This window comes from Ovis aries, chromosome 2 (genome assembly GCF_016772045.2).
Source record: "Ovis aries strain OAR_USU_Benz2616 breed Rambouillet chromosome 2, ARS-UI_Ramb_v3.0, whole genome shotgun sequence".
NCBI classification, from domain to species: domain Eukaryota; kingdom Metazoa; phylum Chordata; class Mammalia; order Artiodactyla; family Bovidae; genus Ovis; species Ovis aries.
This window is the reverse complement of record NC_056055.1, coordinates 34,402,144-34,546,322: the sequence shown is the minus strand read 5'-3', so window position 1 is coordinate 34,546,322 and position 144,179 is coordinate 34,402,144.

The following is a 144,179-nucleotide window of genomic DNA, read 5'->3' as shown; positions in this document are numbered from 1 at the left end:
CTGACCTTTAAGAAGAGTATGATGATACTTAACTCACAGGTTTATTGTAAGAATTCGAGGAAATGACATATATAAACATGTTGGGGAGAGCTTTCACCTTATAGGCATTTTAAGAAATCAACACCCCTTCCCTGTTCACAGCTTTCTTCCCTCCTGACTTTGTGCTGTCACAAAGCAAGAAATGGCCCTCAGTAACAGTTTAATGGACATAAATATTATTTATTGAGAGTTTACTATACATAACATGCTGCTTGTGACACTTTACCTTCTTTAGCTCGTTTAATCTTCATGAGATATTCATGGGTTCGGTTCAGTTCAGTTCAGTTCAGTCACTCAGTCATTTCCAACTCTTTGCAACCCCATGAACCACAGCACACCAGGCCTCCCTGTCCATCACCAGCTCCCAGAGCCTATCCAAACCCATGTCCATTGAGTCAGTGATGCCATCCAACCATCTCATCCTCTGTCGTCCCCTTCTCCTCCTGCCCTCAATTTTTCCCAGCATCAGGGTCTTTTCAAATGAGTCAGCTCTTCCCATCTGGTGGCCAAAGTATTGGAGTTTAATCTTAAACATCAGTCCTTCCAATGAACACCCAGGATTGATCTCCTTTAGGATGGGCTGGTTGGATCTCCTTTCACTCCAAGGGACTCTCAAGAGTCTTCTCCAACACCACAGTTCAGAAGCATCAATTCTTTGGTGCTCAGCTTTCTTTATAGTCCAATTCTCACATCCGTACATAACTACTGGAAAAACCATAGCCTTGACTAGATGGACCTTTGTTGGCAAAGTAATGTCTTTGCATTTTAATATGCTGTCTAGGTCAGTCATAACTTGATTATGAGTATGAGGTTGCTCAGTTGTGTCTGACTCTTTGCGACCCCATGGACTGTAACCTACCAGGCTCCTCAGTCCATGGAATTTTCCAGGCAAGAGTACTGGAGTGGGTTGCCATTTCCTTCTCCAGGGGATCTTCCCAACCCAGGGATCGAACCGAGTCTCCCGCATTGCAGGCAGACACTTTACCGTCTAAGCCCATGGGTTAGGTTCCATTTATTAGTCCCATTTTGAAAAAGAGAAAACTGTGGTGCAGAAAGCTCATGTAACTTTCCCAACTTACTTTGCAAAGAGAGTGAAGTTGAGATTCAGTCTGGGTTGTGTCATCTGAACACAAGTACTTATCTTAGTGTGTCACCTTTAGTGACTAATCATTAAATATTTGTTGTGTGTTGAAAGTGCAGCTCAAAATACCACTTCCTTTCTCAGAGTCTTTCAGCCCACAGTGACTTTGCTTTTCTCTGGGCTCTCTTTTGCTCTGTTAGTGTTTCTCATTAAGTGGTTAATCACTTTCATATTCAGATGTTTTTCATTTTTTCACCCAGGCCACCCCAACTAAATTGAAAGCTCCTGACCTAGCACCCAGTAACTTCTAAATAAATACGGATCCCCTGGATAATGATTGACATGACCAGCATTTATTATGGAATATGTAAGTTTGAATATGTATGATTTGGCATGCTGCGGTTCATGGGGTCACAAAGAGTCGGATACGACTGAGCGACTGAACTGAACTGAACTGATTAAAACAAAATAAATTTAAATGAAACAGTAGTATTCATTCATTTTTCCATTCAACCATCAAAGTACCTACAGTATCTTAGACAAGCCAAGAAAAATTATGGACTTTGAAATGAGCAAAAAAAGTTTTGATTACTATATCTCCTCTCTAGCACATCTTTTCAGGGATTTTCTTCTGCCTTTTATTGACTTTGAGCTATTTCACAACTTTGTTGGTTGAAGTATACTGATAATAATGCAAATGATTCTTGTCCACAGAAATGCAAATAAATTATGGCTTGTGGAACACGATTGATTACCGCCCTGTGGATAGGCTAGTTTTATAATAATTTTAAGGTTCATTTCATTTTCCCTTTCTGTCTATATATTTCTCATTCTTCGAACACTCCTTGAAGTTGCTGTTGCCTCTTACTAATTTCCTCATTAATTAACTAAAGCTTCTGATATGAGCTCATTTTACATTTGCTTTATTTATATTTACTTATATTTGAAATTCATGGTTTTACCCTTTCGAGGAAAATATCTTTTTATAGACATTATAAAGTGCTCAAAATGAAATGTCTATCCAATGTCCTAAGTAAGCATGCGAACTTCCAAACACAAATCTAGATTCTGTCTCTTAACTAAACTTTCTACAGTCTCTTTTCACTTTGGATGAGATATTTTTTTAAATGAGATATTTTTACATACTGTGAAATTCACCATTTAAATTACACAATTCAGTGGGTTTTATTATGTTTAAAAGGGCTTCCCTGGTGGCTCAGAGGTTAAAGCATCTGCCTGAAATGCAGGAGACCTTGGTTTGATCCCTGGGTTGGGAAGATCCCCCAGAGAAGGAAATGGCAACCCACTCCAGTATTGTTGCCTGGAGAATCCCATGGACGGAGAAGCCTGGTGGGCTACAGTCCACGGGGTCGCAAAGAGTCGGACATGACTGAGCGACTTGACTCACTCACTCACTCACTGCTGCTGCTGCTGCTGCTAAGTCGCTTCAGTCATGTCCGACTTTGTGTGACCCCATAGACGGCAGCCCACCAGGCTCCCCCGTCCCTGGGATTCTTCAGGCAAAAACACTGGAGTGGGTTGCCATTTCCTTCTCCAATGCATGAAAGTGAAAAGTAAAAAGCGAAATTGAAGTCGCTTAGCCGTGTCTGACTCCTAGCGACCCCATGGCCTGCAGCCTACCAGGCTCCTCTGTCCATGTGATTTTCCAGGCAAGAGTACTGGAGTGAAGTGCCTTTGCCTTCTCTGCACTCACTCACTATTTTGTTTAAAAGGTTGTGTAACCATCACCACTATCTAATTCCAGATCAATTTTATCACCCCAAAAAGGAATCCCGTATGCATTAGCAGTCACTCCCTATGGCCCCCACACTGATCCCAGGCAAACACTGATCTACTTTCTGTCTCTGTAAAATCCTCTTATCTGAACATCTCCTTTAAATGGAGTCATAATTTGCATCTAGCTTCTCTATCACTTTAGCATGATGCTTTCAAATTTTATCCATGTTATAGCATATATCAATACTTCACTCCTTTTCATGGCTGAATAATATTCCATTGGGAGGATATATTACATTTCGCTTATGTGTTCACCTGTTGATGGACATGTGGGTTGTTTTCATTCCATGTGGGGGCTATTATGAATGCTGTTGTTATGATCCTTTGGAAATAAGTCTCTTTTGTGGACGTACGTTTTCAATTCTCTTACGTATATATCTAGGAGAGAAATTTCTGGGTCATAAGGTAACCCTCTTTAATTTGTTGCAGAACTGCCAGACTTTTTTCTGAAGTGGCTGCCCTGGCAGCAACATAGGAAGTTTCCAGTTTCTTCACACCCTTATGGAGGAGACTTCTTTTTGCAAATAGTAAAAGAGGAACACCTGAGAAAGCAAAGCCCTGAAAAGCAGCTAAGGTAACACTTGAGTAATTACCACATTACACATCTCACAGGCCCCTACAAAAATGCTGTCCTCCACTAAAACTGCTGGGCTCCACTGGCTCTTTCTCCAAGGGATTACTCTTGCCTCTACAGTTTGCAGCCCCAACTATGACAATTTCCAGGTGAATATTAGCTTTTGCGTTTTCTCATTGATATTTTTGCTTGGCTCATAGGAGGAGGCTGGGTGACATTATTCCTGCCCCAAGTCCAGCTTAACATATCCAGACCTGGAGACTACTGGGAACATCAGGAACTCAGAAATATGACAGTGGTCCTGTCCTTCAAGCCAAATCCTCCTGGGGCTGAGCTGATTGGCTATACCATTATCATCATTTTAAGTCTTGGGAGCCCTAGGACTAAATTTTACTTAAATAGCATTGCTCTTTAAGCCAGCACTGTGCCAAAGCCCAGGCTAGATATTAAGAAAATTGCTCTGTGGGCAAATATGAGTCCTAATAAAAGGAGAAACCCTCCAACATTTCTCCTGGCAGTTTGCCAGTGCCTGTGCCGTGGCTGACAGGTAAGCGTAGGAAGTGGAGGGAGAAAATGTGTGTGGGCTGGTCAGAATCTGTGCGAGTTCAAGGATTTTACTTTTTGGCTGCCTCTTCCAAGGCTTGTGCTGTGAGTTACATGACTAGCTGGGCATCCCAGGATCCTCACACCCATCTGGTGGCTCTTGCCAACTCAGTACGTGTTTCAGCCAGCCTGTCTAGGATGGCAATTGAGTTTGCTGCTGGAAGGCTGAGCTTTGGTGTGGTTTCACACCAGGCCTCTCAACTATGCCCTTTAAAGTTTCATCACTTCCAACCAGCTGTTATTTCACTGCCTGCGGTTTTCTGTCTAACAGTCTATAAGAAGATTAATAGTTCCTTGGTTAATGGGATCATGATTTTAACACAAGACTGCAGCCAGCTCCAAGGGACTGCCGATAGAATTCTCTTGCCAGCTGAGGGGTTCGTGGAATTTTGGAAAACTGAAACTGGCTTCCTCAGAATGCAAGTTCTATTTCTTTCTGAGATGGTAATAACAAAGGTAGTCAGGTCCTCCATGTAAATCTCCTGAGCACAATAATAACTTCACACCAGTTATGACAGATCAGTTCCCCTCAGGCCTTTTGAGTCTGTCTTTTGAGCTGAAGAAATAAAAGAATTCATTTAGAGCAGTGGTTTTTCAGCAAAGAGAGCAAAAACCAGTTTTTTGCACATTGGTCTTTTTAAAATACAAATACTCCCAGGTGACACTTATGGCAAAGAACCCACCTGCCAAAGCAGGAGATGTAAGAGACACAGGTTCAATCCTTGGGTTGGGAAGATCCCCTGGAGAAGAGAATGGCTACCCACTCCAGTATTCTTACCTGGAGAATCCCATGGACAGAGGAGCCTGGTGAGCTACAGTCCATAGAGTCGCAAAGAATCGGACACAACTGAAGTGACTTAGCACACATTCCCAGGTTATTCCATGGTTCTCAAATACATCAACTCCTTTGCAGGTGAATCAAGTTGGTTCAATAGTCGGCAGCATCGATGCTTCCATCTCTGGGAGATGGAATCCTCTGAGCCCAGCGACTGCCTCTCTTAAGTCCTGCCCTGACATCCTCTCCATGGACTCTGCTATCATTCCCTGTGGAACTCCTTTCTGTCCTCAGGAACTACTATTTGGGCTTATCAGTTTCCTCATTGTGCGTGTCCAGTCTCCTCAGTTAACTTATAATGGAAGATGATAAAGTAGTAAATTCTAATTGGATAGCTGTGAGTGCATTTGATTTCACTTAATCTTGAGAAATGAGAATGATAATTCCCATCTTACAGATGATGAACCTAAGGCCCCATACAACTTAGGTCATTTGTCCAAAGTCACACAACTCATGGTCAAGCTTAGATTCAAACCCCAGTTTGGGTGATTCCCAATCTCTGGCTTGATCTGCCGAACTGTATTTGGGGATAAACCCTATAGAAACACTGCCATGTGTCCGGGTTCTCTAAAACTATAGTGTAGTTATCTTGCTCTGTTAAAGAATTATGTTCTCAAGGTTTATGTTCCTGATGTGGGTTCTCTGACAGATATATAGATGTATCCTTGGACCCTAGATGCCATGCATAATATATCAGGTCATGTCAGGTCAAAATGAGATCAGTACTATAAGGTCATAAACAAAGACATATTTTTAAAGCCTGAACTGGCTTGTCATGAACACATCTTTCCATTTCCAGCTAGATTCTAACCAAACAATGTTAGATTACATTAAGCCTTACATATATGGGAAAACCCATTTTCCCCTAAACCAATTAACGGGGTCATCTTTCGCAATTATCGCTATAATCAAGCTAATGTGTTATTAAGAAGACTGAAATAATTGGTTGTGATCTGGTTACTTTGGTCAATAAATAATTGAATTGAGTGACCATTAAGGAAAATTTAATCCATTTCTCTGCACTGAGTCAGTCCACAGTATTCAGTGTGGTGGAATATGAAGCTATATGTGCTGAATTTTAGAGCTAATATGAGTGTTCTGATGTAATTTACTTCCAACTTTGCAAGTAAGACCAAACACCATGCTGCCTCTCTGCACGTTTCTTTATAGTTTCCAATATGCTTTATTGGTGTTCTTTTTTCCTTTCTTGAGATGCCCAATGCTCCCTCCCAACTTTGTCATGCTAACTCCTGTTAGCCCAGTTATTTCCTAGTCATCCTTTGAATCTACATTCAATTTTAATAAGAGAAAGCTGACCTGAAGCCCCCTAACATGTATTCTTATAGCATCAAAATATCCCTTTCATATCAAGCATTCTAGTTGTAATCTGATGTCTAATTTCTATCTCTTCTGCCAGTATGATAACCATAAAGGGTAAGAATCAAGGGCTCTGGGTTTTGGTTATGTTTTTGGAGGGAGGGAGTTTTTTCTTCATTATATCCCTAACACCCTCCAGAGTGCAATCACATAGTAGGGGCTCAATAAGTGTCTGTAGATTGAATGACACTATGAAGGCACAAATAAATGAAGGGTAAAGACAAATAACATTTACTGAGTGCCTGTGTGTGTGTTTAATCCTCACAACAATTTCATGAGAAAGACATCACACCCATATGTTTTATCAAAAGAGGTAACACACTTCAAGGGGTTGATTTTTTTTCCAGCAAAAACTTGAACTCAGACTTATCGTAAAATCAGTCTGTAAGAATGTGAATCCACTGCTCTTTCCACAGAAGCTTTCCTTTATATGTTTACATACCACTGTGTCCTGAATCCCACTTCCACTTCTTAAGGGGAAGCTCAGGTGTGAGTTGCCTCTTGGGCATTTTCTGGATTCGCAGCCAGTGCCACTATGGGTCCTGCCTCAGTAAGCATCTCATTGTTGAAGGCTCTTTGTTACTTGAAACACAGCTTTCTTTGTGAATTCCACTTCTGCTTTTCCTCATCACTTCTCCTAACAGTAACCCACAGGTAAAACAATGGTCTGAGGATTTTGCTAAACCCTACGCCCAAGCCAGGAGACAGCAACATGGTTCTTGGTGAAAATTTAAAACAAGGATGGAAAAGGTAATTTTTTGAGAGGCCATTAGGAGAAGCATTATAGACAGAAAGGCAAGCCCTAGAGAACATTTATATGAATGAAGTTTATCTTCTAACCAGGGAATATGTTAATGGAAGTGCTGCTGCTACTTAAGAAACAATAAAAATGCAACCGAAAGTCTCCCAGCTGCCCCCAGGGAGAGGCAACCCTTGGGCAGACAGATTACACACTCCTCTGTGCTCAAACTCCTTCACAGGAAGCATCTTCCAGGGCTCAACATTAGCTCTGCCCACAGTCAGCAAGAACCACAAGCTATTTTTATGTGAACTCTGACTTTTTAAATGTCTACAAAGTGATGAAAAATTTATAAAGTATATATGGGCTATCCACTTGCATCTGTCTAGCTATTGGGCTATTGAGGCAAAGTTGAAAGGCTATCTTTAGTGATGGGATTTCTTCTCTTATTGGATAAATTTCCAAGGTTCTAGGTCTACTTGAAGACTCTATATTTATCATGAATACTTTCCCTCTTTGTTTCATGATCTGTTTGTGTCAAAGATTGGTTCCCAAGTAAATTAGATAGCTTAGGAGACCCCAAGACATCCTCTATTTGACCAGGGTTGTCAGATTAAGCAAATAAAGCTATGGGATATTCAGGAAAACATTAATTATTTTGAATTGTCCATACACTATAGATTGAGAGAAAAGAAAAATATGGAAATATATATATTTGATACTAAAAAATTATTTGTATTTTATCTGAAATAGCTAAGTATCTAAATTACATATTTCTTTCTTTAATATATTTCTCTGCTGAGTTGGCTTTCCTGACAAGTTACTTATTTTGCAGAATTTGCTTATAAAATTTCTTACAGTTACAGTCTAAGTTCCCCTCATATTGTAACATAGCTTATACAGTGGTCACATCCAACTTACTTTGTTTTTTGTCTATTGAACATTCTATGTTGAGAAGCTATGCTCAAATTAACATTGTAAGCCAGTATACTGAACATGTACATGCATAAAATGAACAACTGTAAGACTTACTCTTATAATCTGATTTTTTTTTTAAGCACACAGTGCCATCTTTCATGGCATAGCTTACTTTTCCATTCTTCAGGAATACATTGAATCACTTGATCAACAATTTTTTAAATGTTGTTCACTGACAAAAAATGAAAGAGCATGATCATCAAATTTCAATCCCTTCTTCAATACTACACATACTATAAGAGTATTTAGTAACATCCATATATTAGAATTGAATTTTTCAAGGGATAAAATCCATTTCAAAAGATAGACATGGCAAGTACTGTAATAATTATCCACTTCAAGTCAGATTTTCTTATTCTGTTCATAAGTAAGTTTGTCCTTTTAAGAACAGCCTTAACACTTGAAGGATAAATTTTTCTGTCATTTTTCTTTAACACATTCAATGAGTTCCTTCAAGTGATGGAGTCTTCAATAATACTGTTTGCTTTTCTCTTAATTTGCATAATCTTACTGCTAAAGAGATATTGAAAACTGTAAGTGATAAGAAGTAAGTAGACTTCCCTTAACAGATTACTTAAAAGTCAATAAGATTTGGGAGGAGGCATCCCTTCAGAATTAAAATATACTTTTAGTGCTTTGAATATACTGAGGATTCTCTCAGTTGCATTTGTCAAAGACAGTCAATGGGCTTTGGGAATGTGAGAAGATTGAAAAATACTAAATGACAACAAGATCACAAAAATCCTTTAATTGCTCAATTCCAACCATACAATATGACTTCCCTGTAGCTCAAATGGTAAAGAATCAGCCTGTGATGCAAGAGACAAGTGTTCAGTCCCTGAGATGGGAAGTTCCTCTGGAGAAGGCAATGGCAATACATTCCAGTATTCTTGCCTGGAGAATTCCATGGACATAGAAGCCTGGCAGGCTATGGTCCATGGGGTGGCAAATAGTCTGACACAGCTGAGCGACTCACACATGCACACACATACATACACACACAACCATACAAATACCAAAGTACAAAGATTTCATGACAATTACTTCAATGTCAATAGAAAGAACATCAAATGCTATTTGACAGCATGACATAGAATATGGGCAGGTCAGCTAACACCTTCCATAGAATCATCTATGTTTCATTTCAACACTGATTGCATATTGTCTGTCCTTGTCTTCAAATATTTACTAAAATTGGTATTTATATTACCTCCTCAAAGGCAGTAAAAATTTTCTAAGTTCTAACTCAACTTGAGAGCCTTTGCAAAACTTTTGCTATTATTTTGAACTCTCATCTAAAAGGGATTTTATTCACAATAGTCTTATAAGCAAGTCTTTTCAAGACAATACATTTATTAACACATATGCATTTATGTGTATGTGTTCAGTTGCTCAGTTGTGCACGACTTTTTGCAACCCCGTGGACTATAGCCTGCCAGGCTCCTCCATCCATGGGGTTTTCCAGGCAAGAATACTGGAATGGGTTGCCATTTCCTACTCCAGGGAATCCTCCTGACCCAGGGACTGAACTCAGGTTTTTTGCATATCGTCATTGGCAGGCAGATTTTTTACCACTGCACCACCTGGGAAGCCCACATGTATATATACTATATATAACATACAGTATTGCGCAAACAGAGGAAACTTTTTCTGCAATGCGATTACTTGCATCCATGGCTATGCCTTAAGAAAAATCTCTGATAATCTCTATAATTATGAATAGAGCTAGAATGTTTTTAATAAATATTATTGTAGACTGCATTCGGCACTTGAAAATTTGCTTACAATTTTCAAATCTGAAAATACTTCTAGAAGCAGCTTTCGGGCTTCCCTGATATTTCATCTGGTAAAGAATCTGCCTGCAATGCAGGAGACTCCGGGTTGATTCCTGGATCAGGAAGATCCCCTGGAGAAGGGGTAGGTTACCCACTCCAGTATTCTTGGACCTCCCTGGTGGCTCAGATGGTAAAGAATCCACCTGAGACCTGGGTTCCATCCCTGGGTTAGGAAGATTCCCCCAGAGAAGGGCATGGCAACCCACTCCAGTATTCCTGTCTGGAGAATGCCATGGAGAGAGGAGCCTGGCAGGATACAGTCCATAGGGTTGCAAAGAGTTTGAGCAACTAAGTAGGGCAGAGCACAGCAGTCCCTTCAAACACTTCTTCAGGGCTGAAAGACTAATGATGACATACAGCGCAGAAGGGGCCATCTCTCACTTGCCTTCCTGGGAGGCTGTCACCAGATGGCTCCTCAGTGCCACCTGGATTCTGACAAGGTCTGAGACTTTCTGTCTCACTCCTACTTAGAGTAGAGCTGCAGGCTGCTAAATGGCTATCTGCAGCAAGAATGGGCTTTTCAGCACCAGGATGTCCCACCATTCATGGCGTAGTGTCTAGACCCTCTTATTCTGGTGCTGCCCTATTGAACAAGGGACACAGAAAACTAGCACACTTGCTCCTCTTGCTTTCGCTATCTCTATGTATAATAAGCTATTTGAATATTACAAGGGATCATTGTTTCTGTACCAACCAAATCTGTCAGCTTTGCCTGACACAATCCTCATGCTAAGTCTTTCCAATGCAGAGTGCACATCCAGTTCACAGGAAAGTCTCAAGCATGTCTTTGGATGCACTGAGAGCGGGGGTTGATTCCAAGCAAGGAGCAACTCTCTTTTTCTCTACCACCAAAACAGTAAGACAAAAATATCAATCATCTGTGACCACAGTGATGCTCTATAGCAAACAACCTCAAATCTCAGTGGCTTAAAATAACAGTAGTTTATTCTTATACCTATGGATTGTTTGTAGCAGCAGGTCTGTTCCGTGAGTCTTTCATTCTCCTTATACCAGGTGGCTAGCCAGGCATGTTCTTCCCATGACAAAAGTGGAGAAACTGACAGGCCTGCCCATACACATTCGAAGCTCTTGCTTGAATCAGTTGCTAACACCCTATTGATAAATCGAGTCCCATAGTAGAAGGATGGATCAAGACACAGGAGAAGCATACTCCACCCATGGCCATGGACAGGGAAGGACTTTTTTTTAATGATAGGCTAATTTTCCACATCCAAGAACCACTCTGTGTTACAGGTTCAAGGGACACAAAACCAGCTCTCAGATTAGCTCTGTTACCATCTCTCTCTAAAGGCGAAACATCTGTTGCTCCTTATCTTAGGCATGGTACTAAGCATATCTCTTTTCAAAGAAATCCTTGCCAGAAACCCTCCCCTCATCTCCACCTATCTAGACTTTTTTATAATCCCCATGAAGATTAGGGGTATAGTTGATTTCTGATTCCCTTCTTGGAAGTCCTGCAGGGCGATGCTTTGCAACTCACTTCAATATCTAATATTCGGTGCATAAGGGCCACTAGCACACCTTCCATTATAGCAACTTCTTACACATCCAAAACCTGGGAATGCACGCTGCAGATGACCAACTTGGGGGCTTGAGAAAGAAAGTGTAACTCCAGTAAAACAGGGCATTTGCCGTCTCTCTTAATATTCAATCTCCTGTTGGTTAGATTTTGAGAAAAAAAATAAACAAACAAACATAAAGCTGCATAATCAGGAATCCTGGGGAAAGTCCTAGAGAGAATGAATTTTCAGCAATGTTAAATCCTCCATGTCTTTCCTGGTTTTGCCACCAATGAGAACTCATGTCCCCTCTCTTCAGGCATCACCTGCCCAGAAATTAATTTTCATTGTGTGGCAAGTATACAATTCAATGGAAAGCCATCCCACTCTATTTTCTACCTAAAACTCTGCTTCTAATTGCTCTTCCATGTGTACAGGAACAAACCTTTCCCTCTCCCTTTACTGATGGCTCTTTCTCACATTGAGTGAAAAAGAATGAAGCATTGACAGCAATCAAAGGAAAGAAGAGACAGACATATATTAAACAAAAGAAGTACCAGTGTCTTCATCAACCATACCTCAGAACATTAAGCAGTTTGGAATAAGCCATACCCTATAAAAACTGGGATGCAGCTTAAGCATATCCTTCTATTGAGGACTGGTGCATTTTGACCGTGTCAAAGACATATTAATTAATTAACAATGGACCCACTAAGATAATAAATTCAATTAAAATGTTTTGAGGAGCTGGGTATTCGTAGGCATTTAAGAAAATAAGAGTGAGATTGCTAGGTGAATGCCTTACAGGGTTATCTTTTCAACTGGACAAAAATTATTTGCATCTCAGCAAGACTGACAAATTAACATTAACTTCACAAAATATGAGTCTTTAATTAACAATACATAGCAGAGCCATGAAAGGTACATTTCCAAAGATAAATGGTCCTTCTTGGGCTTGTTAAATCATACCCCAGGACATTTTTAGAAGGTCATTTTGTACTCTCTTGGCCATAAACAAGTTTAGGATAGCTTTTCTCAACAAGGATATCTGGGCATGTTTATGCATTTGTGGATGAGGTTTGGTGAAATTCTATTTGCAGAGGGATTGAGGAGCCTCCTGGGAAATCATTCATGCTATTCCCACTGGTGAGTTGAGCTGTGTTTGGGCAGGTCTGGCAGTGGCGTGTCAAGGGCAGGTCAGTGGGAGCAATCCTCTCTGAGTGCTGGCAATAAAGGGATACACTGTCTGTAGAGGATTTAACAACAATAATATAACCAACTGAAAGTTCATCTGCTTTTGATTATCACCTTGCTCTAGCAACTCTGAACGACATGAGTGATAAAATATTCATCCCACTAGGGCAGACCACTCCCACCTCTCTCCTCGTTGGCATGGAACTGATGTCTGGGCACCAACAGGAAGATATTATGGAAGTGCGTGGCAGTCGGCTAGAGGAAACAGAACATATTGTAGGGAAGGTAAGTTAGACTAACTCGGAAACAAACTCTCGCCTCATGATAATATGATCTGGTGAGGCATTCTGGGTGCACGATTGTTACGTGGGTTGAATTGTTTCTCCCCCAAATTCATGTGTTGATATCCTGTCCCCCAGTATCTCCCAACGTGACCTTATTTGGAAGTAGAGTCATTGCAGATGTAATTAGCTAAGTTCAGATAAGGTCACTAGGATGAGCCCTAGGCCATTGTGTCTGGTGTCCTTATACAAAGGGAACGTTGGGACACAAAGACACACGCACACAGGGAGAACATCATGTCATGGTAAAGGCAGAGACTGAGGGAGTGCTTCTAAAGCCAGAAAACCCCCAGAAACTAGGAGAGAGGCGTGGATCAGATCCTTTCTCACAGCTCTTAGAAGCAGCAAAACCTTGATCTCTGATTTTAACTTTCAAAACTATGAGACAATAAAGGTCTGTTGTGTAAGCTGTCCAGTCTGTGGTACCGTGCTCTAGCAGCCCTGGGGAACTAATTCAGTAGCCCCAGGCCTGTTGTAGCACTCATCACATCCGCAGCCCTTGTCCTGGCGCATGGTAGCTATCTACTAAGACAGCAGCGGTGGGGCTTAACAGTCAAGGTAGATCGCACTTCAATATATAAAGCTCTTTATAGCTTATGAAGCCGCTTCCATCCTTGTGTGGTAAATTGGCCAAGTATTTCCAGAGAAGAAAACTTCGTTTCAAAGAAAGCAAACTATTTGCTCAAGAACACAGAGTTTGTATATTGACCCTAGAGCCAGGGCTCTTGGCAAATGCCTCTTTTTTTTAACTGTCTCCTTGCATGATGACTGAGTAATCTCCTAGATCTCCTAGGATATGGAATAGAATTATAATAACATAAATATTCTTTTTTATCTAATCAGAAAACTAATGTATTTATCTCAAGGGCTGGGCAGGTTTATGCTAACTGGACAGTCCATGCGTTTGGAGTGACTTCTACAGGATTTAGGTACCAAAACTGAGTTGTCTAGTTCATATGCCCCCACACCTTCCCATGGGAGGTTCTAAGAGGATGGTAGAAGTCCAAACACCAGTTGAGTATGTATGTACTTATTTATAAAGCTATTAGGTTGAAGAAGTTTAATAGAGATTATCTTCACTAAAGCACAAATTACCTTTCTTCACCATAGGAAATCAGTCACATGGCTTCTCTTGTTCAATTATTTCTCATTAATCAAGATCTAACTTAAGGGATTTCAGAGAAGGGATGTATTAATGTCAGGTGTACTTATTGCACAAATCTCCCTGGGAACAGTTGAGAGTTGGGACGGGGAGTTGAAGTTAAATTTGATTTAAAATATGGAATTAGGGTATGCCGGTGGGAAGAAAATAATGGACAAATGCAAGTAGATAGTCTGTAAGCTCTAGTTCTGATATAATATCATACACTATTATCTTTGTAACTCAGAATTTTATTCAGTCATTCATTCATCAAGTATTTATTACAAACTCATTAAGTGCTAAGCACTGTTCTATAAACTGGGACTCAGCAGTGAGTAAAGCAAAGTCGCTGCCCTCCTGAGTCTAATACAGGGATGAGGAAGATGGATAATACACCAAGAAGCAAATATAGTTGTCCTCAGTATCCACAGGGAATTAGTTCTAGCACAGCCCCCAGATACCAAAATCTGGGGATACTCAAGTCCTTTATATAAAATGATATCATATTTGCATACAAATTATGTGTATCTCCTGTATGCTTAAAATCATCTGTGGATCACTGGTAGTACCTAACACAATGTAACCGCATGTAGATAAATGCAAACACAATGCAAATATTGTATAAATAGTTTCTGGTGCATGGAAAATTCATGTTTTGCTTTTTGGAGCTTTTTAGAATTAAAAAATATATTTTCAATCCTCAATTGGTTGAATCCAAATTGAGGATGCAGAAACCGTAGATATGAAACTGAGAGCTGAGTGTATGCCTATATACTGGGTAGTAATAATGGCTATAAAGAAAAGTTAAACCAAATAAGGAGAAGTGAAACCTCTGTTGTATTTGTATAGTAATCTGAACAAAGTGAATCAGAGAGATATGTAAATATCTGAAAGAAGAGCTTTTGAAGCAGATAAAACAGCAAGTGCAAAGGCCCTAAAGCAGAAGCTTAGTTGACATAGGAGGGAGGCCAGGATGGAAATACTCAGTGCATAATGACTGGTTAAGTGATCAGGGACTAGCATATTTTGAGTACAAGTTTACATTGTGTAATAAAGGGAGAAAGATTATCCATAGCATATGTTATCTTTAATTTTTATGTTTACTCAATTTTTAGCTTTGTATGTCTTTTGAGAAATCATAACAAAAACATAAAAGCTTTCATTTATTGAGTTCTGCCTCAGTGTTCAACCCTACACTAAGGGCTTTACAAATATGATCTCACTAACCTTTACAACAACACTTAAAGGTAGATATTGTTATTCCCATCTCACAGATGAGAAAACTGAGGTTGCAAATGTTTAAATGACTTTGTTATCATTGTAAAACTAGAAAAGGAGCATGAAGATTCAGTGAGGCTGGACTGATTGCAAAGCATTTGGCTCTTAAACACAAAACTTATTCTTACAGGTCAAGTTTTGACTTAGAGGTTACATTTTATCTGAAGAGAATTTTTAAAATATGCAGCTTCTTGCAGTATTCTCAAGCTCCATAATACTTGAGATGGACTATATTGCTTCTCAGGTTCATTCAAAATATACTTTTTGGTGAATGGGTTTTCTCTCCATCTTTATGCCTTACTGTATGTTTTAATTCTGCTTCCTCTGAGTATGTTTGTTCACATGTTCGTTAAGCTTGTGTTGACTGCTTACTGTGGGCTGGATGCTCTGCTGGGGCCACAAATTAAAACGAGGTGGCCCTGACCTCGATAAGGCCCAATCCCCACCTATCGGCAAAAAGGCAACATTGTGGGTTTGGGGTAGATCTCCAAGCATCCTACCAGCAAGAACAAGATGGTACTCTCAAATTAAGCAGTTCAAGGAGAGATTAGTAAAGTATGTATGGAGACCTTTTATGACTGTTTAGGTGTAGGCAGAATGTAGGCAAATTGCAATGAACAGAGCAGGACCCTGGTGCACTAGGGAAGCCGACTCAATAGCAATTGCAGGCATTTTTCATTTATGCTAGGATACCAAACTGAGTTTAAATAAACTTTTTTGCTTTGAAAATCCCACCAAATTTAGTGTGTGAATGCCCCTAAGATTCTATTTTTGATAAATGAAAATGCCCTTAAGAAAATGTGTTGCATTTCCCCCTTGCTCCCTTTTCTATCAACATCAAAAACCTCTTGCTAACAGTAGCCTTCAATGATTTCAGTTACCTTTAATGGAAAACTCTCAAGTGCTTTTTGTTGCCATTTTCAGTTTCCCAAAGGCGCCATTTTTATGCCAAAGAATTCCCTTCTTGCAGTAATCAAATCATCTATTGTTTGCAGTAAACGAAAGAAAGACTTGTATTTTATCACTAGGATGAAACTTCAACTCAACTCAACTTCAGTACCTCTCCATTTCAGAGACATGCAGAAAGTATTGCTTTCAGGAAATTACCCTCAAAACTCATAGATCTTTTTAAAAAGAATTATTATCTCAGGTTCTATGTATCAAGGACTCAAGAAATATTTAGCTGGATACTTCTGACTTTGATGCTGTAGTCAAGATGTCAGCTTGGGCTGCAATAATCTGAAAGTTTGACTGGAGCTAGAAGATCAGCATCCAAGATGACCCACTCTCATGGCTGTGGACAGGAAGCCTCAGATCTTTGTCTCAGAAGCCTCTCCATGGACTGTTTGATGTGCCCTTAGGCCACCATGCTGTCTTCTTTCAGAGTCAATAACCCAAGAGAGAAAAGCTGAAGTTCCAGTGCCTTTTACAAAGCTACATGCCATCACATTAACATATGCTAGTTACTAGGTTCTCACACTGATGAAAAGGAGACTTAAACTCCACTTTTTGAAGAATTATCATAGAATTTGCAAACATAGTTTAAAGCCATCACCAGCAGCATATGGGTTCACTACTCATGCACCCATTTAATCAAGATTTACTGTTGAATGTCAATCCTTTTTATTTTCTTATCTCTTAATTTCAACTGCTTGCACTAGCCTGTGTCACCAGCCTTGGTAGTCTTTGGTCATTACTAGAGGAATACTTTGCATAATTAGAAAGCACAGGAAAGCAAAGGAATAAAAATAGAGCCATATTAAGGAGGGACTATATTTATCATGATAAAGCCCAATATTATCATCAAAGAAGGACTTCACCAAGTGCTCTGATGAATAAGAGTATAAATGCTGGTTTCTTTACAATCAAATCTAGCCTTTTGAATGGTTTATTGAATTTGTCAGTTTCTTTAGGCTAAGTTTAATAAAAAGATTTATCAATAGATGTGTGAAACAACATATAAAGAAGTTGCAACAATTTTTAGGAAATCCACAAAATCAGGCCACATATTTGCAAGATTCTGGAAAATGGTCCTTCACAAAGGGAAAAGATAGTTGAGGAATGAAAGAGACACATTCATGGTGACCAGTAACCCAGTAGGATGGAGTGTGGCATTTATGTTTCTGTGTTCCATTTTGGATTCACTGCAGGGTTTCATGACTGTCTCACCCTCAACCAAAAACCACCACCCTTAACATTGTACCATTAAGTGGAATAGCAATGTGCTTATGTTGACCTGGAATATAAAGAGGTACAGGCTGGTGAAACAAGGCACTGGTGAAATGAAACCAAAGATTAATTTTAGTACTTTTTTCATTGGTTTGTGCAGTGAGAAGAGTATCTCTGACTCACCCTTCTGTCTCTAAGATCATAACTAAAATAGTTCTTATATTTGGTTTCCCAGGGAATAAGATTAAATTTGCAGAAACATGATTACAAAGACTTTACAGACTGTCCCATGGAACTTCAATGCTTAAAAGAAAATTTAACTTAGCAAATTCAAGTCTCTGTGATATCTACAGCTGTCTAATCAGTTACCTTTCTCAATCCATATGGCCAAAGTTTGGACATATAAAATACTGGTTCTGTGTTTGCATTTTAAGAATAAAGAGTAGCCAACATTTCTGATCAGTGAGGCCCTACCTAACCCCAATTTACAAGTTAAAGCCACTAGGGGAAATACTGGTTTATTAATATAAGGTATGTTAAAGTGAGACCATTCTGGTCTTAATTGCAACTGAAGTATCTCTAAGATAGGTTCAGTTTATCAAATTAGGTGTGGGACAAACACTCAAACACATAATTTTCAAAGTAATGATAGAAAACAAGTTTCACCACTCTTAACCCCTTCAGTAATATCAAGGCTATAAAAACTGTACATTGTGTGAAGTAACAGGGATATTTCTTCAGAAAGAGCTGTTGTCATCCTGAGTCTCTAATTCCCCCAGAAAGGATGGAGAGGAGTATTACCTTCTTTACCTAAAGTCCAAAGAGGAGGCTTTCATGAGACCACTTGGACACTTTCAAAGAACTACTTTTTCTCTAAAGTTGCTAACACAGAGCTAATTTCATTCTAAATCATTCATAATTTCATCCATAATTTTTATCAATGTCTTCTAGACATTCTGATTTTGTGAACTGAGACTGTCTCCATGACAAAGTTATTGAGAGGATATCTATTACCTAAGAATGACTGAAAAGTCCAGAGACTTGAAAAGTTTTCATTCTGTGGCTTCATAGAAGATTCTCATACAAAATACACTTTAAAGGTAAAGAAGAATAAAAAAAAAATCAAACTTGTGTTTCATTACATATGTTTAGCATATCATTTATATATGTAATGAGATCAGTGACTTTTTCCCCTATAAAACTAGACCATCTCCTTCCGACTGGAGATGCCAATTTCCACATCCAAAGTATTTCACATTCTAGTAAATTTCCTAGAATTGAAAGTGTTCATTATGATGACTGTAGCTGGGGCTAACAGAGTTGGGCAAGGTTAACCACAAATAGATGTTCATGAAGGTAGAGTTATCATGCATTTTAAAAAGTTCCTACCAACTCACTCATGTCTTTAGCTCTGCAATTAGACACTTACTCCTACCATTTATGAGTTTATATCTTTTTAAATGTGAACTACTGGGAGTGCTTCCTCCTTTCTTGCTTTCTTATCTATTATCTTAACTGATTATGAGAATGAACACATTAAGTAGGTCTCATCTGACCTACCTACCAAGTGTAAATGAGTGTGTTAGATCCATTATTCAAAGAAGATTTTAAAAGGAAGAATGAAAATAAGGATATGAAGCTGAGAGAAAGGAAAGGAGATAAGAGATTCCTTCAGGGGAAAAAATGTTCAATAGATAGAAGATAAATTGTATTCGCTGAACAATATTGTCTGGACCTGATAATGGAATCCAGTAAGGTTTACTGTGATCTACCTCATGGACCACTAGACAATCACTCAGATATGCACCCATTTAAATAAGACCACGGCTACTGATACTGTTAATGCCTTTCAAAGTATTTGATGTCAATGAACTCTAGGCATTATCTCAATAAAATGCCTTGTGGAAGGACTTGACTTATTGGAGTGGATAGAAGTTTTTTCTGAGTGGTCTAAAAGGAAAATAATTGTACAATGAGCAAGTAAATGGAAAGAATCAAGATCTCTGTCTCCAAAATGACAGTAGACATGATGACATGAGGCATCATCACTTCTCATGGATCTAAAGCTGGAAAAGATCTCTCAGTATTTGGCATCCAAACACAAGTCTTCCTTCTTTTTGACACTTCCTCCATCCATAGCAACTGTGAAAGGAGTCAAGTGGCTCTTAAAGAACCCCCTAAAAGGCCAGTGGTGGAATTGGTACTCAGTCCAGAGATGAGAAGATGAGACTTTTCTGTGGGTATGTGGAAATCCTCATCAATCGCCTTGAGGACAACAGACAGATACCACTTAAAACGCAGTTTGAGAGACTTAAATTGCATACCCAAGGTTGGCATTTTTCCATTGTTACTTCCTAGAAATCAGAGTCATTAATCAATGAAATGGGATGACTATAGAATGCCTGGAAACAAATCACCAAGATTAGCTACTGCTGTATTCTGTGTCTCTTCTTTGTCATCCCCTTGGCAATAATTTCATTCTCTATCTTAGCAGTTTCTTTGGCTCCAGTGGAAGGCTCATGTCATCTCACTAAAGTCTGTTGTCCATTGATTAGGACCCTGGAACCAACTGTTTCAGCCTTTTAGGCTCAAGATTCTGGCACTGTTCCCTAAGTGTAAAAATGGAGTCAATTTGGCGCAGAGATGAACCAAGGTTTGAAAGGAATATGTGCTTGAAACTGGAGTGGGGTTACCCTGAGTGTATCATTGGTTTCACTGACATTAAAATACAATACTTCTTTCACTTCAGTGCTCAAGGTTGAGGGTGTGTTCCACATTCCCAAATAAATTATGTCTCAGATACCAGCTGGGTATGTTTGTGATGTAGGTGATGACCCTTACCCTCAATCATTCACCTCAATTTGCACTTGGGCATCTGTTACACATTTGATCTATTCCTTTCATTATTGTTATTATTGCTCCATGTCAAGAAGAGTATGTAGACTGAATATTGACTTGCCAGAAATAATAGCTAAAACGTGCAGCTTCACACTATGAGGGAAAGTGGTTTAGCACAAACCTCAGGGTTGGAGAAGAGGAGTTCATTGAATGAAGGTCATCCTTGAGCAACCTTATAAAGAAAAGGGAAATTTTGCCTATAATAGTTAAATTTTCCTTCCTTGAGCAAAACCAATCTAGTCAAAAAATAACTGGAATTAAGCTACAGTTAGGTTGTTCTCAGAAATGAAAACAATATCTGTAAGTGAGAATTTTCTAAAGTTGTTAAGAGGTATCCACTCCAGTACTACTGCCTGGAATAATCCCATGAACAGAGGAGCCTGGTAGGCTACAGTCCATGGGGTCGCAAAGAGTCGGACACGACTGAGCTACTTCACTTTCACTTTCACTATGAAGAGATTCACTAAAGTTAGAATTGGAAGATCTAGTGGACTGCTCACATGAACTTTGGGTTGAAGTTAGGGGCTTCCTGTTAGCTCAGTTGGTAAAGAATACCCCTGCAATGCAGGAGACCCCAGTTCAATTCCTGGGTCGGGAAGATCTGCTGGAGAAGGGATGGGCTACCCACTCCAGTATTCTTGGGCTTCCCTTGTGGCTCAGCTGCTAAAGAATCTGCCTGAAATGTGGGAGACCTGGGTTCGATCCCTGGGTTGGGAAGATCCCCTAGAGAAAGGATAGGCTACTCACTCCAGTATTCTGTCCTGGAGAATTCCATGGACTATACAGTCCATGGGGTCACAAAGAGTCGGACACTACTGAGCGACTTTCACTTTCACTTTCTGAAATGATTAAACCACAATTCATCAAATGTTATGGTAGAAGAAACCCTGGAGGTGATGGCATTCAACTCCTTAATTTGCAGATAAATGAATGGAGACCCACAGAGGAAAAGTGGTTGGTGAAGGTCAAATTGAAATATTGGCTGAGCTGTAACCAGAATCCATTTCTCACCTCCGCTCGTTGCCTCAAAAAAAAATCTTTACACAACAGCTGCTTCACATAGAGAGGTTAAGTTCAGTTGAGATCAAAACACTTATTTTGGATTATTTTTATCAGTCAAGGTCCAATTAGAAAAGCAGAAATCATGCTAAGTGTTTGAAAGAGTGGATTTGATACAAAGACTGGATTGTGAAGAGTGAAAGAACAAAAAGAAGTAGCTGGAGTAATCAGATATTAGAAACTTCAGGAAGAAGTTACTACCCCCAGGATTGAGAGGAGAAAAGAGAGGGAACTGGACATTCAAAACCGAGGAGACAGGAGGAGAGAGCCTTCTGCCTCCCCATCTCAGGATGCAGAGCAGAGTACAAACGTCTATGTATGCATCAATCTACTAAGTACTTTATTCTGGAAATGCTAAAATGAATAAGAGAGAAACAGATTTTCACTTTGGGAACCAAAGGAAGGTCTTTTCATAATCACTGTTAAGACCTGATTTTGTTGTTCAGTTGCTCAGTCGGGTCCAGCTCATGCAAATCCATGGATAGCAACATGTCAGGCTTTCCTGTCTTTCACTGTCTCCTGGATTTTGCTCAAACTCATGCCCATTGAGAACAATGAATAATAGGTTCACCAACCCAATACACTCCCCAAGGTTTGAAAGGTAATTTTAGACATGATAAGTGCTAAAATAAAAATATAAAAGGGTTATCTAACAGAAAGTAATAGGTCAGAGGTAGGTTGGTCAAGGAAGGTCTCTCTGAACAGGTAGCACTTTAAGTAAGTCCTGGTGGAAAACAGGAATGAGCAAAGGGAAAATCGGTTCAAAGGCCCTGAGGCAGGATCAAGTTTAGTGAGTTCAAAGAACATAAAGAGAGCCAGGATTGATGGAGTATAGTCTGAAGGCAGAAGGGCAGCATAGTAGATTAGGTTGTATTTAGAAAATATTGATTTTCCCTACCCCATCTCCTGTACAATGTCACAAACCTCATTCCATAGTTCATCAGGCACTCCATCTATCAGATCTAGGCCCTTAAGTCTATTTCTCACTTCCACTGTATAATTATAAGGGATTTGATTTAGGTCATACCTGAATGGTCTAGCGGTTTTCCCTATTTTCTTCAATTTGAGTCTGAATTTGGCAATAAGGAGTTCATGATCTGAGCCACAGTCAGCTCCTGGTCTTGTTTTTGTTGACTGTATACAGCTTCTCCATCTTTGGCTGCAAAGAATATAATCAATCTGATTTCGGTGTTGACCATCTGGTGATGTCCATGTGTAGAGTCTTCTCTTGTGTTGTAGGAAGAGGGTGTTTGCTATGACCAGTGCATTTTCTTGGCAAAACTCTATTAGTCTTTGCCCTGCTTCATTCCACATTCCAAGGCCAAATTTACCTGTTACTCCAGGTGTTTCTTGACTGCCTACTTTTGCATTCCAGTCCCCTATAATGAAAAGGACATCTTTTTGGGTGTTAGTTCTAAAAGGTCTTGTAGGTCTTCATAAAACCGTTCAACTTCAGTTTCTTCAGCATTACTGGTTGGGGCATAGACTTGGATAACTGTGATATTGAATAGTTTGCCTTGGAGATGAACAGAGATCATTCTGTCATTTTGAGATTGCATCCAAGTATTGCATTTTGGACTCTTTTGTTGACCATGATGGCTACTCCATTTCTTCTGAGGGATTGCTGCCTGCAGTAGTAGATATAATGGTCATCTGAGTTAAATTCACCCATTCCAGTCCATTTTAGTTCGCTGATTCCTAGAATGTCGACGTTCACCCTTGCCATCACTTGTTTGACCACTTCCAATTTGCCTTGATTCATGGACCTGACGTTCCAGGTTCCTATGCAATATTGCTCTTTACAGCATTGGATCTTGCATCTATCACCAGTCACATCCACAACTGGGTCTTGTTTTTGCTTTGGCTCCATCCCTTCATTCTCTCTGGAGTTATTTCTCCACTGATCTCCCGGGCAGAGTGTATTTTCCTGTCACTTGATTTAGATCTTGGTCATGTGACTTGCTTTGCATTTAGCTGACATGACCTGACCAAAGATTCTGAAATTTTCTCATGTAGTTGTGCTTATCCTTTTATACTCCAGCATTTTACCATAAGAATAACATGCCTAGGATAGCTGCTGGTCTAAGTAGAATAAATGACATTGAGCAGATCTAGACACAATTTGCAGTCTGGAGCCAAGCCTAACTAAGTCCAGCTTAGATCAGCCATCTCTAGCCAACCTACCAGTGTTATTGAATGCTTATTGTTGTGTGTCACTGAAATGTAGTGTATATTATACAGCAGTAACTAACACATTGGTACAAAATAAAATCAGAGAAATACTCAGAGGCCTTGAAAGCCACAGTGAGGATTTCATAGTTTTGAGAATTTGAGTTTTTTAACACAATTATGGGGCTCTAAAGCAAAATTGTGTTTGTTAAATGAAAGAGTTCTATGTAGCAGAGAGATATTGGCTTTAGCTCTCAGAATTAGAAAGTTATGTGGGGGAAAATATAAGGGTATAAGTGACAGCCTCCATTATCTTGATAAATTATACCTCCATTCAATCAAAAGTGCAGAAAACTAGTCCAGTTCAGGCAGATGTCAAAATATAAGGAGACCCAATCTGCTTACAATGTGTGAGATGTGGGTTCAATCCCTGAGTTGGGAAGATCCCCTGGAGGAGGTCATGGCAACCCACTCCAGTATTCTGGCCTAGAGAATCCCCATGTGCCGGGGTCCAGCCCCGGTGGATCCAGGGTGATTCGAAGGTGGGGGGACGGCTTCGGCATCTTTGGAAAAATGCATATTTAATTACAGATATATAGAGAGATTAGAAACGGATAGTGTAGTAGGAAGATTAGTGGAGAAAGAGGCTGAATAACTTGGATTACGTGGAATAGCATCCATGCTCCAGATGGGAATTCAGCCAGAAAAACGAGGAGCAAGAAAGAATGACATGGGGGTATCAGTCTTTCCAGAAACTGATCCGATTTCTTTATTTTTGGGTTTGCTTATATACCTTTTGTTACACATGGGGATGAATACAGAGTCCCGTGGGGGTCAGCAGTCCTGACCTTTATCAAAATCAGATGCTTCACATAAATGTATAAAAAAGGTCTTAGGGATATTACATCATCTTCTGGCCATGAGTGAGACCTGCTGACATTTTATGATCCTTTCTTTCTGATAACCAAAAAACTTATTTCTTCCAAAGGTGTTTTTTCTTAAACCAGGTACCACCCTCCAAATAAAGTTACATTCCTGTAGGGTGAGGGTGTAGTGAGTTACAATCAAGAAAGGAATTTATTTAACCCAAGGTTAACATGCTTAATCTTAAACGTTAATACTTATTTCTCCTATATGCTTAAAAGTTAATACTTATTTCTCCTATATGTTAGTTATATTCATTATAAGGGCAGGGAATATGGAGATTTAGCAGCAAACATCAGCTCAACAAATGAAAAGCCTTTCACCAATGCTCCCCTTAAGATCTATTTAGTCTTAAGATAGTGATAAAGCTACATTTTTACATAGCAAGGACACAGTGATTTATAACAAAGCACAGTGATCTATTACAAAAGAGAAAATCCATTAACTCAAAAGTCTAGTATTGCTAACATCAAAAACTACTATATTTCCTTTTCTATAGTCCAAATACATTGATTAATATATTCCCAGGTGCCTAAGGATATGGAGCCCTGGAGGCAATCATTGACTCAACAAGAAGAAAAAGCCCTATGCTAATTAAGACTCTCAAGATACTCCAAAGCTCTCTGTGCTGTTGATGGTTAAGAGGTAGTAAACAATCATGTGGCAGGAGTATGGATAATCCTGTCACACAAGCTAGTCCGTCAGCAGAGAGGTTTGACCTGAGACATCCTTGTCCCACCCAGGGGAGGGAATTAGCAGCAATTATTGACACAACAAATAAAAAACCCTTCACCAATATAATTCCTAACCAACCCAGTATACTAATAATTTCCAACTCCCCAAAAGAATTTGCCTTTAGTAAGTCTAAAACATCTCATGCCTCTCAGATTGGGAGGCTGTAAACAATCACATGTGGCCAGACGAACCTATACAGGCAGGCTAGATAACCTTCAGAGGAGTCCGTAAGCTGAAACACTCTTGTCACGCCCAGGAATTTTTATTGCCTTGGAGCTGCACGTTTACTCCTTCTCTGAGAGAAACGGTTATGGGGGAGAGCATAAAACAGACTCTGGTTTGGGGGTAGATGCTCGGGAACAGGGGGTTTCCTGAGGCTTGATCACGCCTTTGCGTATGCCAAGCCTCCTTCCTCATGACCTTTGCCATGGGCGGAGTTCCTCACGCTGGCCCCCGGCACCCATGGATGGAGGAGCCTGGAGGGCTACAGTCCATGGGGTTATAAAGAGCTGGACACGACTGTTTGACTATGCACAGACACGATTTGATCAAGAGAGATTCGTGACACTGTTTTCGGCAGCACAGCATGGAATAGGTGGAACACCAAACAGCAAGCATTGTGTCCAGGAAAACAATAAAGAGAGACCCAATAGCTGGGAGATGCCTGGAAATAATAAGACAGGAAATAGGTCCCAGGCAGATGATCTAAGAAGGTCATGCAGGACAGAGGAGCCCCAGGTTCCCAGCTAAGCTTCTGGCCTCAGAAAGAGCCGGACTGACAGGCTGAACCACTAAGAGGCTCAGCATTTGAAAGGGCTGAAAAGTGAAAGTGTGAAAGTGTTAGTTGCTCAACTGTGTCTGACTCTTTGTGACCCCATGGACTGTAGACCACCAGGTTCCACTGCCCATGAAATTCTCTAGGCAAAAATACTGGAGTGGGTTGCCATTTCCTTCTCCAGGGGATCTTCCTGACCCAGGGATTGTACCCTCATCTCCTGACTCTCCTGAATTGGCAGGTGGATTCTTTACCATCTGAGCCACAAGGGAAGGGTTAATCCTAAGATTTCTACTGAAGTCCTCAATGCTTCAGCCATCTTGTCAGGAGCAATCAGAGGCTGTAGGAGAAGAATAACTAACTACACCAAGGGGCACTGGTGGCATCATGTTCTGGTGTAATTCTCTGCCAGCAGCTGCCTTTACAACCTTGAGAATTTTTCTCTTCTTTACTTCCAAGCATCTTTTGCCTACTAAGAACATCTTGTTTTCTTTGGTGAACTACTCATCTCTTTCCAATGCACTCAATCCCAGCTCATCCCAGTTACAGTGTTAAGAACAAGAATTAGGTACAGCCAATCACAGCCAGAGAATGTTCTCCAGGAATGCGCACATGACCTACTCTGGACCAGCTCATACACCCTGGAACTTTACTTGGAGCAGTGAGTGATGAGACATTCTCTCTGCTGAGGTTGTAACTTGGAGCTGTTGCAAAGTCAATTGGTTACCATTTAGGAAGAAGCTATGAAGGAATAAAGTCAACAGAGAACAGAAAGATGAAACAAGATATTTTGGCAACATGATCTGAACACCTGAATCCAGCTGCTCCTGAAGATGATGCTGTTCTACAGCTTTTCAGTTACAGAAGCCAACACATTTCCTTTTCTGTCAAGCTGGTTCAGGGTTTTCTGTCATTTACAGACAAATGAGTCAGGGAAGTCACTTCACCTCTCTGAAACCCTCTCTGCTCTCAGCTGTAAATTGATGGCTCCTAAGGATGCCTTCCACTTGGAGCAGCCTTCAGACTTTGATTGTGAGACAGAACAAAACAATTCATGTAGATTGTCCACAGCCTCCTCCCAAGAGAGTCATGTATCCGCCAGCATATACTCCTCCCTTCCTTTCATCCTCCTTTGAATGAGAAAGTCTTCCTCCTTGCTAGAAAAAGGCTTAGTCAGCCTACATGATAAATAAACGAAGAAAATTGAAGAGGAAAGTAAGGGATGAAAGTAGGGCTAGCCCAGAAATTGAGAGAGGTTTTGTGAAAGACTGTATGGACCCTTACCCAGAGTGTGTAATCTGTGCAGAGTGTGGTGGACATAAACACAAGTCAGAAGTTTCCTATGTGAGTTGCTATGGATCCACATTTGTCTTTTGAAAAGTGCAAGTCAAGGATTTGGCTGACTTCCTCAGGACTATATTTCTTTAATCATTAGTGTTCTCTAAGGCTGAGCCCCAGAGTGAATGAGTTTTGAAGGGTCCTTGTGGGCCACCACTCTCCTTCTGACACTGTGACTGCTCCCTCCATGGGAGTGTTGCGATATATCCTGAGCAGTGCTGCAGATGGCACTGGGGAGAAAAGGAAGGTGCGCTCACCTGAGCAGCTGTGTCTGTGGAATGCCAATGAATGAACTGTCAGGAGATGGTTCTTAGGTTTCCCAACTGTCATATAGGCTAAAAAAATCAATTGATGAATGAGTGGTTTAGCCAGCTCTGTGGTTAAGCATTTGTAGTGGCACTTGCCTAGTTGTTCCAGACATTTTAACAAATAAATTGGATCAAATGCTTGGCAGTTGATCAATGGCTCAGGTCTCAGCCATCATGGTGCATGCAGCTGCTGAGACACAGTGGTCACCAGTGCATTTGATGCAAGCTCTGCGGGAGCTTCTTCTGCTATTGATTCACCTTCACAAAGTTCACAAGCAAGAAAATTGCATTACTAAGAAATTACATGAAAAATGCATCATTAGGATTGTGCAGGTATTTAAAAGTAAAAGATGTGTACATATGTAAAGATTAAAGAACCATCAAGAAGAGATTATTGGACCTTTCAAGAAATAGTTTGATAAGTCTTCTGAGAGAACACCAAATTGCATTATTTTGGTGATAAAAACCCTCCAATTATCTACTATTAGCTGTCAATTTCAATAGAAAGTCTTGTTATTCATGATCCTCCATGAGATAGTCCAAATATGTCTTTCTAGTCTGATATCCTTCTGGACTTGCAGTTCACTTATCTCCTCAAATTGTAGACTAAATTGAGCTTACATGTGCTTTTTTTTTTTTTCCTCCCCCAGAAGGAGGAAGGTGGAAAGATCTACAACTTGTATCAAATACTAGAAAAGGTGAAGAAACCCAAAGAGTCTACAAACCACTGCTCCAGGCCAGGGGTCTGTGAATCTGGATGGAAAAATTAAATCTTCATTTTTGCTAATCATTTTAACTAACTGAAATTTATCATTTCTTTTGATTGTGAATGTAGGCAACAAAACACAGTAAGTGATTATAGTACCTATTATTTTGTCACCAGTAAAAATTATAGATCTTCTCCTAGCACACTGCTGGTACAGCAGACATCTCAAAATATCACACATGCTTATCACTACTTCAACATTATGGTAGTTCTTAGTCTTGCCACTAGATCTAGTCACTGAATGCATTAATCCAAGAGCATAGGTGTGTTTTTTTAAATCATATACCTTAACTTTTTAATATTTATTTTGATAACTGTTTTTAAACATAGTTTTTTAGTACTTTTCATGCAACTAAAAGCACTGCTATGTATAACATAGATGACTAATGAGGATTCACTACAGGGAACTTTACTCAGTCCTCTGTGGTGATCTAAATGGGAAGGAAATCCAAAAAAGAGAGGATATATGCATATATATATAGATATGCATATATAACTGATTCACTCCTATATAGCAGAAAATAGCAGCATTGTAAAGCAAGTGTAATTCAATAAAAATTCATATAGGTGGAATCTAGAAAAATGTTATAGATGATCTTATTTGCAAAGCAAAAATAGAAACACAGATGTAGAGAAAAAGTGTATCAATACCAAAGGGAAGTGGGAAGTGGGAGGAGTTGGGAGATTGCGATTGGCACCTAAACACCATCGATTCTATGTATAAGACAGATAAATAATGCGAACATACAATATAGCACAGGGAATCCTACTTAATGTACTGTGTTGGCCTGAATGAAGAAGGTCAAAAGGGAAGGATTATATGTATATGAGGGCTTCCCAGATGGCGCTAGGGGTAAAGAACCCGCCTCCCAATGCAGGAGACATAAGAGACGCAGGTTTGATCCCTGGATGGGGAAGGATCCCCTGGAGAAGGAAATGGCAACCCACTCCAGTATTCTTGCTTGGAGAATCCCATGGACAGAGGAGCCTGGCAAACTACAGTCCATGGGGTTGCAAAGAGTAGGACATGACTAGGTGAAGCAAGCAAGCAATATGTATGTGTATGGCTGATTCATTTTGCTACACACTATAGTTGTAAAGCAACAATATTCCAGTAAAAATAAATTAAAACAAAACTTTTGTTCCTGTTATTAAAAAATAATATAAACAAAATATTAATCTGCAAAGTGAATCCATAGACTTAGTCATATTGCCAAAGTATGTAGTACAAAAAAAAAAAAAAAAAGATGAACAACATTTGATCTTAGCTTACTGTCCCCAACTCTCTTTCCAGGATAAAACAGTTCCTAGTTTGACAAGTATTCTAAGCTTTCTGATTACAGCACTCTTGGTCCACCCGTTTGTGCCAAATCCTGCTCACCTTCAAGGACCATCTTAAGTGCCTTTTCAATGTGAGACCTTTGTTTTTTCAACCACCAGAGAGGTGACTGCTCCATCCTTTAATTCTCTACTGCCATGTGCTTGCAACTCTCCTACGTCGTTCTAAATTAAAAGCTTGGCGACATAGCCTTACTCCACATGGTAGAAGAGCATGTACACTTCCACCAGCCAGTCTGGATCTGAATCCTGTCTGCATTCATTTCCTGGGGGCTGAATAAAACTCTGGGTGCCTTTGTCTCCTCACAGTTCTAGATGCTCGAAATCTGAGATCAAGGTGTTGGTAGCGGTGGCTTTTTCTCTCTCCTGGGCTTGTATTTGGCCATCTTCTCCGTGTGTCCTGATGTGGTTTTCCTTTCTACCTATCACATTCTGAGGCACTAGCAGTCAGACTTCCACATATGACTTTTAGAGAGACACAGTTCAGCCCACAGCACTATGTATACCACAACCCAGGTGTTTTACCTTAGAAAAAGTTCTCAACATCTCTTTTAGCCTTGATTCCCTTGCCTGTAAAATGGAACTTATTTCATGTAAGTGGTAGAAATTACAACTGTTGTAGGAATGAAATGAGTCATCTCCCACAAAGTACCAGGAACAATGCTGGGACGTGCCAGCAAAGCTAGTGGTGGACATTTCCAGTACGCTTGCTGGACAGTTCCTAGAAGGCAAACGTGACTTCATATTTGTCTCTTTCTTCTGTTGTTCCTGGGACACTGCTTTTAACATGATAAATATATTTTGAGTTGGTCACTTAATTAATTTTTCAAGAACTGCTGTGTTGATGGGAGCTAAGAGAGCGATCCTGATGCTGCTGCGTCGCTCCGGTCGTGTCCGACTCTGTGAGACCCCACTTTCAAGCATCGGAGAGAAAGATCCTGAGATACTGACAAAACATGATAAGCTGCATGCAGCTCAGAGAAAACTTAGCCCCATTTTTTTCTTGCCTCTCGAGAACCAAAGGCCCTTTTGAAAATGTGAACTCTTGTGCGCTCAGCCTAATCTACGCAACAGCACTTAAACCCCATAAAAAATGTCTTCTCTCTACAGGAATTTCAGGGAGTTAGAGGTCTTGTTTCTGTGATAAATTTAAACAGGGGATGTTATCCAAATTTTGTAACCTAAGTAAAAGGAAAATTCTCATATCACTGCGGATATCTTCACATTGAACCTGGTTCTAATTTTATCCTATTAATCTTAAATGAATAGACTACTTTGGGGATATAGATGATGTTATAGGAAGTAGAAAATGCTCTGAGAACTCAGTGTAAAAACCACTTAGTTCAATTGTTTCTACTCTTGTTTAATATAATACATATATGCTTACAAAGCTTGCCCATGCTTAATGGAAACTTTGGAAAGACATTTTGTTTTGTGAGAATTTAAGTTGATAGGCTGCCATGGAATCAGCTTTATTTTTGTGAAATTGCCTTATAATTATTAGAAACTGGCTCTACATGGCTGCTTCAAATGAATATGAGTTCTGTGAAAATAATTTTCCTAATATTTGCATAACATACTTTAAAAAACCAACAACAACAAAAGACCTTAAGATGGTTAAATGTAATAATATTTTATTTCATATTCTTATTTTAATGGTGCTTTTGGCTCCAAGCCCTTCATTACTACCATTTTCTTTTTTTTTTTTTTTAACTTTTTATTTTTACTTTATTTTACTTTATAATACTGGATTGGTTTTGCCATACATTGACATGAATCCACCACGGGTGTACATGCGATCCCAAACATGAACCCCCCTCCCACCTCCCTCCCCACAACATCCCTCTGGGTCATCCCCGTGCACCAGGCCCAAGCATGCTGTATCCTGCATCGGACATAGACTGGTGATTCGAATCTTACATGATAGTATACATGTTTCAATGCCATTCTCCCAAATCATCCCACCCTCTCCCTCTCCCTCTGAGTCCAAAAGTCCGCTATACACATCTGTGTCTTTTTTGCTGTCTTGCATACAGGGTCATCATTGCCATCTTTCTAAATTCCATATATATGTGTTAGTATACTGTATTGGTGTTTTTCTTTCTGGCTTACTTCACTCTGTATAATCGGCTCCAGTTTCATCCATCTCATCAGAACTGATTCAAATGTATTCTTTTTAATGGCTGAGTAATACTCCATTGTGTATATGTACCACTGCTTTCTTATCCATTCATCTGCTGATGGACATCTAGGTTGTTTCCATGTCCTGGCTATTATAAACAGTGCTGCGATGAACATTGGGGTACACGTGTCTCTTTCAATTCTGGTTTCCTCGGTGTGTATGCCCAGCAGTGGGACTGCTGGGTCATATGGCAGTTCTATTTGCAATTTTTAAGGAATCTCCACACTGTTCTCCATAGTGGCTGTACTAGTTTGCATTCCCACCTACAGTGTAAGAGGGTTCCCTTTTCTCCACACCCTCTCCAGCATTTATTGCTTGCAGATTTTTGGATCGCAGACATTCTGACTGGTGTGAAGTGGTACCTCATTGTGGTTTTGATTTGCATTTCTCTGATAATGAGTGATGTTGAGCATCTTTTCATGTGTTTGTTAGCCATCTGTATGTCTTCTTTGGAGAAATGTCTATTTAGTTCTTTGGCCCATTTTTTGATTGGGTCGTTTATCTTTCTGGAATTGAGTTGCATAAGTTGCTTGTATGTTTTTGAGATTAGTTGTTTGTCAGTTGTTTCATTTGCTATTATTTTCTCCCATTCAGAAGGCTGTCTTTTCACCTTGCTTATAGTTTCCTTTGTTGTGCAGAAGCTTTTAATTTTAATTAGATACCATTTTTTTTCCTTTTGTATTTCATCCCATTTTCCCCTACCGTAAAACACTCTGAATATGATTGGATTCCGAACTGAGCTGGTCTCTGGTGCAATAACATTCGTGACTCCTTTTTCTGTGAGCAGGGAGGGGACAGGCAGGATGGAAGGGAAGGAGTCCCTTTTCTCTCTGTGGGAATAAGCTCTGGGAATGCCCTTTAAAAGAAGAATCTTTTCTGGATGATTTTTCTAGAATACATCCTCCTCCCCATTCATGATCCGACTTTGACTTTATCAACTCTCTAAAGCCACTTTGTTTGTAAAATGTTAAATAAAATATCTATTGGGACATTTCTCTTTCAATTCTAGAGTGTAATTTTACCAAGATTGAGAGGACCAGGGAGTCTATACAGAAATCTCTGAATGAAACTCAATAGAAATTCCTGGAGGCAGAGCCAGGGGCAGAGCTGCCAGGAAGCAGACCCCCAGGCAGTTATCTCTAGACCAAACAGGACCCTCCTGCCAGCATTAAGCTGAATTACTCAATCCATTTCCTAGGGTTCTTTGCACCATCTCCGTATCATTGAAATGCCCATCATCTGTATAAGTGAGGTTCGTACTTCACCACCTTCTTATAACTTTTATCAACTTCTGAAATACAAATTGCAAATTAGAGGATCTATGTCCTACTCTAACCCTATTTCCATGCAGGTGGGAAGCAGTAAGGATACAGCAGGCAGCCTCTGACATGGCCCTCAGTGATTCCTACCTCCTGGCTTTCACATCCTTGTGTAATCTCTCCCTTTGCGTGTGGACTGGATGCAGTGATTTGTGAACAGAATATGGCAGAAGTAGTGGGATCTGAGGTATCACTTCTCAGATCAGGGTACAAGAAGACTGGCTTCCCTACTGGATGCACTCTCTCTCGTTCTGTCATGGGTGGCTCACCCACCACTAGGCCAGTCACCATGTCATGAGGTGGCCCTGTGGAGTCTTCCTGTCTTTAGACTTGAACTAAAGCATTGGCTTTTCTTGGATCAGCCTGCCAATTTCACATGGGGAAAACCCAATGCTGGCTAACTGACAAAAAATCATGTGAGAGTACTTAGCAGCAGAGTGTGTTACTCAGGAGTCTCCAGCAAAACAGAACCAATAGTGTGTGTGTGTGTGTGTGTGTGTGTGTGTGTGTGTGTGTGTGTGTATTTATTATAATGAATCAGCTTATGTGGTTATGGAGGCTGGGAAGTCCCAGGATCTGCCATCAGTAAGCTAAAGACCCAGAAGAATGGACCATGCAGTCCTGAGCACCAGAAGAACAAAATGATGTTCAGTTCTAGTCCAAAAGCTAGTAGGTTGAGTCAAGAAGATTCAGTGTTTAAGGGCAGGAAAAGACTACTGTTCTAGTGCAAGGCAACCATGCGGGAGAAGTTCCCCTCACTTACGGGAGGGTCAGTCTTTTCAAGACTTCAACTGATTGATGAGGCCCACCCACTTTGGACTTTAATCTCAATCAAGAATACCCTCATAGGCACACCCAGAAGAATGATTGACCAAGTATCTGCCCCAGTCAAGCTGACGCATAAAATTAACCACTGCACTGATAGCTTCAATACGTCTGGGTGACAATTGTCATGGTCAACAGATTGACAGTAACCTCCAGCAAGACCTAGACAGAATTGCCACAAACGACTTTCCTTGGTTTACGTGTGTCTCAAATATTGAATGGGACCAAAAATAAAAAGCTATCCACTGTACATCCAATATTCAAATCTGGCTGGGTACCCATTCACAGGATGTGCTATTTATGTGATGGAGGTGTGTGAGCCACAGCCAAGAATTCCTGGAGTATCCCAATGGCTAAAAGATAAACTTCCATATCCAGAGATGGTACAGAGGGTAGTTTCTCAAATTTTAAGATTCATTTGAATTTCCTAGTAATCTTGCCAAAATGCAAATTCTGATTTTTAGATTTAAAATGGGGTGACTGTGAGGGTTCTGGAATTGATGCCCCTCAGATACCCAGGGACAACCTTATATGTTTTGCTCTGCTGCTGAGCTGATGATCAGAAATATGAATATAGAAAATTGTGTCTGAACTGGTGAGTTGGACAGGAAGCAAGGTACCAAGTGTTCAGGATAAACAGAAGAGAAAATTACTAACCAAAATGTGCTTAACTTTGAGAGGGAGACATGCAGCCACAGTCATGACTCCGTCACAGTCATATGGCATAACTTTTGGTCAATGATGCAGCAGGGCCAAAATATCTTCTGTGTCCTAAATTCTGCTGCAGTTGCTATGGCAACACTCTCCTGCATTTAGCCTAGGAAAAGATGACAGTGAGATGCAGAGCATGGTTTTTGTTTCTTTTTTTTTTTCTATTTCTTAGAAACTAATGAAGGTTAGGGCCTGAAGGGAGCATACCTCTGGTCCTGCCACAGGTAAGAATCACATGGAAAGATTGTTTCCACCTTAGAAAGGCAGAGTTACTCTCTCTCTGGAAAATAAACCAGACGTAGATTTAACTTTTTCATTCTGGGAGGCAGGGAGTATTCTTTTAAGAGACAAGGCAAGATTAAATAACAATTAGGGAGCTAGATATTTCTGGAATCTTGACATAGGAAGCTCAGTCAGGTGGGCCAGTCAATCCTCAGCACATATCTCACCTTAAGAAGGCTCTCCCTGCCCCAACTTGACACTCTCCCGGGTCTCAGCATGAGAGTAGAAAGCAGGGTAAGTGTGCAATTCTGGCACTCTGGGAGTGGTGAGGAACCTTCTCTACAGTAGATCCATCATCTCAGGTTCAAGTTGCCCTGGTGGATGTAACAGAGCTCTTCCTCCATTTGCCTCAGCCAGGTACTAGCTGTGTGACCTTGGGAAGGTCATTCACTTCTTACCGTATCAGTTTCCACATTTATTGCTCCCCCCATGATTAATGTCCCCAAGCTTAATAAATGGGGGATAGTAAAGCTCTTTTGAACATCTGGAAGTTCACGGTTCACCTATTGCTGAAGCCTGGCTTGGAGAATTTTGAACATTACTTTACTAGCGTATGAGATGAGTGCAATTGTGCAGTAGTTTGAGCATTCTTTGGCATTGCCTTTCTTTGGGATTAGAATGAAAACGGACCTTTTCCAGTCCTGTGGCCACTGCTGCGTTTTCCAAATTTGCTGGCATATTGAGTGCAGCACTTTCACAGCATCATCTTTCAGGATTTGGAATAGCTCAACTGGAATTCCATCACCTCCACTAGCTTTGTTCGTAGTGATGCTTTCTAAGGACCACTTGACTTCACATTCCAGTATGTCTGGCTCTAGGTGAGTGATCATAACATCATGATTATCTGGGTGGTGAAGATCTTTTTTGTACAGTTCTTCTGTGTATTCTTGCCACCTCTTCTTAATATCTTCTGCTTCTGTTAGGTCCATACCATTTCTGTCCTTTATCAAGCCCATCTTTGCATGAAATATTCCCTTGATATCTCTAACTTTCTTGAAGAGATCTCTAGTCTTTCCCATTCTGTTCTTTTCCTCTATTTCTTTGCATTGATCCCTGAGGAAGGCTTTCTTTTCTCTTCTTGCTATTCTTTGGAACTCTGCTTTCAAATGCTTACATCTTTCCTTTTCTCCTTGGCTTTTCGCTTCTCTTCTTTTCACAGCTATTTGCAAGGCCTCCCCAGGCAGCCATTTTGCTTTTTTGCATTTCTTTTCCATGGGGATAGTCTTGATCCCTGTCTCCTGTACAATGTCACGAATCTCAGTCCATAGTTCATCAGGCATTCTATCTATCAGATCTAGTCCCTTAAATCTATTTCTCACTTCCACTGTATAATCATAAGGGATTTGATTTAGGTCATACCCGTATATTGTCACCCTGCTTATTTAACTTACATGCAGAGTACATCATGAGAAATGCTGGACTGGAAGAAACACAAGCTGGACTCAAGATTGCCTGGAGAAATATCAATAACCTCAGATATGCAGATGACACCACCCTTATGGCAGAAAGTGAAGAGGAGCCAAAAGCCTCTTGATGAAAGTGAAAGAGGAGAGTGAAAAAGTTGGCTTAAAGCTCAACATTCAGAAAACGAAGATCATGACATTCAGTCCCATCACTTCATAGGAAATAGATGGGAGAACAGCAGAAACTGTCAGACTTTATTTTTTTGGGCTCCAAAATCACTGCAGATGGTGACTGAAGCCATGAAATAAAAAGACATTTACTCCTTGGAACAAAAGTTATGACCAACCTAGATAGCATATTCAAAATCAGAGACATTACTTTGCCGACTAAGGGCCATCTAGTCAAGGCTGTGGTTTTTCCTGTGGTCATGTATGGATGTGAGTGTTGGACTGTGAAGAAGGCTGAGAGCCAAAGAATTGATGCTTTTGAACAGTGGTGTTGGAGAAGACTCTTGAGAGTCCCTTGGACTGCAAAGAGATCCAACCAGTCCATTCTGAAGATCAGCCCTGGGATATCTTTGGAAGGAATGTAGCTAAAGCTGAAACTCCAGTACTGTGGCCACCTCATGGGAAGAGTTGACTCATTGGAAAAGACCCTGATGCTGGGAGGAATTGGGGGCAGGAGGAGAAGGGGACAACCGAGGATGAGATGGCTGGATGGCATCACGAAATCGATGGACATGAGTCTGAGTGGACTCTGGGGGTTGGTGATGGACAGGGAGGCCTGGCGTGCTGCGATTCATGGGGTCACAAAGAGTGGGACACGACTGAGCAACTGAACTAAACTGAACTGTAAGAGTTTGAAGGGCTTCCCCGGTGGCGCTAGTGGTGAAGAACCCATCTGCCAATGCGGGGGATGTAAGAGAAGCGGATTTGATCCCTGGGTCAGGAAGATCCCCTAGAGGAGGGAATGGCAACCTACTCCAGTATTCTTGCCTGGAAAATACCATGGACAGAGGAGCCTGGCCGGGGGCGGGGGCAGCGCTACAGTCCATAGAGCTGCAGAGTCAGACACAACTGACATGACTTAGCACAGTGCAAAAACTTTCAAAATAGCAATTGTTAAGGCATTTTGGCCAGAATTACAAAGCTGGCTTCTGAATCCTTTCTCCCCTTTGAAATGGCAAAGAAAATATTAGTTGTACCTACAAAAAGCCCCTTCCCCAACTCCTTTCATCACCGACTGTACCCACCCAAGAAGGGTCTGGACTGAAGGTAGAAACAAGGCAGAAACAATAGGTACCACTGGCCTCTAATGTGCAATATTTTGTCCTGAACCTTCATCTTTTCTCAGGGACCTATCTATGGGATTCAGAAGGAAATGGCAACCCACTCCAGTGTTCTTGCCTGGAGAATCCCAGGGACAGGGGAGGTTGGTGGGCTGCCATCTATGGGGTAGCACAGAGTCGGACACGACTGAAGCGACTGAACTGAACTGAACTATCCTTTGATATTGGACTCAGACACGTGACTTTCTCTGGCCAAGGGCACATGGAAAGAAGTGACAGTGTGCCAGTTTCAAGCCTTTGCTGTCACCATGAGAAGATCACAACCCGGTCAGCTCTCTGGTCCTAGGAGGAGGACGGGAAATAGAGCAGAGTTGTTCTGGCTCCTTCCCAGACCTGAGGAACATCGCCAACAAGCAGAGCCCAGCTGGGATGGACAGACCCCCTCACCCATCCACAGACATGTGAACCATCCCAGTGCAGGTGAGGGAGTTGGCCACCAGCCCAAGCTAGACCCACAGACCCCCAGCTGATCCAAGGTGCAAGAGTGAAAAGATTGTTGCCTTATGTCTTTTGAGTCTGTCTTGCAATGGTAACTACCTGGTCAATTGTCTCACTCAAGACCATTTGCTTCAGGCCATTTTCTCACAAAAGGAAGGAACACTCCGACGACAGAAGTTCAAGTTAGGCTGGTGTTCATTGAAAGGACTGATGTTGAAGCTGAAGCTCCAATACTTTGGCCACCTGATGCAAAGAGCTGATTCATTTGAAAAGACCCTGATGCTGGGAAAGATTGAGGGCAGGAGGAGAAGGGGACGACAGAGGATAAGATGGTTGGGTGGCATCACCGACTCAATGGACATGAGTTTGGGTGGAGTCTGGGAGTTGGTGATGGACAGGGAAGCCTGGCGTGCTGTGGTTCATGGGGTTGCAAAGTGTCGGACATGACTGAGCGACTGAACTGAGCTGAACTTAAGAGAGTAGCCTTGCCACTCAGGGGTGGCTAAACTCTAATTTCATGCTGGGGTAGTTCCCCCAATAACTAAACCCAGCATCTTCTCAGGTTTATATAGTGTTGTGATTGATATAATATTTGTAAGATTTCATATATATATATATATATATATATATATATATAGTGGAATTGACTCGTTATAGCAGTTACATTGTAGGCACATATTAACAAGTTATGTTCTTCTCACAGTTAAAAATAAACATCAATGGTTATTTAAGGTTCAAGTGTATTTTTTAGTAAGTAACGGAACTTGTATGTTCAAAGAGCAACATCAACACGATCGAATCACAGTGGCTGCTTTCCCACTACTGGATTAAGCTTGCTCCGCGGCTAGCTCTTCCTCTGCCCTGGAAATAATCTACGATAGGCACTGAATTTTATCTGCCCATCCTCAGGTAATAAAACCACTTTAGTTGACCCCCGTTTCTCAGTTTATCTCCTTTCAGTATTTAGTGTGTCCAGCAATAATCCAACTCTCAATTCATTTATAAATCAAGCTTCCCTCTTTGCTAGTCAGACCTGCTTCAAGGCAGGAGTCTCCCAGAGGAAGGAAGGCACGATGAGCTTCTTCATTTCCCAAACTTTCAGTTTCTCCTGATGTTTCTTTCACCCACTAAGATTTCCCTACCTTAGGGAAGGGCAAGAGGGGGAAGAAGACAGGGCAAGAAAAGAGCAGAAAACTCTTACTTCACTGACACTGATCTTGTGGTGGTGCTTCCTGGCTGGGGCATATATACTATCACGGTGTGCTTAGCTTGAGTTTGGGGGGACACAGCTCCATAGGGCTCCCCCACCTGGAGGTCCCTGGCACAGTAGTGTCTCATCTTCCCTGCCTGGCACATGCGTGATGTCTCCCACTGTGCAGGATCCCCGGGCCTAACTGCAACCTTCTGCCAACATATCTGCCAGCCTGATGTCCTTTAGATTCTCTCATGGGGGTCAGACACCATCTGCCAGACTTGAGGGGTCACATATCCAGGATTCCAATGACCTCCTGCAGCCCAGCTTGTTAGGAAAGAGAGACTTCCTCATCCCTCCTCCATGAGAGATGGGAGCGGGAACAACAACATAGCTCCCACCAAAGAAATCCCTTCTCTGACGTTCAGCTTCTTTTGCGGCCTCTCTGACCTCTCACAGGCCAGGAGTAGGTGGTCAGCCAAGGTCCATAAATCAGTACTTAAATAGCCACCTATGAGGCAGCGGCAGCCTTTGACTCTAGAATGTGACAGAAATGACACCTATGTTGTAGGGCTCCACCAGCGCTAAGACAGAATCCCATTCCTGCATCCTCTCTCTCATACACACACACACTCACATACTTCTTCATCTTCAAAGTTCAGCCAAAAAGGAAAGCAGGGAAGCCCACCATCTTGTAGTCTGCTGAGATATTTCTGAGGAAACTAGTAACCAGGTGTCATGGTTTCCCCATCTCCCCCCACCCCCCCATGCTCTCACTTACAATCGTTCATAGCTGCATGGATTTGACATTTCCATTCCCACCCATGATGCAAGCTCAACACCTTCTGAAGGGGAGAGGGCCTTAGGCGAGACAAAGAACCAAAAGAAGACAAAGGCAGGCAAGAAGGCAGTTTTGTAATCATGCTGCTGCTGCTGCTGCTAAGTTGCTTTAGTCGTGTCCAACTCTGTACGACCCCATAGATGGCAGGCCACCGGGCTTCCCCATCCCTGGGATTCTCCAGGCAAGAATATTGGAGTGGGTTGCCATTTCCTTCTCCAATGCATGAAAGTGAAAAGTGAAAGTGAAGTCGCTCAGTCGTGTCCGACTCTTAGCGACCCCATGGACTGCAGCCTACCAGGCTCCTCTGTCCATGGGATTTTCCAGGCAAGAGTACTGGAGTGGGGTGCCATTGCCTTCTCCTTTGTAATCATGCCTGATACCAAACAGTCCAGACAGTTCAGAGTTTTCATCAGGTCACTTCTCCACCCAACTGTGTCCTCAGCTGCCACACTATTAATTAAAATTCAGAACAAATAAGCATTTCAGGACTTGAGCAGTTTCTGGAGATGCTAGAAAAAGCTTGGAAAAGTCATGGAACCAGAGACACCAAACAACTATTCCAGATGGCCGGCACTACCAAGATGACTTGGGCAATCCCACACATGCAAAACATTTCTCTCCCAGAAAGACTGTTGAAATAATCATTTTCAATGATTCATTAATAGTTAAAAGCTTATGGCTCTTTCTTAGGCAATTTTGGATTGGGAAGTCTTTTCTTTCAGAAGGTCAGTTAATAAGAAAGGAGATATGCCTTGGTGATGGTGATCAATGGCATTGTTGTGGCCTGTCCACTGGCTGCGGTCTCCACATTGTTTTACTGCTTCTCCAGGTGACCAGCCATGTAAAAGGGTAGTCTTGAACTAAATTAAAGAAAGGGCAAGGAGGTGAAGAGAATGTGAAAGTACTAAATTAAAAAGGACAGGAAACAATAGTGCGAAGGAATCTCTCTCCTTATTCATTTTGGTGTTATCTCTTCTCAAAGAGAATAGCTAGCAAATGGGAGGAAAGGAGACAGAGAGGGACACATTAGTGGCTCAAGGCATTCAGGGAAAGAGAAAAGTGAAACACCAAGGTAGAAAGAACTGAAGCAAGAAGGAAGAATTAGAGAATTACCACCAATAAGAAATTTAGATTTTGTAAACAGAAAAAAATACACCCATATAATAAATATTAGTTTAAGTGCCTATCTGCCAAAATTTAGTCTCTAAAGCATTTATCTTGAAATTGTTTATTATTACAACAAATTAGAAACAACATAAGTGACCAATAGTATTTTAAATGGTTAAATAAATGATGGTCATTAAGACAATGATATGAGGGGGGAGGAGGGGGGGAAGGGATAGTTAAGGAGTTTGGAATGGACATGTACACATTGCTGTGTTTAAAATGGATAACAAATAAGGTCCTACTGTATAGCACAGGGAAGTCTGCTCAATATTATGTAGCAACCTAAATGGGAAAATCTGCCTGCAATGCAGGGGACCTGGGTTCGATTCCTGGGTTGGGGAGATTCCTGAAGAAGGGAATGGTGACCCACTCCAGTGCTCTTGCCTGAAGAATTCCATGGAAAGAGGAGCCTAGTGGGATACAGTCCATGGGGTCACAAAGAGTCGGACACAACTGAAGTGACTAACGCTAAATGGGAAAAGAATTTGGAAAAGAATAAATGTATATATGTGTATAACTGAATCACTTTGCTGTATACCTGAAACTATCATAACATTGTTAATCAACCGTACTTCCATACAAAATTAAAAGTTTAAAAAAGACAGTGAAATGATAGGTAGCTATTACAAATTACATATGCAAATGTACTTATTGAAAGAGCACTACATACATACTATATTAGTAACTAAGGAAGACTGTAAGAGCAGACTGTAAAAAGTACAGGCAACCTGATCAAAACTGAAGGAAATAAGTTATATATGTATGTGTGTGTGTCTAATCACTCAGTCATGTCCAACTTTTTGGGACCCTATGGACTATAGCCCACCAGGCTCCTCTGTCCGCAGAATTTTCTTGGCAAGAATCCTGGAGCAGGTTACCATTTCCTACTCCAGGGGATCTTCCTGACACAGAAATCAAACCATGTCTGTTGCATCTCTGGCCTTAGCAGGCGGATTCTTTACCACTGCGCCCTATTCAGATATATGTGTGTAGAAAAATGTCTGGAAGGATGTACGCCAAATCATTACAAATAATTATTGTTAAGTGATGAGATTATAGGTGATTTTAATTTTTCATTTTTCCTTTTTGAATATTTTTACATATTATCCAATAAAAATATCTACATGTTTATCAGGTAATTAAAATGTGTAAAATTTTTATAAAAATAGGAAACCTTTCCAAGAGAAAGAGTCTTTCACTGAGAAGCTGTACCTACATACTGGATCCCAAGGCTGATGCAAACTGTCAGTTTTGCCACCGGAGCTGAGACCAGTAACAGCTGTAAGGCAAGAGGGCCTCTTACTCTAAGGGAGGAAGCAGTCAGAAACAGGCTTTCTTATCACCTGTTTTTTTTTTTGTTTTTTTTTTTTTTTGCTGCTCCCCTGAGTGCTGCAGCAGAAGAGAAGGCTGAGGAAGGAAATATTCCATGTCTTTGAACTCCTGCTTATGCTATTTGTTATATATATATATGTATGTATGTATATATCATAGAGTCCTAGGCTATCTTTATAACAGCACAATGGCATAGTTGACTTACAATGTTGTGTTAGTTTCTGGTGTACAGTAAATTAATTCAGTTATGCATATACTGGGGAGCCAAAAAGTCCCTTCAGCTTTTAAATAAAAATAAAAGACACATTTTTCATTTTCACCAAGAACTTTATTAAACAACAAATTTACCATTTTGTTCTACTACGTTATGCTATTTTTCAGGCAATGTCATCTTTCCAAATTTTTTTAGTGTTTTTGAGCAAAGAATTGTTCCAGGTGCCCTTTACAGTTCTTCGGTGAACTGAAGTTTTTTTCATTGAGAGAATTTTGTAAAAACCGAAATAAATGGAACTCTGAAGGCACAATGTCTGGTAAATATGGTTGATAAATCAGAACTTCCCAGCCAAGTTGTAACAATTTCTGCCTGATTATCAGAGAAACATGCAGTCTTGCATTATCCTGATGGAAGACCATGCATGTTCTGTTGACTAATTTTGGACACTTCATTGAGTACTGCTTTCAGTTGGTTTAATTGGAAACAGTACTTGTTGGAATTCATCATTTGGCTTTTCAGAAGGAGTTCATAATAGAGAACTCCCTTCCAGTTCCACCATGTTCACATCACCTTCTTTGGATGACAATTGGCCTTTGGTATCATTTGTGGTGGTTCATTTCATTTGCTCCACAATCTCTTCCATTTCACATTATTGTACAGTATCCACTTTTCATTGCCCATCACAATTTGTTTTAAAATGAAACATTTTTGTCACATTTCAGTAGAGATTGGCATTCAGAAATATGGTCAAGAAGGTTCTTTTTCACTTATGTGAAACCCAAGCATCAAAGCAATTAATATAACAAAGCTGCTGCTGCTGCTGCTGCTGCTAAGTTGCTTTAGTCATGTCCGACTCTGTGCGACCCCATAGATGGCAGCCCACCAGGCTCCGCAGTCCCTGGGATTCTCCAAGCAAGAATACTGGAGTGGGTTGCTATTTCCTTCTCCAATGCATGAAGGTGAAAAGTGAAAGTGAAGTCTCTCAGTCATGTCCAACTCTTAGCAACCCCATGGACTGCAGCCTACCAGGCTCCTCCGTCCATGGAATTTTCCAGGCAAGAGTACTAGGGGAGATGATTTTCAACACTTGATTTGGATATTTTGAGTATGTTAGCAGCTATTTGTCACATGGCATAATGTTGATCATTCTCAGTTAATGTCTTGATACGATCACTATCAACTTCAACTGGTCTACCCAGCCATGGAGAATCATCCAGCGAGAAATCTCCAGGACAAAGCTTTTTGCAAGCCATTTTTTACATATTCAATTAGCCACAGTAACTTCTCCATTTCTTGCATTTTAGTTGCAATTTAGCCTTTCTTGAAACCATAAAGCATAATATGCCAAAAATATTACTTTTTTCTTTCATCTTCAATATTTTAATAAAATGACTACACAAAAATTAACCAGTTTTGATAATTGTTTTAAATGCATTGCGGATATAACAGCTGTTGCCATACAATCTAGCAAAATTGTTTCAAATTAAAAGAAATGAAGCACTATTAGAGCTATTTTATAGAAACAACTAAACAAACCTTTAGGCCAACCTAAATATACGTATTCTTTTTCATATTCTTTTCTATTATGGTTTGTTACAGAATATAAAAGATAGCTCCCTGTGCTACAAGGTAGAATCTTGTTTATATATATATATATATATATGTGTGTGTGTGTGTGTGTGTGTGTATATTAGTGTGTATCTGCTAATTCCAAATTTCTTAATTATCCCTCCCACTCTTTCCTTCTGGTAACTGTAATTTTGTTTTCTATGTGACTCTATTTCTGTTTTGTAAATAAGTTCATTTGTGCCATATATTAGATTTCACATATAAATGGTATCATGTGACATTTGTCTTTCTCTTTCTGACTTCACACGGTATGATAATCTCTAGGTCCATCCATGTTACACGGCACTATTCATTCTTTTTTGGCTGGGTAGCATTCCATCCTGTATATGTCCCACATCTTCTTTACCCATTCATCTGCCTGTGGACACAGGTTGCTTCCATATCTTGGCTATTGTAAATAGTGCTGCTAGGAACATTGGGGTTCATGTATCTTTCTGAGTTAGAGTTTTCTGCGGATATATGTCCAGGAGTGGGATTGCTGGATCATATGGCATCTCTATTTTTAGTTTTATAAGCACAGTGGTGCACCTTTGAGGGGCACTGGGATGTTATAGAAAGAGTGATTGTCTAAGATATAGAAGTGGTGGATCCCGGTTCTGGCTCTGCCACTAAATTTGTTGACCTCAGGCAATTTCAATTCAATAAACATTTATTAAGTGTTTTTTTGGTATGTCAGACACACAGCTAAACACTAACATGCAAAGATGAATACAATGCTATTTCTACATTTTAATAACCCAAAGCATAGTCAGGGAGATAAGCAAACAAATGTGTATCAAACAATTTGATATACATTATAGTAGAGATATAAATAAAATATTATGAGATTTCAGTGATGGGAAAGCCATATCTTCAGTCAAGGTAGGCAGGGTTTGGACATTAGAAAGAATGTTACTTAAGAGGTGGGCCTCTAAATGTAAGAGAAGGACACAGCAGGCAAAGTCACTTTCCTTTTTGGATCTCAGTTTTTTCATCTTGAAATGACAGCTGGACTGGAAAAACTGCCAACCTCTGCATTTCTCAGGGTGGATTGACTGCCCACCATCCTGATAAAAGCTCCAGCCTTGGTTATGTGGCTAATGCTGTCCTGAACTCCTAATCACTCTGTTTAAGCAAGGTACTGGGTTACTGAAATAGTTCCCCTAAATTGAGAATTTGGATTAAAGCAATCATTGTGTTAGAAAAGCTGGCTTAAAACTCAATATTCAAAAAACATTAAAAAAAACTCAACATTCAAAAAACTAAGATCATGGCATCTAGTACCATCACTCCATGATAAATAGATGGAGAAACAATGCAAATAGTGACAGAGAGAGAGAAATTAAAAGATGCTTGCCCCTTGGAAGAAAAGCTATGACCAACCTAGACAGCATATTAAAAAGCAGAGATATTACTTTGCCAACAAAGGTCCATCTAGTCAAAGCTATGGTTTTTCTAGTAGTCATGTATGGATGTGAGAATTGGACTATAAAGAAAGCTGAACACCAAAGAACAGATACTTTTGAACTGTGGTGTTGGAGAAGACTCTTGAGAGTCCCTTGGACTGCAAGGAGATCCAACCAGTCCATCCTAAAGGAAATCAGTCCTGAATATTCATTGCAAGGACTGATGCTGAAGCTGAAGCTCTAATACTTAGGCCCCCTGATGGGAAGAACTGATTCACTGGAAAAGATCCTGATGCTGGGAAAGATTGAAGGTGGGAGCAGAAGGGGATGACAGAAGATGAGATGGTTGGATGGCATCACTGAATCGACTGACATGAGTTTGAGCAAGCTCTGATGATTGGTGATGGACAGGGAAGCCTGGTGTGTTGCAGTCCATGGGGTTGCAAAGAGTTGGACATGACTGAGCAACTTAACTGAACTGTGTTAGAAAAATGTCTCCAAACTGGGAAACAAAGCCAAAATGATGACTGCAAACTCAATGCCATACTGACACCTTGTCCCTCTGGCCCAGTAGTGCTTATTTAATTCTATAGAAAAACGTACCTCTGTTGACATTTCTATTTACTATTGATTAGAGCTCAGACACTGTGAGGTTATGTGCTAACTTGCAGATTTTTGTCTGGTAGAAATGCAAATTACTTCTGTTCAATAGAAGAGATGACCCAAAGGTTACAGTTGTATTGTCTTGTAGGCTATTCAGCAGATTTATCTCTCACTTACACACACACAAACAACCGCCCCCCCCCCCAACACACAGCACATGCACACATCATATTTCTGTGTATTTAATCCCTACTAGATTCTGTAAACCCCAGGTTCTTTAATGTTGCTTGCAGCTTTATCATCTTACTTGTTGCTTTAGTAAAAACTTAATACATTTTGACACTTGTTCATCTATATTTGAATGAGTCATGGCTTTATATTTTTTAAAATGATGATTTGCCATATTTAAAAAAAAAAAGATTGCTTCCTTCTTTTTCTGAGAATCAGTTGCAGAGATTTTGCTCTTTCCAATATTTGCTGCAGTGGGCTCCTGTTTTGTGTGCGGACTCACTTTGTTGTTGTTGTTCAGTAGCTAAATCATTTCCAACTCTTTGTGACCCCAGGAACTGCAGCACACCAGGCCTCCCTGTCCACTATCTTCTGCTTTAGCTGGACTCACTTTAGCTGTCCACATTTACTTCTTGCTGAACCAAGAGAGTGCAGCACTGTAACAGCATCATATTTTAGGATTTGAAATAGCTCAACTGGAATTCCCTCACCTCCACTAGCTTTGTTTGTAGCAATGCTTCCTAAAATTCACTTGACTTCACATTCCAGGATGTCTGGCTCTAGGTAAGTGATCACACCATCATGATTATCTGGGTCGTGAAGATCTCTTTTGTATAGCTCTTCTGTGTATTCTTGCCACCTCTTCTTAATATCTTCTGCTTCTGTTAGGTCCATATCATTTCTGTCTGTTATTGTGCCCATCTTTGCATGAAATGTTCCCTTGGTGTCTCTATCTTCCTGAAGAAATCTTTAGTCTTTCCCATTTTATTGTTTTCCTCTGTTTCTCTGCACTGATTACTGAGGAAGGGTTTATCTCTCTTTGCTATTCTTTGAAACTCTGCATTCAAATCGGTATATCTTTCCTTTTCTCCTTTGCCTTTCACTTCTCTTCTTTTCTCAGCTATTATTAAGGCCTCCTCAGACAACTATTTTGCCTTTTGCCTTTTGCATTTCTTTTTCTTGGGAATGGTCTTGATCACTGCCTCCTGTAAAATGTCATAAACCTCTCTCCACAGTTCTTCAGGCATTCTCTCTATCAGACCTAATCCCTTGAATCCATATGTCACTTCCACTGATAATCATAAGGGACTTGATTTAGCTCATACCTGAATGGTCTAGTGGTTTCCCTACTTTCTTCAATTTAAGTCTGAATTTGATAATAGGGAGTTCATGATCTGAGCCACAGTCAGCTCCTGGTCTTGTTTTTGCTGACTCTGTAGAGCTTCTCCATCTTTGGCTGCAAAGAATATAATCAATCTGATTTTGGTATCAACCATCTGGTGATGTCCGTGTGTAGCAAATTTGGAAAACTCAGCAGTGGCCACAGGACTGGAAAAGGTCAGTTTTCATTCCAATCCCAAAGAGAGGCAATGCCAAAGAATGTTCAAGCTACCACACAATTGCACTCATCTCACACGCTAGCAAAGTAAAGCTCAAAATTCTACAAACCAGGCTTCAACAGTACGTGAACAGTGAAATTCCAGATGTTCAAGCTGGATTTAGAAAAGACAGAGGAACCAGAGATGAAATTGCCAACATCCGTTGGATCGTTGAAAAAGCAAGAGAGTTTCAGAAAAAACATCTACTTCTGTTTTATTGACTACACCAAAGCCTTTAACTGTGTGGATCACAACAAACAGTGGAAAATTCTTAAAGAAATGGGAATACCAGACCACCTTCCCTGTCTCTTGAGAAATCTGTATGCAAGTCAAGAAGTATCAGTTAGAACTGGACATGGAACAACAGATTGGTTCCAAATCAGGAAAGGAGTATGTCAAAGCTGTATATTGTCACCTTGATTATTTAACTTATATGTGTAGTACATCATGAGAAATGTCGGACTGGGTGAAGCACAAGCTGGAATCAAGATTGCTGGGAGAAATATCAATAACCTCAGATATGCAGATGACACCACCCTTATGGCAGAAAGTGAAGAAGTACTAAAATCCTCTTGATGAAAGTGAAAGAGAAGACTGAAAAAGTTGGCTTAAAACTCAACATTCAGAAAACAAAGATCATGGCATCCAATCCCACTACTTCATGGCAATTAGGTGGGGAAACAGTGGCAGATTTTATTTTGGGGGGCTCCAAAATCACTGCAGATGGTGACTGCAGCCATGAAATTAAAAGACGCTTGCTCCTTGGAAGAAAAGCTATGACCAACATAAACAGCATGTTAAAAAGCAGAGGCATTACTTTGCCAACAAAGGTCCATCTAGTCAAAGCTATGGTTTTTCCAATAGTCATGTTTGGATGTGAGAGTTGGACTATAAAGAAATCTGAGCAGCAAAGAATTAGTGCTTTTGAACTGTGGTGTTGGAGAAGACTCTTGAGAGTCCCTTGGACTGCAAGGAGATCCAACCAGTCCATCCTAAAGGAAATCGGTCCTGAATATTCATTGCAAGGACTGATGCTGAAGCTGAAGCTCTAATACTTTGGCCACCTGGTGGGAAGAATTGACTCATTAGAAAGACCCTGATGCTGGGAAAGACTGAAGGCATGAGAAGGGGACGACAGAGGATGGAATGGTTGGATGGCATCACAGACTCAATGGACATGAGTTTGGGCAAGCTCCGGGAGTTGGTGATGGACAGGGAAGCCTGGCATGCTGTAGTCCATGGGGTCGCAAAGAGTGGGACACAGCTGAGTGAATGAATTTTACTGAACTGAATGGAATCAGGAGAGTACTTAGGGTTTGTCCTTCTGACAGTGATCAAGGTGAAGTTAGCACCCCACACGTACAGGCATGTGGATGTACATGTACACTTACCCTGCCGCCCACATACACACAAGATCTGGTTTGCTGATTTACTGAATCTTTATTAAAAATAAGGTAGATTTCTGAGACATCTTTATTTCCTAAGATGATCCTCACTTTTGGAGGTTATATATTTTTACATATGACCTTCAGATTGCTTTTACCCTGCAGCATTAGTCATATGGTGTCTTATATTTCATAAAAACACTTTTTTGTATGCTATCCCACTTATTCCCTTAAATTATTCCTGTGTGAAAGCAGAAAGTACACAACCATATACAAAATAGATCACTAATTAGAACCTACTGTATAGTCAGGGCTCTACTCAATGCCCTGTGGTGACCTAAATGAGAAGAAAATCTTTAAAAAGTGGATACACATATATGTATGACTGATTCACCTTGCTGCATGGCAGAAACTAACACGACATTATGAAGCAATTCATCTCCAATAAAAATTAATTAAAAATAAAATGTGATGCTACCAATTTTCTTTGTCTGACTCAGAGATGGATTGATTAAAAAGAGAACAATAATTCCAAAGGCATACTCTTTATGGGGTTTTAACTAAGGTGAAAGTATGAATAAGAAAATATTAGAGAGTATATAGAGTGAGAGAAAGACTGCAGAGAAAATACAGACAGTAAAGTAACATTTTCCTATAAAACAAGGAAAAGGAAATAAAACGAAAATCCTCAGTCTAGTATCTCTGATTATTAACTGATGGGATATAAGATAAATCTGCATATTAGAGGACATAATTATTTGCATTTCTCCACACTGGAAACAAGAAGCAAGATTAGCATAAAAAAAAGATGGAGAAGAAACAGATGGAAGACAGTGATCTTCGGGACCAAGTTTAAAGTCAAAGAGGATAGTTCTTGGAACAAATTTAATCATGAATTACCCGGATCTGCTTTTCCTCCATCCCATGTCTCCATTTGCATTCTGTGCTTTTAGTCACAATGGGAATCTGTGTTACATGATGTAATTAATTCATATTTCTTGGGAAATCATTTTTTTAAAAGCAGCATGTTATCTGGCACTGAAAAATCTAGCAAAGTCCCTGGGATCACTTGTGAAGTGTTTATAAGGACATGGAGAGTAGAATGTAAGTAACAACCCACCTGGGAAGCATACCATACAGTCCAACTCCTGCAAACTTAGAGTTTTCTAAAACCTCTCAAGCTAACACCATTCTCTAATCAAACTAACCACAGTTTTCAGGAATTCTTTCACATCTACCTTCTAATTAATTACTTTTGGGAGCTAATTAAACACATGAATTTGGGGAATTAATCTAAAGAAAGGATATTTATTAATAAATAACTGATAACTCACTTTTAACAATTAGATACCCCAAGAATTGAGTGACATTTAATCAAATAGAGTACTTGTAAAATAGTACTTTTTCTGATATTTTTGTTGAATAAGTCAATTTCACTATCTTAATTTTACAGATGAAAGAGACACAGAAAAGTAACTTACTATGCTCACTCAATGAATCAAGACATTATTGTCAGGGCTATATTCTGACCTCATGCATAAGCCCTCAATCTTTTCTGAGGTTCAAAAAATACAATCAAAGCCTTCCTTTGCCTTTCCAGGCAGAAAAATATTACAAAATTCTTCCCCTATAATTTAGAAAACACCTCAATTGAAGCACTGTCACATTGCATTTCAATTAGTTACTTGCATTATCAATCACATCAATTCACCTTTCCCAACTTTGTATCTGTGTGTATGTGTGTGTTATTCTCTCAGTCTTGTCCGACTCTTTGTGGCCCCATGGACTGTAGCCTGCCATGCTCCTCCATCCATGGGATTCTCCAGGCAAGAATGCTGGAGTGGGTTGCCATTTCCTTCTCCAGGGAATCTTCCTGACCCAGGGATCAAACCTAGGTCTCCTGCATTGCAGGCAGATTCTTTGCAGTCTGAGCCACCAGGGAAGCCCCATTTCATCTCTAATTATCTAGAAAACGTGAACAAAAAGTACAATGGTCAAAAAAATTTGGAGAAAATCTGGATTAAGCATAAAGGTATTTCTTTACTGCAAGACTTCTCAGAGGCTTTGAAAGTTACAATGTGTTATGAGTCTAAAGAATGAGATAGAGTATTTCTCAAATTTTTTTTTTTTTAGTTTTTTATTTTTTAAATTTTAAAATCTTTAATTCTTACATGCATTCCCAAACATGAACCCCCCTCCCATCTCCCTCCCCATAACATCTTTCTGGGTCATCCCCATGCACCAGCCCCAAGCATGCTGCATCCTGCGTCAGACATAGACTGGCGATTCAATTCACATGATAGTATACATGTTAGAATGTCATTCTCCCAAATCATCCCACCCTCTCCCTCTCCCTCTGAGTCCAAAAGTCCGTTATACACATCTGTGTCTCTTTCCCTGTCTTGCATACAGGGTCGTCATTGCCATCTTCCTAAATTCCATATATATGTGTTAGTATACTGTATTGGTGTTTTTCTTTCTGGCTTACTTCACTCTGTATAATCGGCTCCAGTTTCATCCATCTCATCAGAACTGATTCAAATGAATTCTTTTAACCGCTGAGTAATACTCCATTGTGTTTATGTACCACAGCTTTCTTATCCATTCATCTGCTGATGGACATCTAGGTTGTTTCCATGTCCTGGCTATTATAAACAGTGCTGCGATGAACATTGGGGTACATGTGTCTCTTTCAATTCTGGTTTCCTCGGTGTGTATGCCCAGAAGTGGGATTGCTGGGTCAGAAGGTAGTTCTATTTGCAATTTTTAAGGAATCTCCACACTGTTCTCCATAGTGGCTGTACTAGTTTGCATTCCCACCAACAGTGTAGAAGGGTTCCCTTTTCTCCACACCCTCTCCAGCATTTATTGCTTGCAGATTTTTGGATCGCAGCCATTCTGACTGGTGTGAAGTGGTACCTCATTGTGGTTTTGATTTGCATTTCTCTAATAATGAGTGATGTTGAGCATCTTTTCATGTGTTTGTTAGCCATCCGTATGTCTTCTTTGGAGAAATGTCTATTTAGTTCTTTGGCCCATTTTTTGATTGGGGTCGTTTATTTTTCTGGAGTTGAGCTGCAGAAGTTGCTTGTATATTTTTGAGATGAGTTGTTTGTCAGTTGCTTCATTTGCTATTATTTTCTCCCATTCAGAAGGCTGTCTTTTCACCTTGCTTATATTTTCCTTTGTTGTGCAGAAGCTTTTAATTTTAATTAGATCCCATTTGTTTATTTTTGCTTTTATTTCCAGCATTCTGGGAGGTGGATCATAGAGGATCCTGCTGTGATTTATGTCTGAGAGTGTTTTGCCTATGTTCTCCTCTAGGAGTTTTATAGTTTCTGATCTTACATTTAGATCTTTAATCCATTTTGAGTTTATTTTTGTGTGCGGTGTTAGAAAGTGATCTAGTTTCCTTCTTTTACAAGTGGTTGACCAGTTTTCCCAGCACCACTTGTTAAAGAGATTGTCTTTACTCCATTGTATATTCTTGCCTCCTTTGTCAAAGATAAGGTGTCCATATGTGTGTGGATTTATCTCTGGGCTTTCTATTTTGTTCCATTGATCTATATGTCTGTCTTTGTGCCAGTACCATACTGTCTTGCTGATTGTGGCTTTGTAGTAGAGCCTGAAGTCAGGCAAGTTGATTCCTCCAGTTCCATTCTTCTTTCTCAAGATTGCTTTGGCTATTCGAGGTTTTTGTATTTCCATACAAATCTTGAAATTATTTGTTCTAGTTCTGTGAAAAATGTGGCTGGTAGCTTGATAGGGATTGCATTGAATTTGTAAATTGCTTTGGGTAGTATACTCATTTTTACTATATTGATTCTTCCAATCCATGAACATGGTATATTTCTCCATCTATTAGTGTCCTCTTTGATTTCTTTCATCAGTGTTTTATAGTTTTCTATATATAGGTCTTTAGTTTCTTTAGGTAGATATATTCCTAAGTATTTTATTCTTTTCGTTGCAATGGTGAATGGAATTGTTTCCTTAATTTCTTTTCTACTTTCTCATTATTCGTGTATAGGAATGCAAGGGATTTCTGTGTGTTGATTTTAAATCCTGCAACTTTACTATATTCATTGATGAGCTCTAGTAATTTTCTGGTGGAGTCTTTAGGGTTTTCCATGTAGAGGATCATGTCATCTGCAAACAGTGAGAGTTTTACTTCTTCTTTTCCAATTTGGATTCCTTTTATTTCTTTTTCTGCTCTGATTGCTGTGGCCAAAACTTCCAGAACTATGTTGAATAGTAGCGGTGAAAGTGGACACCCTTGTCTTGTTCCTGACTTTAGGGAAATGCTTTCAATTTTTCACCATTGAGGATAATGTTTGCTGTGGGTTTGTCATAGATAGCTTTTATTATGCTGAGGTATGTTCCTTCTATTCCTGCTTTCTGGAGAGTTTTTATCATAAATGGATGTTGAATTTTGTCAAAGGCCTTCTCTGCATCTATTGAGATAATCATATGGTTTTTATTTTTCAATTTGTTAATGTGGTGAATTACATTGATTGATTTGCGGATATTGAAGAATCCTTGCATCCCTGGGATAAAGCCCACTTGGTCATGGTGTATGATCTTTTTAATGTGTTGTTGGATTCTGATTGCTAGAATTTTGTTGAGGATTTTTGCATCTATGTTCATCAGAGATATTGGCCTGTAGTTTTCTTTTTTGTGACATCTTTGTCAGGTTTTGGTATTAGGGTGATGGTGGCCTCATAGAATGAGTTTGGAAGTTTACCTTCCTCTGCAATTTTCTGGAAGAGTTTGAGTAGGATAGGTGTTAGCTCTTCTCGAAATTTTTGGTAGAATTCAGCTGTGAAGCCATCTGGACCTGGGCTTTTGTTTGCTGGAAGATTTCTGATTACAGTATCAATTTCCGTGCTTGTGATGGGTCTGTTAAGGTTTTCTATTTCTTCCTGGTTCAGTTTTGGAAAATTGTACTTTTCTAAGAATTTGTCCATTTCTTCCATGTTGTCCATTTTATTGGCATACAACTGCTGATAGTAGTCTCTTATGATCCTTTGTATTTCTGTGTTGTCTGTTGTGATCGCTCCATTTTCATTTCTAATTTTATTGATTTGATTTTTCTCTCTTTGCTTCTTGATGAGTCTGGCTAATGGTTTGTCAATTTTATTTATCCTTTCAAAGAACCAGCTTTTGGCTTTGTTGATTTTTGCTATGGTCTCTTTTGTTTCTTTTGCATTTATTTCTGCCCTAATTTTTAAGATTTCTTTCCTTCTACTAACTCTGGGGTTCTCCAACTCTTCTTCTTCTAGTTGCTTCAGTTGTAGAGTTAGGTTGTTTATTTGACTTTTTCTTGCTTCTTGAGGTATGCCTGTATTGCTATGAACTTTCCTCTTAGCACTGCTTTTATAGTGTCCCACAGGTTTTGGGTTGTTGTGTTTTCATTTTCATTCGTTTCTATGCATATTTTGATTTCTTTTTGATTTCTTCTGTGATTTGTTGGTTATTCAGAAGTGTGTTGTTCAACCTCCATATGTTGGAATTTTTAATAGTTTTTCTCCTGTAATTGAGATCTAATCTTAATGCATTATGGTCAGAAAAGATGCTTGGAATGATTTCGATTTTTTGAATTTATCAAGTTTAGATTTATGGCCCAGGATGTGATCTATCCTGGAGAAGGTTCCATGAGCACTTGAAAAAAGGTGAAATTCGTTGTTTTGGGGTGAAATGTCCTATAGATATCAATTAGGTCTAACTGATCTAATGTATCATTTAAAGTTTGCGTTTCTTTGTTAATTTTCTGTTTAGTTGATCTGTCCATAGGTGTGAGTGGGGTATTAAAGTCTCCCACTAGTATTGTGTTATTGTTGATTTCCCTTTCATACTTGTTAGCATTTGTCTTACATATTGTGGTGCTCCTATATTGGGTGCATATATATTTATAATTGTTATATCTTCTTCTTGGATTGTTCCTTTGATCATTGTGTAGTGGCCTTCTTTGTCTCTTTTCACAGCCTTTGTTTTAAAGTCTATTTTATCGGATATGAGTATTGCCACTCCTGCTTTCTTTTGGTCTCTATTCGCGTGGTATATCTTTTTCCAGCCCTTCACTTTCAGTCTGTATGTGTCCCTTGTTTTCAGGTGGGTCTCTTGTAAGCAGCATATAGAGGGGTCTTGTTTTTGTATCCATTCGGCCAGTCTTTGTCTTTTGGTTGGGGCGTTCAACCCATTTACGTTTAAGGTAATTATTGATAAGTATGATCCCGTTGCCATTTACTTTATTGTTTTGGGTTCGGGTTTATACACCCTTTCGTGTTTCCTGTCTAGAGGATATCCTTTAGAATTTGTTGGAGAGCTGGTTTGGTGGTGCTGAATTCTCTCAGCTTTTGCTTGTCTGTAAAGCTTTTGATTTCTCCTTCGTATTTGAATGAGATCCTTGCTGGGTACAGTAATCTGGGCTGTAGGTTATTGTCTTTCATCACTTTAAGTATGTCTTGCCATTCCCTCCTGGCCTGAAGAGTTTCTATTGACAGATCAGCTGTTATCCTTATGGGAATCCCCTTGTGTGTTATTTGTTGTTTTTCCCTTGCTGCTTTTAATATTTGTTCTTTGTGTTTGATCTTTGTTAATTTGATTAATATGTGTCTTGGGGTGTTTCACCTTGGGTTTATCCTATTTGGGACTCTCTGTGTTTCTTGGACTTGGGTGATTATTTCCTTCCCCATTTTAGGGAAGTTTTCAACTATTATCTCCTCGAGGATTTTCTCATGATCTTTCTTTCTGTCTTCTTCTTCTGGGACTCCTATAATTCGAATGTTGGAGCGTTTCATATTGTCCTGGAGGTCTCTGAGATTGTCCTCGTTTCTTTTAATTCGTTTTTCTTGTTTCCTCTCTGATTCATTTATTTCTACCATTCTATCTTCTATTTCACTAATCCTATCTTCTGCCTCCGTTGTTCTACTATTTGTTGCCTCCAGAGTGTTTCTGATCTCATTTATTGTGTTATTCATTATATTTTGACTCTTTTTATTTCTTCTAGGTCCTTGTTAAACCTTTCTTGCATCTTCTCAATCCTTGTCTCTAGGCTATTTATCTGTGTTTCCATTTTGATTTCAAGATTTTGGATCATTTTCACTATCAATATTCGGAATTCCTTCTCTGGTAGATTCCCTACTTCTTCCTCTTTTGTTTGGTTTGGTGGGCAACTCTCCTGTTCCTTTACCTGCTGAGTATTCCTCTGTCTCTTCATCTTGGTTATATTGCTGCGTTTGGGGTGGCCTTTTTATATTCTGGTAATTTGTGGAGTTCTCTTTATTATGGAGCTTCCTCACTTTGGGTGGGGTTCTATCAGTGGCTTGTCAAGGTTTCCTGGTTAGGGAGGCTTGTGTTGGAGTTTAGGTGGGTGGAGCTGGGTTTCTTCTCTCTGGAGTGCAGTGGAGTGACCCGTAATGGGTTATGAGACATCAAAGGTTTTGGGATAATTTTGAGCTGCCTGTATATTGAGGCTCAGGGAGTGTTCCTGTGTTGCTGGAGAATTTGCGTGGTATGTCTTGTTTTGGAACTTGTTGGCCCTTGGGTGGAGCTTGGTTTCAGTGTAGGTATGAAGGCATTTGATGAGCTCCTATTGCTTAATGTTCCCTGAATTCAAGAGTTCTCTAATGTTTTCAGGCTTTGGTTTAAGCTTCCTGCTTCTGGTTTTCAGTTTTATTTTTACAGTAGCCTCTAGACTTCTCCATCTATACAGCACCGATGATAAAACATCTAGGTTAAAGATGAAAAGTTTCTCCACCTTGAGGGACACTCAGAGAGGTTCACTGAGTTACAAGGAGAAGAGAAGATGGAGGGGGTAGTTAGAGGTAACTGGAATGAGATGCGGTGAGATCAAGAGAGGAGAGAGCAAGCTAGCCAGTAGTCACTTCCTTATGTGCGCTCTATAGTCTGGACTGCTCAGAGGTATTTATAGAGTTATACGGGGAAGAGGAGAGGGAGGAAGTAGACAGAGGTGACCAGGAGGATAAGAGAGAGGAATGAGTAGGAGAGAGACAAATCCTGCCAGTAACCAGTTCCTTAGGTGTTCTCTACCGTCTGGAACACACAGAGATTCACAGAGTTGGATAGAGAAGAGATGGGGAGAAAAGAGACAGAGGCCACCTGGTGGAGAAAAAGGAGAGGCCAGAGGAGGAGAGAGTGGACAACCCAGTAATCTCGCTCTCAGGTAAACTTGGGTAGTGAAGTTTGGGTTTTTAAATGTACAAAATTGACAACAAAGATTAAAAATCTGGAGTAGAGGTTGGATTTTCAAAGATACAATATTAAAGAAAAGCAGAAGGAAAAAGGAAGAAAGAAAAAAAGAATTATTAAAAACAAACAAACAAACAAACAAAACAAAACACCAACAACCATCCAAAGAGTATATATGGTGTTTGCCTTAAAAAAAAAAAAAAAAAAAGTCTTTTTTAAAAAAAAAAATAGTAATACTAGGTTATAGAAATAAAAATTAGAGGAGAAATAGAAGACTTAACAATTAAAAAAAAGCTCGGAAAAAAAGAAAAAAAAAGCAAAAGGCAAAAAAAAAAAAAGAATGATTTTAAAAATATTAAAAAATTAAAAATATATCTGGCTCTTCTCTGATGTTATGGGCCGTGTGGGCTCACTTCCAAGGTGGTTTCCTCTGTTTAACTTCTTCTGTTTGCTGGTTTTTAGGCTCACTAGTTCAGTCGCGCTGTGGGGAGGGGGGATGCTGCAAACAAATAGCACTGTCGTGTGTACACAGTATCTCTGCCCCGCTTGACCTGTCCTTTCTCGCGGGGCACAAACCGCTCTGGCTCTACGATGCTCAGCTGGGAACCGTCTGGGGCCGGCCCTAGGCTGCGTGCGCTTCCCCGGTCCAAGCCGCTCAGGTTCGGCCCTCAGGCAGCCCTCAGAGGCACAAATGCGGCTGGGACTGCGCTTTGTGCCCTTCCCAGGTCCGAGTAGCTCAGGAGTTTGGCGAGCGCAATCGCCGCGGCTTGTCACCTTTTCTGCCGCTGCTGCTCAGCTTTCTGGGTGGACTGCTGGCGCACCCCGTGAAGCAGACTGTGACTGTCCAGCACCCCCAGAAGTCTTAGCAAAGGAGCCTGCTTGCAGTTAGGTAAGTAAAGTCTCTCCGGGTCTGCAATTGCCCCTTTCCAGTCCTTATGGCTCTGGCTGCCTGTCCCCGGCGGGGAATGGTCTGCAGCCGGCTTTTTCCGCTCCGTCCTTTGTTCTGTGCTCAGTCCTGGCGGTGTCTTATGATCGAGCTTTTCGCGTGGTAGCTATCCCACAGTCTGGTTTGCTAGCCCAAGTTAGATCATTCTGGTTGCGCGTGGGACGTTCCTGCCCGATTCTTGCAAAGCTCTGCAGCCCGCGCCTCCCGCGCGTCCCTGCCCTGCCCCCACTTCCCAATGGCGGATGCAGGCGTCTGTGCTGCTTTTCCGCTGGGGGAGTTACTGGTGGGCTTGTAATCTCTTGGTTTTAATTATTTATCTATTTTTCCTTCCTGTTATGTTGCCCTCTGTGTTTCCAAGGCTCTCCACAGACTCGGCAGGGAGAGTGTTTCCTGGTGTTTGGAAACCTCTCTTCTTAAAATTCCCTTCCCGGGACGGGCTTCCCTTCCCGGGACGGAGCTCCCTCCCCACCTCCTTTGTCTCCTTTTTCGTCTTTTATATTTTTTCCTACCTGTTTTGAAGACAATGGTCTGCTTTTCTGGTTGCCTGATGTCCTCTGCCAGCCTACAGAAGTTGTTTTGTGGAGTTTGCTCGGCGTTGAAATGTTCTTTTGAGGAATTTGTGAGGGAGAACGTGATCTTCCCGTCCTATTCCTCCGCCATCTTTCCCAAGATATATAGGCAGATTCTTTACTAGCTGAGCCACAGGGAAGCCATTTTAAAAAACAAGTTTAACAGTGAATTTTTTTTCTTCAGCTCTTCAAATCTTCCATGTACTTGTTAGCAATCTGATCCATGAAGTTCTCTTTATACTGGGGGGAGGAGAGCCGCCAGCACGAGTTGCAAAAGTTGTGCTTCACCTTCGCCCGGAGTTCAAAGCGCCGGCACTCCGGCCCCGCCGCAGGCTGGCTGCCCCGAGTCCTCTCTCGCCCGGCTCCCGCCTTCCCCACCCTCTCGGCCCTACACCATGTCAGGAATCCCTCAAATTTTTTGACTATAAGACTTTTTTACTCAGAACACTAATGAATCTGTCCAGAGTCTAGCTCTGTGCTGTGCTGTGCTGTGCTTAGTTGCTCAGTCATGCCCAACTCTTTGCAACACCATGGACTGTAGCCCACCAGGCTCCTCTGTACATGGAGATTCTCCAGGCAAAAATTTTGGAGTGGGTTGCAGTGCCTCCTCCAGGGGATCTTCCGAACCCAGGGATGGAACCCATGTCTCCCACATTGCAGGCAGATTCTTTTTCTGTCTAGGCCAATAGGGAAGCCCAAGAATAGTGGAGTGGGTAGCCTATCTCTTCTCCAGGGGATTCTCCTAACCCAGGAATTGAACCAGGGTCTCCTGCACTGTAGGCAGATTCTTTACCAGCTAAGCTACCAGGGAAGCCCAGAGTCTTGCTCAGAGAAGCCCATTTAGGAACTAACTGATATACTAATCTTGAGTGTATCTTATTCACTGTGTATTCACAGCGACTACATGGTGCCTGGCACATAGTGGGTACTTTCTAAGTCAACGATTTCTCAGTTTATTTTCAACTCAGGTCTTTGAAACTCCATACTCACATATTTAACTGCCTATTGACATCTTCACTTAACCTCATGGGCATCTTGAATCCACCATTTCCAGAACTGAATTTTAGATCTTCCACTTGCAGCCTTCCTGTCTCCGTAACTGCCAGCTCCATCCTTCCAGTTGCTCAGGCCTAAAACCTTGAAGTCCTTCTTCACTCTTTTTTCTTATCAATTCACTGTAAAGCAGCTTTTTTCTCCACTTTAACAATATATCCCTAATCTGACTACTGGTCACCATCACGGCCACTAAGCTGATCCAAACCACCACCATCTCTCACCTGGATTCCTGGGATGGGTTTCTCCCACCTGGCCTCCCTGTGTGTACTCTTGTCTTCTATTCTTGAGCCTCAACATGGCAGCCAAGAGGATCCTTTTATTTATTTATTTTTTTACTTTATTTTGCTTTACAATACTCTACTGGTTTTGCCATACATCAACATGAATCTGCCACGGGTGTACACATGTTCCCAATCCTGAACCCCCCTCCCACCTCCCTCTCCATACCATCTCTCTGGGTCATCCCAGTGCACCAGCTCCAAGCATCCTGTATCCTGCATCGAACCTACCCTGGCAATTCATTTCTTATATGATATTATACATGTTTCAATGCCATTCTCCCAAATTATCCCACCCTCTCCCTCTCCCATAGAGTCCAAAAGACTGTTCTATACATCTGTGTCTCTTTTGCTGTCTCACATACAGGGTTATTGTTACTATCTTTCTAAATTCCATATATATGTGTTAGTATACTGTATTGGTGTTTTTCTTTCTGGCTTACTTCACTCTGTATAATTGGCTCCAATTTCATCTACCTCATTAGAACTGATTCAAATGTATTCTTTTTAATGGCTGAGTAATATTCCATTGTGTATATGTACCACAGCTTTCTTATCCATTCATCTGCTGATGGACATCTAGATTGCTTCCATGTCCTGGCTATTATAAACAGTGCTGCAATGAACATTGGGGTACATGTGTCTCTTTCAATTCTGGTTTCCTTGGTGTGTATGCCCAGCAGTGGGATTGCTGGGTCATATGGCAGTTCTATTTCCAGTTTTTTAAGGAATCTCCAGACTGTTCTCCATAATGGCTGTACTAGTTTGCATTCCCACCAACAGTGTAAGAGGGTTCTCTTTTCTCCACACCCTCTCCAGCATTTATTGCTTGTAGACTTTTGGATCGCAACCATTCTGACTGGTGTGAAGTGGTACCTCATTGTGGTTTTGATTTGCATTTCTCTGATAATGAGTGATGTTGAGCATCTTTTCATGTGTTTTAAAACAAAGTAATATCATGTCCCTCCACTCACAAGCTTGCATTGGCTCCTCTTTTCATTCAGAGTAAAAGCCCATCTTACAATGGCGTGAAAGGCCCTACATAATCTGGGTCTTTGTTACTTCTCTGTCTCTGTTTCTTTCCTCCAAATTCACTGCCCTCCAAGCTACTGGTCAAATAGACCAGATACTTTCCTGCCTTTGGCCTTTGAAACTAAGGTTCCTCTGATTGGAGCATTCTAGACCCACAGCCAACTTTCTCAGTTGTCAAGTATTTTCTCAAGTATCACCTACACAATGAGGCCTACCCTAACACATGTGCTTAAAATTGCAACTTAGCCCCATTCCATCCCCTCCACTTCCCCTTACCCTGCTTTTGAAAAAATTTTTGTTCCATAGCTTTCGCCTCTCCTGCAGTTCTACATAATTTACAAATCTATACATTTTTTTATACCTTCCTTCATTAGAATATAGGCTCTGTGTTTGATTCCATGATAACACCCAATGGACAAGAACAGTGGAGGGTACAAAATACATGTTCAGTAAGTGTTTATAGAATGAGTGAATGAGGTATAAATGAAATTCAATGCATCCTGGATACTAAATAGGCTCAGACTAGTTCACTGTGAATTCTTTATGTAGCTGAGTTCTACTGGCAGAAAGCCAAACACTATGAGGCTTTTTCCCTTTCAAATGAAATAAAGATTATATTTATGGATTAATCAGACAAGCCCAGGGTGCATTAAGTCTGTGTTTACTTAACCTGACCAAGACAGAAACCACACAGAAGGCTTGGTAGTTAGCAGAATGTTGGTCTTGATGAACTTATTGAAATGTGATTACATGAAAGAGTGATGTCCAAGAGAGTTATGGAAAGAAATATTAAAACCTCCAATGATATCAGTTCAGTTCATTCACTCAGTCACGTCCGACTCTTTGTGACCCCATACTGCAGTACGCCATCTTCCCTGTTCATCACCAACTTCTGCAGCTTGCTCAAACTCATGTTCATCAAGCCAGTGATGCCATCCAACCATCTCATCCTCTGTTGTTCCCTGTTGTCTTGAGACTTCAGCCAAGTACTGCATTTTGGACTCTTTTGTTGACTATGAGGGCTACTCAATTTCTTCTAAGGGATTCTTGCCCACAGTAGTCGATATAATTGTCATCTGAATTAAATTCTCCCATTCCAGTTCATTTTAATTCACTGATCCCTAAATTGTTGATGTTCAGTCTTGCCATCTCCTGTTTGACCACTTTTAATTTGCCCTGATTCATGGACCTAACATTCCAGGTTCCTATGCAATATTGTTCTTTACAGCTTCAGACTTTACTTCCATCACCAGTCACATCAAAAACTGGGCATTGTTTTTGCTTCGATTCTGTCTCTTCATTCTTTCTGGAGTTATTTCTTCACTCTTCTCCAGCAGTTTATTGGGGACCTATCAGCCTAGGGAGTTCATCTTTCAGTGTCCTATCTTTTTGCTTTTTCATACTGTTCGTGGGGTTCTCAAGGCAAGAATAATGAAATGGTTTGCCATTCCTTTATCCAATGGACCACATTTTGTCAGAACCGTACACCATGACCCATCCATCTTGAGTGATCTTACACAGCATGACTCATAGTTTCATTGAGTTAGATAAGGCTGTGGTCCAGGTGATCAGTTTGATTCATTTTCTTTGATTGTGCTTTTCATTCTGTCTGCCCTTGGATGGATAAGAGGCTTATGGAAGCTTCTTGATGTGAGAGACTGCAGAGGGAAACTGAGTCTTGTTCTGATGGGTGGGACCACGCTCAGTTTCAGTTCAGTCGCTCAGTCATGTCTGACTCTTTGCAATCCCATAAACTGCAGCACACCAGGCTTCCCTGTCCATCACCAACTCCTGCAGTTTACTCAGACTCATGTCCATTGAGTCGGCGATGCCATCGAACCATCTCATTCTCTGTCATCCCCTTCTCCTCTTGCTTTCAATTTTTCCCAGCATCAGGGTCTTTTCAAATAAGTCAGTTATTCGCGTCAGGTGGCCAAAGTATTGGAGTTTCAGCTTCAACATCAGTCCTTCCAGTGAACATTCAGGACTGATTTCCTTTAGGATGGACTGGTTGGATCTCCTTGCAGTCCAAGGAACTCTCAAGAGTCTTCTCCAAGTTTGAACCACAGTTCAAAACATCAATTCTTTCGCGCTCAGCTTTCTTTATAGTCCCAACTCTCACATCCATACATGACTACTGGAACAACCATAGCCTTGACTAAACAGACCTTTGTTGGCAAAGTAATGTCTCAGCTTTTTAATATGCTGCCTAGGTTGCTCATAACTTTCCTTCCAAGGAGTAAGTGTCTTTTAATTTCATGGCTGCAGTCATCATCTGCAGTGAGTTTGCAGCCCATAAAAATAAAGTCTGATACTGTTCCCACTGTTTCCCCACCTATTTCCCATGAAGTGATGGGACCAGATGCCATGATCTTCGTTTTCTGAATGTTGAGCTTTAAGCCAACTTTTTCATCAAGAGGCTTTTTAGTTCCTCTTCACTTTCTGCCATAAGGGTGGTGTCATCTGCCTATCTGAGGTTATTGATATTTCTCCCAACAATCTTGATCCCAGCTTGTGCTTCATCCAGCCCAGCATTCCCCATGATGTACTCTGGATAATAAACAGGGTGACAATATACAGCCTTGATGTACTCCTTTTCCTATTTAGAACCAGTCTGTTGTTCCATGTCCAATTCTAACTGTTACTTCCTGACCTGCATACAGATTTCTCCAGAGGCAGGTCAGGTGGTCTGGTATTCCCATCTCTTTCAGAATTTTCCAGAGTTTGTTGTGGTCCACACAGTCAAAGGCTTTGGCATAGTCAATAGAGCAGAAGTAGATGTTTTTCTGGAACTCTCTTGCTTTTTTGATGATCCAGCAGATGTTGGCAATTTGATCTCTGGTTCCTCTGTCTTTTCTAAATCCAGCTTGAACATCTGGAAGTTCATGGTTCACATACTGTTGAAGCCTGCCTTGGAGAATTTTGAGCATTACTTTACTAGGGTGTGAGATGAGTGCAATTGTGTGGTAGTCTGAACATTCTTTGGCATTGCCTTTCTTTGGGATTGGAATGAAAACTGACCTTTTCCAGTCCTGTGGCCACTGCTGAGTTTTCCAAATTTGCTGGCATATTTATTGAAGTGCTTTCACAGCATCATCTTTTAGGATTTGAAATAGCTCAGCTGGAATTCCATCATCTCCTATAGCTTTGTTCATAGTGATGCTTCGTAAGGCCCACTTGACTTCTCATTCCAGGATGTCTAGGTGAGTGATCATACCATCGTGATTATCTGATGACCTATTTTGTATAGTTCTTCAAACTGCATTGGGGCCATGCTCAGTAAATCTTTAATCCAATTTTCTGTTGATTGTTGGGGCTGTGTTCCCTCCCTGTCCAGAGCTGTGTTCTCTCAGGTCAAAGGACCTGAGACAAAAATATCCTGGAGGTAATGAAGAAAATGGTGACCTCCTTCAAAAAGTCCCATGCACAGGAGCTTTGATATATATTTTCTTCTGAAAAATAATATAAAAGTCAGCTTTACTAGTATATCATTTACTCCTTGACTCTGGTTTTCTCACTTAAGCCATGTATCTTGTAGTATGTTTAAGACGACAAGCATCTGGGGAAGAAAGGGGTTCACAGCCAGTGGCTCCTTCCCTCATTTGTTCCTTGTCAGCATCTTGTGATATACAATAGTTGTGCTTAGTCACTTAGTCCTCTCTGACTGTTTGCAGCCACATTGACTATAGCCCACCAGGCTCCTTTGTACGTGGGGATTCTCCAGGCAAGAATACTGAAGTGGTTTCCATGCCCTCCTCCAGGATATACTAGTTAAGTATCAGTTTTAAAAATGTATAATTTCTATTATTTGCCCAGTATTACATAAAATTAGACCAAAGTTATGTACTAAATTTTGTCCCCCCCAAATTTATGTGTAATGAATTTGAACCTCCATTGTGATGGTATCTGTAGATGGGACTGTTGTAATTAGGATTACGTGTCGTCCTGAGAAGTGGGAACCCTGCCTAATGGGGATGGAAGTGAAAGTGAAAGTGCTAGTTGCTTAGTCATGTCCAACTCTTTGAAACTCCATGGGCTATAGCCCACCAGGCTCCTCTGTTCATGGATTTCTCCATGCAAGAATACTGGAGTGGGTAGCCATTCCCTCCTCCAGGGGATCTTCCAGACCCAGGGATCGAATCCAAGTCTCCTCCATTGCAGGCAGATTCTTTACCATCTGAGCAACCAGGGAAGCCAATAAGCACCCTGATAAAAAGAGATACCAGAGAGCTGACTCTCTCTCTGAGGGAAAGCCATGTGAGCACACAGGGGAAAGGTGGCTATGTACAAGCCAGGAGGAGATCTCTCACCGAGAACCGATTCTGCGGGCACTTTGATCTCAGATTTCCAGCCTCCTGAACTGTGAGAAAATAAATTTCTGTTGTTTAAGCTACCAAGTCTATCATATTTTGTTATGCAAAACAATACAAACAGTACAAGTACAGTATGTGTGTGCCTAGGTATTAAAGGAGAATTGGTTTCAGGATGCCCAGCCCTTACCAAATTCTGAGGATGCTCAAGGCCTTTAGTTAGCCCTCAGTACCCCTAGTTTCGCATCCATGGATTCAACCAACCTCAGATCATAAATGTAGAACACACAGTTGGCTGAATCCTCAGATGCCGAAAACTGGATTCAGATGACCTGCTGTACTTTGCATATTTCTCCCATGAAATCATGGATTAAAAGTAATACTAAAAGTGCAAACAGAATGAGCATAAAGAAAATGGTGCAGTGAGGCATTGCCTCCCCTATGAGCTCTTCATTAGCCGTATTACCAGGTAAAAATGATGATCTAATAATAATGATCCAAAATGTTGATAATTATTGAAAGCAAGTGAGGAAAGTGGGGGCTTCATTATACTATTCTCCCTACTATCATATATTTTAAACTTTTTTTCATATTTAAAAGCTTTTTTCATTAAAAATTAACTAAAAAGAAATATCAAGAACATTACTTGAAATGTACACTTACATCCTATATCATTAACACTAAATTTCTCTCTAGTATTTATTGTATATTGAGAGGTTAGCTAATGAAAGCGGTAAAGCCTCAGAAGAAGGAACGCTTTCCAGTTTTGTGTATTTCATTTTGATGTTATCATCTTCACCTTCTATATTTCTATGTATGTTTTATTACATACACATCAGCACCACAACATAGATGAATGGTTTATAAGGAACAACATACACATGTAATAACATACGCATGTAGTGGGAGTACAAGCTCCGGCATGTTTATTGAGGGAATACAAAAAAACAAAAAAAAAAGTTTGAGTTCTCGCTGCTTGAATGATAAGAGGAGAAGAGGTATATAAAACATAAATATGGAGAATACAAAATAGTTATTAAGGCTCAAATTAGGGAGGAGAGAGCTAATCATATTAGGATTATCTATAAGGTTAATGCATGCGTGCATTACTTGTATACACACATATTATTTGTAACATGCATAAAGCTCTTTGAAATCCTTTGGAATGAAACATAAAACAGTATATTATTAATATTACCACTCTATTGCATGCTTGTGTTTCTATATAAAGCTGCCAAAGGAGTTCTTTAATGGTCTCATTTTTCATGCTACTTATACTAAACTCCATTGAAGAGACATACATTAATCTAAATGATTGAGATGAATTTTAATTTAATTGGACAAGACTAAAGCTTGGAATGACTAAAGAGCAAGAAAAAAAAATCAGCTCAGCATTCTGAAAAATAAACCTGAAATGACCTGGGACAATGGAGAACATATTTTTTGTACCCTTACATACTCATTCTTCAAATCGATGGTATACAGATGTCCTACAGCAAAGCACTCAGAGTGCAGTGGAAGGGCTAGTGTGAGGCTGAAAGAATCCTTTATTTTTATCTTTATGTGATAATGGTTATTTTTATTTTCAAGCAGGATGGAATGCTTTCACTTTGTAGTCTTAAATATAAGCCAAAAATATATCTCATTGCGTTCTCATCAAGAGCACCATGATTTGTTTTGCTGATTTCAATATGGAGACTCAATTTTTCTTTTTTTTAAATTAGTTGGCCAAGTGGAAACAGATGGGTTAAGGGGTTGCTATGCCCTGTGGAGGGTATAGAAAAGTAGCAGAAGGAGAATCATGACTGTGGGAACAATGCTGTTATGTTACATTTCTGCTTTCACTGCACACTCATCAGTTTTCCACAAACTACATGGATTCTTGTAAGGTTAAGCCATACTTTGCTCCAGAAGATAAAGACGTCATACTTATTAAAAGAGGTTATAGAGACCACAGTCTGTTCACAGTTGGGTGCCTAGGACTTCTGTCCTGACATCTCATGCTTTCTCCTCCTCCCATTCCACCCCTTTTCCCAGTCCTGTGCTAAGTCCCTTCAGTCATGTCCAACTCTTTGCAATATCCATGTGATTCTCAAGGCAAGAATACTTGAATGGGATACCATGCTCTCCTCCAGGGGATCGTCTCAACCCAGGGACTGAATGCACATGTCCTGCCGCTCCTGTAGTGCAGGCAGACTCTTTACCACTGAGCCACTGGAGACGCCCCTTCTCAGTCCCACCCCCTCTATAATATTTATAATACACAGCTGGAAAGTTTATCTCCTTCCAGGCTGGGGATGTTTGTGTCTCTCAACAAGCCTGGGGATTTACTAACAAGTCCAGCCCTGACGACCACATGCCCAGAGAAGTTGCACTGGCTTTAGTACCATCTCATCAAGAGATTCAGGACTTAAAATTTCCCAACCACAAAATCAGCTTCCTTACTCATGTGGCAAATCAAGGCTGCACAGAGGTCAGGAGAACCCGATCTGCTTTTGAAATCTGCCTGTGCTATCTCACAGTTCCGCAGAGAACAAGTTGTGAGAACCTGGCCATGTTACCTACTGCTCAGTTGCAGTTTTCTCTCTGGAAAGCTAGGATGCTGGTGTATTAACATCATAGATGTACAGGATAAATAATTAACTTCTGCAAAGCACCTAGAGCAGGCCCTGTGTCTGCAGTGAGGACTCAGTGAATCATAACCACTACCAGTAGCAACAACAAAACTATAGTACAAATTGTCCACATCCCAGGAACCTGAAGTAAAATTTGAAATAAAATAATTGTATTAGTTTTCTAATGTTGCGTAACAAATTGCTACAAGATTAGTGACCTCAATCCTTACAAATGTATCTTACAGTTCTGTAGGTTAGAAATCTAACCCAGGTCTCATTGTTAAAATCCAGGTTTTGACTGTATTCCTAGCTGGAGTCTACAAGAAGAACCCTTGCCTTTTCCCACTTCTGGAAGCTGCTCACTTTCCTTGGCTTTCGATCCCTTCCTCCACCTTCAAAGTCATCAGTGAAGTGTTGGGACTTTCTCACATGGCACCACACTGACCTCCTCTCCCACCTCCCATCTTTCAATCTTAAGGATCCTTGCAATTACAATGGGTTCACCCAAGTAATCCAGGACAGTCCCCCTGTTTGAAGGTCAGCTGATTGGCAACTTTAATCCATTTTTGCCACATAACACATTCAAAAGCTCCAGATATTGTGTATTTTTGTGGGAGCAGGCAGTGCCTTTATTCTACCAACCAAAATTAAACAGAACCTCTCTGTCTCCAAAGCGAAACATATAGATTTTTTTTTGACCAAAGAATTGCCAGAAGGAATGATAGTATAAATAGGAAACTACTAGAAAGTAGACAGCTTCTCCTCAGCAAGGGATGGAAATCCTCATGACCCCCTCAGTACAAAAGTCATTATCTTTTCACAAAGAATCTGTGAGAACTGTGAAACTACTACAACACCCTTCACCAAAGTAATTCACAGAGAACTTTAGACCTGAGAAGAGTCACCCTTCAGGTACCTTATGGATTTATGGATAGAAAAATTAGGAACCAAAATACCTAGCATGAAACAACCATACAAGTTGAAGCTCATTATAAGTTTGAAGACTGTGTCATTGCAGATTCATGACCAAGAATGCTCATGATCTGTATCCTGCCAGGCTCATCTGTCCATGGAATTCTCCAGGCAAGAATACTGGAGTGGGTAGCCATTCCCTTCTCCAGGGGATGTTTCTGATCCAGTGTTCCAACTTGGGTCTCCCACTTTGCAAGCAGATTCTTTACCATTTGAGCCACCAGGGAAGCCAGAGAATGCCTTAGGATTTACCAAAGCTAGAGGAAGTGACCAGGGTTACAATTGTACTGTGGGATGTAGACAGCTTTGGCCAACACAGTATCAACCAGGAGACCAATACAGAAGAGGACTCACACCATACCAAGACCAGCTGGGAGTTTCTCCAAGGCCTTTGGTGGGAGGATGGGTGTCAGTGGTTAACATCCAGAGCCCCATCATGCCCTCTTTCTGAACCTCTGCTTGTTCCACAAAGGCCAGTGTGCCTAGCAAATACTTCCCAAGTCTGTCTCCAGCAACAACAATGATGCTTCTCATTTGTACAGTGATTTTCAGTTTTACAAGCATTTCACAAATATGACTTCCAAACAAAACATTTTCGTGGTATATTAGTACATTTAGAAAATAAAACTCTCCTCAAATTACTCCCTTCATGCCAAAAGTAACAAGTGCAGAAGTAATTAAGGTTTTGGTTTAGACATTACCGGGGATTATGTCATTGGTAAGAAGTGAAAGGTTTTTGAGCATGAAGTCAATTTAGCAGGCTGCCAACAGTCAATTTAGGCATCTTCTAATTGCCTTATCTTTCTTTTCTCACTTCAGGAAGGTGACTCAAAGTCCAGTTTGGAAAAGCCCTTGCTCCCCTAAGCTGATAATCCTTTCCATGACCATTATATATCCAAGGAATAAGACACTTTGGATTTTTCTTTTTACAATAAATTTTTTTTCTGCAAATTAACAACGATGGTAATAACCTTTAGCAAGACAAGCAAGATTTCTGAAATCAATGCTATAGTTGAAGAGAATTTCCTTCAGAATAGAAAAACGCCTCTTCAAGGAGAATTAAGGCAAGGTTCCTCTGAGAAGCAGCAAAGGAAGAGTTTCCTGTCCCCTTTTGCAATGTCATAAATTAAGAAGATCAATTCTGCCATTTCAATTTGCATTAGTCTGAAGGTCAAGCAGAAGCACATAGTAAATTCTATTTTTGATTCCATAGATTCCACAGGTTCTTTCCATTATGAAAACCTTAGTTTCAATCTCTACCTCCCCAAAATGTTTTCTCCACCATTAGTAAGTTATTCTCCTAAGTGGAAGGTTTGCCTCTGTTCATTAGGTCCAATGGGAGGGAAAAAACGCTAGTTGTTATTTATTCCTTCCTAAATTCTGGATGTATCCAAACATCCTCAACTAGTTAATACTGAAAAGGTTGTTCAAATTCTCTAACCACTTGCTTGGGAACATAGCATGAAACCCTCTGAGGATAAGGCAAAGACATTTTTACGTCATTACAACACATTAGGGAGGAGGAACTGCCACAAGGCACGACAGCATATTATTCCCGCTCACAGGCAATACAGCGACCTGAAATGTTTGTTTGGTCTCTCTAACTGGATGGCATCACTGACTCAATGCACGTGAGTCTGAGTGAACTCCGGGAGTTGGTGATGGATAGGGAGGCCTGGCATGCTGCGATTCATGAGGTCGCAAAGAGTCGGACACAACTGAGTGACTGAACTGAACTGAGCTGAACTTGCCTACTTGGCTTAATGAAAATCATGTTAAAGGAAAGGGAGAGGATGGAAAATAACACAGCAGTCTATCATTGTCAGATACCCCAACATTACATTAGATGCATCTTCAATGTGCTAAACCACAATCATAGAAGGGTTTTAAACAGCTATTAAGCACTAGGACCATGATGGGAAAGAAAAGTGTCATGGACGCTGTTACCGCCCACCCTGCTCCCTTTTAGCTGCCAGCACACCTGTCTACCAGCTACTATGAGCTCTCTGCAGCCCCCTTCTCAGGAAATCAATAACACCTCTCTCCCTGAGACCCTAGGCAATGACTGATCAGGGACAGGTTATAAAAGGCTGACTGCATGCCTCAAGGCGAAACCACTCTCCAGTGTTTTTCACTCTATGTGTCCTTAACCTATTTTCACAAATTCCTGCTCTGAGTGCAGTGGACTTCTCTGGGAGGGATTGAATTTATACATGTGTGTGTTATTGTTTTCCTTTTGATAAGAAAAATGGCTGGCCACTTCACAGAAGAGGTGGGGACAGTGGGGTGGTCTGCCTCACAAGTAGTAGTAGACACTCCCCACATCACTCCCATATTCCCAGCCCTTCTGGAATCCATCGGGAAACATTTCCCTCGCAAGACCTCCCTGCATCTCTGTCTGAGGGTGATTTCCTACCACAGGCAAGTGCTCTGCCACAGGCAGGGCTGGCTAGAGGCTTGGGTATTGGCCTGACCCATAACAAATAAAGGATGTTGGTGGTGGTGGTGCTGGCCTTCTCCTGCAGCCTCACACTAGCAAGGAATAGAGGTTTGGAGGGTCTGAATCCAGAGATTCCTGGTAATTTAGCCAGGGATTCTTCCACAGAGGAACTTTGAAGAGATAGGAGATGATGAGTGAGGATGGTTACCATGACAGTGAGGCCTCCCAAGCATTTGGACTGTTTGGAAGTCAAGGACTTTGCCTGCATGTTGGGTGCAGCTGATGGAGGTCTCTCCCATCTGAACTGCTACACAGCCCTACAGTGTAGTTTGCATAGCAACATAAGATTGGGGTTCCTCAGAACCAGATGCTCATGTATTTCCAGCTTCAGTGCAGCAAATGAGGGTGCAGTGAGCCTGCAGGGAATCAGTGCTCCTGTCTCACCTTCTGGAGGTGGATGTTCAGCAATGCATTCTGGGAAGGGCTGGGATTGGTGCCCTTTGTCCCCTAACCTGGGAAGGGCCTGCCTGCTATATATTTTTTTCCCCTCATTCCCTTGGTATTTGGAGTCAAACAAAATCTACTCAACTGAGTTTGGAAATTCTAAGAACCAAAGTAAATATATGAAGGCAAGTATGCAATGATTTCACCTGACTGCAAAAACTTTCATATTTTAGAAGAAACTAGAGTCAAAATTTTAAATATTAGAAACTGTGATTCTTCCCATGACATATTTCCAAAACACTTCACTGAAACTCAAACCACAGAGGAAATAAGATATGGCCAAAACTTCCAGAAAGAGAAAGGATGAAGCAAACGGAGCAGCTGAGAGTAGATGCATCATCTCTGGCAAGTCAATTAAGAACATTTAATTATGCACACGGCAAAGTGCTCTGCACAATATCCACCAAGCCTTCTGCATTATGGCCAGAAACAATAAACAAGGCTGTAAACAACCATCATCAAATGGCTCCACTGAGGTCACACAGCCATCTTCAGAAACCTCGGACGATCTTTTCATTTTCCAGCTAGTCACTACATTACTGCCTTCCATGGAACATGAAAGGTGGTTTGACTGACACATCAACTTCTTCAAATTTCCATCCAAGGACAATACAGAATCTTCTTTAAATTGTACCAGAAAGCCACTCCACCCAGGGAGGGTGCCATGTTTAGCCCTGAGCCTCTATCTCTAAGGGAAAGTCAAGTCTTAATTTGAAGTTTTATGCATAAAATGTTCTACTTCTGAACAAAGCCCTGAAATTCTTGACAGGTTGCAGCAGGAATGAGATAGAGTGGAGAGTAGAGCTGGGGTGCGCAGGCAGGGGCATGGCTCTAAATCAGGTTTATTGATTGCAGTTTAGGAGCTTTTATTCCATTTCTCCTCCTATGACTTCACACTCAGTTACCCCATAGTGCTGGGCTCACATCATCTCTTTTATCCTTCTTTCCACCATATCTGTGGCTCCCCCATCCTTAATAACATCAACATCCTTGTCTCTCATGACCTGGAGTTGCATGGGATCTGGAGGACCTTTGGCAGGGAGTGGGTGGGATTAACACTAAAATGAAAAGATGCCAAGACCATGAGTCCAATATCACCATTTTATCCACATAACTGCAGTTTCCCATGTCACAGTTTGGAAGGCAAACAATCCCCTAGCCTGAGAACACCACTTGCCTGAATTTTCAAAGGCTCTAATCTTCAAGAGGATAGTTCCTCTTCATCTTTGTTAAGACTGAAGATCAGGTTGTATCCAAAGGGTCATGCTAGTTGCTTTATCCTCATGACTGTAGCTAGAGCTTGGTCCTATTCCCATGGAAATAACCTCATTGTACTGTCTGGAGGCTAGCAGCTCTTTTTTTCTTTGAATAAACTTCAGTGTAGACACCCACACTTCCACCTTCCCCTATGGAGGGCCAAGTGGGAAAGGGCTCCCACACTCAGCCAAACACTGGGTCCCCACCACCTTCCCCTGAGTCTAGGTGTGCACACTGTCTGTTGTTGAATGAAGCACAATCTGGAATCAAGATTACGGGGAAAAATATCAATAACCTCAGATATGCAGATGACACTACCTTAGGGCAGAAAGTGAAGAGGAGCTAAAGAACCTTTTGATGAAAGTGAAAGAGGAGAGTGAAAAAATTGGCTTAAAACTCAACATTCAAAAAATTAAGATCATGCCATTCAGCCCCATCACTTCATGGCAGATAGATGGAGAAACAATGAAAACAGTGACAGACTTTATTTTCTTGAAAAAAAAAAAATCACTGTAGATGGTGACTGCAGCCATGAATTTAAAAGGCGCTTACTCTTTGGAAAGAAAGCTATAACCAACCTAGACAACATATTAAAAAGTAGAGACATTATTTGCTGACAAAGGTCCATCTAGTCAAAACTACGGTATTTCCAGTAGTCATGTATGGATGTGAGATTTGGACTATAAAGAAATCTGAGCACCAAAGAATTGATGCTTTTGAACTGTGGTGCTGGAGGAGACTCTTGAGAGTCCCTTGGACTGCAAGGAGATCCAACCAGTCCATCCTAAAGGAAATCAGTCCTGGGTATTCATTGGAAGGACTGATGCTGAAGCTGAATCTCCAATACTGTGGCCACCTGATGCGAAGAGCTGACTCATTTGAAAAGGTCCCAATGCTGGGAAAGATTGAAGGCAGGAAGAGAAGAGGATGACAGAGAATGAGATGGTTGGATGGCATCACCGACTCGATGGACATGAGTTTGAGTAAGCTCCACAAGTTGGTGACGGACAGGGAATCCTGGCATGCCGCAATCCATGGGATCGCAAAGAGTGGAACATGACTGAGCGACTGAACTGAACTGGTTATCTATTGCAGTGTTACAAATTCCCTACAACTTAGTGGCTTAAAACAACAACCACTTGTTTTTGCCTATAAGTGTGTGGGTCAGCTGTGTGGTTTGCGGGCCTGGGCCAGACTCATTCATGCCATTGTCTGAGGGGCTGACTGACCTCGGATGGCTTCACCACATGTCTGGGGTTTGCCTGTCTGGTAGCTGGAGTGACAGCAGGGACTGAGTCACATGCCCTATGTCACTCAACAGACTATCCCGAGATGGTTCACATGGGAGTGGTAGTATTCCAAATGAAAGTCCCATGGTGTTTGTTGCGTAGCAGTTGAAACACGGAGATCTATACCTATATTTCCAACCATATTAAAGAAAATAAACAAGATTTTTTCCTTATCGACACATTTCTTCTCTGGTGTCATCTTTTGAGTTGATCAGGTTCAATGGTAAGGTAAGGAATAGATACTCTTTGCACCTCCGTGCTTCTCCTCTCCCTCTCAGGCAACAAAGCCGTGGAAGATCACTTTCTCTTGCACATCTCCTGTGGCCTAGGCTTGCAATTAGTACAGGACTAAGGGAAAATGGACTGTGCCCTTTGTTGGGAAGAGCTGCAAGTCCACATAGAAAAAGGCAGGCACACCGTGCAGATTGAGCAGCAAGCCCATTTTTGCACATAATCTGTCCCACTAGGCATTTGGGATTTCCCGGTATAAGGAAAAGTTTCTCTCTTCTGAGACCTGACCTTATACGTTGTCTCAGGAATAAGTGGACTTTCTTTCAGAGAATCTTCATCTTGTAATGAGTGTGCAAGTGTTGTCACTCAATCATGTTTAACTCTTTGCAACCCTTTGGACTATAGTCCACCAGGCTCCTCTGTCCATGGGATTTTTCAGGCAAAATACTGGAGTGAATTGCCATTTCCTCCTCCAAGGGATCTTCCCGACCCAGGGATCTAATCCACATATCCTGTATCTACTGCACTGCCAGCAGATTCTTTATCCACTGAGCCATTGACTAGACTATTATTGCATTATATTATATATCGTTTAATTGTACTTGCATATAATTATACATTTCATCTTAAATGTTACATATAATAAATGAGATAACATACAAAATTTAAAAATGGGAGTGGTCAACTCTATCCACTGCAGCTGGGAGAACTTTTAAGATAAGACCTGAAGAATCTCCATCAATCGATGCCTAAGAGTTGGTCTGCTTAAGGCAAAACCTAGAGGTCAAACCCGCATCTCCTGTATCTCCTGCATTGCAGGCAGTTTCTTTACCCCTTGAGCCAGTGTGTTAAAGCAGATGCCTATAACCTTCAGAAAAAATGGTGAACCTGATCTGAACAGGTAATTCAAGTCTGTTACCCTGTGGGGCAGAGGAGTTCAGGCTGAAGAAAGGGGACCACACTAGCAGTGAAGAGAGAAAGAGTGTGGACAAGCAATGCCCTCCAAATGCTGCCTGCATCTCTGCAGTCCTCCCCTGGTCCTGGGGCACTGGGCTTCATTCCCCAGAGCTGCTGAGGTCACTGTGACTTGTGGAAAGAGGGGACATAGTCAACCTACACCCGTTGCCACTTCCAGCTCAGATATTCTCTGGAAAATGAGAACTGCATGATTGTGTTGGAAGGAGAGAGGGAGTGGGAATAGGAGAGACCTACTTCTTTCTAATGCCAGTCTTCATCAACCCATGTTTGCTAAGGTAATTGCATCCTGACTCTTCTCACATTCTGAGCAGTGACCCACACCCATCCTCCCCATTACTCTGTCCTGGAAACGAGAGCTTCCACATTAGTGGCGGTGCTCCCACAGGCATGTTTCCATAGCCTGACATGAGGATAACAAGTTACACTTTGCGCATGAAGGTGAACTTGTCAGCTGGACATAACATTTGAATTTCTAGCATCAAGGAGGCACTGGTCCCCGAAGCCATCATCACTTTACATCCCTTCTCTGCTATAACAAAGACATTTCTTCTAAATGCCTGAGCATTGTTTTAAGCGTGATTATTTTTAGAGTATTTTTTTCCTAAGTCAAAAATCCAATACAATTGTCTCATTAATTTATTCATTCATTCCACAGTATTTTTTGATGGCCTACTGTGTATCAGGTATTGCTGTAGGAGTCAGAGATACAATGGTTAGGGAGACCCAAAATCTTCCCCTTTTAAGAACTATTGTTTTGACTGATAAAAGAATAAGTTAATAGCAATATTATTAGATAATTGCTTTAAAGAAAAAGAAAACAGATAACGAGAATTCAATGTGAGGGAGCACAGACTCAGAACTAGGATGGTTGGAGAGGGCTTCTTTAAGGAACTGACAGTTGAACAAAGACCTAAAGGAAGTGAGAGAGTCATGTGACTGACTACCAGAGGGAAGAGAATTCCAGGGAGATGAAAGGTTTCCATTGCCTAGGACTTGCAAAATCACTCGGGAAGAAAAAACTGATTTCTTATGGTCCATATTTCTTCTGCTCATCAAATATTTCACAATGGTTAAAACTATTTTAAAATTTCTCAGTTTATACTTTTGCTAATTAAACTGACAAAAATATGATCAAATTAGAAAATGTGTGAAGTTTTAGGGGAGGGCCTGCCACCCCAGCACGTTCTCTTTCTAAATGTCTCCCAGCCCGTGTAGACAAGGTCCTACTTGTAGTCCTGAATGAATTAATGTCTTTACAACTTAATTCTAAAAAAAAAGAATCAAAACCATATTTGCACACTCTCTCTCCACAGCTGTGATCCATGGGGATATAAGATAATGGGAGGGCAAACCCAGAGACCAATCTCTATAGTTAAGCCCTCTCTCAAACACCTGCTCAAGGAGAGGCCAAAGGTAAGGTCAGGAGAGGAGGGAGGAAGCCCCCGCATACACAGCCAGCCCCTCTAAGAATTCCTACCTCTATGCCCAGCTGGCTGAGAACAAGCCATTAGCAACACATGCAGATGGATGCCATGAAGAAAGTCAGGAGGCCATGGTAGAATGAGTCTTTAAGAAAAACAAACCTTTGAATCGCCAGTCTATGTCTGACGCAGGATGCAGCATGCTTGGGGGCTGGTGCATGGGGATGACCCAGAAAGATGTTATGGGGAGGGAGGTGGGAGGGGGGTAAAAAAAAAAAAAGAAAAACAAACCTCAGGAGGTGCCCAGAGATGAGAAGATGGAATGGAAATTTTCAGTCCTGACCCTCCCAGAAATGCTCATGCCCTTGGGAGACATCAGGCTGACAGAACTAGAAATTAAAGGGTTCTGACAGGTGCCTTCACTATTTAACAACAGTTGTACCATGTTTCCCCCTTTACTTATCTCCCCATCATGGCTCTCCATGGCTTTCTCTCCTTTCCTTCTCAGTCTCTCTCTCTCTTTTTTTTTTTTTGGCCAATCATCTATCAATTGCTTTTATTTTTGATCCACTTCAGACTCTTCTTTTTCCTTACTGTTTATAAAGTAAATATATAAAAAAATAAAAGTCATCAGTTCAGTTCAGTCGCTCAGTCATGTCCCACTCTTTGCAACCCCATGAATCGCAGCATGCCAGGCCTCCCTGTCCATCACCAACTCCTGGAGTTCACCCAGACTCATGTCCATTGAGTCAGTGATGCCATCCAGCCATCTCATCCTCTGTTTTCCCCTTCTCCTCCTGCCCCCAATCCCTCCCAGCACCAGAGTCTTTTCCAATGAGTCAACTCTTCACATGAGGTGGCCAAAGTATTGGAGTTTCAGCCTCAGCATCAGTCTTTCCAATGAACACCCAGGACTGATCTCCTTTAGGATGGACTGGTTGGATCTCCTTGCAGTCCAAGGGACTCTCAAGAGTCTTCTCCAACACCACAGTTCAAAAGCATCAATTGTTTGGTGCTCAGCTTTCTTCACAGTCCAACTCTCACATCCATACACGACCACTGGAAAAACCATAGCCTTGACTAGATGGACCTCAGTCAGCAAAGTAATATCTCTGCTTTTGAATAGTTATACAGAAATCCGATGAATGAAATGGTAGCTCACCATCTACAACAGTGTTTCTTCTTCTCTGCTCCAAATCTGAGGTAACAGTGCCACCCACATCTCCTGCTGGTGGCATCTTCCATCAGTGCTGTGCCCAGTCGCTTCATTCGTGTCTGACTCTTTGTGACTTATGGAATGTAGCCCACCAGGATCCTCTGTCCATGGGATTCTCCAGGCAAGAATATTGGAGTGGGTGCTGTGCCTCCTCCAGGGGCTCTTCCCAACCCAGGAATCGAACTCATATATCTGGCGTCTCCTGCATCACAGGCAGTTTCTTTACCCATTGAACCACCTGGGAAGCCCATCTTCCATCAGTAAGGGCTTCAAATTACAGCTTTATATTGCGTAGAAAACGTCACAATGTGTTCCTAGTCTGCGAACTAGTAATTAACCTCCTGAGAATATGTGCTTGGGTACTAAGTAACTTAAAGGAGCCAAGAAGTCATATGCATGCCAGTGTCCTTTGTAGTGCCATCTGTAACAACAGAACGTAGAAAGCAATATAAGCATACAAAATAGTTTAATACATTAACAAACTTTGTTAAAGTGACTCAATAGGAGACTATGTGTCTGTTAAAAATCATAATTATAAACACTGTGGAAACATGGAAAACTGTGTTATGTGAAAAGAGCAGAACACAAAATTCTATTATCCTCTAAGTACAGTTATGGGAAGCCAAATTGGAAAAGAGGATTCAAAACTAAGACTAGTTTTTCTCTTACATCAGAGTGCTGAAAATACAGACTTCTCTTTAAAAAATCTTTTAATGTTGTTATACTGTTTTAATAATAAATATGTAAATAATACCAATAAAATATATTATGGAATCTTTATTAGAATGTCCAACACCAATCAATCATAATTCCCCACTAGTAACATCACAAGACAGTTCTTTTAATGTATTTGCAATAATTTTATGTTTCCCCATCCTTCCCATGTCACCTCCTTCTGAGATCCATTAGTGTGAAACATTATTTAATTCCAGTGATTCTGTTTTACCTTGAGCAGTCAGTTCAGTCAGTCAGTTCAGTTGCTCAGTCGTGTCCAGCTCTTTGCAAACCCATGGACTGCAGCATGTCAGCATGTCAGTCTTCCCTGTCCATCACCAACTCCCAGAGTTTACTCAAGCTCATGTCCATTGAGTTGGTGATGCCATCCAACCATCTCATCCTCTGTCATCCCCTTCTCCTCCTGCCTTCAATCTTTCCCAGCTTGAGCAGACCTGTTACCTATCTTCCATATCATGGTCACACTTTATCCAGAAAAGTTTATCCCTCACCACATCCTAAATGGCATCTGCTAAGCAGTCACCTTGCTCATTGACTAGCCTGCATCTCTATCTCTTTCCATGAGTGTTTGGGATACCATATCTCTTTCCCTCCATCTTCAACTCTTGCCCACCTTCTAAGTCTTTAACATCTCTACTGACCACCTCATCCCTCCATGATCTCTTCAAACTTCAAATTCCCCCAAAACTGATCATCTTTACCATGTAATTCATATTACATGCTTGTTTCACAGCTTATTCTTATCTGTCCAACATTACTGCAAAATCCTTGGCGATAGGAACTATGTCTACACTTGACCTTCAAGCAAATCTCCTCTCAGTGCTTAGTCCAGAGTTACTGAATAATAGTGTTTATTGGGTGATCTATAATGGAATAGACTTAAGAGATCATCTGGGAACTGATGAATAGATTTCCATACCTTTTCTGCATCTCATCATGTGTCAGACATATTCAAGTGACCCAAACTGAGCCTCATTAACTCATTGTGAAATGCATGTGGACATCCATAAACATGAAGCTCTCTGTAGCTCATTTTCAAACCTATTAACAAGCACAGATGAATATGTATTACTAATGGGATCAGTACTTATTTGTATGGTCTTCTAGAGTAGATTAAAAGCTATAGGCAATATTATTAATAACCTAATTTATCTGTGGAGTAAATTTGTAGATTTAATGTTGTGGTTATAAAGTTCAGCATGAAGAGGTTTTTGAAAATAGATGCTTTGAGTAATTTTAGCTGACATATTAAACCATGAAAAGATCTGAGTTAGAATTTGTTAATAGAACACTTAAGCATGCATATTAAATGAATCATGTTTGTCACTTTTCAAAAAGCAGAGTGTTATACATTCTTAAATGGAAAATTTATGCTGTAGAATTAATAGTATACATTGTTGCAGATTCATAAATCACTGACTATATTAAAGCAAAATGATCTGGTAAAGAGAAATTGAGCTATAGAGTTAGGAAGCTTGGGGTTCACATTTCATTCTTGCATGTGACCTTGAGGAAGTTACTTAACCTGTCTGTGCTTAAAATGCCTCATCTGAAAATAGCCTGATGCTGCCACCTTCACAGTGTTACTCTGAAGACTAAATAGTATTATATATGCAAAGCACTCAGCACAAGGGAAAGCAATCAATAAAAGATATGTATTATTATTGTTTTTACTGTTTTAAAATTATTACTGTTTTAACACAAATGAATGCCATCGCAAAATTATTATTCTTATAAGAATATTCTTATAAAAGCTGCACCAAAGTTAATATGAAGTTTATGAGTATTTTCAGCTGGACAAGGCAAAGATAATTTTTAAGACCCTTTTGACAAAATGAACTCTTGCTAATGTTGCCCACTGCAGCCAGCACAACTTTATTAATAACAAAGAGCCTTAATGGAGCAATACTGTAGCAAGGAACCAGATTTCTCTTTTGAAGAAATCATAAATATTATTGATCTATTTTCCTTTCTCTTTTTTCAAGAAAGCTAACTGGAAGCATGTTCAGTCCTAATGGACCAGTGGCGAAGGAGAAGGAATTGTTTTCTTTGAATCAGTCAGAGGAGGCTTACCTCCCACATCACCTATAGACAGAACTCTACCTCCCTGCCCAGCGAACCTTTTAAATGGCTGGGCTCTGTCCCTGAGCGCAGTCTATTACATGGTCCTTAATACACCACCTGGAAAAATATTCAGCTTTAATTAAGCTTGACAGTCTCCAAATACAATGGTGTTTAAGCAGCAAAGATTAAGTTTGTTTTCAATATGAGAGAAAATGGCAATTAGATGGAAAAGGAAACTTCAAGAATGCGGTCTCCCATGTGTGATGCTTTTGGAGGCAACTAATGAGAAAGAGAGACAGAGAAGTAAGCAGAGCCATGTTTGTCTAAAATCCTCTTGGAAGCAGAGAAATCCTCTCTGAACCAGAGAAATCATGAGGGTAGAAGAAAATGATGTAGAACATTATAACGATCGTAATCATGAGGATAACTCTGTAACTGCACAGAGCAGAGCATTTTTTAATCTTGCAATTTTGAAACCACTGCTTTGTATCCCATTTTATCACAAATGTACAGGAAAAATGTCTCGAAAGCCTCATGCGACCCCAGAGTGACCAAAGCCAATGACTAGTTCTCTGCATCACTGAACCTCTGAGGACTTGCCGATGCTGCTATTCCCGCTGCTGCTCGTTTCCTCCTTGGGTTACAGACTTTCTCCATCTCTTCAATCTCCCTTGATCTGTTCCTGCCTCCACATTCCAAGCCCCATTCTCTTCCTGAGCATCAGTTCTGCTTCAGGATGGCTTCATGGAGAAGATCAGGTTTGAATAGGATTTGAAGGCTGAGCAGATTCAAATAGTCAAAGCAGTTAAGTTTGGAAGGGATGAATTGGGAGATTGAGATTGATGTTTATACATTACTATTAATAAATATAAAATAGATAAGTAATGAGAACCGATTTCATAGCACAGGGAACTCTACTCAGTGCTCTGTGGTGACCTAAATGGGAAAGAAATCTAAAAAAGAAAGTGGATATGTGTACATGTGTAACTGATTCACTTTGCTGCACAGCAGAAACTAACACATTGTAAAGCAACTATACTCCAATAGAAATTAATTTTAAAAAAGGAACAAGAAGAGAAAAGGAAGAAAGAAAGGAGTATTACAGGTAAAATGATGACCATAGGCAGAGTGCAGATTTGCACAAGAGATGTTTGGATGACAGTGAAGGTCTCCAAAGAATTCCTACCCTTTTCAAAGCAGACTTTCAGGGAGAGGATTTTTTCATGTTCTAGTGAAATGAAAATCTCAGTCATGTCCAACTCTTTGAAACCCCATGGACTATATAATTCATGTAATTCTCCAAGCCAGAATACAGGAGTGGGTAGCCTTTCCCTTCTTCAGAGGATCTTCCCAACCCAAGGATCAAACCCAGGTCTCCCACATTGCAGGCAGATTCTTTATCAGGTGAGCCACGAAGGAAGATCAAGAATACTGGAGTGGGTAGCCTATCCCTTCTCCAGTGGATCTTCCCAACCCAGGAATCGAACCGAAGTCTCCTGAATTGCATGCATATTCTTTCCCAGCTGAGTTACCATCTTCTAGGGTCTTCTGTTTTTCTAAGTGCCAAAGGGCACTTTCTAGTGCTTACTCTGCAAAGTTAAAAAAAATAACTCAAAAGGCAAACCCTTCCTTCACCCTTAACTCTAATGACACCAAAAACACTGTTTCAGAGGCTCCATTCATAGAAGTATTATATCCCCCAGAAATTGGTCCCGTTGCCTAACTTTACCAGAAACACTCCTGGGCACATGGGGTATGATGATATTTGCTCTGTACTTCATTCTGAAGCAGTAGTTTGATTCCTACTGAGTTCAACTGCTGGTTTTCAAACTTTTTCTTCAAAGGAAGATCACCTCACCATTCTCACAGTTTTGATTCCTTGACTTCCTCTTCAAAGAAGAGAAGACAAAGGCACTTAAAGGAAGTTATTACTTTATTACCAAATTCAGACTTAAATTGAAGAAAGTAGGGAAAACCGCTAGACCATTCAGGTATGACCTAAATCAAATCCCTTATGATTATACAGTGGAAGTGAGAAGTAGATTTAAGGGCCTAGATCTGATAGATAGAGTGCCTGATGAACTATGGAATGAGGTTCGCGACATTGTACAGGAGACAGGGATCAAGACCACCCCCATGGAAAAGAAATGCAAAAAAGCAAGATGGCTGTCTGGGGAGGCCTTACAAATAGCTGTGAAAAGAAGAGAAGTGAAAAGCCAAGGAGAAAAGGAAAGATATAAGCATGTGAATGCAGAGTTCCAAAGAATAACAAGAAGAGATAAGAAAGCCTTCTTCAGTGATCAATGCAAAGAAATAGAGGAAAAGAACAGAATGGGAAGGACTAGAGATCTCTTCAAGAAAATTAGAGATACCAAGGGAACATTTCATGCAAAGATGGGCTCGATAAAGGACAGAAATGGTCTGGACCTAACAGAAGCAGAAGATATTAAGAAGAGGTGGCAAGAATACACAGAAGAACTGTACAAAAAAGACCTTCACGACCCAGATAATTGCGATGGTGTAATCACTCACCTAGAGCCAGACATCCTGGAATGTGAAGTCAAGTGGGCCTTAGGAAGCATCACTATGAACAAAGCTAGTAGAGGTGATGGAATTCCAGTTGAGCTGTTTCAAATCCTGAAGGATGATGATGTGAAAGTGCTGCACTCAATATGCCAGCAAATTTAGAAAACTCAGCAGTGGCCACAGGACTGGAAAAGGTCAGTTTTCATTCCAATCCCAAAGAAAGGCAATGAAAAAGAATGCTCAAACTACCGCACAATTGCACTCATCTCACACGCTAGTAAAGTAATGCTCAAAATCTCCAAGCCAGACTTCAGCGATACATGAACTGTGAGCTCCCTGATGTTCAAGCTGGTTTTAGAAAAGGCAGAGGACCAGAGATCAAATTGCTGACATCTGCTGGATCATGGAAAAGAAAGAGAGTTCCAGAAAAACATCTATTTCTGCTTTATTGACTATGCCAAAGCCTTTGACTGTGTGGATCACAATAAACTGTGGAAAATTCTGAAAGAGATGGGAATACCAGACCACTTGACTTGTCTCTTGAGAAACCTATATACAGGTCAGGAAGCAACAGTTAGAACTAGACATGGAACAATAGACTGGTTTCAAATAGGAAAAGGAGTACGTCAAGGCTGTATATTGTCTCCCTGCTTATTTAACTTATATGCAGAGTACATCATGAGAAATGCTGGACTGGAAGAAACACAAGCTGGAATCAAGATTGCCGGGAGAAATATCAATAACCTCAGATATGCAGATGACACCACCGTTATGGCAGAAAGTGAAGAGGAACTCAAAGCCTCTTGATGAGAGTGAAAAAGGAGAGTGAAAAAGTTGGCTTAAAGCTCAACATTCAGAAAACGAAGATCATGGCATCTGGTCCCATCACTTCATGGGAAATAGATGAGGAAACATTGGAAAGAGTGTCAGACTTTATTTTTGGGGGGCTCCAAAATCACTGCAGATGGTGACTGCAGCCATGAAATTAAAAGACGCTCACTCCTTGGAAGAAAAGTTATGACCAACCTAGATAGCATATTCAAAAGCAGAGACATTGCTCTGCCGACTAAGGTCCATCTAGTCAAGGCTATGGTTTTTCCTGTGGTCATGTATGAATGTGAGAGTTGGACTGTGAAGAAGGCTGAGCACCGCATTGATGCTTTTGAACAGTGGTGTTGGAGAAGACTCTTGAGAGTCCCTTGGACTACAAGGAGATCCAACCAGTCCATTCTGAAGATCAGCCCTGGGATTTCTTTGGAAGGAATGATGCTGAAGCTGAAACTCCAGTACCCTGGCCACCTCATGCGAAGAGTTGACTCATTGGAAAGCACTCTGATGCTGGGAGGGATTGGGGGCAGGAGGAGAAGGGGACAACAGAAGATGAGATGGCTGGATGGCATCACGGACTCGATGGACGTGAGTCTGAGTGAACTCCGGGAGTCGGTGATGGACAGAGAGGCCTGGCGTGCTGTGATTCATGGGGTCGCAAAGAGTCGGACACGACTGAGCGACTGAAGTGAACTGAGCAAGCTGTTCAAAATACCGTTGTTATCTCCTGAGATCTATCCCATGACATATTAGGCAAACTTTGATTCAGAGTCTGCAAAGATAGTGATTTTTAATGTTAGTGAAAGAAAGGGAAACCATATTATGCATTTGGTTAAATCCTTATTTTATTACACGGAGCATGGTCATCTAGAGCATGGTCAGTACTCTCCTGAAAGAGAAAATACCTTAACTGGATGAATTCTCCCACTGAGGCATCCTGAGTTTGAAGCTAGAAATAATCTAACCTTCCCAACCCATGTCTCCAAAACTAACACATCTCCAAGAAGAAACACCATTTAATACATTTTTTGAGGCACATGTGGAGAAATACATACTATGTCATATGCCCATGTGCAAAATTACAAAAATCATCACTCTTTGCAGCTCATAAGTATAGAACATATTTCAAGGTTCAGTGGCTTAGGTCAGAAGTTTGCTCTTCATCTTCTTATAAGCTTATTTCTGAATGTATGAGCTTATGCTAGACATACTTTAATCTCTTCTTAGCTCCAATTCCATCTATTTCACTTCATAAAATATCTTTTAAAGGTATTTATAGACTCCATAGTCAAAGGATAGAACACAAGCATTGTTTGTCTGCTTAAGACACTACCTCTTTCTTTTGTTTTGGATTACATATAGTGTGCACATCATAAATCTATTTCAAAAGTTCATTTTTCCACCTGCCTTTATGACTATCTTAGCATCTTTCTTTACCAAAAGATGTCTTAATGCCCACAATAAAATGTGTAATCCATACTAGTTACAAACTTTAGAAAAACCTATGAACATCTGCTTTAGATTATGATGGCAATAGTTCCAAAACCAACTGGGAAATCAGATAAAATACTAAAATACTTACTTGAAGGTATTGGAGAACTGCCAAGGTAACCAGGACTTGAGAGAGCAAGAGTCTATAGAGATGGGAAATGTAGGGAGGTGAGCTGATCTTCTGTGAGTTGCTTTTGCCCTCAGGACATTTGCTGTATCTTGTCTTTACAATGAGTTACAGTCTGAGAAACTGGGCAGAGAGCTGTGGCTCAGAGACAAGAAAACCACTAGAACACTGGTTCTCAGGAATAGAGAAAAGAAACTACAGTTTGGAACTGCCTGGTAGGCAGTAGTAAAGTGACCAAAAAATATGGAGAGAGGGGAGCATAAACAAATTCTCAAAGTTTAGCAGAAAACTGCTGAAGACATCAAAGTTTGCAACAATCTGATGTGCTGATAAAACAAAAAGTACAGTTTCGGTACAACTGCCATTGATAAACATCCCTTGCTTTTATCCTTAGGAGGAGGGATGAGCAAGGTGGTAGGGAAGCCTTAGCAAACCTTCAGTCTGAAGGTTTGCTATTAAAACCTTTCTGATTAGATTAAGAGAGTTGGGATCCCACACAAGCTGCCTGTCATAGAATATGGTGAAACCTCTCTATAAGAAATTACCATTATCCTGAGTCACTGTAATTTTCATGTGCAATGTCTAGCATGCATCCAAAAATCACCAGGCATACCAAAAGAGAAAAACAAGATTATAAAAACATAAAGAGAAACCCACACATGACCCAGTTATCGAAACTATTTAGAAACAGATTTTTAAATAACTATGTTTAATATATATATATATTTAAAAATCAGACAGCATGAGAATTTTACCAGAGAACTATAATATAGTTTTTCAAAAGCATCAGATAGAAATTTTGGAACTAAAAAATTATAAAAATTGAAACTCAGAGTGAACTGAATGAAAAAAAAAAAAGAACAGAGAATTGATGAACTGAAAGATTGATAAGTATAAAACATACAGGCTAAATCATAGACTGCAAAAGAGATAAAGATAATAGAAAGGAGCAAAATAAGGAAGATTCTGAAGTTAGGACACATCTGTAACTGAGTCCCATGAGGGGATGATAGAATGTGACAGAAAATATGTTTGTATAGTTTATAACTGAGAAGGTTCCAAGAATTCTGAAATATAGGAAACAATTTCAAGAAGTGCTACAATCATCAACCGGGATTACTATAATAAAAACACAACTAAGTGAGTAAAACTGAAGAAAAACAAAGGGAAAGAGAAAGTCTTGAAAGAAGCCAGAGGAAAAAAAGACATATTTACCTTCAAAAAACTAAAAATAAGAGACAGTTGAGTGTTTTGTATAAAAATGTAGAAGCCAGAGAATAATGGAATATTACATTTAAAATAGAAAGTGAAAAAGAACTCAAGAGCCTCCTGATGAAAGTGAAAGAGGAGAGTAAGATCATGGCATCTGGTTCTATCACTTCATGGCAAATAGATGGGGAAATAGTGGAAACAGTGGCTGACTCTATTTTGGGGGGTTCCAAACTCACTGCAGATGGTGATTGCAGCCATGAAATTAAAAGACGCTTACTCCTTGGAAGGAAAGTTATGACCAACTTAGACAGCATATTAAAAAGCAGAGACATTACTTTGTCAACAAAGGTCTATCTAGTCAAGGCTACGGTTGTTCCATAGTCATGTATGGATGTGAGAGTTGGACTATAAAGAAAGCTGAGCGCAGAAGAACTGATGCTTTTGAACTGTGGTGTTGGAGAAGACTCTTGAGAGTCCCTTGGACTGCAAGGAGATCAAACCAGTCCATCCTAAAGGAGATCAGTCCTGGATGTTCATTGGAAGGACCGATGTTGATGCCGAAACTCCAACATTTTGGCCACCTGATGTGAAGAACTGACTCTTTTGAAAAGACCCTAATGTTGGGAAAGATTGAAGGCAGGAGGAGAAGGGGACAACAGAGGATGAGATGGTTAGATGGCATCACTGATTCAATGGACCTGAGTTTGGGTAAACTCCAGGAGTTGTTGATGGACAGGGAGGCCTGTCGTGCTAGGTTCATGGGGTCGCAAAGAGTTGGACACAACTGAGCAAGTGAACTGAACCTTTAAAACACTGACAAAAAATAACTGCAAATCTAGACATTCATACATAAGTGAAAATATCCTTCCAAAATGAATATGAAATAAATTTTTCAAACAAACAAAAATCGAAGGTATTAATCACCAATCAGTTCAGTTCCATTTATTTCAGTCACTCAGTCATTTTCAACTCTTTGTGACTCCATGAATCGCAACATGCCAGGCCTCCCTTGTCCATCACCAACTCCCGGAGTTCACTCAAACTCGTGTCCATCGAGTCAGTGATGCCATCCAACCATCTCATCCTTTGTCGTCCCCTTCTCCTCCTGCCCCCAATCCCTTCCAGCATCAGGATCTTTTCCAATGAGTGGAAAAGAATCCTTTCCTTGCATGAGGTGGCCAAAGTATTGGAGTTTCAGCTTCAGCATCAGTCCTTCCAATGAACACCCAGGACTGATCTCCTTTAGGATGGACTGGTTGTATCTTCTTGCAGTCCAAGGGACTCTCAAGAGTCTTCTCCAACATACTTGCATAAAAGATATATTGAAGGGAATGCTTAGGCAGAATGATCCCTGATGCAAACAGGGACATAATTCAGGGAGGAAAAATGAACATCAGAAAAAGTAAAAGTTCAGAAAAATAAAAATGAATATTGAGAGTGAAATAAACATAAATAATACATATTTACACATAATATACGGAGAAGGCAATGGCAACCCACTCCAGTACACTTGCCTGGCAAATCCCATGGACGGAGGAGCCTGGTAGGCTGCAGTCCATGGGGTCGCTAAGAGCCGGACACGACTGAGGGACTTCACTTTCATCTTTCACTTTCATGCACTGGAGAAGGAAATGGCAACCCACTCTAGTGTTCATGCCTGCAGAATCACAGAGCAGGGGAGCCTGGTGGGCTGCTGCCTCTGGGGTCGCACAGAGTCGGACACAACTGAAGCGACTTAGCAGCAGCAGCAGTACACATAATATAAATATTGTTTTTGATATTTTGAATATATTATTTATACAGATATGTGTGATATATGTCATATAAAATGCATATATAATTTCATATATCATGTATAATTTATATATTATAAATGTACACAATACACATAACATTCAAAATATCTTAATTATATTTATATATAATATAATAGTGCCAATTATTATGATGATAATAATACAAAAGAAAGGGCTAAATGAAGTTAGAGTATTAGAAAGTGCTAATGTTATTTCAGAAAAGGTAACATGATAATAAATCAAGGATGGATTTTGTAATCACTAGGGCAACCACTAAATAACAGTAAAAGGATATATAACTGAAAAGGTAATAAATAAAATAGGAAAAAATGAAAAAAGAAATTAGCATAAAGTTGATATCAAAACCTGACAAGATTATTGTAAGAAAGAAAAATTATAATCTTCCCCATGAACATAGATGCAAAAATGCTTAACAAAATACTGATATATCCAATTATGCATAAAAAGGTAATACATTATGCTTAAGTTGATTTTATCCCAAGAATGCAAAGGTAGGTAATATTCAAAACTCACTTAATGCAGTTCCCACATTAGCAGAAAGAAAAAAAAGACGGGGGAGAAGTCAGCCATAGACAGTACATTTTTTAAGAATTTACCATCTATCACCAGATGTTTAACCTCAGTCTCTGTGTTCTTCTCCTTAAAAAAAAAAAAAAAAAGCCCTACCTCAAAGTCCCCATTGGAATGGGTCTGAGTTTGTTTCCCCACTCTCTTGATTGGTAACTGCAATAAACACTATACTTTCCATCACCAAAAAATAAAAAAACAACCAATCACCATTTAAAATAAACTATTGGAAATTAGGAATAAAATGAAACTACCTTGATCTCAAAAAAAGTATCTACAAAAAAACCCACAATGCATGTACATCATACTTAGTGGTGAAATTTTGAAAGCTTTCCTTCTGCACTTGAGAATGAAACAAGGATGTCAGCTACCACCACTTCCATTTAACATTGTACTGGGAGACCTAGCCAGAAACAAACAAAAGTCACACAGTACTGAGAGGAAAAATAAAACTGTCATTATTTTCTGATATGATTGTATAAATAGAACAAAAAGGAATCTATAAACTATTATCAGAATTAATAAATTAATTTAGTAAGTGTTCTGGATTCCTGGTCACTATACAAAAATCAATTGTCGAATGCAAATTAAAATCACTATGAAATACCATTACATATCCATCAGAATTGCTAAAGTGGAACAAAAATGAGTATTTGAACAGTTGGCAATGATATAAAGCAAAAGTAATCCTGGGACTATAAATGTGTACAAGTAGTTTGAAAAACTGATTAGCAGTATCTAAGAATGCTAAATATATCCAAACCCAATTTATTAACAATTTGAGCCCTAAATATATACACAATAGAAATGCACCCAGATATGCATCCTCCTTCAAGAAAGAGAAAATATGTATACAAATACTCATAACAGCATCATCACAATAGCCAAAAGCTGGAAACAACTTTTCTATCAAGAGTAGAATAGATAAATAAATTGTGGTGCACTGATACAATGAAATATTATGCAACCATGCAAATATAGAACCTAATTCTACATGGATGAATGCTACAAATAAAACGCTAAATGAGAGAAGCTACACAAAAAAAGCAAATACCCCCTAATTCCACTTGTATAAAGTTTTAAAAGAGCAAAACAAACCTATAGTGATGAAAATCAGAATGGTGATTATGTTTGGGGATGGCGATTTCTGGGAGACATCATGAGGCAGGCTTCTCAGGGGTTGGCAATGTTCCATATATTGAGTTGGGTGGTGGTTAAATGAAAGGAAGAAATAAAACTTACCTCCTTGCAAAAATGTATTGAGCTGTATGCTTATGATTTGTGTATTTTTATGTACAGTCCATTCTGAAGGAGATCAGCCCTCGGATTTCTTTGGAAGGAATGATGCTAAAGCTGAAACTCCAGTACTTTGGCCACCTCATGTGAAGAGTCAACTCATTGGGAAAGACTCTAACGCTGGGAAGGATTGGGGGCAGGAGGAGAAGGGGACGACAGAGGATGAGATGGCTAGATGGCATCACTGACTCGATGGACATGAGTCTGAGTGAACTCCGGGAGTTTGTGATGGACAGGGAGGCCTGGCGTGCTGCAATTCATGAGGTTGCAAAGAGTCGGACACGACTGAGCGACTGAACTGAACTGAACTGAATTGATGTATCCTTCAATATCCTTCAACAAAATATTATCAACTACATCTATGAAGATTAACCATTCCTTTGTAAATTGGTACAACTAATATAGAAAACAGTATGTAGGTTCCTCAAAAAACTGAAAATAGAGCTTCCATATGATCCAGTAATTCCACTCCTAAGCATGTATCCAGAGGCTATGAAAACACTAATTCAAAAAGATAAATGCATGCCAATGTTCATAGCAGCATTATTTACACTATCCAAGATATGGAAGCAGTCTAAGTGTCCACCAACAGATGAATGAATAAAGAAGATGTACCATATATATAAATACATACATACACATGCAGACTAGGAATAAAATAATAAAATAATGCCATTTGCAACAACATGGATAGACCTAGAGGGTACTAGGCTTAGTGAAATTAGTCAGACTGAGAAAAGCAAATATTCTATGCTATCACTTATATGTGGAATCTAAAAAATAAAATAAATGAATGTATATAACAAAGTAGCAACAAACTCACAGATGCAGAGAACCAACTCATGGTTACCGGGGAGAGAGGGAAGGAGACAGCAGTAAGATAAGGCTATGAGATTGAGAGATACAAACTACTACATATAAAATAGATAAGCAGCAAGGAAAATATTGCTCAGCACAGGGAATATAGCCACTGTTTCTGTAATAACATTAACTGGAGTATAATCTATAAACAACTGAATCATTATGTTGTACACATGAAAATTAATACAATATTATAAATCAACTATACTTCGGTTAATAAAAACCACTCCTGTAGAGAATGTCTTTATGAGACAAGAGATTTTGATAAGATTTATGTAAAATGGAAGACATTTTGAATGGAAGGGTTAAATAAACACGTTGGGAAAGGACAGACATGTGAAAATGTAAGTTTTAACACAGAAACAGGGAGACGTGAGTGTCTATCTGCAACAGAACTCTGGCTGTGTGTAGGCTGTGGAAATCGCTGGACCCATGAGAATTCTCATTCTCCATCCCTTCTATAAGAGGTCTGGAAGTTAGGGGGAGTTGCCATATAGCCCACCTTCAAGTTCCTGTAAGTGTATTTTGCCCCTCTGTCAGTTGGAGCCTTGCTTTCTCCATTATTAGTTGGGACAGTCTCTGTGGAAGGGCAATGGTGATAAAAAGCCTGGGATCAGAAACCAGTGCAGCTGGATTCAAATTCTGGCTCCCTCAAGGTGTAAGGCTTCAGGTAGATTAGTTAGTTATCTCTCTATGGTGATACAATGATGGTAACAGCAGTCCCTAACCTTCAGCCTAGCTGTGGGCATAAAAAGATTTTATTCAGGTGAATTCCTTACCAAAGTATTTGGCAAATAGGATATTCTGAAGAACGATTAGCTATTGTTCATCAACTTCTGAGTTGTTATTTAGGAATAAGTGAGTAATATGTGAGGCCCTCCTTAAGTAGCTCCCATACAAGGAAAGATAGACAAGGAAACAACTAGCTACACGCAATCTGATAAAGCTGAGCGATGAGCATGAAGTAGAGATTAATTCATCCTAGTCATGGCAATCAGAGCCATGACATTTGAGTGTCACAGACATCTAGAAATTTAATCCAAATGGATCAAGGTCAACTAGCATATCAAGAGTGAGGTCTAGTACATTTCAAAGGTAAACAGTAAATATTTTAAAATATCTCTTGGTCTATCTCATTCTAATCTTGTCATCATTATTGGTCCATTATTTGCCAAAAACGACAATGAGTTATTCCTTTAAAAGCTAAAAAGGACAACACCAACAAATTGTCTACAAACTTAAGCTGGTGATATGTGTGTTCCAAGATAGAAAAGAACCCTGGTGGTCAGTTTTAAGGGCCCAGTCTAGATCTCTAATTATTTTGACCCAGTCTGGACCAGTCTAGATTTAGAAGAAAGTTGTGAATTACATGAAATGTGGCCAACTAGACACTACCTTCATGCTGCACAGATTGAGGGAACGTTCAGAGATCAAAGGAGGGACCAACAATAATATGTTAAGCATTAAAGAAGAGGTCTTCTCTGAAACCACAGACGCAAGCAGCATTTTGTCTGGCATTCCTTAGTCACCACTAACTCCCAGCCTCACCAATTATTAATATCTGGATTAATGCTTTTTATGCACAAGGATTCTTCCTGTACCCAGGGCTTTGACCTGGAGCCATGGATAACAAACGGACATACAATCATGTGATTTAGTTAGCATTGATGGTGTACTCCAAATGGGAAACCCAGTCTTCCGTGCTGTCTCTCAGAGAGTATCACAGTACCACTGTGGAACCTGAGGGCCCAAGCATAGAGCTGGAGTGGGGTGAAAGGTGAGGGATGGAAGCGAGGCCAGGCAGGGAGATGGATGGGAAAGCAGAGGTCTCAGAATTTGGGGTTCTTTGTCCAGCATTCAAGGACTTTCTATTGTCCTCTTATAATTTTCCCAGCTCTGCGTAAGATCCCGAGGAAAAATTAGTGAACACGATGTAATTCCTCCTCTTTAGTTTCAAATTCTAGGTAGAAATAAACACAAACAACTACAAAAAGATGCAATAAAGATTGTTACAATGTGCAATGGGAAAAAGAGAGAGAGATGATCAAATATTCCTAGGCTGTGTGCTAAGAGAGGAGAAATGCCATTGAAGTGAGTGCCAAAAGGATGAACAGAAATTTAACAGAGGAAGTTCCACTTGCACAAAACCCAGAAATACGCAAGTGTGCTCTCTCTATATCGGCTCTGGAATTAGCATCAGCATTATATATGCCAGTTTCTTCTAAGGTGAGAAAGGTTACCATATCCCTGTTGAAAAATGCTTCAGTGATCCTAGGACCAGGATCAGTAACGAACTTGGGATAATTAAGTTATAGGACTCAGTGAACAGGGTTCTGGGTCAGAAATCCAAAGAAGCTGTTTGTTTCTTTCTTGGTCGTCAACTCCCTGCTTTTCTCCTCCTCACAAGCCAGCTCCTTTTCCTTTGAGACACGCTTCAGGGGGGAACCCCAATAGTTTGATTGGTGGGATTTCATTCTTGGAGTTTTAAGAACTTCACTCCTGAAGTTTTAGACTTGAAAGTCATGAGTCATTTCCATTGCTCAATTTTGCAATAAGATAGATTTTCAAATATTGACCCCTTGGAAAACTCAATGTAAATATATGATATGTGAAACTAGTATCATTTGACTTGAAAATTAAGTTGATTATTTACTTTCAAGTGCACCAGTCTAGTTTCCTATCAGTGAAAAGAAAAGCAAAGAGTAAAAACAAGGTACCATCCCACTCATTGCTATGGAGATCCAGTGTTCTTATGGGGGATTTAAAGAAGAACGAGGTGAAGTGGGAAGGCACTCAGGCTCCCTGAAATTAGAGGTGTTTTCTAACCAATGGAAGTCACTGACTGGAGCTGACTCTTTTCCTGCTATGAAATTTTGAATTATATAAATTTTTACTATAGTCAAGTGATTCTGACCTTGCAAATGAGTGCCAAAAATGCATCAGTCCATAAAATGACTTTTTTGAAGTCTACCAACTTTAAAATATTAAGCATTAATTCAAAATTGCTCTGAGTTAGGTGATGCTGCTGTATTTCAAAAAATGAAATAATCTGCCTCCAAAATTTAAAGGAAAAAAATGTAATAGATATTTTCACAAGGTTTTAACACTGAATATTTGAAACAGAGAATATAATAGGAGAAATACTAGGAAATATTTTCATGAACTTTTAACACAAAATATTAAGACCTATTACATTCTGTCATCAGCAATGCCAGTGACCTTGCAAAATGGAAAAGGCATCAGATAAACTGCAACAGTGAGTTCCTCCTATAGGATCATCTCCAAGTAATTTAGACTCCAGGAAGCTTCAAAGAAAAGCACTGAAATCTTGGTTTACACTGCACCAAGCAAAATTTGGAGGATATGGGAAGGACAAATGCTTAACTCTTATTCAGAGGAGACAAAGCCTATGATGATTCCACCTCTTCCACCCCATTATTACAGGAATTTCTCTTGTAAAAGTTTGACTGTTGCTATCTTGACTCTAAGAATTGAAGATGACAAAAATAGCCTTTAATTAGCCAGTTACAAAGTATGATAATGGCTTTTCTTCACCTCTGGGCAGTTGCCTTGTGATGGTCTGACATGTGTACCTCCAAGGTCATTCCACAGTCTTTTGAAACAGTAATTTGTTTACTGCCAGTGTTTTAAAATTTTTTCTGTTCGAGTGAAAGAATCTTGGGTGTGAGAGGTAAGGGACCCAGCTCCTGCAAGCCAGCAGATTCACTCAAAGGTCCTGACCCGTGTGAAGCGTGTCCTGGCCTGTAAACACGTCAGAATGACATTAGCTGTGTATTTACAAAGCACGGCCCTGAGTGGGTCCATTATGCCTGGTCTAATGGAACTGCATTCCTCTAAGTGCTTTTTAAGTTCTGTAGGCTGCATGGCCAATATCCCTTCGGGGTACCCAAATGCTTGATGGCCATAAATAGCAAGTGGGGCCTTCCAGGGTGATCCTTCGCTGCACTGAGCTACACTGAGACAGGAGGCCCTGTCCAATATGTCTCTGTCACAATCTTGTCCTTTTGTCTGAGCCTCCATTACTCTTTTTTATTCAACTTTCCCAAATAGAAAAGCAGAGAACAAATGAATCCATCTTTCCATCATTTGACTGACTATCCATCATCTGCTACCATCAGTTACTCTCATCAGTTGACTATGTCCCATCCACACACACTGTGCTAAGCAGTTCCCTGGGCTAACTTAAACTACCTCCATTCCTAACCCAATGAGCTAAGTACAATTGCCACAATTTTACATAGAGAGAACCAAGCATCTTACAAAGGTAGAGTGTGTTACCCTGTTCATTTACTACCCCAAGGTCAGCTTTGAGAAGTTAGGTAATTTTCTAAGTTTTCAGAGCTAGTAAGTGGTACAACTTAAAGTTCAAACCCTACTCTTTCTTTCCTCTGTAGCCCAATGCAGTTTGGTTTTGTAGATCTTAAATCCTGCTAGAATCCAGAAGGAAATAGCAACCCACTCCAGTACTCTTGCCTGGAAAATCCCATGGATGGAGGAGCCTGGTAGGCTACAGTCCATGGGGTCGCAAAGGGTCAGACACTACTGAGCAACTTCACTCTACTCTCTAGAATCCAGAAAGATTGCCATGACCACTTACTCTTCACTTTACAAACTGAATTTTTAACAAGTTAAGGTTAAAGAGCTAATACTCTGCAGTGTGTGTGTGTGAGTGTTAGTTGCTCAGTCATGTCTGATTCTTTGCAACCCTATGGCCTATAGCCCTCCAGGGTCCTCTGTCCATCGGATTCTCCAGGCAAGATTACTTGAATGGGTTGCCGTGCCTCCTGCTTGGAGAATTCTTTACCTTCTGAGTCACAGGGAAGCCCAATAGACAGCAGAGTATAATCCAATTCAGGACTCTCTTGTCACAGGACTCTTGCCCATACACCCTTGAGCAAACTTTCACCTGATTTCACTTAAGTGAAAAAGCTCTAAGGACCGAAGAAGGTCCACTGGCATGGGCATAAACATAAATCCACAATGTAATCAAAATGTAATTATAAAATAATCCTAACTCAAAAAAAATATCTTTATCATCTATTTGTTTTCATTAGTTACTAATATTTTTACAGAGCCACTCATTTCTGACAAGTCAATTATCTAAGATCTTCTACCTCCATTAAAATCAGCAGGGTTCTTGAAGCAAGTGATAATAGACTTGATTTTCTCTAACTATAAATTTTTGTTCATGTTTGTGTATGTCTGTGCTTATATATACAAAAGAAAAGAAGCTAAAGGCAAAGGAGAAAAGGAAAGATATACTCATTTGAATGCAGAGTTCCAAAGAAAAACACAGATTAAAAAAAAAAAAAAGCCTTCCTCAGTGATCAATGCAAAGAAATAGAGGAAAACAACAGAAGGGTAAAGACTAGAGATGTCTTCAAGAAAATTAGAGATACCTAGAGAACATTTCATGCAAAAATTCGCACAATAAAGGAAAGAAATGGTATGGACCTAACAGAAGCAGAAGAGATTAAGAAGAGGTGGCAACAATACACAGAAAAACTACACAAAAAAGATCTTCATGATGCATACAACCATGACGGTGTGGTTACCCACCTGGAGCCAAACATCCTGGGATAGGAAGTCAAGCGGGCCTTGGGAAGCATCACTGTGAACAAAGCTAGTGGAGATGATGGAATTCCAAATTCCAAATTCAAATCCTAAAAGATGATGCTGTGAGAGTGCTGCACTCAATGTGCCAGCAAATCTGGAAAACTCAGCAGTGGCCACAGCACTTTTCATTCCAGTCTCAAAGAAGGGCAGTGCCAAAGAATGTTCTCATTACTGCACAATTGCACTCATCATACACACTAGCAAAGTAATGCTCAAAATTCTCCAAGCCAGGCTTCAACAGTACAGTACATGAAATGTGAACTTCCAGATGTTTAAGCTAGACTGAGAAAAGGCAGAAGAACCAGAGATCCAACATCCATTTGATATCGAAAAAGCAAGAGAGTTCCAAAAAAAAATCTACTTCTGCTTTATTGATCTACACAGTCAGACTGTGTAGGTCACAACAAACTGTGGAAAATTCTGAAAGAGATGGGAATACCAGACCACCTTAACTGCCTCCTGAGAAACCTGTATGCAGGTCAAGAAGCAACAGTTAGAATTGGATATGGAACAAAAGACTGGTTCCAAATCGTGAAAGGAGTACATCAAGGCTATATATTTTCACACTGTTTATTTAACTTATTTGCGTAGTACATCATGAGAAATGCTGGACCGGATGAAGCACAAGCTGGAATCAAGATTGCCGGGAAAATATCAATAACCTCAGATACGCAGATGATACCACCCTTAAGGAAGAAAGTGAAGAGGAACCAAGTCTTTTGATGAAAGAGGAGAGTGAAAAATTTGGCTTAAAGCTCAACATTCAGAAAACTAAGATCATGACATGCGGTCCCATCACTTCGTGGCAAATAGATGGAGAAACAGTGGAAACAGTGGCAGACTTTATTTTGGGGGGCTTGAAAATCACTGTAGATGGTGACTGCAGCCATGAAATGAAAAGACACTTGCTCCTTAGAAGAAAAGCTATGACCAACCTAGACAGCGTATTAAAAAGCAGAGACATTACTTTGCCAACAAACTTCTTTCTAGTCAAGGCTATGGTATTTCCAGTAGTCATGTGTGGATGTGAGATTTGGACTATAAAAAAGCTCAGCACTGAAGAATTGATGCTGTTGAATTGTGGTGTTGGAGAAGACTCTTGAGAGTCCCTTGGACTGCAAGGAGATCCAACCAGTCCATCCTAAAGGAAATCAGTCCTGAATATTCATTGGAAGGACTGATACTGAAGCTGAAGCTCCAATATTTTGGCCACCTGATTTGAAGAACCTCCTCATTGGAAAAGACCCTGATGCTGGGAAAGATTGAAGGCGAGAGGAAAAGGGGACAACAGAGGATAAGATGGTCGGATGGCATCACCGACACAATGGACATGAGTTTGAGTAAACTCTGGAAGTTGGTGATGGACAGGGACGCTTGGCATACTGCAGTACATGGGGTCATAAAGAGTAAGACATGACTGAGCAAGTGAACTGACCTGAACTGAGAGATGTCTTACACTAATACTAGTAGTAATGCCTAATCAAAGTGTTTGACCTGTAGATATTCTCAATCAGTATTTATTGAATAAATGAAGTATTTGTTGGTCAAATGGAATTTAAAATAGAATTCTAATATGTAAAATATTAACTTTCATTTAGGCACTGGGCTCCCAATTGTGATTAATAATACATTAATCATGGGCAAAATATCCTGAAGCATTAATATGTACCAGCAAAAATTTGTCCTTTAAACACTGGAACAAGAGAAATATTTCTGGGGAAAAAAGACATTTAGATAGTCCTGAGAACTACTCTGAAGTTAAAAAAAAACAGCATACTCAGAAAGAAATACCAATATAAAGTAAAATAGACCAATGGATTTGATTCCACTATGAAAGTGAAAGTTACTTGGTCGTGTCGAACTCTTTGCAGCTCCATGGACTATACAGTCCATGGAATTCTCCAGGCCAGAATACTGGAGTGGGTAGCCTTTCCCTTCTCCAGGGGATCTTCCCAACGCAGGGATTGAACCCAGGTCTTTCGCATTGCAGGCAGATTCTTTACAAACTGAGCCACAAGGGAAGCCCTGAGTCCACTATACTAGTAGTCAAATATGAAGACACAAATCTATGCTATCTACAGGAAACTTCCAGTGAACACATAGTTAGAACCTTACACTATATCAGAGTCCACTTGATCAATCCTCTCAGCCCATAAGAGTGTGTGTGTGTGTATATATATGTGTGTATGTATATATATATATATATCCCATGTTTTCTCATTGCCTTTCTTTTAAACTTTGTGCAGCAACACGATGTCAGTGTATTGAAAAGTTCTATGAGAACCCAAATTTCACAGCCTCCAGATAAACCTAACATGGAGCCCTAAATCCTAGGTCAATATTGTCATATGCTGTTACTGAGCTCCAACAGAAAAGATAAAGATGGTTTATATCCAAGTCTGACAACACTACAAACCACATATGTTTTCCTAGTGGCAATTCATAAAACAAGAATCACCATGATGCAATAAGAGAGCCCTGTTTACTAATGAATGCTTTTATCAATGTTTTATCATGCGGCGGGTCAATAAAAAAGGCAGCATAAAAATAAATTAGCCGAGGATATGAGGTCTTCCCTTCAGAAATACAAAAGCTTTAACGTCTGCAACCCAGACCAGGGCTGCTGGATCACTGGAGTCTCTCCCACACTGAATGAGCAGCTTCCATCTGCCAGTGGAGCTGGTTCCTGTGGCGACAGAAGGCTTTCTTTATATTCCAGTTACAGGATCAGCTTGGGGAATATGCTTGGTGGGGTCACAGGTCACGTGCTCAGGCAAGGCTTGAAGCAAATAGCAACAAGCCAAAACCTTCAATGGAATTTGCCCCATCAATGTGAAGAAAAACCTCACCAACTAGGCGGAAGCTCAGTAAATGGCACTGCACCTAGAGGCCTTTATAGGAGGTGGATTCTTTGACTGCACTTACAAGATGGCAAACTATATATTAGACAACAGCTATGTCATTGGCTTGTTGTCCACAAAGCTATATATTAGACAACAGCTATGTCATTGGCTTGTTGTCCACAAAGCTCATTCATTTTCACATATACTGAGCCCTGCAGAAAGTGTCTAGGTAGTGAAGATGCCCCAAAATTGCCCTGCAAGGTCCTTAGCAAGCTTATCTTTATCCTTCTGTATATCTCTTCATGGACAAGGCAATGGCACCCCACTCCAGTACTCTTGCCTGGAAAATCCCATGGATGGAGGGGCCTGGTAGGCTGCAGCCCACGGGGTCGCTAAGAGTCAGACACGACTGAGCGACTTCACTTTCACTTTTCACTTTCATGCATTGGAGAAGGAAATGGCAATCCACTCCAGTGTTCTTGCCTGGAGAATCCCAGGGACAGGGGAGTCTGGTGGGCTGCCATCTCTGGGGTCGCACAGAGTCAGACACGACTGAAGTGTCTTAGCAGCAGTAGCAGCAGCATATATCTTCATGACCCCAACCACAGTAACTTCTCACTCCCCTGAGCCCTCAAATCATTTCCAACCTGAGTCATCCGCATGACATTCACATTACTGCTCCATACTGTGGTGGTTAGTACTTTTCTGGCCACCCGCATCCATTCAGAGCCCCCAGGAAAGAGGCCTACCTTCTGATTTGGGCAAGTCATGCTGATCACCCTTATCAGAGTTCATCTCAGAGCTTTGGCTTGAGCAATGGGAAAGAAGTGTTGAGTTATTATACAAGGCTTAAGCCCTGGAGGAATCATCCACAGGGAGCCTGAGAATGAAGCCTTCAAAGGAAGACAGCAGAGTCCAGCTGACAGAAATATGAGGACCTTGTGGCTTAGTTTAAGTCTCACATCCTGTAATGCCCAAAGTCAACCTGAAAACTTGAACTTTCCGATTTCAGTAGGACAATAGATTCCTATTTTTTACCTAACCCAATTTGAGCTGTGTTTTCTTTACTTGGAAACGTGATGGTTAACTTTATGTGGCAACTTGACTGGCCTAAGGGATCCCCAGATAGCTGGTAAAAAATATTTCCAGTTGTGTCTACAAGGGAGTTTCCATAAGAGATTAACATTTGAATCAGTTGACTGAGTAAGATTATCCTCACCAATGCAGGTGGGCATCATCCTATCCATTGAGGGCCTGAATAGAACAAAAGGATGAGGAAAAGGTGAGTTTGCTATTTTTGCTTGAGCTGTGGCATCCATTTCTGCCTTCAAATGTCAGTGTTCCTGGTTCTCAGGCCTTCAGAATCAAACCAGGGCTTATACCATCAGCCTTCCAGTTCTCCAGCATTTGAATTCACACTTATACCATCAGCTACCCTGGTTCGCAGGCATCTAGCTTTAGACTGAATTAGCATCAGCTTCTGTGGTTCTGCACCTTGAAGAAAGCAGATCATGGGACTTCTTTGACTTCATAGTCATGGGAGCCAATTCCTGTAATAAATTAGATAGATTAATGATAGATATATAGAGGTATAGCTTATTGGTTCTGTTTCTCTGGAGAATCCTCACTAATAAGGAACTGAGAAGATTGTCATAGTTCCTCAGCATAACTTAACCTCACCAAGAGGGAAATATTCAGTAAAGTTCTGAACCTAGTACAAATATGTGAACTTAAATGTATTGCTTTATTGATCTTCTGGATTGTTCTATTCCATTTGATACTGAAATTAGAAAGTAGGCATAAATTCATGATGGCAATCGCAAACCCACTGGGTGGCTCCCGGAAGTCTGGTGCTCTCCAAGTCAGGCTGGTTGTGAATTTTTGACACCCTATGCAGAACTGATCACCCTTACCTCATTGCCTGGTTATTCAGAACTCACAGTCTAAATTGAGACTGACTTAAAAGATCATATTAAATTACTATTTTCTTTTTGTTGTTGTTTTTGTTCAGTTGCTAAGTTGTGACAGACTCTTTGAGACCCCATGGTCTGCAGCACACCAGACTTGCCTGTCCTTCACTATCTCCTGGAGTTTGCTCAAATTCATGTCCAAAATGGTTAAATCTTCTGAACCCCAAATAGAGATATTTGGGTATTTCCTATAAAATTGTGGCCACTTGGTCACTTCTTTCCACAGGTGGGTTAGTTCCGCTTACAAATCTACATGAACTTCCCTGGGTAATTTGTTTCATGGAAAGTTGCCTAGTAGAATAACAAATTTACTTCAAATTTTAGGACTACTCAACATACAAACACTGTTTCCACAATTATATATTAAGAAGTTAGTAAAAATACAGATGCATGTTCAATGTGTGTGCAGACATATACAGCCACTGAGGTAACCACACAATCACCTTGGTCAGAAAAGCAACCCATTGACTTCATCTACATTCAAAACTCACTGAGGCGCCATGCATTATGAATCGTTTCTCAGTTCCTCTGAAGCCATAATTCTTCATTGAACATAATCACTTTGACCCTACTAGTGACATGTTGATACCTTAGGTCTTCCCTGGTGGCTCAGACTGTAAAGAACCTGCTTGCAGTGCAGGTGATCCATGTTCAGTCCCTGGATTCGGAAGATTCCCTGGAGAAGGAAATGGCAATCCAGTCCGGTATTCTTGCCTGGAGGATCCCATGGACAGAGGAGCCTGGCAGGCTACAGTCCATGGGGTTGCTAAAAGTTGGCCAGGACCGAGCAACTAACACTTTCCTTTTTAGAGCATTGAGGCTTCCCTGATAGTTCAGTTGGTAAAGAATCTGCCTGCAATGTGGGAGACCAGGGTTCAACCTCTGGGTTGGGATGATCCCCTGGAGAAGGGAAAGGCTATACCCACTCCAGTATTCTGGCCTGGAGAGTTCCATGGGCTGTGTAGTCCATGGGGTCGCAAAGAGTCTGGCACCACTGAGCGATTTTCACTTTCACTTTTTAGGGCATTATTGTTTACTCATCCAAAGTTTATCGGTGCCTGTTGTGCCAGGCAATACTTCCAGGAGTTGAAGCTACAGTAGTGAACTTGGTGGTCAGAGTTCCAGCATTCATAGAGTTGATACTCTAATAAAATGATAGGCATACATAAATAAATAAATGATTATGATTATTTCAGATAGCACAAAGCATTATCAAGAAAACACAATAGGATGATATGAAAGAGAGTGACTCTGCAGAATGGAAGAAGTTTCACTGGGTGACTGGTTTTAAACTATGATATGTTGATTGCACCCATCTGAGAATTGATGTATATAAGTACCCTTTGCCATCTTATTTTTGAACCCCATATCATATGACTATTTTTCAAATCCGAGTAAGAGGTTCAGGATATTATCCATTTCACTGGAGATTATCTGCTTGCTCCTTTTTCTTTGCTTCCTATACTGTCTTTCCTTAGACTGGAAAAGACCTTTTCCTTCCTCTGGAGGGCTCTCCAGGGGGTCCTTGTGCCCCTTTCTAGTACAATCCTGTATTACAGACTTGCCCCAATTTTTAAAATACTCACTGCACGCAGTGATCAGCTCTTCCACACACGGGCAGGAGTTTAACAGTTGGCAGCCAGAGTCAGAAGACCACAGATGCACAAAGGTGAACAAAATGACAGAGCATACATATCTATTGATCTATATCACCTCTGTCAAAAGCAGCCACAGATGTGGTACAAGTGCATAATCGCTCCTGAAGTAATGGGATGAATGTCTCTCTTTAGACAAGACTCTTAAGCATGGCTATCTAGAGCACCAGTGCCCTCTCATGGATGAGCTGGGAAGCATCTCCCACGGAATATGCACACCCTGGTACACCCCAAGACAGAGCCAGCACAACACACGACACCTCTCAGCCGCCGCCCTCCTTCACAGATGAGAGGGATCACGGGAGGCTGTCAGGAGAAGCTGACTTGGCTCTCTCATTCCTTCCCCTCCAAAAGGAATCTCCACCTACCGGGTGTCTCACTCCTAAAAATGTTTGAGCGTCATTTTTAAGGCTTCCATTCCAACCAAATATGAATCTTCCTAAAATGATTCACTTTCAGAACTTATGAGTCACTTACCAGTTAGTGAAAAAGAGTTTGCGCAGCTCTTCCTTAATGGGGGACTTTTACCTCTGGTCAGATCTCAGGAGACTGGGCAGCTCAGAATGCTGGGAAGGGTTCAAGTGGTAAGGGTCTGCCCTCAGGATAAGTTTAACTTACTAGATTCATGAGGGTGATCTTAGTTAATGTTCACACTAACTTGAAAATGCATAAACTATTATTATCCTAAAATATTTTGCAGGTGAGGAAATTGATCTTTATGCCAGAGAAACTGGCATATGGTTAATGTTCAATAGATTAGTCCCTCATTTATTCTGCTATTTTGCTCAGCAAGGTAGATGTTCTAAAAAGAAATTTGTAAAATGCCTACTGATATGCAAGTGGGGAAATGCATGATGGGAAAAGTTGAGAGGAAAATATGACCCAACACACCATTTCTTGAATATGAGATCAATTTGATTTTTTATCCAATTCCCACTTTTAATTTAACGGCTTGAGAAAAATCTTAGGTTTCTAATTAACAAAAGGCATTTATACCAAGAATTGTCATATTTTGTTGTTGAGTGGTTAAGTCAGGTCTGACTCTTTGCAACCACATGAACTGCAGCATGTCAGGATTCCCCGTCCTTCTCTCTCCTCCTATCTCCTGGAGTTTGCTCAAGCTCATGTGCATCGAGTTGGCAATGTCATTCAACCATCTAGCCTCAGGTGCCCTTTCTCCTGTCCTCAGTCTTTCCCAGCATCAGGGTCTTTTCCAATGAGTTAGCTCTTTACATCAGGTAGCCAAAGTATTGGGGATTCAGCTTCAGCATCAGTCTTTCTAGTGAATATTCAGGATTGATTTCTTTTGGGATTGACTGGGGTGATCTCCTTGCTGTCCAAGAGACTCTCAAAAGTCTTCTTCAACACCACAGTTCAAAAGCAACAATTCTTCAGTGCTCAGCTTTCATTATAGTCCAACTTTCACATCCATACATGACTACGGGAAATACCATAGCTTTGACTATATGGACCTTTGTCAGCAAAGTGAAATTTTACAGAGATTTTTTTCTAATAAGAATATTTTCCAAAGATATACTAACTCTTATCAAATCTTGGGTTAACACCTAACCCCATCATGAAACATATCTCATCACATCGATAGTTAATGCAATCTTTGAAAATGGGGTTAAAGGAAGCCAGTATCTACTTGTAAACAAAAGTCTGAGTTTGCTGGGGGAGCCAGAGACCTAATTGCAATGTTATTATGAGCAGCATTATTATTATCCTCAGTATTATTAGAGTCTGTGATAATAGGAGTCAGCAGAAGCAGGCCTTTAATGGCTTTTTGTAGGACCAGGAATGCTTAATTCAGGATAAGAAAAGAGAGGCCACTGGGAGGGTTTCTCCCCACACAGTTTGAAAGGTGTGCTTTTTCTCCTTGAAGAGTGAGAGTGTGAGAATTCAGCTAACTATTTATTCCCATAAGCATACTGGCCGTTTGGCAAGGGGAGCTTGCTTGGAAGTATCCCAGCAGCAATAGGAGAAGCCAATTTCAGATTGAAAAGTATATTAGGAAGTCTGCCTTATGGATAATTTATAGGCTAATAACTGAGAGATGACAAAGTATCTTTCCTTGGGAGTTTTGAGTAACAATATCCCCCTTTAGAAGAATTAATGCTATAGAGATAAATAATCATGAATTAGATGGCTTAACCAAATTCCTCACAGTACCACAGTTGCTAAGTGACAGAAATAGCACCTGAATCCAGGTCTCCCATCATGTCCAATGCTAGCGCTCTTTCCACTACTCCAAGTTGTCTCTCCCAGGTAGGCCACAAGACTCTGGCCAAGTCTTAACGACACAGCCAGTTACTGTTTGCTGATTGCAATTATTTTTTCTACTTTGCTATGGTCCTTTTAATATCTAGGCAGCACTGCTTTTTATTATCACTCATGGAGCTGAAGTGATAGTTTCTTGTCTCCCTGTGTTCCGCAGTTCCCATTGTTTCGTGGCCAGTGTGTGTATGGAGCTATCACTACATGACCGTGGGTCATGCATTCACAGTCGAAAGTCAAGTCAGTCTTGGCTGATACAATGTCAAGTTGCAGGTCAGTCTTGATTGGCACCAATATATCATGAAGGAGTAAAACAGTGATTGATTCTTCTACAAAAAAAATTTCATAGGGCCTGATTTTCACTCCCAACAAACCAGAACTTCTTTAAAGGAGTCCATGAGGACCAGAGTCTCTAGTCCAGTTTATCTCCTTGTCAAAGTGTGCTTACCATCAAGAAAGTTTATCACATTCCTGGTGACTTGTTTGCTTCCCTTGAGAAAATGAGAGAAAATGCACCAGGAGACTTTAAGATAGAGATAAAGATAATATGCCTCTCTCCTTCTCTAGGCATTGGAAATATATTGAGGAACAGAACAGATAATGCTGCTTTCCAGAGGAGTTTATGCTATTAGTAGATAATATTCATTTAGGTCATAAAATTGTATGCTGTAAATGACACAGTTGTCAATTCTATTATGTGTATTTGTCTTTAAAAAATTCAATTTCATGTTCGTATTAGAAACTCAATTTCTGATCTAAAGCAGGAAATTTTTTCAGTTTATAGACCTTGTTAAGAAATTAACTAGTTAACAATAGCATACTAAAACTATATAAAATTTGAAGGTTTTCTTTCAAATTAAATTTCACTTATTCCTCCATGAAGTAGCCCTATCAAAGCTCTTTTCTTTCCTCTTTTTCTGACTGCCCACCTCTTTCCCAGCCCTCTTGAGGGCTAATACATAAATGAAAGATCATGGAACTCATATCTGTCAAGGACCCTGAATTATATTTCTGGAGAAAGTGTTTATGAAGAAGGAGGCCCTCAGTGATCTGCCTTATCTCCATCCAACAGGACCCTGGCTAACTGAGACCTGGTTTTGGCATTTCCTCTAATTTCACAAAAGGAAAATAAAGAACTTACATTTGAACATGTATGTGCTATCTCAGTAGAAAGCTTCTTATCTCCCCCACAGCTGCCTGTAAGCCCCAGAAGGTTTCAGGGTCAATGATTATCATCTCTCCATTTAGACACTTTGACATCTGTGAATATGTTGACCTTGAAGATTGGACCAAGTCATTCATGACAGATGTTAATTTGATTGCTCAGTTCTGACCTCTCCTGAGGTCTGGCTTTTGTCTTCATCACTATATTAAGATAGCGATAACCTCCTCGGAGTCATAAAAATGCTCTGATAAGCTTTATCGATCCTGGATTTGAAATTGAACAGATAACCAAAGTGTATTATGGTAAACTTTTAACCTACTCTCTAAGACATATGTCCACCAAGACAGGACAAGAGTTCATGATTTTTTTTTGTTTCTATTAAAGACTTTTCTCTCATTTGTTTTTACATTAGTAATTATTGCTTTAAAAGTAATACAACCTACTCAGTATTTTTTGGCCAGCCTCTGGCAAGAGTAAAAACTATTATAAACAGGATATTATTGAAAATGCTCCTTGTAGAAAATGTTGGACTGTGAAAAAAGTGGAAGATAATAGTAAATTTTAAAAAATAGCTTATTTTTTATTTTTTTAAATAGCTTATTTTAAATAAAGGTAGGCAACAGATACTCATTGCCTACCTTCAGACAAGTCCTATAGTTTCCAACCTAGCATTAGAACTGATCGCTATCTCTTTGAGTAGTTACAGATATGAAAGTCCTAAGAGAGAAAAAAAAAAAAGGCATTTTTTTTGCTGTGATACTCTAAAGGAAAGAGCTGACTTGGAAGTTAGGCAGAACTGGGCTCAAATATTGGCTCTACAGCTTACCAGCTAGGTAGTCTTAGAAAGATAAAGAACCAAGTATAATTTCTTCACAGGTAAAATGAGGATAATAGAGAATGAAATGCAACCTACTCCAGTATTCTTGCCTGGGAAATCCCATGAACAGAGGAGCCTAGTGGTCTACAGTCCATGAAAAATGAGGATAAAACCCCCTTTTGTTATTAGAACTCAGAGCCACCCCTTCCTTCAAACATACAGATCCCAAAGGGACAGCGAAACCCACAGTCCTCATTCCCATATTTCCTCATTAACCATGCCCTCAAATTCTAATTAATAAAGTAACTATATATTAAAAACATGCCTTCTGTTGTGATTAGAAGGTTCCTAATCTGAGGTAGAGATATTATTGACCAAATGCTTTCAGATTGGCAGACACAGGATTTATGTAAAGGAAAAGAATTTGAATAAACTCTAACATATCAACATGCCTAGAATGGGGAGATCATGTGTCTTAGAGACTGGGAGCAGATGGCACAAGGTTAGGAATTTGGTTGAGGTAGTAAGGAACAAGTCTGTCCCTGGTCAAGTAGGGAAGGTGGGAGCAAGATCTAAAAGTGGAGCAGAAGGGAAGGGAACAGAGCACAATCTTTTGTGTTTGTTTTTTTTTTTTAAGCTTATTTTTTTTTTATTGAAGGATAATCATTTTACAGAATTTTGTTGTTTTCTGTCAAACCTCAACATGAATCAGCCATATGTATACGTATATCCACTCCCTTTAAGGATAAAGCCCAAGGACAAGACATAAATGGATAAGAACCAAATGGGTCCAAGATGGTAGACAAGATGACTCCCACTACACCTTGAGCCTCAGTACACACTCACTGTAATATAACAGCAAGCTAAATGACACACCCACAGGCATCATGACTGTTCCAAGTCTAACCATAATGGTCAAAAGTGGGCAGAGGCTTAATTCCTGGTAATCTCTACTCCTTCCTCAAAATAGCTGAAATACTCCTCCCACTCATTAGCCTATGACAGTACCCAGCCCTATAAAAGCTGACAATCCCATACACTGGCACTACTCTGGCCTTCTGAGATGACTCACACTCTGTCTGTAGAGTGTGTTTCTGTCTAAATAAATCCACTTCTTACCTATAACTTTGTCTCTCACTGAATTCTGCCTGCAAGGAGACATCAAAAACCTGAGCTTCATTAAGTTTTGAGACCAAATGTGTGATCTCAGTTAAAAAGACTTGTAGTGTTCAAGTCCTAACCTGGATTTGGACTGGTTTGAGTCCCAACATGCCTGCTAAGTCACTTCAGTCATGCCTGACTCTTTGCAGCCCTATGAACTATACCGCACCAGGCTCCTCTGTCCATGGGATTCTCCAAGTGAGAATATGAAGTGGGTTGCCATACCCTATTTCAAGGGATCTTCCCAACCCAGGGATTGACCCCGAGTGTCTTACATCTCTTGCATTGGCAGGTGGGTTCTTTACCACTAGTACCACCTGGGAAGCATATGGGTTCAATTACCAAATCTGAGTTGCACCGTTACAGAAGGTTATAGAAGAAGCCACCGACAGTTCCATTCCAAACAATCCCTGCACTAGACCTCTGACACCCTTATATCTGCTGGCCCTTGAATTATTTTTCACAGTGGTGGCAGAAGTTTCTTATGGGGAAAAACATCCCCCAAAAGAAGACAAATCAGGACCACATTCAGAGGTGGTTGAATAGACCTTCACCTCTCCCTTCCTGTTTGCTGATGCTTGAAATTCTTTTGACTTGAGTGAAACACTTTTCATCCCATAATTATAGCTAAAAGTCTTCACTTTCACAAGCTTATTTCAGACAAGGTGTTGATGAATATGAGTTTCAGGCAAAATATAATCCGTCACTGAACAAAAGTCAGTGACTAGTTATCAGATCTTGCTCTGTTTTGAGAGAGGAAAGAGGTGAAGGGGGCAAGGCCTTGTTCAGCTGAAAGATGATAAAGGGTCTCCACCAGAGGGAAAGTTCATGGGAAATAAATTTTCTTACATCATGGATTTGCCTCAGAGAATTCCTATTGGCAGGCAACAGAAGCTGACTGAGATCTGAAACTTGGTTTAAGAAAGTTTGAGGGTTTAAAAATTGTTTGTTTTGTTCTTGCTTGATCAGGCTTCTGCATACACCATAAACATGTTAGGAACAACTCAGGAACTGTTTTCTTTTGATGGTATTTAATTCTTCTTCACAGGGACAATTGACTTTTTACTGGAATTTTTTAAAAAAAGCTTCCAATAGATGGATAGCATAGAAGCTAAAAAGGAAACTTCAACCCCAATGAGATGCCTAAAGTTCCTCTGCAACATATTACTTCTCTGATTATCCAAACCAGTCAGCCAGTCCATCATTAAGTCAGATGCTCAGATAATTAGTCAGTCAGTCAACAAACAGTTGGTTAGATATTCAGTCAGTCAGACAGGCAGGTAGACAGTCTGTAAGAACAGGAGCTGTATATGATCTTCCTAACTAACCATCTATTTTCAACTCCACTCATTTCATCCCATATGCTAATTAGCAAACTCACTGATGTAGATTTCAATAAGGATATTTGAAGTTCTAAGTATTCATCAGGCTACTTTAAATGCTGACTAATAACTTATATGTCACAGATCAATTTCTACTTATTCACATATCACAGAGCTTACTCTTAATTATTTCATAAGGAAATTACTATAGAGACAATATGCTTGTCCATCAAGAGAGCACTAGTTAAATTATGATATACCTATAAAACAAAGTACTGTGCAGCTGTAAAAAGGAATGAAGGCACATTTATGAACATCTATGGAAATATAGAATGTTTTTTAGGTCATAGACTCATGAGAAAACAGATAAGCCTAGTCTACTTCCACTTGAATGAAAAAAAAATAGTTTTTCTACTGTGTATATGCATAAGTATCTCTGGAAAAATACACAAATACTAGATTATGTTGATTATATGGAGGCATAAAACAAGATGAGGGTATTGGGATAGGAGAGAAACATTTCACTTATTTACCTTTTGGACCATTTCAAAATTAATTCATAAAAGATTAAACATTAATAGTTTTTAAATACACTACAGAACACTTTTTTGATATCAGAGCACTTTGTGGGGGAGGCCACAGACACACCAATGGCCAGTGACACTTCTGCTCTTTGACAAGCTGTCCCCACCCAGTGCTGCCTTTCTCCCTGCATGACATACCCTGCACATACTCTGGCTTTGCAATTCTCACCTGTTCCCACCTCCTAGGGCCTCTTCTCATAGGCCACAAAGGTTCCCTGGTCCTTGGCACAGAGAATGTCTGTGTCAGCCCAGCATTGTCTTCTGCCTCACTCACATCCTGCAGAAAGTCCACAAGAAGTGGATAAAGAATGATATGCAATTCTATCCCCACCCCCCCACCCCCACAGTTAAAGGTGAATTCCTCTAGGGACCAGAGCAAATATTCTCAGCAAAAGCCAAAAATAATAAATAGGGCTGTTTTTTTTCAAAAGCACTTAATTCACATCACTTTTTGTTGATGTCATTGCCCTTAAATTAATTTCAAGGGAAAACTGGTGAACTTTTGTCCTCCAGGAAGTTCTCCATTGTCCCTCCTCCCACCATTCTGCTTCCAACTTCTCTCATCCTCTCCCAATCAAAACACCACTAACAACACCCCCTGCTAATCCCTATTTTGCTGTCAGGCTTAAATGGGTCAGAGCCCCAATCGTTGGTGAAACAAAAGGCAGCTTGTTTGGTTTAGATGTGGGAATGTACAAACCTTACTGAAATGCTAGTTTTCATATGCTAATCCATTATAGGAAAGCACCCTCCTGGCTGGAGGCCACTAGCTGGGCAGATAGCCTCAGTTTACAAGAAGGCCTTGGGTAGGGTGGGGCAAGCAGGCTCTTTCCATTTCTAAACACAACAGAGGTGACACGCTGGTAGCACACAAGCTTTATTGGCACACAGACAGCTTTGTGTGATGTACACGGTGTTTTCAAAAATTTTTAATTAGTAACTGATAGCTAAAACATTTGGAGATGTTACAAAATTCCAGATCTAATATCTCTTTGTTAGAGCACAGATGGCCATCCCAGACCTGAATCCCTCAAGCACAGAACACTTGCGTGAGCTGAGTAGTGACAGCCCCTTTAGACAAGGCACACATTCTACTACAACATGGGCCCAGGTACTCACCTGTTCTGGTGGCATCTATGGCTGAGTGACAAACTGACTCCAAAAGTTAGTGTCTTAAAACAACTATTTTATTTTGTTCTGAATTTTTCTTTCAGGCAGGTTTGGCTAAGCTGCAGTCGTCTGAAGATTTGATTGGGTTGGAGATCCAACGTGGCTTCTCACAGGGCTGCAGGTGATGCAAGAGATGCTCGCTGGGGGTTCAGCTGGGGCTGTAGATTGGAGCACCCATCAGTAACCTCTGTCGCATGACAGCTGAGGAGAGTAGGACTTCTTACATAGGGATGGCTCCTCCTGTAGCAAGTATCCTAAGAAAACCATCCATAAACCCATCCAGATTCACCTTGAAGGGACTTAGACAACACCTCTCAAAGTGAGATGTGTCAAGAAATTTAAGTCTGGCTTGAGCTGCCTGGATCATGTAGACTTTTGTGTATAGATTCCTGGTACCTGAATGAATATTGATAGGAACAGTCTCCCCTCCCTCCTAGTAGCCCTCTCTTGATGGAGAGGGGGTGCATAATATTTACTGAGTGCCACCCACATGCTATTCCTTTATCTTACAAATATTCCTAGGGCACCTATCATAGGCCAGGTTCTTTCCATACATGTTTGAATTTAACACTTAGAGCAATACTGTGGGATAAATATTATTGCCATTATGCAGACAGGAAAATTGATGAACAAAAATCAAATATATTGGGTGAAGTTGTACAGCTTTGGAAGTGTAGACCCAAGATCCTATATGAGTTATCACAATATGTCACATACCAAGAGAGATAATAATTTTTTTGCTGTGATCCTTGAACAATGTCCCCATGAATGTACAGTAATGTATTTCATTTCCAGCCAGAATAACAGATTGTCCTCAGGTGCATGCATGACTCCCCAGGGCCGTGTCTCACTGAAGATAATACAGGAGTCTCCACTCCTTGAAAGGCAAGTATTTGGAAATTCAGATTCTTGTGTGTGTCAGCTGTACCCTGAAAAAAAAAATCAGTGCATCCTAAATGGGGATCTTCCTTCACTCCAGCAAAACTGAACAAGGCTGTAGTTCTGTCTTTTGAGCCTCCAGCCCCCGGCTCTGGAATGCACTCATGGGCAGGTATGCATGCATGCAGTGAACTGTTTCTTCTTTTTTTTTTTTTTTTTTTCTCATCTTGGGTGGCTGGGAATAGATAAGAAACAGATCAAAGAAATAGAGATATAAGAGAGAGGTGGTAAGTGAGGGGAATATTAAATATTTAGTCTCTGAAAAGTGAAATCCTACTCAAAAGTGTGGAGAATATGCCCAAATCTAAGTAGGACCCAAGAAAGCCCTGGACATCACATCTGTGTTTCATACAAGGTTCCAGCCTCACTGGTCTGATTTGGCTTGAGATTTTTCATGTCCCTCTGAATCTCTTCTCTTTGCAGCTAGTTCTCTTTCTCATTCATGCTGTTTCTTGGCATGAATTGGAAGCTTATTCTGTTCCCATACAAAAGGAGTAAAGGAGGGGATGAGAATTAATATTTACTCTATTTATAAGACTCTACTTAAAGATCTTAAGACTCTACAAAAAAAAAAGATCTTCACGACCCAGATAATCACAATGGTGTGATCACTCACCTATAGCCAGACAACCTGGAATGTGAAGTCAAGTGGGCCTTAGGAAGCATCACTACCAACAAAGCTAGTAGAGGTGAGGGAATTCCAGTTGAGCTATTTCAAATCCTAAAATATGATGCTATGAAAGTGCTACACTCAATATGCTAGCAAATTTGGAAAACTCAGCAGTGGCCACAGGACTGGGAAAAGTCAGTTTTCATTCCAATCCCAAAGAAAGGCAATGCCAAAGAATGCTCAAACTACTGCACAATTGCACTCATCTCACATGTTCATAAAGTAATGCTCAAAATTCTCCAAGACGCTTACTCCTGGAAGAAAAGTTATGACCAACCTAGACAGCATATTAAAAAACAGAGACATTACTTTTGCCAACAAAGGTCCATCTAGTCAAGGCTATGGGTTTTCCAGTAACATGTGCAGATGTGAGAGTTGGACTATAAAGAAAGCTGACTGCCAAAGAATTGGTGCTGTTGAACTGTGGTGTTGGAGAAAGCTCCTGAGAGTCCCTTGGACTGCAAGGAGATCCAACCAGTCCATCCTAAAGGAAATCAGTCATGAATGTTCATTGGAAGGACTGATGTGAACCTGAAATTCCATCACTTTGGCCACCTGATGCGAAGAGCTGACTCATTTGAAAAGACTCTGATGTTGGGAAAGATTGACGGCAGGAGGAGAAAGGGACGACAGAAGATGCAATGGTTGGATGGCATCACTGACTCAATGGACATGAGTTTGAGTAAACTCCAGAAGTTGGTGATGGACAGGGAGGCCTGGCATGCTGCAGTCCATGGGGTCACAGAGTCAGACACAACTGAGCAATTGAATTGAACTGAACTGAAGACTCTACTATGGACTGAACATCCAACACAGCATGATATTCATTACAAGTAACAGTGTAGGAGAAATCACCTCCATTTCTCTTTTTTTTTTTTTTTTTTTGGAAGTATGATTGACATATAACATTGCAAGTTTCAGGTACACAACATGACTCAGTATTTGTGTACACTGCAAAGTGATCACCAGGGTAAGTCTAGTTAACATCCATCACTAAATACAGTTATAGCTTTTTTTTGTCTTATGAAGACAACTTTTAAGATCTTCTCCCTTTGTGCATCTCTTGATGCACATAGACATCCATGAATAGAAGAAATTTGTGGCAGCCATATTTGGAGGTGATTTACTGTAAGTGATCATGCTATAATCATGTATTCTGTGAAGTCATTTTAAGTTCTCTGAGAACTGGGAATTATTTATTCCACTTTCTAAAACATTTTTATTGTAAAAATAATGTTTACACAGAAAAAATGGCAAATTATAACTGTATCAAAGGGAAAGATATAAAATAAAAGTAAACCTCCTTCCCAATCCCACCTCCAACTGGTGAGGTCTTCTTAGGCTTCTTTGCCTGTTTCCTTTTTCAGTTCAGTTTAGTTCAGTTGCTTAGTTGTGTCCGACTCTTTGCGACCCCATGAATTGCAGCACGCCAGGCCTCCCTGTCCATCACCAACTCCCGGAGTTCACTCAAACTCACATCCATCAAGTCCATGATGCCATCCAGCCATCTTATCCTCTGTCGTCCCCTTTTCATCCTGCCCCCAATCCCTCCCGCCCCCAATCCCTCCCAGCATCAGAGTCTTTTCCAATGAGTCAACTCTTCGCATAAGGTGGCCAAAGTACTGGAGTTTCAGTAACATCATTTCTTCCAAAGAACACCCAGGACTGATCTCCTTTAGAATGGACTGGTTGGATCTCCTTGCAGTCCATGGGACTCTCAAGAGTCTTCTCCAAAACCACAGTTCAAAAGCATCAATTTTTACATCATCAGTTCAGTTCAGTCGCTCAGTCGTGTCCGACTCTTTGCGACCCCATGAATTGCAGCATGCCAGGCCTCCCTGTCCATCACCATCTCCCGGAGTTCACTCAGACTCATGTCCACATCATATGAAAAGTAAAAGTGAAAGTTGCTCAGTCATGTCCGACTCTTTGCAACCCCATGGACGGCAGCCTGCCAGGCTCCTCTGTCCATGGAATTCTCCAGACCAGAATACTGGAGTGAGTAGCCATTCCCTTCTCCAGGGGATATTTCCAATCCAGGGATCAAACCCAGGTCTCCCATATTATAGATGGATCCTTTACCATCTGAGCCTCCAGGGAAGCATTTACATCATATAAAAATATATAAACTATATCTTTCCAAATAGACTATCATTTTTAAAACATGATACAGTTGACTCTCCATATCTGTGGTTTCTCATCTGTGCATTCAACCAGCCTCACATGGAAAATACTTGAAAAATAAATTTTCAGAAATTTCCAAAAAGCAAAACTTGAATTTATTATGCACTTATTTACAACTATTTACATTGTATTGTTGTTTACTTGCTAAGTCATGTCCAACTCTTTTGCAACTCCATGGACTATAGCCCACTAGTCTCCTCTGTCCATAGGATTTCCCAGGCAAGAATACTGGCATTGAAACCAGGCATTGAACCTGTGTCTCCTGCATTGGCAAGCGAATTCTTTAGCACTGAGCCACCAGAGAAGCCCCATTACATTGTATTAAGTGTTATAAGTAATCTAGAGGTTATTTAAAGTATACAGGAGGATGTGCATAAGTTATATGCTAATACTACACCATTTTATTAAAAGGCTTGAGCATCCAAGGACTTTGATATCCATGGTTGATTCTGTACACAGTTCCTCATGGATACTGATTAACAACTGTATTTCCAAAATCTTATCCAATTTACCCCATCAATCATTGTGCTATGTAAAGATGATCATTTTTTTGAGGGTTTTAGTTGCATGTTAAGAACTATTATTAACCTATTGATCACTCAGTAAGTTTTAAATTTGTGTTGACTAAATGATACTGAATTTATATAAACTTTCACAAACATGTTGTCCTTGAAATTCTTCTTGAATTTGTCCTTGTTCTTCTTCTCATAATTTTAATTATCCCTTTATTCTCCATTTTAATTCTTTTTGGCCTTTCTTTTCCCCCTTGGAAGTGCAGTAAAATACCATTAAATATGAAAAGAGAGGAAGGACAATATGAAATAGTGACAAGTCCAAATTATAGAATAATTACTAAGAATCGAAGAGCTGCAAGTTTCTTACACCAACTGCACAAAGGAAAAATGAACAAAGTTTGGAAAGGCTGAGATCTATAGCCAGTTGCTTTCATGAAAAGGTCAAAACCATTTAGTATCAATTATTTGCTTTCAGATGAGAGCATGAAAAACTTGAAAATTCAGCAATCGTTGACTAAGCAGGACTATCCATTGCTGTCTCAAATCTAAAGATACAGCCATTTCCTTAGAAAAGCCCATTACTCAAAGGAGGAAAGAGGTAAAGAAATGAGGAGTACAGGTGACGATGCTGGGGCTGGTAGAGAAAAGGCAGTGCTGGAGGAGAGTTTGTGGATATCTTCAAAAAATGATTATTATGGTACCACTTCTAAATTCCACATGGACTTAGAGGAAATGGTGAATTGTGTACCCTGAAATCCAGGTGTGTATAGTCCCTTTAAAATTTTTTTTTAGAAAATGCAAAGAAAGTAAATTTGGGCCTAAGGTAGCTCCAAAATATTTCACACCCCAAATTAGTGAGGTTCAAAATAATATTTTTCATTATACATGTAATAGCATTCTACTAGCTGCATAATTTCCAGTAATTATTAGGAATCATTCTTTACTATTAATATCTCTGGGATCTCAAAGTATTGGAAATTAACTGTCATGGGCAGCCTCCTAATTATTCATTTTCTAACTGCTGTCTTCAATACCCTAGTAAAAGAATCTCTGACAGACTATTGGAACACTAAATATAGTGGTGATATGATACTAAGTCTTTAAAAAGACTTCTCCTGTCAAGATTTCTGGAAGACAATACCAGGTCAAAGGCGCATTGCCCGAAACATGAGGTAGATAGCTGCCCAGAGCATTTAACTGGGGAGTGGGGTGGAGAGAGGGGGAGAGGGTAGACTGTTAAGAAAGAAATCAATCAGAAATGGATTTTTATTCTCAGACTGCTATAGAAAGCACAGACTCCCCTCCAAGTCTTTGTCTTTTTAAATGTGACATCTCATACATTAAATGCTCATCATGCAATTATTCTGGGTTTGTTTTTTTTTTTTTTCCAACTTGCTTCCACAGGACAGCAGTGCTGTGCTTGCAAAACTTCACCATGGAAAATGAATATGGGAGAAAGAGAAGATCTGAAGAGAAGCACAGTGAAGAAGTAGATGCCTTTTTTTTTCTCATTAGAGTATAACTGCTCTACACTGTTGTGTTAGTCCTTGCAGTACAAGGAAGTGAATCAGCTCCTCCATCTTGGACCTCCCTCCAACCCACCCCCATACCACCCCTCTAGGTCAACACTGAGCATGGAGCTGACCTCCCTGTGCTATACAGGGGTTCCCACTGGCTATCTATTTCACACACAGTGGTGCACATATGTCAGTCCTAATCTCCCAGTTCACCCCCTTCCCCTGTGTCCACATGTCCATTCTCTGTATCTTCATCTATCTATTCCTGCCCCACAATAGGTGGTACAATAGGTACCTGTTTGATAACTGTACTTCTTTTTCAAATGCCTTCCATACCTGTTTCAGGATGGCTGCTCTCAGAAGCAAAACCCCCCACCCAAACAAAGAACAAGGATGCTGGCGTATTCACCCATCAACCTCATCCATATTGAGAGGCATCTGGGCTCTTCCCAGATGCATTAAACACCCAACTCTTCTGGCATCCCCAAAGGAGGCTAAGAGAAAGCCCTCATGTGAAAGCCAAAGAATCGGACACAAGTTAGCAACTGAACAACCGCAGTTGCAAGCTTGTAGTAGGAAGTCGTGGGTATGCGCTAGAATGGTGTGTACCACAATTGTGTTGACAGGATATTAACAGAAGCTGCTGTGCCATCCCACCTTGTATTTGCTCATTATTCCCAGACCATGTCCTCTGCAGGTCTTTCTCACCTTCTCCAAGCATTTGTAAGTTATATATATTTTATTCTGTACTGAGAGGAGTAGTGCTGTGGTGCTGTAGGAGACTCTTGAGAGTCCCTTGGATATCAAGGAGATAAAACCAGTCAATCCTAAAGGAAATCAGTCCTGAATCTACATTGGAAGGACTGATGCTGAAACTGAAGCTCTAATACCTTGGCCACCTGACGCAAAGAGCTGACTCACTGGAAAAGACCCTGGTGCTGGGAAAGATTGAAGGCAGGACAAGGGGAGATGACAGAGGATGAGACAGTTGGATGGCATCACCATTTCAATGGACGTGAGTTTGAGAAAACTGCAGGAGATGGTGAAAGACAGAAAAGCCTGGTGTGCTACAGCTGATGGGGTCACAAAGAGTCAGACACGACTTTGAGACTGAACAACAACAACAGTAAGAGCAGAGAATATAGGGGAGAGCCCTTGAGCATGTAGTGGTGTTAACAAATCTGATTAAGAATTATTTTGACGAGGTTTGGACGACAGGGGAGGATTTGTGCAGAACTGGTGGGAGTTCAGGATAAAATTCTTGTCTTGTATTTGCAACCAAATAACACTTCCCCTTCTCCTTTTGGCAACCACAAGTCTGTTTCCTACATCTGACTCTATTTCTTCTTTGCCAATAAGTTCATCTGTACTATTTTTTCTAGATTCCACATATAAGCAATATTGTGGAATATGTTTCTCTTTCTGACCCGCTTCACTCTGTATGACAGTCTCTAGGTCTATCCATATCTCTGCAAATGGCACTAGTTTGTTCCTTTTTATGACTGAGTAATATTCCACTGAATATGTGTACCACATCTTCTTTATCCATTCCTCTGCTGATGGATATTTAGGTTGATTCCATGTCCTGGCTATTGTGAATAGTGCTGCAAAGAATATCGGGATATGTGCATCTTTTCAAACCATGATTTTCTCTGGATATATGCCTAGGAGTGGAATTTCTGGGTCATATGGTAACTCTGTTGTTAGTTTTTAAAGAAACATCCATATTGTTTTCCATAGTGACTGTATCAATTTGTATATTTTGGAGCCTAATCCCTTGTCAGTTGCTTGCTTGCAAATATTTTACCTCATCCTGACAGTTGTCTTTTGTCTTGTTAATGATTTCCTTCGCGATGCAAAAGCTTTAATTAGGTCCATCTTGTTTGTCTTTGTTTTTATTGTCATTACTCTAGAAAGTGTGTCAAAAGAGATCTTGCTGCAATTTATTTCAAAGAGTGCTTTGCTTATGTTTTCCTCAAAGGATTTTATAGTGTCCAGCCTTACATTTAGGTCTTTAATCCATTTTGAGATTCTGTGTGTGTGTGTGTATAGTGTGAGAGAGTGTCCTAATTTTATTCTTGTACATGTAACTATCCAGTTTCCCCAGCACCATTTATTGAAGAGACTCTTTCTTACAAACTATAAGATGTTACTTCTGTGTGAGAAATGCCATTGGTAAATTGAATTTAGATTGCTTTGGGTAGTATATAATTTTCACAATATTGATTCTCTCTTCTAATTCAAGAACATGGTATACCTCTCTATCTGTTTGTGTCATCTTTAATTTCTTTCATCAATATCTGATAGTTTTCTGCATACAGGTTTTTTGCCTCCTTGCATAGGTTTATTCCTAGGCATTTTATTCTTTTTATTGTGATGGTAAAGCAGATTGTTTTCTTAATTCCTCTTTATGATCTTTTGCTATTAGTGTGTAGGAATGCAAGGGGTTTCTGTGTATTAATTTTGTATCCTGCCACTTTACCAAATTCATTGATGAGCTTTAGTAGGTTTCTGGTTGCATCTTTAGGATTTTCTATGTACAGTGTTATGTCATCTGCAAACAGTGATAATTTTACTTCTTATTTTCTAGTTTGGCTTCCCCTAAAAGAAAAAAAATTATCAGTAACCTAAACTTATCTTCGACCCCATGTGCTCCAGTCTCCAGATGGTGTTATACTAAAAGAAAGAACTGGTTCTAAAGAGTAGACACAAAGGAACTTGAAACACCTCAAATCTTTTCTTAGTTCATTGGACTTTTATGCACAGAAAACCATTTTTATAATTCTCTCCATCTCTGTCTTCTCAGTATCATTCACAGCAATGATAGCTGTTACCCCACAACTTTATTTTTCCACTCTTCACTTTCCATACCTCAAAATTCTCTAAATTTCAATCCTCACAATTTGTATCTCTCCCCAGACCCCTACTGCCTGCTTTTTTTAAGATCAATTAAGACTCTATCATTTGAGGGTGGGGGCTTGGTAGTTGTTCATTTTCCCATTACGTGTAATCTCTCAGCAAATGCTATCCAGAAGCATCTTTTCTTCCCTCAGGGAGTCATAGTGAGGTATGTGCATGCTGGGGGCAGTGAGGAGGGTGTACATACGAAGGGAGGAAGGTAGTGAATACTGGTTTGTCTATCAATCTCTACCTATGTCTATTGGAAAAGCACTGAAACATACATAATAGAGAGCTCCTAGTTTCCTCTTGACTTCTACCTTCACCCTCTTTTCTTTCTTTTCCCCAAATACTTCTTCTAGCTCATGAACTTGGAATAGGCAATAAACTGCAAACTTGAATTAACAGTTCTTGGAGAATACTTTCCTGGTAGTCATCGAGTATAGAATCTAAAATAGGAATGACTCTCAACTATGGGTTTCAGTTATAGTCGCAAGCTGCTACCTAAAGCAAAATGGCAAGGGCAGGGCCTCAGCTTCTCCCATCCTGTAAAACTCCACCTTGACTTCCTGTGGGGAGTCCCTAGATCCTCAACTGCTCCCTGAATCAAGGCATCAGCTGAATAAAGCCTTATCGAGCTCTATTCAAGTCCCTTAATTATTTTCTTTTGACTTTATATATCTACGCACACAAAGTACAGATGTACATATTCATACACATATGATGTGGGTAAAGACTAAATTATAAAGCACTTTCACATTCACAGTACTTACAGAATACCAATAACTTTATGAGGTAAGCATGAGTGTGAATTATTTTCCTCATTACGCAAGTGAGAAAATTAAAAATTGTTGCTACATATATAAACCTGGGCTTCCAAGTCCCCTGAATTTCTTTGTAGTACATCTTAACATTCCATGTTAGTTTTGAGGATTCCTAAAGCACTTTGCCTACCACTCTTTCTTCTAGGTGCATAGGGAGCACCATAAAATTTAAAAGAAAACATAGACAACCCAGTGTTTTGGCACCAATTGTCAAACCCTGCAGTAGGCTCTATGTGTGTATCTGTGATTATGTGTTTGCATGAATAATGTGTGATCAAATATAATCCTTTCTCATTGTGCAAAAGTAGTAAATGCAGAAAATTATAAAGAAAAAAATCACCTTTAATCAATTAATCACTGTTAATGGTTGGTGTATTTCTTTCATAAACACACACATTCATGAATCTTAATACTCTAACATCACAACAAGACATGGATACTACAGGAAAGGACAATGATAAGCCAATCTCATTCCACAATAGCAATACAAAATTCTGAATAAAAATAGTATACAGTTGAATCCAACAAGTTATAAATATGATAATACACCACGAATGAATTGATTTATTCCAGAGTTAGTTTGATTTGACATTATACAAACCATTAATGCACCATATCAAAAGATTGAAACAAGAAGAAAGTATGACCTCAATAGATGAAGAAAAAGCATTCAAAACTTCATTCTCATTCATGAGAGAAACATCAGTGAAAAGAGAAGGAACTTTCCCTAATCTGATAAGTGTATTTACCAAAATAGCATACACATTCAATAGTAAAATACTAAAATCATTCGATAACTGCTTCTCTTCAATATTTTCTTGGAGGCTTTTGCCAGCACAGGAGGAAAAAGGAGAAATATAAACATACACTAATTGGAAAGGAACAAACAAAACTGTCACTATTTACATTTAATTGTCTACAGAGAAAAATCAAAGTCTACGGAGAAACATGTTAGAATTAACTAGAGAATTAAGCTAAGTTTCTGGATGTAAGTTCAATACACGAAAGACAATTTTATTTCTGTGTATCAACAACAAACAATTATAATATCTAATATGAAAAATGAGAATCGTGCCAAAGATCTTAACAGACATCTCACTATAAAAGATATACAGATGACAAATAAGCATATGAAAAGACACTCCACGTCACTCATCATCAGAAAAGTGCAAATTAAAACAATTAAAATTAAAGTGTTAAAATAACATTCTACACACCTATCAGAATGGCAAAAATCCAAGATACTGAGAATATCAAATGCTGGCAAACATGGGGCAATAGGCACTTTCATTCACTACTGCTGGGAACGCAAAATGGCACAGCCACTTTAGAAGACAATTTGGCAGTTTCTTATAAAGCTAAATATACTCTTACTATATGATCCAGCAATCATGTTCCTTGGTATTTACCAAAAGGAATGAGAAAAAACTATATCCACACAAAAATATGCACACAGATGTTTATGGAAGCTTTATTCATAATTATCAAAACTTGGAAGCAACAAGATGTCTCTCAGTAGGCAAATGCATAAGTATACTGTGGTGCATCCAGACAATGGACTATTATTATTCAGAGCTAAAAAGAAATGAGCTACTAAGCCATGAAACGACATGGAGGAAACTGAAGTATGCATTACTAAGTGAAAGAAACCAATATGAAAAGGCTTTGTACTATATGATTCCAACTATGTGACATTCTGGAAAAGGCAAACTCTGCAGACATTAGAAAGATGAGTGGTCAGTAGGGGTTGAGAGACGAGAAAGGAATGAATAGGTAGAACAGAGAAGATTTTTGGAGAAATTGAAAATACTCTATGATACATAATGGTGAATATGTGTCATTACACATTTTTCCAAATCCATAGAAAGTATATCACCAAGTGAAAAAGTGAAAGTTAGTCTCACGGTCGTGTCCAACTCTTTGTTATTCCATGGACTGTAGCCAGCCCAGCTCCTCTGTCTATGGAATTCTTCAGGCAAGAATTCTGGAGTGGGTCGCCATTCCCTTCTCCAGGGGATCTTCTGGACCCAGGGATTGAACCTAGGTCTCCTGCATTGCAAGCAGATTCTTTACCAGCTGAGCCACTAGGGAAGCTGTATCACCAAGAGTGAACCCTAATATGAACTATGGACTCTGGGTGAGAATGATGTGTCACTGTAGGCTCATCATTTCTAGTGAATGTGCCACACTTGTTGGAATTCTGGGAGAAGGAATTAATCATATGATAGAAAGCATAAGTGGTTCTTTCCCTGCTGACATCACAGTAATAAGCTACTATTTCTGTTTTGTTCATAATGAAAGCTGGTTTTTATTTTATTCTATTTGGAAAGACTACTAAGAAAGGGGCCACATGGTACCCTGAGCCTGATCTCTGGCTTGAAACAGCCTTAAAATTTTGAAATCTTAACAGTGATGACAGAAGCTGGGAAAAAGCTGCCATTGCTAACCTACAGTTTTCTGAGTTGCAGTAGGCAGAGCTTTGAAAGCACCTCCAACACAGGCATTCCTTTTTCTGGAAGTCAACTCAAATGGACAGGACATCCATGCACATGTCAAGCAGGGCCCAATCAAATAGTGACTTGGCAAAGCTGAGGGCCCTGTGTGATTATGCAGAGGTGAGTGCTGTGTCCTTATTACCGGCTCTCTGATGTCTCTCCTAGATGGTGCTGTGCCTCACCCTGCTGGTTTCCTAACAGCTAGGAGCACTCTCATTTTTTAATCAGGTATTTTCTTTTAATTATTTACCAGATTAAAAAAGAAAAAAAATAGTGATTGTTTCTCTTCACCCCCAACATGTCAGTTTCCCAAGGATGCTGCTGCTGCTGCTAAGTTGCTTCAGTCGATTCCAACTCTGTGTGACCCCATAGTGGGAGACAAATTTGTGGAACAGTGATACGCTGGAGCACATTTCCCACCTCTGCTCTCCACCACCCCCAGCAGGAGGAGCAGGACCAGGGGCCAGGCAGGTATCTGGGACTACACAGCAGAGAGGCAGTGTGACTGGTCTCTTTTATTCTCCCCACTGCCAGCTCATTCAGACTCTCTCTTGCAAGCTTCCCTACACTATCCTCCCTTATTTGTCAAGGGACGCAGTATCCTCCCCATCTCCAGGAGGGGAAGGCTGGGTACAGAGCAGGACTGAGGAAGCACACAGCAGATCTGGTAGAGGCCACCATCTTCTGCTTCTGTTGCACATCCTGGCTCAGATCCCATGGCCTGAGCAGTGGACCTCATCTTAAGATGCTTTTGAAATTCAAAGAACTTGCTGTTGTCTGCCACTCTCAAGAAGGGGAGGTATGTTGTTGTATGGCTTTTTCTGGTTTATGTGTTTAAGTTATATTTAAGTCATTCACCATGGGGGCAAGGCAAAGATGATTCCTTCTAAGAAAACTTACGAGGGCTTCTCTGGTAGCTGAGATGGTAAAGAAAGTGAAAAGTGAAAGTTGCTCAGTCGTGTCCAACTCATTGCAACCCCATGGGCTATACAGTCCATGGAATTCTCCATGCCAGAATACTGGAGTGGGGAGCCTTTATCTTCTCTGGGGGATCTTCTCAACTCAGGGATTGAACCCAGGTCTCCTGCATTGCAGGAGGATTCTTTACCAGCTGAACCACAAGGGAAGCCCAAGAATACTGGAGTGTGTAGCCTATCCCTTCTCCAGTGGATCTTCCCAACCCAGGAATCAAACTAGGGTCTCCCATACTGCAAGCAGATTCTTTACCAACTGAGCTATCAGGGAAGCCAGATGGTAAAGAATCTACCTGTAATGAGGGAGACCCGGCTTCTATCCCTGGGTCAGGAAGATCCCTTGCAGAAGGGAATGGCAACCCACTCCAGTATTCTTGCCTGGAGAACTCTATGGACAGAGGCGGGCTACAGTCCATGGGTTCACAAAGAGTTGGAAACGACTGTGTGACTAACACTTTCTTCTTCTTCACGTGGTGTTTGAACACCTGGGGCCCTGTAGTTACCTGGGCTTCTCCCCATCAGGTTCAAAAGACCGAGAGCACCCCTTTCTCTAGTCAGTGTATCTTTTCAGCAACCCCACAAGTCCCTTCTTCAATTGTGATTCTGAACCACTTGGGGGTGACTGCTTTCACTCTGAACACCTGGAGAGTCTGACAGTTGACCTCAGGAAAGAACCTTTTACATTGTGTATTTCTCCATGATGTGGCAGCTGTTTAATTCTCCTTTTTCACATTACCAGTGTGAATGGAGTGGAGCTGGGAGCTGTGTAATGGACCCACAGACAGAATAAATTGCTCTAGAGACAGTGGGTTTGGGGCATGAGGACAGACTCTGATTTAGCAAAGCTGCACAAATCTTTTGCCTTAGCTGGCCAGAACAAAGCTGGTGGGGGAAGACAAACGTAACAAAGTCCAAGGCAGGAACTGCAGGCTATGAGAGATGACAGGGCACACACAGGAGCATATGAACGGTGACACTAGAAAGATGAGAAGACAGGGTCATGACCCCAGCTGGCAGCACGCTCCAGGTGCACGCTTTCAGAAATCCCGTCTGTCCCATAGTAACGGGTGGCATCCAGACACAACAGAGTGGTCGTCCTTCCTTCCCTTCCCAACACATCCCAAGTTTCTCATTTAAATAACTATGTACACACACACACAAGACTGGTCTCTCTGACTTGAAAGTCTTTCACGTGAGAATCTTACAATGGCCTTAGAGAGTCAGTTCCAATTGTCTTTTTGGAAGATTTACTGCTTGGGACAAAACCTCCCTCTGATAAGGACCATTCTTTAAGTTCAGCTTCAAGTTCAGCTTCTGAGATCCTAGGGTTAGGCACACTGTTGGTATAAAATGTCTCCTGGGGGTTATCAGGCAGATCCAAAGGTTCTTTGGTGGTGTCCTAAAGAAGGATGTCCAATGTCTTCTCCAGTTTCTCACTTTCAAAGTCTAAGCCATTGGTTACCCACCAGTCAGAGCCTGAGAAACTTCATCCCAGGTGTCACACAGCTCCTGGATCTGATCCACAAGTTTCTCTGCCTTCTCCACTGTGACATCTTCATGGTGAGTTTCTGGGAGTATGCTCTTTTTAAATGATGCTCATGGGAAATCAGAACTCTGAGAATTAGAAGAGTGCAAGAAGGACAAGGAGGATGACCTAAACAGAAGACAAAAAAAAAAAAAAAAAAAACTTGGGTGGGCTTGGTAGAGCTCAACTTGAACTAAAGGGCTAATGACCCACATATGGTTTTACTTCACTCTAAACAACACAGAGTCAAGAAAACATTTTAAATGAAAGGAATCATGCTTTCTTTGTAATACATAGGGAGAGATGCAGTGGAAATAGCTTCCTTCTCCTTCCATCCTGGCTTCTTGTTTATCTTTAAGGATGTGTCATTATTGTAATTGTATTGTAGGGACCACACATTTGTGAGTTTGGGTCGGGGTGTCCCAACAGGGACACAGATATTTTTAAATTTTCAATGAACTGAGGAAAAGGAGGGTACAAGGGAGAAAATTCAGACTTAGAAACCTGAACTTAGAAGAAAGAAGAAGAATAACAAATTCTTCTCATTAAAGCCTTATTTTCTTGGTTGTGGAACCTGGAGGCATATTTCTGGAGCCTTCCAGCCTGTGAGAGGAAGATGTCTTCTGTCATAAGGAGGAATCCAAGGGAAAAAGAGAAGCAGACCCTAAGGTCACCTGAGGAGCTGGGCCCAGAGCCTGTGGTTTCTGAAAGCAGTCAGCCCTTTGAGTGGAGTATCCAAACCTTCCTTTCATTTCCCAGAACACAAGTCAGGCTCTAACATTTAATACAATGTCACAGAAGGCTTGAGAGAGGAAACTTTCATTGGATTTTCTTAGACCAATGGTTCTCAAAGTGCAGTTGCCAGTTGAGCAGCCTCAGTATCCCCTGGGAATGCAAATATTTGGGTCTCATCCCACATAACTGAACCCAGAACTGAAAGGGGCAGGGCTCAGCAGTCTATGGTTTATTAAGTGCTCCAGATGATTCCAATGCACACTCAAATATGAGGTTCACAAGGTCTTCCATAAGGTCTCAGCCAGGTGAGGGGTATCATGTAAAATATCACTTTTAGTGTCTCCTCATTTGAACCCTCTGCCTGGTGAGGTCAGAGGCATAGTCATTAGGCTGGTCACCTGATATTTCTAGCTATCTGCTCTCTGGGCATATAGTGGGGTTATATTTCCTGGCCCTCTTGTGGTTGATCAGAATGACAAGCTTGCCAATGAGTTATAAAGGGGGTGGGGGGTGGGGGGGGGGGGGCTTTAGTTGGTACAGTGGAACCCTACAGTGCATTCTCTTCCCCTTCATAGTGATGGTGAACAAATTGGCTCAGCCTTGATCCTGAAACAAAGAGATATGAAAAGCGCCCCTAACTTGTGCTGCTCCAAGCCACTAAGATTTGGTGGTTATCTATGGCGACTTCACTTTCACTTTTCACTTTCATGCACTGGAGAAGGAAATGGCAACCCACTCCAGTGTTCTTGCCTGGAGAATCCCAGGGACGGGGAAGCCTGGTGGGCTGCCGTCTATGGGGTCACACAGAGTCGGACACGACTGAAGCGACTTAGCAGCAGCAGCGGCATGGCTGCAGCATAGCTTGTATTGGCTGAATAATATCAGGATAACTGATATTTCCTGAAGCTGTGACCACATGTCCTGCCATTTCTATCTGTTCTCTAATTTCGAATAGCTGGTCCCATTGTTAAAACACAAGTCCCATTTCTGTTGATCACATACAGTTTGTTGATTATATCTTTCCTGATGAAATACGAAACATATCCCTTGTCCCCCCATATGGTCTAAAACAGAGCTAGGGACACAGTTGGAGTTTAGCATATATTTATTTTTGATCCCTCATAATCCACATCAATTTTTTAAAAAAACAGTCTCCTTTTACAGCCTATGTTTCTCTCTGTAAAAATTCATCTATGGCAAAGCACTCCTCATTCTTTCCCCTTTAAATGGTTTCTTTCCCTCCTGATAGTACTTAAATCCAGCATGTGAGTCTCCTGTTTTGTTTTAATTATTAACCATGATTAGATACTCCAAGGGTTCTGGAACAACCAGGCAATTGAACACGTATAATTTTCCTGATTATTTCCCTGACTCAACCCGGAACAAATAGAAACAAACAACAGAAGTCAAAGAGGGAATGTTTGTTTTCTCAGCTAGATCATTGTGGATTTACACCTCTTCCCCATTTGCACTAATGAGAGTAACATGAGTAATTCCCCCACAGTGAACACAGCCCCTGAAGTCCTTTCAGTGCTTTCTAAAGTAGTAGCAAGAATTTAAAGCTATTCTAGTGCATGCAACTAAAAAATACCAAGTACCTTGTAGCCTATGTGAACCTAAACATCTTTCCAGAATTGGGTCTTGAGCGTTTGGAGATATGGGACTGAGTCTCATCCTCCCTGAATCCTCAAGGCTTAGCATAGAACCTGACACATTGCAAGGACTCAGTACTTGTTATCTGTTGAATGAATGAATGAATGGAATCAAAGTTTTCCTTTTAATTGTTTCACGTAGAAGAAACTAAAGAACAAATCTTGGTTAATGACCCCTATAGGGGAAATAGAATTACCATATTTGTGCCTTACTCTATTCAAGTATCACTCTTTGTTTAAAGGTTTTTGCTAACTACCTATTTTATGTATAGCATAGGAAGCTTAGCTTGGTGCTCTGTGATCAACTAAATGGGTGGAATGTGGTTGGGGTTGGGAGAGAGGGCCAAGAAGGAAGGAATATATGTATACATATAACTGATTCATAGCAGAAATTGGTTCAACATTGTAAAGCAACCATATCCCAATTAATTAATTAATTTTATAAAAGGTTTCTGCCTAACCAGTGAACCCTGCAAATGTGTTTATCTCATCCCAGGAACCCATTCTGCCAATATCTTTTCACACAATAACAACTCTGTTAAAGACAGAAACCTTTATTTAAACAGATGATGAACCTGTGACCAGAAGACTAGGAACATGACAATAATTCTTACAATAATTTTCAGTAAATATGATGATAACAATTAAGCATGCAAATAAAAAAAAAACAATGAAAAACAAATATTTAATCAAAGAAAGCATCACTAGAACAAAGCTAGTGGAGGTGATGGAATTCCAGTTGAGCTATTTCAAATCCTGAAAGATGATGCTGTGAAAGTGCTGCACTCAATATACCAGCAAATTTGGTAAGCTCAGCAGTGGCCACAGACTGGAAAAGGACGGTTTTCATCCCAACCCCAAAGAAAGGCAATGAAAAAGAATGTTCAAACTACCGCACAATTGCACTCATCACACACTCTAGCAAAGTAATGCTCAAAATTCTCCAAGCCATGCTTCAACAGTACATGAACCATAAACTTCCAGATGTTCAAGCTGGATTTAGAAAAAGCAGAAGAACCAGAGATCAAATTGCCAACATCTGCTAGATCATTGAAAAAACAAGAGAGTTCCAGAAAAATATATACTTTTGTTTTATTGAAAACACCAAAGCTTTCAACTGTGCAGATCATAACAAACTGTGGAAAATTCTTCAAGAAATGGGAATACCAGACCACCTTACCTGTCTCCTGGGAAATTTGTATGCAGGTCAAGAAGCAACAGTTAGAACTGGACATGGAACAACAGACTGGTTCCAAATCGGAAAAGAAGTATGTCAAGGCTATATATTGTCACCCTGCTTATTTAACTTATATGCAGAGTACATCATGAGAAATGCCAGGCTGGATGAAGCACACGCTGGAATCAAGATTGCCAGGAGAAATATCAATAACCTCAGATAAGCAGGTGACACCACCCTTATGAGAGAAAGTGAAGAAAACTGAAGAGTCTCTTGATAAAAGTGACAGAGGAGAGTGAAACAATGTTGAGTAAAACTCAACATTCAGAAAATGAAGACCATGGCATCTGGTCCCACCACTTCATGGAAAATAGATGGGGAAACAATGGAAACAGTGACAGACTATTTTTAGCGGGGCTCCAAAATCACTGCAGATGGTGACTGCAGCCATGAAATTAAAAGACGCTTGCTCCTTGGAAGAAAAGCTATGATCCACTTAGACAGCATATTAAAAAATAGAGACATTACTTTGCCAACAGAGGTCTGTCTAGTCAAAGCTACAGTTTTTCCAGTAGTCATGTATGGATGTATGCCAGGGTCCAGCCCTGGTGGATCCAGGGAATTCGAAGGGTGGACAGAATTGGTGAAGAGAGATTTATTTAATTAGAAATAGAAGATTAGATTAGGAAAGAATAGTGTAGTAGGAAAATTAGTGGAGAAAAGAGGCTGAATAACTTGGTTTACCTGAAGAACTAATAAAACCTTGAGACAAGAGGTTTGCACCATCTACGTTAGGCCACTGGCGCCCATTTGAATAGTGGAGGGTGCCCTGCCTTGGGCTCCCTTTCGCATGAGTCTTAGAAGCCAGGGCAAGTAAGTAGACATGGCAAGCCTCCACGCCCCAGATGGGAATTCAGCCAGAAAATAAAGAAGACATGGTGAGACCAAGCTGCTTTGGTGAGCGAGGCCCCAATAACTTTATTTTTTTTTTAATTTTAGTTTTTTATTTTTTAAATTTTAAAATCTTTAATTCTTACATGCATTCCCAAACATGAACCCCCCTCACACCTCCCTCCAGGATTCTTCAATATCCGCAAATCAATCAATGTAATTCACCACATTAACAAATTGAAAATAAAAACCATATGATTATCTCAATAGATGCAGAGAAGGCCTTTGACAAAATTCAACATCCATTTATGATAAAAACTCTCCAGAAAGCAGGAATAGAAGGAACATACCTCAACATAATAAAAGCTATCTATGACAAACCCACAGCAAACATTATCCTCAATGGTGAAAAATTGAAAGCATTTCCCCTAAAGTCAGGAACAAGACAAGGGTGTCCACTTTCACCGCTACTATTCAACATAGTTTTGGCCACAGCAATCAGAGCAGAAAAAGAAATAAAAGGAATCCAAATTGGAAAGAAGAAGTAAAACTCTCACTGTTTGCAGATGACATGATCCTCTACATGGAAAACCCTAAAGACTCCACCAGAAAATTACTAGAGCTCATCAATGAATATAGTAAAGTTGCAGGATATAAAATCAACACACAGAAATCCCTTGCATTCCTATACACGAATAATGAGAAAGTAGAAAAAGAAATTAAGGAAACAATTCCATTCACCATTGCAACGAAAAGAATAAAATACTTAGGAATATATCTACCTAAAGAAACTAAAGACCTGTATATAGAAAACTATAAAACACTGATGAAAGAAATCAAAGAGGACACTAATAGATGGAGAAATATACCATGTTCATGGATTGGAAGAATCAATATAGTGAAAATGAGTATACTACCCAAAGCAATTTACAAATTCAATGCAATCCCTATCAAGCTACCAGCCACATTTTTCACAGAACTAGAACAAATAATTTCAAGATTTGTATGGAAATACAAAAAACCTCGAATAGCCAAAGCAATCTTGAGAAAGAAGAATGGAACTGGAGGAATCAACTTGCCTGACTTCAGGCTCTACTACAAAGCCACAGTCATCAAGACAGTATGGTACTGGCACAAAGACAGACATATAGATCAATGGAACAAAATAGAAAGCCCAGAGATAAATCCACACACATATGGACACCTTATCTTTGACAAAGGAGGCAAGAATATACAGTGGAGTAAAGACAATCTCTTTAACAAGTGGTGCTGGGAAAACTGGTCAACCACTTGTAAAAGAATGAAACTAGATCACTTTCTAACACCGCACACAAAAATAAACTCAAAATGGATTAAAGATCTAAATGTAAGATCAGAAACTATAAAACTCCTAGAGGAGAACATAGGCAAAACACTCTCAGACATAAATCACAGCAGGATCCTCTATGATCCACCTCCCAGAATGCTGGAAATAAAAGCAAAAATAAACAAATGGGATCTAATTAAAATTAAAAGCTTCTGCACAACAAAGGAAACTATAAGCAAGGTGAAAAGACAGCCTTCTGAATGGGAGAAAATAATAGCAAATGAAGCAACTGACAAACAACTAATCTCAAAAATATACAAGCAACTTATGCAGCTCAATTCCAGAAAAATAAACGACCCAATCATAAAATGGGCCAAAGAACTAAATAGACATTTCTCCAAAGAAGACATACGGATGGCTAACAAACACATGAAAAGATGCTCAACATCACTCATTATTAGAGAAATGCAAATCAAAACCACAATGAGGTACCACTTCACACCAGCCAGAATGGCTGCGATCCAAAAATCTGCAAGCAATAAATGCTGGAGAGGGTGTGGAGAAAAGGGAACCCTCCTACACTGTTGGTGGGAATGCAAACTAGTACAGCCACTATGGAGAACAGTGTGGAGATTCCTTAAAAAATTGCAAATAGAACTACCTTATGACCCAGCAATCCCACTGCTGGGCATACACACCGAGGAAACCAGAATTGAAAGAGACACATGTACCCCAATGTTCATCGCAGCACTGTTTATAATAGCCAGGACATGGAAACAACCTAGATGTCCATCAGCAGATGAATGGATAAGAAAGCTGTGGTACATATACACAATGGAGTATTACTCAGCCGTTAAAAAGAATTCATTTGAATCAGTTCTGATGAGATGGATGAAACTGGAGCTGATTATACAGAGTGAAGTAAGCCAGAAAGAAAAACACCAATACAGTATACTAACACATATATATGCAGATCAACTAAACAGAAAATTAACAAAGAAACGCAAACTTTAAATGATACATTAGATCAGTTAGACCTAATTGATATCTATAGGACATTTCACCCCAAAACAACGAATTTCACCTTTTTTTCAAGTGCTCATGGAACCTTCTCCAGGATAGATCACATCCTGGGCCATAAATCTAACCTTGATAAATTCAAGAAAATCGAAATCATTCCAAGCATCTTTTCTGACCATAATGCATTAAGATTAGATCTCAATTACAGGAGAAAAACTATTAAAAATTCCAACATGTGGAGGTTGAACAACACACTTCTGAATAACCAACAAATCACAGAAGAAATCAAAAAAGAAATCAAAATATGCATAGAAATGAATGAAAATGAAAACACAACAACCCAAAACCTGTGGGACACTATAAAAGCAGTGCTAAGAGGAAAGTTCATAGCAATACAGGCATACCTCAAGAAACAAGAAAAAGTCAAATAAATAACCTAACTCTACAACTAAAGCAACTAGAAAAGGAAGAGTTGGAGAACCCCAGAGTTAGTAGAAGGAAAGAAATCTTAAAAATTAGGGCAGAAATAAATGCAAAAGAAACAAAAGAGACCATAGCAAAAATCAACAAAGCCAAAAGCTGGTTCTTTGAAAGGATAAATAAAATTGACAAACCATTAGCCAGACTCATCAAGAAGCAAAGAGAGAAAAATCAAATCAATAAAATTAGAAATGAAAATGGAGAGATCACAACAGACAACACAGAAATACAAAGGATCATAAGAGACTACTATCAGCAGTTGTATGCCAATAAAATGGACAACGTGGAAGAAATGGACAAATTCTTAGAAAAGTACAATTTTCCAAAACTGAACCAGGAAGAAATAGAAAATCTTAACAGACCCATCACAAGCACGGAAATTGATACTGTAATCAGAAATCTTCCAGCAAACAAAAGCCCAGGTCCAGATGGCTTCACAGCTGAATTCTACCAAAAATTTCGAGAAGAGCTAACACCTATCCTCCTCAAACTCTTCCAGAAAATTGCAGAGGAAGGTAAACTTCCAAACTCATTCTATCAGACCACCATCACCCTAATACCAAAACCTGACAAAGATGTCACAAAAAAGGAAAACTACAGGCCAATATCTCTGATGAACATAGATGCAAAAATCCTCAACAAAATTCTAGCAATCAGAATCCAACAACACATTAAAAAGATCATACACCATGACCAATAACTTTATTTTTAAAAAGAACTTTTATACCTTTCCCACAAATGATGTGTACATTATCTTCTGGGCTTGGAGACCTGTGAAACATTTTAAGACCCTCTTTTGATAAAGGCTGCTCAACCAGAAAATTTATTTTCCCTTGAAGTGTTTTTTCTTTATATTTCTTATCTATGTCAGCCTCAAAAAGTATCAAACAAAGTTACATTTTCACAAGCAAAGGTGCAGTAAGTTACAACAAAGAAAGAACCAATTAGCTCAAAAGTCTGATGTGGTCAGTTTCAAGGCTACACTTGTTTTTTATTACATTCTAACTATGTTAACGAATGTGCTCCCAGGTGCACAGTGGATAAGAGATATGGGAATTTAGCAAAAAGCATTGGCTCAACAGTGAAATCTTACACCAGTGCTACTCTAATAACTTTTAACTCTTCGAAAGGCTTTATGTTTTAGGCTTCCCGTGCCTCTCACAGTTGGGGGGGCGGTGGCTATAAACAATCACATGCGTAGTTGTAAAAGTCCAGGTAAGGCAAGTTAGAGAGCCATCACAGGGGTTTGAGCTGAAACACTCCTTTCATATGCAGGAGACTGTTAACTGGAGCCCTAAGTTAATTCCTTTTAGAGGAAGGTGATCTAGGATGGCCCCCTGTTAGGCCAGAAGAGTGGAAAGCACAGTACAATAAGGCAGGCAGACTCTGGTTTTGGAGGGTAGATGTTCAGGAACATCTTCAGGGGAACCCCTGAAGCCAGATCACGCCTTTGTGTATGTCACGCTTCCTTTCTCATGACCTTTGCCACAGGCGGGATTTCTCATGCTGGCTCCCAGCAGATGTAAGAGCTGGACTATAAAGAAAGCTGAGCACCAAAGAATTGATGCTTTTGAATTGTGGTATTGGAGAAGACTCTTGAGAGTCCCTTGGACTGCAAGGAGATCCAACAAGTCCATCCTAAAGGAGATCAGTCCTGGGTGTTCATTGGAAGGACTGATGCTGAAGCTGAAGCTCCAATACTGTGCCACCTGATGCGAAGAACTGACTCATTTGACAAGACCCTAATGCTGAGAATGATTGAAAGCAGGAGGAAAAGGAGACGACAGAGGATGAGATGGTTGGATGGCATCACCTACTCGATGGACTTGAGTTTGAGACACCTCCAGGAGTTGGTGATGGACAGGGAAGCCTGGTGTGCTGCAGTCCATGGGGTCACAGAGTCAGACCTACTGAGTGACTGAACTGAACTGAAGAAAGAATGATGAACTCTACAGTTTTATGCTAAGCAGTCAACGTACCAACAGCATAAGGCTCTCAGTGTTCTCTTATGGCCATAGAGATCTCAAGAATTCACCCTGGGATATTTAAATATTTTACCTGACTCTGATCCCATTGACCGAAATAGACCAAAGGGCTCTATTCTCTGGAAGAGCTCTGACAAAGGAAATCTTAGGGGAAACGAGATGACTCTTCCTATATTATCATGTCTTTCTTCATGTCTATTCCTATATAGAATACTTTTCTGGGTAGCTAGGATTTTGAAGTGCAATGAGATAACTTGTTAGCTTGCCCGTTAACTTGCTAAAGCAATTCATTGTGCCCTAATTAAAGATTTGGTTGAAATACAAGTTTCTATTTTCAAATATAATTAATCACAGAGTAGGGTAGTTTATACTTCAGTGTGAATTAGCTTCTATACCATGCATTTCCCCCTGAATCCTCTGCCCACTTAGAATAACAGAATAATAAGCAAGTCAGTTATACTCAATACTTATTCTTTTTCTTATATATTAATAGTATGTGAACAAGTATTGTATTACAGAGAGCTTAACAGTGAACAGAGAAATAATTTGTCCATGTGACTTTTTTTCCACTTACTAGAATTAAATCATTAGAGCACAAAAGTTCCTTTACATCACCCTCTTTCAATTAGGATTATTAGTTGCAGCAACAGAAATCAACTCTGGTTGATTTGAAGCAGAAATTGAATTTACTATGAGAATATTGAGTAGTTCACATAATCACCAAAAGCAAAGGACAGCCAAACTCAAACAGTGTGGGCAAGAATGCCTCAAATCAGGCCAAGGAACTAGTGAGGTCACCAGTGTCAATGGCTTCAAACCCGGGATGTTGCAGCTTTCACCACCTGCCTGCTGGTAGGGGTGCTAGAGATCACTGTGACCCTCACTTCCACCACTCCCCTGGAAACACAGTCCCCCTGCTCTGCCACCACTACCCAAATGGGTATTTCCTGGTCTCCACTAGCTCCCATCTTAAAGTTTAGGGCACCTTCTACTGATGAGCTGAATCCTACATCTTCACAGTAGCAGCAGAGGTGGCTGAGAAAGGCATTTTGATGCCTGATGTGGAAGGCAAATTCTGTATCCAATGAAGATTCTTGAAGTAAAGATAGTGACATTTTCTTAAAAATTAAAGATTTTAATAACCTCCAAAAATTAAGTTTCTGTCATAGAATATTCCCATTTTGATACATTTGTTAACATAGCCCCTCAAATCTGTGTGTTTTTTACCGAAGTCAAACTATATGCCATGCACATTCTTACCTTCAAATAGCTTGCACAAGTGAAGCAACTCTTATGAATTAGGGAGAGAGGATGGGAATGAACATGACCCAATTTTTCTAGTACTGAATAAAACCTAACATGAGCTGATGAGTTGGAGAATTAAGAATCTATAGAGAGAGGAAAAAAAAAAAAAAAAACCATGTGATTTAAACACAGGGATGAATACTCTTTTCTTTCCTTCAGGTCAAGACTCACTCCTCAACTGTTATATATACACTGTTGTGTGATTGTTGTGAAATTTCCCTCAGTGTTTTATCTATTTTTACAATATGTTCTTTCAGGAACATCTGGAGGATACCAGGGTTAAGGAATGTCATGGATTATATGCTGTTAATGCCTGCTTCCGCCATCTTTTAGCATTTGGGATCAATGAAACCAATGGACAGAGCACAGGGAATTAGAAGCTCAGAGGTCATTCCTGCAATCATCACTGAATAACCATCATGGGCACATTTAGAACATTTAAGGTTTAAATGTCTTTGATAGAGAAAAGCAAGTTTTAATACCTGAATTCTCTGTTCTCTGTGTTTCCTTAAATACCTCCATTTCAGAACAAGTAGTGCGGGTCTAAAAAGCCAGGTTGTTCAGTTCCTCAGTTGTGTCCAACTCTTTGCAACCCCGTGGACTGTAGCATGCCAGGCTTCCTTGTCCTCCATCATCTCCTGGAACTAGCTCAAACTCATGTCCATTGAGTTGGTGATGCTCTCCAACCATCTCATTCTCTGTCTTCCCCTTCTCCTCCTGCCTTCAATCTTCCCCAGCAAAGGGTGACAGGTGAATTCAGGGAGTCATTGCTTGCCTGGAGAGGAATGCCACATGGAGTCATGTCAACCGTGACAAGTGAATTTCAAAATCTGAGTGGACATTTAGTCACTTAGACTAAGTGCCATACAGTAATATCCTCTACAACACTGCTGACAAGCATTTATCCCAAATTCTACTTGAAACCGCCATGGGGTCCAGTGATTACCAGAACTCCATGGTCTGCTAGGTGGCGCCAGTGGTAAAGAATCAGACTGCCAATGCAGGACACGTAAGAGACACGAGGAGGGCATGGCAACCCACTCCAATATTCTTACCTGGAGAATCCCATGGACAGGGGAGCTTGGCAAGCTACAGTACATAGGGTCTCAAAGAGTCAGACATGACTGAAGCAACTTAGCATGCATGGTCTGCTAAGTCAGTACACCCCACTGTTGAACTATGCTCATTGGGTGAAATTGCTCTCTGCTGGTAAACCTCATTTCCACACAATGGTCTTACTTCTAACATGGAGTCAGAAGAACCTGCTAATGACAGTGTTCCAAGTATATGAGGATATCTCCTTGTCATCTTATCAAACATCAAGTTGTGTCAAGTCCACCTCCCCAACACATCTGGTAACTTCCCATTCCTCTCCATTCTCATTTCCATGATATCCTCTCTCATGATTTACTCCTGGTTTCCTGGGAGATTTTTCTGCCTCCAGATTTACCTCCTGCAATCCATTCTTAATATGTTAGCCTGTTTACATTTTCATCTTAAAAAAAAAAAAAAAAAAAAAAAACCTCAGATAGTTTCTTACTGCCTTCTTCAAGATAAAGCTCAATTTATAAACCCTGTTCAGTTCAGTTCAGTTGCTCAGTCATGTCCGACTCTTTGCGACCCCATGAATCACAGCACGCCAGGCCTCCCTGTACATCACCAACCCCTGGCGTTCACTCAAACTCATGTCCATTGAGTCAGTGACGCCATCCAGCCATTTCATCCTCTGTCGTCCCCTTTTCCTCCTGCCCGCAATCCCTCCCAGCATCAGAGTCTTTTCCAATCAGTCAACTCTTTGCATGAGGTGGCCAAAGTACTGGAGTTTCAGCTTTAGCATCATTCCTTCCAAAGAACAACCAGGGCTGATCTCCTTCAGAATGGACTAGTTGATCTCCTTGCAGTCCAAAAGGACTCTCAAGAGTCTTCTCCAACACCACAGTTCAAAAGCATCAATTCTTAAACCCTGTTAGCCTTTTATTATTTATCTTATTGCTTATTTATCCAGGTTCATCACTCATCATCACACAATATCTATCAAACTCTGAATGACTTTGAGTTCCCAAACCCATCTTGCTCTCCCACATGAACCTTAATACATGCCCTCTGCCTGTAATGTCTTCTTTCTCTGTCAACTAAACCATTCCTGCTCATCTTTTCAGGCTCCTCTCTCACTATCCCCCTCACAAAGCTGAATCAGGAACCCCTCCCATGCACTCTGCTCTTAATCCATGCTCTAAATATTAATGCACTGCATTAAAATTATCTATTCACTTGTCTGTCTCTACCACTAAAATGTAGTTTTGTGAAGAAGGGAATTCTATTGCCTTACCTACTACTGTCTCCCTGGAGGACACTTTAGTTCCTGGTACATTTCAGAAACATCGTTATTCTATGCTGAATAAACAAACCAGCTTCTTCAGTCTTTTCTCATATGACTTTCCTCACCCATGATCTTGGTTGCTCCCTTACCACCATCCCATATATCCTCTGGTGTTTATCAATATTTCACCTAAAATTTGATTTCTGAAGTCAACCTGGATCCTGAGGTCATCAAATGGAAGAAATAACATTAGAAAAGAAGTCTAAAATTTTACGTGACCTGTATTTTAGCTCTATTATTTTTTCAGCTCCTCTTATTCTGAGGTCACTCCACACTTGGTCAAAATTCTAGATGTGGCATCGTAATAAGTTGATAGTTCTGCCAAACACCCATAGGAGTGTTTGTTTCTCCATCTGGGAGTTAACAATAATATAGCCATCCATCGTATATCATATGCATTAAACAGAACTTAATAGATATTAATAAAATATTGATGCACTTGTTTATCTGGCCAAATATTTGAAAATAGCCTAGAACATTTCAGGTGGTGACTTCATCTTGGAATCCTGTGATGTGAAAGTCTTTGCTGAGTTATGTTGTTTAGTAAATACTTTGTGGGTTACTTCCTTGACATATATACAAAACAATTTTATTATTGAGTGGCTGCCTCAAACAGTGGCCTCAGAGAAACCTTTTCATCTTGACAGCATGAAGGGAATTTATTCAACGTATGTAAAGGTTGTTCCCCAAATATTCCATTTTCAAGTTCTCAGTCTTAACAAATTCCCTACATATAATGCTCTTAAGATTGTTTATTTCTTGATCAATCCATTGTACTTTATTCTTCTAAACATTCCTAATTGGTTCTCATTATTCATTTTTTCTCTCCAGCTATATCAACATCAGCAGTGAGTCTCATTTCAGTCTGATAGTCAGCTGGATCTGTCCTCATAAACATTTCTTCTATGGCTTCATAGAGTTCTTGTACATGGTTCAACCATTTTCAAAATATGAAAAAAGTTTCATATTTTAAAACTTTTCCCCTTCAAAAAGGTGAATATGCCTGCCAAATGCATAAATTCTATCATTAAATAACAATGTTCACAGAAAATTGTTCAGTTCTTGCAAATAATCACTGCATTTTTCCATCACTTATAACTAAACAGTATTAACTTGATTAATTAATACCTCCATATTAATAGGCGATATACAAGTATGATTATGTAAAAGTTATGGCACGCTGCACTTTGAGAAAACTTACCTAAGCAATTTAGATGATGGGAGGATGGATGGACAGACAGACTGCCTGACTGACTTTATTTTTTTCCACTGCATGTTTTGAAGCTTTAAGAGGAAACTTTTTTCTCTTTAAAAAAAACTTTCACTGGGCATAGAGTTATGAGAATGCAATTTAAAGCAGCCTTTCTGGAGAATAGCACCAGCTGAACAATTACAAGTCTATAATCTTAAGCAACTAACCTCACCTGTTTGGGTCCAGTTTCCATATCTGCAGAAAGCAAAAAGTTTTACGAGTTTTTTTTTCCACTTCCAAATTCTTGTGATTCTATGATGTTAAAAATCATTCTGCAAATAGTAACTCATGTGTGTGGTATATATTTTATTACAACTGAGGGCAAAGTTGTGTAGAAGAGAGAGTGGTGGTGTGGGAGAGAGAACATGGCAGAGACGGCAGATGGAGCATAAAAATTAGTATTATTAATTGTAACAACCTGTTTTAGTCAGAGGCCAGATGAACAAAGCCTGTAAGCCAGAAATCCAGAAATGGGGTGGATTTCCCAGGACAAAAGAATCACAATGACAAAACAAGACTATCTGGATAAGAATACTGGCTGAAAATAGTCAACATTTATTGGGCAAAGAATGCTCAAACTACTGCACAACTGCACTCATCTCACATGCTAGTAAAGCGATGCTCAAAATTCTCCAAGCCAGGCTTCAGCAATATGTGAACAGTGAACTTCAAGACGTTCAAGCTGGTTTTAGAAAAGGCAGAGGAACCAGAGATCAAATTGCCAACGTCTGCTGAATCATTGAAAAAGCAAGAGAGTTCCAGAAAAACATCTACTTCTGCTTTATTGACTATGCCAAAGCCTTTGACTGTGAGGATCACAATAAACTGTGGAAAATTCTGAAAGAGATGGGAATACCAGACCACCTGACCTGCCTCTTGAGAAATCTGTATGCAGGTCAGGAAGCAACAGTTAGAACTGGACATGGAACAACAGACTGGTTCCAAATAGGAAAAGGAGTATGTCAAGGCTATATATTGTCACCCTGCTTATTTAACTTCTATGCAGAGTACATCATGAGAAATGCTGGGCTGAAGGAAGCACAAGCTGGAATCAAGATTGCAGAGAGAAATATCAATAACCTCAGATATGCAGATGACACCATCCTTATGGCAGAAAGTGAAGAAGAACTAATGAGCCTCTTAATGAAAGTGAAAGAAGAGAGTGAAAAAGTTGGCTTAAAGCTCAACATTCAGAAAACGAAGATCATGGCATCTGGTCCCATCACTTCGTGGGAAATAGATGGGGAAACAGTGGAAACAGTGGCTGACTTTATTTGGGGGGGCGGTGCAGGGCTCTAAAATCACTGCAGACTGTGATTGTAGCCATGAAATTAAAAGACGCTTACTCCTTGGAAGGAAAGTTATGACCAATTTAGACAGCATATGAAAAAGCAGAGACATTATTTTGCCAACAAATGTCCATCTAGTTAAGACTATGGTTTTTCATGTATGGATATGAGAATTGGAGTATAAAGAAAGCTGAGAGCCAAAGAACTGATGCTTTTGAACTGTGGTGTTGGAAAAGACCCTTGAGAATCCCTTGGACTGCAAGGAGATCCAACTAGTCCATCCTAAAGCAGATCAGTCCTGGGTGTTCATTGGAAGGACTAATGTTGAAGCTTAAACTCCAATATTTTGGCCACCTGATGCAAAGAGCTGACTCATTTGAAAAGACCCTGATGTTGGGAAAGATTGAAGGCAGGAGGAGAAGGGGACGACAGAGGATGAGATGGTTGGATGGCATCACCAACTCAATGGGCGTGGGTTTGGTTAGACTCCGGCAGTTGGTGATGGACAAGGATGCCTGGCATGCTGAGGTTCATAGAGTCACAAAGAGTTGGACACGACTCAGCAAATGAACTGAACTGATTGGGCAATTATTCATTGTAGGATTAAAAGAGTTAATACTTGCTAACGCACTAGAGCAGCACTTAGCATATTATAAGTGCTCAATTAATACTAGCTGTTTCTCTCAACAGTTGTACATATTTTACACTCAGTACAAATTATTATGCGACTCCAACATTATCTTTAAAACCTTGATCTGTTGCTAAGGCTCAGAAAATTGGAATATCCATTGACCCATTGGAATGTGGAAATTCCTTTTACTTCCTCAGCCTCTCCCAAGATAAGAGTGTCAAAAACTAGTGAAGAGAAGTGAGATGATTCTAAAAGACTTTTCTTATCTCTACAAAGACCAAGGCTATGGGAGTGAGTAGACAGAAGTGTTTAGTGGGTGTGTCTGGGGTGACACTTGAAGGGAACTTAGTGACATATATCAGAGGACTTCCTGGTACAATCCAGAGAAGAGAGATAGAACCTAAGTCCCACAG